The 144,179-nt window shown below is 34.9% G+C and overlaps 5 protein-coding genes and 2 long non-coding RNA genes across 8 annotated transcripts in view; 4 read left to right on the top strand and 3 right to left on the bottom strand.

Moving 5' to 3' along the window:
• The first annotated feature begins 19,379 nt into the window (after nucleotides 1-19,379).
• On the top strand, nucleotides 19,380-23,468 carry LOC137488548 (uncharacterized). Of its 2 annotated transcripts, none has more exons than XR_011007630.2 (5): nucleotides 19,380-19,434; nucleotides 20,697-20,802; nucleotides 20,927-20,997; nucleotides 22,266-22,450; nucleotides 22,621-23,468. It is a non-coding gene; the product is annotated as an uncharacterized lncRNA (long non-coding RNA). The 2 variants fall into 2 exon arrangements; XR_012395245.1 differs by having other exon boundaries at nucleotides 20,927-20,993; nucleotides 22,621-22,753.
• Nucleotides 23,469-38,267: 14,799 nt separating this feature from the next.
• Nucleotides 38,268-44,516, top strand: bet1 (Bet1 golgi vesicular membrane trafficking protein). The gene is given in 4 exon segments (NM_001002046.1): nucleotides 38,268-38,412; nucleotides 41,060-41,169; nucleotides 41,275-41,331; nucleotides 44,066-44,516. Coding segments are annotated over 4 exon segments (342 nt in total). The 5' UTR covers nucleotides 38,268-38,393; the 3' UTR covers nucleotides 44,222-44,516.
• Nucleotides 44,517-45,840: 1,324 nt separating this feature from the next.
• Nucleotides 45,841-82,550, bottom strand: zgc:85777. Its single transcript, NM_212935.1, has 9 exons — nucleotides 82,334-82,550; nucleotides 72,355-72,475; nucleotides 59,207-59,336; nucleotides 56,976-57,082; nucleotides 54,686-54,853; nucleotides 54,437-54,610; nucleotides 52,088-52,249; nucleotides 48,589-48,739; nucleotides 45,841-46,206 (listed from the first exon to the last, which is right to left on the bottom strand). Exons 1-9 carry the CDS (start codon nucleotides 82,526-82,528, stop codon nucleotides 46,116-46,118), a joined length of 1,299 nt encoding a protein of 432 aa, NP_998100.1. The 5' UTR covers nucleotides 82,529-82,550; the 3' UTR covers nucleotides 45,841-46,115.
• Nucleotides 82,551-84,979: 2,429 nt separating this feature from the next.
• gngt1 (guanine nucleotide binding protein (G protein), gamma transducing activity polypeptide 1) lies at nucleotides 84,980-87,712 on the bottom strand. Its single transcript, NM_199967.1, has 3 exons — nucleotides 87,689-87,712; nucleotides 87,497-87,595; nucleotides 84,980-85,536 (listed from the first exon to the last, which is right to left on the bottom strand). Exons 2-3 carry the CDS (start codon nucleotides 87,590-87,592, stop codon nucleotides 85,411-85,413), a joined length of 222 nt encoding a protein of 73 aa, NP_956261.1. The 5' UTR covers nucleotides 87,593-87,595; nucleotides 87,689-87,712; the 3' UTR covers nucleotides 84,980-85,410.
• A 1,705-nt stretch (nucleotides 87,713-89,417) lies between these two features.
• tfpi2 (tissue factor pathway inhibitor 2) lies at nucleotides 89,418-96,398 on the top strand. The gene is made up of 5 exons (NM_001040096.2): nucleotides 89,418-89,557; nucleotides 89,681-89,851; nucleotides 91,162-91,341; nucleotides 94,717-94,884; nucleotides 95,410-96,398. The coding sequence occupies exons 1-5, from the start codon at nucleotides 89,476-89,478 to the stop codon at nucleotides 95,508-95,510; spliced, it is 702 nt and encodes a 233-aa protein (NP_001035185.1). The 5' UTR covers nucleotides 89,418-89,475; the 3' UTR covers nucleotides 95,511-96,398.
• Nucleotides 96,399-109,550: 13,152 nt separating this feature from the next.
• si:ch211-120e1.1 lies at nucleotides 109,551-112,014 on the bottom strand. The gene is made up of 2 exons (NR_186858.1): nucleotides 111,965-112,014; nucleotides 109,551-110,293 (listed from the first exon to the last, which is right to left on the bottom strand). It is a non-coding gene; the product is annotated as a si:ch211-120e1.1 (long non-coding RNA).
• Nucleotides 112,015-118,610: 6,596 nt separating this feature from the next.
• calcr (calcitonin receptor) overlaps nucleotides 118,611-144,179 on the top strand; it is a 119,212-nt gene continuing 93,643 nt past the window's right edge. Inside the window, exon 1 of the mRNA XM_073931903.1 lies at nucleotides 118,611-118,871. The gene's annotated coding sequence lies outside the window, so the exon portion shown is untranslated. The remainder of the gene's footprint in view (nucleotides 118,872-144,179) is intronic.

The following is a 144,179-nucleotide window of genomic DNA, read 5'->3' as shown; positions in this document are numbered from 1 at the left end:
CGGTAATGACACGTGTGGCGAGCCAAAGAGATTTAAGCATCGGCAGCTGAAGTTTGCAGCGCTTTTCTATCTGTTATTGCGGAGGACGGTTAGTATTTTACTGAGCCGTCTGCAGGCTTGAAAAAACATGAGATTAAAGGGACCCGTGTCTGTAGCTCCTTCTGAATGTTTAGACTGTAAGATGCCAGACTGCTTCTTACTGTAATAGAAGGGATCTTCACTCAATTGTAGAGTCTAGATGAGATAAACGATAAAAGTTGGCAGGCTTTTGCTGAATAAGATCTAAAAACGCTTCGAACTAATGATTACAAAGAGCTTTTTCCTCATGAAGATGTTTATGTTATGGGATAAATATAGAAAATATATAATTGTGATTTTTTTTTTTTATCTCATCATTCAGATTTTTTTCTTTCAATTTGAATGGATGAACATTTCTCGCATTTCTGATTTTATAGTGTTTTTCTTGATATTTTGGCTATATCATGCAAGTAGCTTCATTTGAAATATGTGCCCAGGGCTACATTTTTAAGAACAGACAAATATGTACCCTGGATTACATTTTCTTGCAGTTTTTGCTTTTTGCAAATCCACTAGAGGGCGCCGTGTACATTTTCGACAATCTCTAATATGTAAATACACATATTTCTCGATTCTCAAAAATGTACTCCAGGGTACATTTTCCCAATGAGTCTTACTGTAATGAAAGGAAGCCCCAGACAATTATAGCATCTAGATGAGAAAAATATTAAAAGTTGACGAAAGATAAAAGTATGCTGAATAAGATCTATAAATGCTACCGAACTAATGATTACAAAGAGCTTTTTTCTCATTAAGTTGTTTCAATTATGGGAAAAAAGTAATTGTGACTTTTTATCTCATAATTCAGAATTTTTTCTTTCAATTTGAATGGATAAAGATTTCCCGCATTTGCGATTATAAGCTTTTTTGTGGGGGAATTTTGACTATTTCTTGCAAGCAACTTCATTGGAAATATGTGCCCAGTTCTACATTTTTGAGAACTGACAAATATGTACCCTGGACGACTCTTTCTTTATAAGTAAATGCAAATATTTCTCACTTTTATTATTCTAGGTTGTTTATGTTATGGGATAAATAAATAAAAATGTAATCGTGAGTTTTTATCTCATTATTGAGGGTTGTTTTTCATGCAGTTTGAATGGATAAACATTTCCCGCATTTGTGAATTTATAGGCTTTTATTTTGGAATTTTGACCTTTTCTTACAGGCAACTTAATTGGAAATTTGTGCCCAGAGCTACATTTTTGAGAACCGACAAATATGTAACCTGGTCTACGTTTTCTTGTGGTTTTATTGTACATTTCAACATCTGAAATATGTTAATACGTAAATACCAACATAGTCTCATGGCAATTCATAACTTTTGATTTAGAGGCTAAATCATATGAATTCAACTTAGTACCATTTGCTTATAATATGGACTGGGTTGGGTGCCACGACTCCTTTTTTAAATTCGTACATTTTTGTACGACTGAACTCGTACAAATTTGTACAAGTTAGCTACTAAACTGATAAAACATAAAATGGTTTTGTTTCTCGTGAGATTGGGCTGGTAAATACACATATTTCTTGATTCTAAAAATGTGCTCCAGGGTACATGTTCCCAATTAGCCTGAGTTATTATATTTAAATCTCACAATTTAGACTTTTTTCTTATAATTATGATTTATTTTCACTATTGCAACTTTATTGGGTTTCTTTCAACTCCTGCAATATTTCCTGCAACCATTGAAAAGTTTGCATTTGCCACTTTTTTCCTCAGAACTGACTAATTTATTGTATTTGTGGCTGTTAACTTTCTTGGCATTTTGAATGAACCTTTCACAATTCTGAATTGCTTTCTTTAAAATAGCTTTTACAGAACTTCTTACCCAGTACATTATAATTCTTTTTTTTTTCATAGAATTGTGACTTTGTTTTTTGCAATTGTGCAAACATTTTCTGCATCTCACAATTCTGGCATTTTTATTGGAAAATGCTACTTGATTTCTTGCATTTTTGACATTACAGGCCCTCTTTATTTCTTATTTCACACAATTCTATTTTGTTTCTTACTTGCAATTTTGACTTTTTGTTAGAATTACAACAATAGTTTACATTTGCCACTATAGACTTTTTTTACAATGCTTTTTCCTACTATTTTTCAAAACTTTTGTTCTGCTTTTACATCTTGCAGTTCTGTCACTTAAATTTGTGTGTTTATTACATTATAGGCTTTCTTACAATTTAGAATTCAGAATTATGGGATGTTAACTCAGATTTTTGGAAAATAAACTTGTAAAAGGCAGAAATGTAAGATCCGGAAGCCTTATGAGAAAAAAAAAAAAAAAAAAAATATATATATATATATATATATATATATATATTAAAAAAGTATTTTTTTGTTTGGATTTAATGCCAATTACAAGCTGCCACTGTTTTCATTAACCATTTTTCTGGACTAAAGCACATATCTACTTAAAATGGAAAGTTACATTTACGTCTGTGGAAGTTTTCCTTCCTCACTCTCCTTTTTCAGCCAGATGTGTTTCTCGTCTGTCTCTCTCTCTCTCTCTCTCTCTCTCTCTGTGTGATTCATTTTCCACAGACACTGAATGCGTCTTCACTCCTGCAGAGTCTCAGTCTGCCTGTCAGCTCTGGAAAACACAGCAGAAGCAGGAATGCAATCCTGAATCTTGTGGCCTGAAGCGAAACGCATATCGGTGGGACGTCATTCCTCTCAGCCCTCCTTCTACTTCTCCTCCTCCTCTTTCATCACGGGCCTGTGCTCAGTGTATGTCACTCAGGGGCTTTCTTACAGGACCCTCGTTTTAGAGGGGGAGTGGTCCAGATTTAATGAAGGGGGAGGAGTTTATTGGTTAAAGGAAATATAGTTTTGAGAAACCCTGCCTTTGAGTGGCGTCTGCCCTCCGCCCATTTCTGAACTTTCACACTTCATGCTGTTCCACCAGCCAAGCAAAAAAAAAAAAAAAAAAGATTGAAGCCCCTTCATCAATGTGAAAACTTCCTCCTTTGAATCTGTTTGCATGTGTGACTGATTTGTTTAAGATAGCAGTTGCAATGGGAGTTTTTAGACAAAGGGAATTACATTTAAGTAATAAAGTTAAAATTAAAGTAATATTTAATGCAAATCATGAATTTGAACTGACACTGAAATTATAAAAGGTACAACGTATGATTTTTGAAAGATTTAATGTATATAAATAGACTAATGTTTAAAAGTTAGAAATAATTAAGATTTTTTAAAGATGTCATTATTAAAAGTCTGCATTTAATTAAAAATAAAGTAAAAAGAATTAAAGTTACAAAAATAACTAAATTATTAAGTTTATTGTGTTATGGCAATTAAAATGTCGAATTGGGAAATATTTGAAAAGAAAAATTATACACAGTTGAACACATTTCTTAATATAATAGTTTAATAACTCATTTCTAATAACTGATTTATTTTATCTTTGCCATGATGACAGTAAATAATATTTTAATAGATATTTTTCAAGACACTTCTATACAGCTTAAAGTGACATTTAAAGGCTTAACTAGGTTAATTAGGCAGGTTAGGGTAATTAGACAAGTCATTGTATAATGATGGTTTGTTCTGTAGACTATCGAAAAATAAATAGCTTAAAGGGGCTAATAATTTTGACCTTATGATGGTTTTTAAAAAAATTAAAAACTGCTTTTTTATGGCCTAAATAAAACAAATAAGACTTTCTCCAAAGAAATAATATTATCAGACATACTGTGAAAATGTTCTTGCTCTGTTAAACATAATTTGGGTCGGCGCCAGTGGTGTAGTGGTTAGTGCGTCAACACATGCACTCCGGTGCTCACAGCGACCCAAGTTTGAGTCCTGCCTCGCGGTCTTATGCTGGTCCTTTCCCTCTCTCTGCTCCCCATGCTTTCCTGTCAATACTCTCTACTGTCCTATACAATAAAGGTGAGAACCCCTAAAAAATAATCCTTTGTGAAATATTTAAAAAAGAAAAAAAATTCAAAGGAGGGCTAATAATTCTGACTTCAACTGTATCTGTCTCTCTCTCTCTCTCTCTCTCTCTCTCTCTCTTGCTCTCTCTCTCCCTCTCTCTCTCTCTCTCTCTCTCTCTCTCTCTATATATATATATATATATATATATATATACATATATATAAATGTGTGTATATATATATATATATATATATATATATATATATATATATATATATATATATATATATATATATATATATATATATATATATATATATATATATTACTGAAGGTTCATTTGAGATAGCAAAGATGTCCATGCAAAAAGTTAAATAGTGTGCTGAAAAAAACATAAGATGTGCATGAAATGTTGAACGATACAGCTGGGAAAAATTTACTGGACAATTATGTTCTGGAAAATTATATGTAAAAAAGTTATCATCCCAGGCTCATTCTGAAAACATACTACTATATACATTTTTGGAGAGCGCCAAATATGTCCCAGGAGCTACGTTTTTTTTGCAGTCTTTGTTTTCGCGAATATACCAGAGGCTGCAGTGTATGCTTTTTCAGATTTCAAATATCTCTTGAGAGTGCCATTCGCGCCTACTGTTCTCGTTTATATCCACCAGAGGCTGCTGTCAACTGACTCACTGACTGACTGCCCGATCAACTGAACCACCCTCCTCCCCTAAACGCAACTAATAGTGTTTTCAAAAGCACATATTGACCCACTCACCCCCTTCCCTAAACCGACAGTTTTAAAAAGCAATCCAGAAAAAGAAAAGCCCTCGCCTGATTTTTTTTACCACATTTTCAGATTTTACCACATGCTCACCCTGTTATTTACTTGTTTATTGAAATTTTTTAGCTTCTGTTTTTGGCTTACCCGCTTTCTGGAACCATTCTTACATACGTTCTGACATTCGCGGCAAGCCACTGGACAAACTGGTAACAGTGGGAAGGCCATTCATACGAATGTAAGTAGTAAGCTGGTATGCGTGAAAAGGATTGGCATCATACCTCCCCGTGGTGTTCGTTTTAAAGACGAAATGCAGCCATAAAACTTGTGACTACATAATTTCTGATCTCGAGAAATGTATATAGGGCTACATTTCCAGAATGAGCCTATGTTGAATGTCAAAGATGACAAAATTGCAAACATTTACTGAAATAAAAAGAAATAGTAATTGTAAAAAAATAGTTATAGAAAAGCTGTATATGTTGAAATGTATTTACATATGACACCATCTATTTTATGGCTGATCTGTAGGTCAGCCTGTGCTCGGCTCTAAAACGCCCTTTAAATTACACACCTGTGGCCAGACGTACCTTCTCTTTAGAGCAACTGCATGATGAGAAGCTCCATCTTTGGGGTCATAAACTCAGAAACAGAATGCTGTGTACCTGCAGTTTTTCTAGACACACGTACAGCACGAGCTGCTTTTCTAAAGCAAATGTGCTGTCAACTTTAAACTCATTTGATTCACATCACAATGAAGAATTGGGGTTTGAAATGTATTACTTTGTGCAGGGTGTAAAAGTACTCATCATACAGGTAATCAGAAGTTCACAGCATGCTGTTTGGATCATTTTGTTCTTAAGATATAGAGTACAATACAGTACAGTGAAAATGATCATTTTAGGATGTGTTTATGTGACAACAAGATGCAAATAAAAGAGATCAAAATGACAATAGTGTGTAAATGAATGCAGTAAAAAGATTTAAAAGATTTGAGTAAAACCAACTTTTTTTTTATTCTATGAACTTCTGATGACATTTCTTTTAACTTGTCCTTTGTCCTTGTCCTTATTTACCATCACCTCATGATTAATAATGTGACACTGATTTCATATGACAGTTCAACAAATAAGTTAATAATATTAAGCCACTTATATTTTTGATCAAATAATGACTGTTTTGGTTTATTTTAGCAGCAAAAATAGATCAGATGAATCAGAACATTCAGTTTTTTCTCCCATCCTGTAGCCCTCTCGTGTACCATACGCGAACCTCTGATTTGGATTGATTTGGAGCGTTTAAAATTTAAATACATATACATAACCTATTTTTTTAGGGCAGCAATGTGGTGCAGTGTGTAGCACAATAGCCTGACAGCAAGATGGTCACTGGTTCTGTGTGGAGTTTGCATGATCTCCACGTGGGACTAAAAGAAAAGAAAATGAATGAAGTTAGTTTTTCAGACATTAAAATATCTATTTTGGACAACACAATGCTGATTTCACACAAAATCTATATTTGGTGGAACTAATTCTATTCTGACCAATCATCTTTTTCTGAAAATAGTTCTAAATGACAATTTTTCTTTCTTCCATGATAGAATAAAACACATTAAAATTTTACTCAAACCCATCCCAATAAATCCAGTACATACAAAGAATATGTATTATTATTTTTATATCATTTTTTTACTCATTCATTTAGTCCCTTTATTAATCTGGGGTCGCCACTGTGGAATGAACCGCCAACTTATCCAGCATATGTTTTAAATAGTGGATACCCTTCCACCCTTCCCAATTCACCTGTACCGCTTGTCTTTGGACCGTGGGGGAAACCGGAGCACCCGGAGGAAACCCACGCAAACGAAGGGAGAACATGCAAACTCCACACAGAAATGCCAACTGACCCAGCTGAGGCTTGAACCAGCGACCTTCTTGCTGTGAGGCGACAGCACTATCTACTGCGCCACTGCGTTCCCCATTTTTTATATTATATTTATATAATATTTATACTTATTTTATTGGACATAATGGTTCGATAAATATTTCACAGCTGTTCTCTTTTCTGCCGTTTCAAAGGTAATATAATCATGTTAATTTCAACTATTCAACATTTCATGCATATGTTTTTCTGGTCTATATTTTTGCCAGTGCACTATTTGACTTTTTGCATGAACATCTTTGCTACCTTAGATGAACCTTCAGTAATCAGTCTGTCTCCAGAAGCAGCACAGGAATACACACTGCCACGTTGTCTCCTTCATCCTCATTCCCCTCCCTGTGTCTTACGCCTATTTCTCTCTCTCTCTCTTGCTGGCGTATGGACTCATCGCTTTCTCTAACATGCTCTCTGACCTGCTGATGTTCAAATCTGTGCATTTCAGCTTTAAGATGTGGTTGTTTCGGGGCCAGAAGGAGGCAGTGTAATTCAGGGACTTCCTGGGCAAGTACAACCCCAATGCCATCTTCAAACCACCAAGAAGCCTGGTTGTTATACTCGGTTAGACTTCTGAAGTACAGTTGAAGTCAAGACTATCAGCCCTTCTGTGAATGTTTTGTTATTTTTTTTTTATATTTTCCGAATGATGTTTAACAGAGCAAGGAAATTTTCACAGTAATTTCCTATAATATTTTTTTTATTTCTTTTATTTCGGCCAGAATAAAATCAGTTTTTAATTTTCTTAAAATTATTTATTAGTCAATAATATTAGCCCTATTTTACAGTATTTTTTTTCAGTTGTCTACAGAACAATCATTATAAAATGACTTGCCTAATTAACCTAGTTAAGCCTTTAAATGTCACTTTAAGCTGTCATGTGCTGTCATCATAGCAAAGATAAATGAACTCAGTTATTAGAAATGAGTTATTAAAACTATTACGTTTATTTATGTGTTAGAAATTAGGGGGAAAGTATACAGGGGGCTAATAATTCTGACGTCAACTGTAAAGGTAAATGATTTTAAGGATATTTACTATAAGACAAGGTGTGAAAATGATTTTGCGGTGTGTCTAGGGCTGTGGAAAATCCCTCATATTAGATCAGAGGTGGTTGATGATTATAGGGATGGTAAAATACATCCTCTGATCTTTACCTCAGATACACATTGAAAGGCCAACGTGTGTTTTGATGTAGAATTTGTGTTCATTTTGTAATTGTTTTCAGAATGGACCCTTTTTAATAAGCCTGTTATGATGCGTTTAACGGTCATCATCATCTTAAATCCTTTTAAAAAAAGTTTTTAATATTTAGATTAAAAATAAAAAACCTTAAACATTACTACACTGTAAAACCCAAAAATTGAAGGTAACTCAAACCATTTGAGGAAACCGATTGCAACAAACCATTTAAGTTCAAAAACTAATCCTATTGAGTCATGTGAACTTACTCCATTTGAGTAAACAAAGCAATTTGAGCACAGTAAAACTCAGTAAATGAAGAAAACTCAAACCAAATGAGTACTGTAAAACCCAATAAGTTAAGGCAACTCAAACCATTTGATTAAACCGATTGCAACAAACCATTTGAGTTACAAAACTAATCTATATGAGTACTGTGAACTTACTCAATTAAAGTTGACCTAATGAGGTATTTAATTAACTCATTACCTTCAACACTGAGTTCAAAACTCTTTTCAAATGAGTAGAGTTAACTTTAAGTACATTTTGAGTTGAATAAACTAATTTCTTTTGATAAAGTTGACCATTGGGTTTTACAGTGTTTGTATTTATGTATGTATTATTTCATATTTGCTTCAAATTACCAAAAGTAAATTACCGCTTGTGTGAGGCGTTTTTAAAGCAGTGTCTATGGGACAGGACAGTAAATTTGACGTTATTCTCTCCTCTGGCTGCAGTCATCAATATTTTTTTCTTTTTATGAAAGTCTTTATAACATCATCGTGGAGTTTTTCTTTTATTATTTTAACAAATAAGATTGTAAAAAAATGATTTGTTGTACTCTCCCATTCACTGCGCTCTAAGGGTGCTTTCACACCTGTGAATCGATTCAGTTGTTCTGAAACAGAGATTACAATTGTTACATTGTTGCTCTTTGCTCTTGGAGTGGTTTGCTTTCACACTGCAAAGCTTCTAATCGGACCAAAAGAGCTAAAACAAATCGCGTGCAAGTAAAATCTCCTTACATTGGTCAGAGTGTCAGGGTTTATTTTGCAGCGTCCCGCTCAGCTGTCAGGAGAGGTGGTGGTTTGGTGGTGATTGACAGGGTGCACGCGCGACGTGTCTGAGGAGAGACGCGGTGGGGAGGGGTGAGAAGGGTGCGCGACGATGCCTATTTGAGGACCGGGAGGGAGACGCGAGATTACGGGGAGATCATCACTCGTTTGCGGGCATCCGGAGACTCGCGAAACTTCCCGCCCTGCTCATAATTCTCTCTTCATATAGCCGTAATCCTATTACATATCCATAAAACACTGTGATATAACCGCGCTCGGATCGGATCGCTTTCTTACTGCAATCGAACCGATCCAGGGTTCGTTTCAATCGAGCCGAGACCACCTCATTCAAGCGATCTCGGAGCGATTACTTTGGCGCGGAACAGAGCGCGATTGCTCTGTTCACATATGCCAAACGAACCACGCTAACTGGGCAAACGAGATACGTTCCGAAACAAAAGTGTAGGTGTGAAAGCACCCTTAGACTTCCCGGAAAGCCATAAAGCAGAGTTTATTTATTTTTGATTTGCTTACCAACTATGATGACTTCTGCTACTGAAAAACCCGGAAATGTAAAAAAAGTCTTCACTCAAAAAATTACGCTTGCTGTTTGTTCAAACTATTGATTTAAATAGAGCTGGAACAACATTTCTTGAGTTTTTTTGTGTGTGGATAACTTAAATGTTTTATGCTCAATCAACTTAAATTTGTAAAAACTAATAAGCTAACTTAATTCCTTCATGTTGTCCCAACACAAATTGATTGTGTAGAGCCCAGCATTTATACAGTGTTGCATTTCAACATATTTGGCCCTTAGGTGAATTGATAAGCTAAAATTGGCTGTATGTGTGTGTGTGAATGAGATCGTATGGGTATTTCCCAGTGATGGGTTGCAGCTGGAAGGGCATCCACTGCATAAAACATATGATGGATAGGTTGGCGGTACATTCTGCTGTGGCGACCCCAGATTAATAAAAAGACTAAGCTGAAAATAAAATGAATGAAGGAATGAATGAATGAATGAATGAAACTGCTGTCCTTGGTGATTAGCATCATGTAATTCAATAGCTACAAGGGGGAAAAACATAGAGGCAAAAAAACAAAATGAATACCCATGGCTCCTGATGACATTAAGGTCGCAAGAAGTGAAATGTAAAATGTTTTGGAACATTCATGGCTTTTGCAGCAGGTAGTTATAGAGCTACAGTTATAGGAACTAGCCATCAGATTCATTTTGCTGGCTGGTTGTATCCACACTGTAAAAAATGCAGGGTTCCACACAATTCATTCATGTTGTCCCAACACAAATTGATTAAGTTAACTTAACACTTTTTACTTAACACTTAAAAAAAAATCAGGATTAAACATAAAAAATTAAGTTGTCCCAATGAAATCTCAAGAATTGTGTTGTTTCAGCTCATTTTAAATAAGTAGTTTGAACAAGCAAAAAAATATATATTTTTTTATTTTTTATATATTTTTGTATTTTTTGAAATGCATGTGATCAAAACAAGCTAAACTGGCTAAATTGGTTTTTAAAAAATTAGCACTGAGCCAGATTATGTTTTGATTATGTTTAGTGATAATGGAGATGGAACCTAGATGTTATGCAAAAAGAATTAAATCACCTACTGTGTGATATGTAGGACCATATATAGGAAAGAACACAACATTACAGATAAAGGCAACAGGTAAATGCTGCTAACATTCACTTTCTGTGTATGTCTATTAACATTTTAAAATGCTGGTAATGTTTCATGGCATGCTTTCGCCCAATCAACATACACTTACAGTTAGAGTCAGAACTACTAGACCCCTGAATTATTAGCCCCCCTTTTTATTTTTTCCCCTAATTTCTGTGTAACGGAGAGAATACTTTTTTCAACACATTTGTTAACATAATAGTTTTAATAACTCATCTCTAATAACTGATTTATTTTATCTTTGCCATGATGACAGTAAATAATATTTGACTAGATATTTTTCAAGACACTTCTATACAGCTTAAAGTGACATTTAAAAGCTTAACTAGGTTAATTAGGCAGGTTAGGGTAATTAGACTTATCATTTTATAATGATGGTTTGCTCTGTAGACTATTGAGAAAAATATAGCTTAAAGGGGCTAATAATTTTGACCTTAAAATGGTGTTTAAAAAATAATAACTGCTTTTATTGTAGTTGAAATAAAACAAATAAGACTTAAAAAAAAATTATCAAACATACTGTGAAAATTTCCTTGCCCTGTTAAACACCATTTGGGAAATGTTTAAAAAATAAACAAAAAATCAAAGGGGGGCTACTGTTCCTACTGTGCTCGATTAGACCCTGCTCTAAAAGATAATTTAGTTCCCCTTAAAGCAGGGGTGGGCAAACTCAGTCCTGTAGGGCCGGTGTTCTGCATAGATTAGCTCCAACACTAATCAAACACAACTGAACATGCTAATCAGTGTCTTCAAGATCACTAGAAATTTATAAGCAAGTGTGTATGATTAGAGTTGAAGCTAAACTGTGCAGGACACCGGCCCTCCAGGACCGAGTTTGCCCACCTCTGCCTAAAGCTGCGGTCACACTGGGCTTTTCTCCCCATAGACTTCAATTCATAAGCACGCAAATGCGTCAGACCGGAAACGCAAGGTCATGCGCCAAGTTTCGCAGGTTGCTTCGGTGCAAAGTTCAAGCTTAGTGAACTCTGACCAGCGAAATCGCATCACTTGACTGCGTGAGACCAATCAAGGAACGTGACCTATATGGACAGAACTTTAAAACATGGAGCCATCGCTCGCTTTTTTTAATGCCTAATAATCTTGTTTATTCCCGCCCCTTTTCGCAGAGCCGCACGACAGAATTTCACATTATCAAACTCTAGTGTGACCGGAGCTTTAAAGTCATTAAACATGATAATAAGCAGGTACTTACTACAATAGTTTGTAGGAACTGAAAAAGTTCCTCCGGTGCGAAAGCCGCTACTATAAACTTGCAAACAATTCTGAGCACCTTCATTTGGATTGTAAGACTGAATTGCATAATCGTGTGTGCGAAGGCACATAAGATCTGACTGTTTTTATATAATCTGCAACATCTATAAGCACCAGTACAATGTTTATGAACAATACAACACACACGTTCAAAGGAAACCAAGTGGGTAAGTTCAAGTGTGAGTACTGTATGTCCTGCAGTAAGAAGTTTGCACTCTAAATTAATAATGTAAGTCAGGGGTCACCAACCCTGTTCCTGGAGAGCTACCTTCATACAGAATTCAGATCCTACCCTGATCAAACGCACATGAGCCGATTAATTAGGACCTGAAGCAGCACTTGATAATTACAGACAGGTGTGTTTGGTCAGGGTGGCAACTGAAATCTGCAGAAAGGCTCTTCAGGAACAGGGTTGGTGACCTCGGATGTAAGCCATGCAGATTCTTCACTCCATTAGACCTCAGTGTGTCGTCAGGAGTATTCATCTTGTTGTGCTTGTGTTTGTTTTTTGTGACTGTCAAAATGAAGGTAGACACTGACTTGCATTTTAAGAATCACCTAAAAGGGCCACAGTTTCAGCTACAAAAAAGTAACCTACATTAACCTGAGGGTGAGTGAATTAACCTTATGTGTTCATTTTTGTGTGAGCAGCTTTCTGTTGTATGAAGTTTAATAAAGACTAGCCGTAGTTCATCGACTATACTTAAAACAAGCTCATTTCAGTTCTTGTAAAGACACCCGAGTTTAAACCAATTCCATTTAAAAGGTTTGTTTTAGGAGATGTTAAAGGGATAGTTGACCCAAAATGACATTTATTCACTCTCAAGGAGCCATGGGACGATAACCATTTTAGATTAGATAAGATTCAAGGTATACTGCGGTTTGGAAAAGTCAAGGTTTTAAAACCGCCAACAATTTCTGTAAAACCGTTTCTAGGGTATGTGCAAGATTTTTTGTTTACCTTTTTTTTTAGGACAACTGTATCTCCTGCAGAAAAGATATGCCATTTTAAATTGTAAATAAATCTGTGTTTTTGGAACTAAAGAAGAGTGCAGAAGTCAATGATTTATTTTAATTATTTAGTCTGATCTGTTTACTGATTCTACATAAGAGGAAAAAGTTGTTGTTTTTTACCCAGACAATTAAAAAGAATATATTTTTAATTTTGTTATCACAATACCGTAATACTTGATATTTTTATCCAAGGTTATCATACAGTTAGAAAGTTATATGGGCCCATGCCTACTCTCAAATTCCAATCCTTTGAGTTTTTACGATATTATTAATTTATTTATTAAAATAAAAAGTTATGTGAACAAAATTGCCAACCTGTAGCTCTTGACTTACATAGTGGGAAAAATAAATGCTATAGAAGCCAATGGTTACAGGTTTTTAGCATTTTCAACATCTTCTGTGTTTAACAGAAAAGAGAACTCAAACAGATGTGTCTATCCTCTTAAGTATATCACCTGGTTTAGCAGAGAAGGATTAAACCTAGTTAGAGACTAAAATATCTGAGCTGTTTCAACTGAAACAAACTGATTGATCTAAAAATATAAGTGTCTTTGTTTTGTCTCAAGACGGACACCAGGATTGTTTAAAGGCAAATTTCTAAAAATGACTTTAATTACCTATTTGAGATCCGGCTAGCCTAAACCATTTTTGTGAAACCAGGCCTAAAGGTTTATTAAGTCATGATCACCGCCATATTGTTGAACGAACTCAGCCATTAAATGCATGTGGAAGCAAAAGTGTTCATCCAATGGTCCTGGAACAAAACTGAGAAACCTGAGGTATTTCAGCAGCACCTCCCCCTGTTCTCAAGCGATCCCAAACGACTTCACCAGACCAGCTCGAAAACAGAAAAATGAGTCATTCAAGTTAACAGTCTGAACTCTGGAAGAAAAACAGACTAGATGAAAGTGTCTTTTTGTTCAGTAAATATATGTGTGCATTCTTCTCAGTTTTATAGCAGTTGTTCAGACATGGGTTAGGTGAGTTTAGATGACAAAAAGTTAATTAATAAACCGTTTTAATTAGATTCAACCTGTACTTTGTAATTAATTTTAAATCGCAGCATAATAATAAGAGTTTACTAGGCTTCAACGCTGTTTAATTAAGCAGATTTTGTCAGAAAACAACACTTTTGTCTCTGCATCTTTAATCTTGTTGGGTCTCAAATTCAATGAATGAGAGAACAGCGCCCTCTTCCGGTCAACTGAACTCAATTCAAGTATTTTTGAGAATTCTGCACACATTGCTGAAATTCATCGATTCATTTTTCTTCAGCTTTAGTTCCTTTATTCATCAGGGGTCGCCACAGCAAAATGAACCGCCAACCTATCTTATGTTTAACACAGCGGATGCCCTTTCATCTGCAACCCAGTGCTGAAACATTCATACACACTCATACGGCCAATTTAGTTTATTCATTTCACCTAGCGCATGTATTTAGACTGAGGAGTACGCGAACACGGCGAAATCAAGCAAACTCCGCATAGAAACGCCATCTGACCCATCCATGGCTCGAACCAGCGACCTTCTTGCTGTGATGCGACAATAACCACTGAGCTACCATGTCACCTTATTGCTGAAATGAAAGCTTAAATTTTTGTGTGATTTTTGGAGGCAGCTATTGTAATGCTACACTACACTCAGTTTTAAAAGAGGTTGAAATGATATGACTGGGACGGTGTCTTTTAAAAAGGGTATATTTGTGTCCTGCTGAGTTTTGCACTAACTTTCTTCAACGCACCTGCCAGAAAGCTTTTAGTAAATCTAGTAAGTTTAATTGGTTGCTTCAGGTGTGTTTGATTAGGGTTGGAGCTAAACTCTCCTGGACACTGCCCCTCCAGGACCGAGTTTGGACACCCCTGCTTTAAGCGAACTTAGCTGTTTAGGGTCCCGCCGCCACTAGGGGGCCACCACAGCCTTTATTTGCATTTTACAATTGTTTTCATAGATAGTGCTTTAGTATTTAAATGTTTACAACTTTTCATTTTAAAGACAACATGACAGTTTCATTAAAGTTTAAATTGTTTTTGTGTGAAGGTCATGTGGTCAACAGGAAGCTCGCAGCATCTCATGTCTTATATGCGTTTTGTGTTCTCGCAGTTTGAGTTTGCTCTTCCAAGGTAAGCTGCAAGACCGACCGGTCACCACAAAAACGTGACTCCATGAACAGACACAGCCACCATGGCCTTTGCTTCATTGCCTGCCCCATTATATACCTGATTAATTTTGGAAATTGGACCGCTAAAATTAAACCAAACGTTTTTCTTCAGACGTAGAAAAATGGCAAGAGACCAGCACTCAATTATTTTAGCATCGCTTTAAGTGCTAATGAGGATGCCAATCTAACAGCACAGTTATCGAAAATAGGCAATTACAGATCAATAAACGTTGTCTACTTATTGAAATGTTTAATTTTTTCCTGGTTTTACAGACCAATAGTATATTAATAGTATTTTGCACACTGGTAATATTTTTTCCCTGAGATATGTTTATAAAAGTTCTGTCCTAATTGAATTAAGGAACAGGGAAGGAGACTGAAGGGAATGGTAAAGTGTGTGTGTCTAGGTAGTAATATTAACCCAGTATTTGTTGCTTCCCTTTTTCCTATGTTTTTAATATTAATATTTTTCATATTTAATTTATATTATTTGCTTATTGATTTGATTATTTATGGATCAATTTTTTCATTAATGTAATTTTTTTCTAATGAGTTAAGGATGTATATTTTTATTACTAAGTACTGCATTTAATTAATTATTGTTTCGTTTAATTGCAGAGTTTTAGCTTTTGGGATCAAAAAAAAAAAAAAAAAACAATCTACGATCTTATTATAGCATCTTCAATCTGTTTGCTCAATAATAAAATGGGTTTTAAACACTCCAGAAGGACACAAAGTAGGAATCACTGGTTCTTTTATTAAAGATTGTTCAATTCGTCATTTTTACAGCTGCTAGTTGACACAAACAGTGCTGTTTTAAGATGTATTAACCATTCAGACAGTTAAGTAGAATAAATCAGGCTTGACCTTTCTGTTTCATTGATTGTATTTAATAAGCAATAAAGCAAATAAGCTGAATTGCAATGGCAATACTTCACTATTTAGAGCAAGGTAGGGCCCCAAAATTATCCTGCTTACGGTCCCACTACATAGTATTGAATCTGGTAATCTTGGAACATTATTTCTTGCACATGACCACACAGAACAACATTGTTGGCATCCAAAGACTTGTAGGCCTTTAACTTCTCTCTTGTAAAATCACTTGGAGTTTCACTGAGATAGTTGTATATTTTGGATTGGATGCTTGGCCATTTCGTCTTATCCAACAACCATTGGGAGTGTGCTATCGCAAATGTGCCTGTCAGATGAACGCCGCTCACTTTAACGTTAATTTTGTAGAATAACTGCTTATCACTGGGTGACAACCTGTTATAATATGCTGAAAGCATTATGGAAATAATATATATAATATCAATATAACTTATTTTTAAGACAACAACAAACTCTGTACCGCATCAGATGTCATTCCCTTCCTGTAAATGCTAGCACTCCCAGGTTTTTTTCTGCAACCTCGTTACGCGCGAATCCTGAATGTTTACAAACATGGTAATTCGTCTGTAGGATGAACTACACACATAAGAGAGACAAACATAATTCAGCAGCAGTGCAGTATCAGGCTCTCTGACAGATGCTGCTTAAGTTTTTTTAATACAAGAGAAACAATTGTGTTTGAATGCTCTATATCTTTGCTGAAAAGTCATTAATCTTTGTTTTGCTTTGTGAACTATGTTGGTTGGATCAGTGATTGCAACATTTAAACAGCAACACTCAATGAGGATATTCTGAATGAGATGTGTGTGACATTTCTATGGCTAATCTCATTTCAGACAGCACCTCAGAGATTGCCATTTTAGACAATTCCATCACTTTTATGTAATGATTGCGTTAAACGATGACGCACAGCTTTAATATCCTGTAATGGATCGAGTCATTTTGAATTATGAACAACTATGTTCTTATCAAGCTGCTCTGGGCTCATTCATCTGACTCTAACTTGTGAAATAACTCAGATGAATACCTGTTAGAGGCCTGTAGCAGAAGCAAGCTTATGACATTGTGATTTGGTCTATAATTTCTCACATTTTGGCAGATCTGGACCACATTAGGCTACATTTCATTACGCTGAAGGATTTCTGTTTTTTCACAGCTCCTGACAGCAGGGGGAAAACACAAATGCATTGTTTGGTCAAGCTGACCTACAGTCTCAGTTAATTATATTACGTGAACTGTGTCTTTGTTTTTAAAATATTTCTTTTTAAATTGTATTATTTATGAAAGTTAATCAAAAAACAGTGACACTGGGGTGCAGTGGGTAGACAAACTACAGCAAGAAGGTTGCTGTTTCGAGTCCCGGCTGGGTCAGTTGGCATTTCTGTGTGGAGTTTGCTTGTTCTCCCCATGTTGGTGTGGGTTTCCTCCCGGTGCTCCGGTTTCCTTTACAGTCCAAAGATATCTATATCTATATCTTTGAGAGATCTGCAGAGTGGACGGCAACATCAACAGCCTGAGGTATCATTTGTGCTGTTTATTACATTACAGGGCAAATTCTTCAGCAGGATAGCGCTCCTTCTCATACTTCAGCCTCCACATCAAAATTCCTGAAAGCAAAGAAGGTCATGGTGCTCCAGGATTGGCCAGTTCAGTCACCAAACATAAACATTATTGAGCATGTCTGGAGTAAGTTGAGGGGGCCTTAAAGATGAAACCAAATAATCCTGATGAATCTGGGAGTCCTGCAAAACGCTTTCAGAGATTTTTAGATTACTTTATTTATACTTTATATTCTATACTGGACATTATTTCTGTTCAGTGACAAGACTTGTTTAAGCAAAGTCAGACCTTACTGTCTTAAAGAGTTAAAAATCAAGGCATGATCATATTTTATTTCAGTAAAATAAGTGTAATCTAGAGGCCCTTGACTTTCATATGAGCCACTTCTGATACCAAATGATCAACTTGAAGTCATTATTTGTTCTTTGTAAAACTTGGATATGCGACAAGACTTTTGCCAGGTAGTGTAAGGCTGTTTTCCTTATATTTCTATCGGTTTAAAATTATACTTAATGCCGTCTTTTGACATTCAGATTTCGCCCCAGGTTTTCTGTGAGAGGGGTGTAATGAGCGTTTTTTACTGTATAAAATACATCATGCCAATGGAGAGTGCCTGTAAACCACAAAACGTGTGTATGTGTGTGTGTCCTGCGTCACACTAAGACTGAATGCTGAGAGAGTGTTTGATATTTTGAGCTCCGTCGTGTCACGCTTCAGCTGAACGCCACTGGTCAAACAATATAGGCTAGTGTTTTTTTTTCTTTTGTATTATTTGACGGTCAGAGAATGCCATTTCCCCCGAAAACACAGAGATTTCGTGAAACATGAAAGGAGATTAGGCTAGAAAGCTTCTTCCACACATGCTGTGCTTTAATCACCATTTTCATTTTCCCTGACACGGCCTGATATTTGTCTTGAATGACAATGAAAACAGGAGAAATAGTTTGAGTCGTTCCTTCGTAACAGCCTGTACGTGCTACACATAGAAGACATTCAGTATCTATTTTTTTTTATCCAAATGTGTGTCTTTGATTAAATGGAGAATGTGTGTACAATATTAGCGGTTTCAAAAGCATCATGTTGTGTTAGCTTTTATTATTATCTGTGAACCTAGCGCAGAAAAAAAATAGGCTGTAATTTATTTGCAGTAGGTTAGATGGCACTGTTGCTCCTATTTCAAATACAAAATTAAAAATGAAATAAAAACAAATGCAGTAAATAAGAAGTATTTCATCCCGAAAATGATCAAAAAAAAATGGACTGATGGTTGACTTCTATCCCAGATAGCAGGCAGTAATCGGCCCGAGCTCGGCTGCCCCTCGGCGCCTCCGGCTCCGACTCGGCATCGGCGAGTGTTATCCGGGCCGAGTGCGGCCCGCAGCTCGCTCGCGCACATGCGGTTGTGATGCGGCTGTAAAGCACTGGCCCGATTCCGGTCAACCATATCCTGGCCGCTTCTGGCAAGGACTCGGCTGATGGCAACCGATTAAGTTCTTATTTTATCTAGTAATCTGTTAGCTCCACGTTTAATGATAATTTGAGAAAATATTAATGGTACGATAGCAAAAAAAAAAAAAAAAAAAAAAAAAAGAATATTTAGTGTGGATGGTCGCAATGTTTAGACGCAAACAAAACAATATTATTTATAAATAGATTATACATGTCATCTAGAGAAAAACTATGTAAAATTCGCTTATTTTTGAGATAGCACGCTCCTGTGCTGACTGTTTTTTTTTTAAAGCAGAAGTTGGTTTCATAATAAACACATGCGTTACTAAATTCCTGATCCAAACTCCAATCCAGACGGTGGCGGTAATGCTCCAAAAAGCTGGTTGTCAACCACCATGGCACGAAGATCACAAGAAGAAAAGGGTTGGTTTTTCAAACATTTCACGTGGAGTCCGGTCAGAAAGGTAAGCTTTTTACTGCTTGTGTTCTGTATAATTAGCGAATTTAGAGCTTAAAACATTTCCACGGTGTTTGGTTGTAACAGCGTTTAGTAATTTAAAACAGTTTGATACGAAATGTAACTTGCTTTAAGAAACACGTCTGGAGCTAATGTATGCTAACGCTAACAGTTACAAACACGTCTGAAAGTTCCTTTTCCTTTTACACAATGTTAGATTGTAACGTGTGTAGTAACTAAAAACTATTTTAATTATGTTAAAGAAACATGAAACGAATTTGTGTGTATGCTAACTTTGCGTTAAAGAAAGTTTCTGTAGACGAATCCATTAACTAACTTGGCAAAACGTGTTTTTTTCCTGATTTAACATTATAAAGTACCGTGGATGTTGAAAAAAATCATTGTACAGGCGTATACTTCTCCAACAGTATTAATTCTGTGATTATGTGTAAATAAAAACGAATCGTTTTGGATTAATAAAATATTATTGTTTATCTTGTTTATGCAGTTAGTCACGAAAATGATCGAAACTCGACTGTTTACTATTCTCTTAAATTATTAAATTTAAATTATCCGAGAGAAATATATTACTATGGACTTAAATTCATATGTGTTAGCCTATGTGAATCAATTATATCTTTTGTTCAAGCTGTAATGGTCAGTTAATGTAAAACTGAACGTCTTAAAGCAGATTTTGATGTTTTTTTTTTTGTTTTTTATGTTATTGACAGTGATAAATTCTGATTTAAATGAATGGGTAACAATATTTGTTGGTTAAGTCTCATTGTTCTTGTTTAACAAAGGTTAGTGAGATCATTTTGCAGCACATCACGACCAAAGAAGTCAATGGCACACTCTTTTGAACATGAATAGGCATGTTATAGTTGTGTGCTAAAAGTCCATTATAAGCTGTAAACTGCTGATACATTTTCAACATAGATTGAGCTTTTCAGACATTACATTACTAATTGCTTCACAAACAGCTGAAATGGTTTATTGTTATTGGCTATCATCAACAAACATTTTTCACAATGGTAGGTTAATCTTCATGGGTACAGAATAATGCATGTGCTTGACCATCTTACAAATCTATGTCTCAGATTCATAAGGCTGTCACTCTGCATGAATCTCCGAATAAATCTTGTGCAACCTTCAGTGTACTGATTATTTACACTATAGGTATTATATGCATTAATTAACTTTGATAGTATTTCAGGGTTTGAACTTTTCTTTACGGGAGGTTAACAACAATGTGATGTTTTATTATAGATGCATATGAGGAAGCTCGACTCAAACATCCACACGCAACTGTGATTTCTGACTGGTAGACAGATGAGGATGATGATCGCCTGTCATACATCTAAAGACAGAACAGGTTTGTTTGCAATTATTTTAAACACATACTGTCAACATTATGTCATTGATCTATTACAACCTGTGAGTTTTGCCCTGGCACTATACTAAAGTGATGTTTTGTTTTGTAAATGTATCTGATTAAGGGACAGTATAGACACATCTATACCGTGATGAAGAAAAATTACTTGGAACAAAGAGGCTGGATAAAAGGCAGGTATGAAGATTTCAGAAATCAATGCAGCACCACAAGTCACATCGCCATCAATGACTATGGCAGAAATCTTAAGACCACCATCAAGATGCACAGATACTGTACATTCCAGTACACCAGGTGTGTCCAAACTGCGGCCCGCGAGGCTTTTTATAAATATCAATAGAATCTGGCCCGCTATACAAAAATGAACGTAATTCAATAAATAACCACCGGGTGTCGCTATTACATGCATTCAATTAAGCAGCAGTTCTTGTTATGATCTATCTATCTATCTATCTATCTATCTATCTATCTATCTATCTATCTATCTATCTATCTGTCTGTCTGTCTGTCTATCTACACACAGTTGAAGTCTGAATTATTAGCCCCTCATTGATTTATTTCTTCTTTTTTAAATATTTCCCAAATGATGTTTAACAGAGCAAGAACATTTTTACAGTATGTCTGATAATATTTTTTCTTTTGGAGAAAGACTTATGTTTTATTTCGGCTAGAATAAAAAGCGGTTTAATTTTTTTTATGAACCATTTTAAGGTCAAAATTATTAGCCCCTTAAGTCTTCAGAACAAACCATTGTTATAAAATAACTTGCCTAATTACTTTAACTTGACTAGTTAACTTGATTAACCTAGTTAAGCCTTTAAATGTCACCTTTAAGCTGTATAGAAGTGTCTTAAAAATATCTAGTCAAATATTATTTACTGTCATCATGGCAAAGATAAAATAAATCAGTTATTAGAAATGAGTTACTAAAACTAATATGTTTAGAAATGTGTGGAAAAAATGTTTAACTCTCCGTTAAACAGAAATTGGGGAAAAAATAAACGGTGGCTAATAATTTAGGGGGGCTAACAATTCTGACTTCAACTGTATATATATATCATGTCATATATATATATATCATGTATATATATATCATGTCATATCAGACATATATATATGTCTGTGTGATGTATGTAAAATTTGGCCCGCGACAACGTTTGTTTTTGTGCATCTGGCCCTCGGCCCAAAAAGTTTGGACACTCCTGCAGTACACCTATGAACATTTACAGTCTTTGTTCTAGTGCAGTTTGAGATCAAGACAGAACTTATTGCATCTCGTGATGTTTTTGTAAGACATCACTAAATTTGTTAAGGTTTAATGCAGCTAGAAAGTAAAGATCAACTAGAGAATATCAGCAGTGTCTAACCCACTGTTGTATTTACAGAAGTTTTATGAGAATAAGCTACAGGTTGATTTATACTAATCTGTTATTTTTCTTTTTTAGCACGACTGACTGAAGTTTTAAAATCATGCAACGTCATAAAGCAGCAGCTGGGCCTGATTCTCACAAAACCAAAACAGACGTGATGAAATTCCGCATGTAAACAGATTTGACCTTCCTTTGGCCAATTGGATTTGGAAAAGCTTGAAAATCAACTAAAGAAGCAGCCCGAACAAATGAAGAAACTGGTAAGTTCAAGCTCTTGCTAATTTCAAAGTGTTTTAAGTTTATTTGTTTTTTTTTTATTGTTTTTTTTTTTTTGCTTCGTAGGTAGCCTACTTTTTTCCTAATTTTTTCTTTTTTTTTTTTACATTAGTACTTGTTCACTACTAATTATCTGTTTATCTTTTAATCACAGATGGAGTGAGGACAAATGTCCATACCACGCCACTGATAAAGAAGTGGAAAAATACATTACAAGGTAGCTACAACTTGCCCCTGACAGGGATGGAGGAAGAAAGAAGAGAAAGCTAATGTGTCAAATGTCTACATCACTATTTTGTTTTAATTTTTAAACAACATTTTAAGTGTATTAGGATGTTCCCTGATACTTGAACAATTTGTTTCTTTCATTTGCATTTATATATATATATGTATATGTATATATTTATGTGTGTGTGTGTATATATGTATGGAATGTATGTATGTATGTGTGTGCGCCAAATTGTAAAGAAACATCTTGATACATTTTTAATAAACGTAATACAAATAAAATTATAAATATAAAATTGCACAAGACGTGTATATATATGAAATTTATAATCATCTCACTCATGTCTTGTATATATATATATATATATATATTTGTTTGTTTATTATTATTTTAATGTTTTATTAAAAAATGTTTCAAGATGTTTCTTCAGAATTCTGCAGTACTTTTTACAAGTTTGACTTGGATATTTTACGGATTGTCATTGGTATTTTTAAGATGTTTCTTGCTATATCTTAAATTGGTTTCTATATTTAGGTTTATATAAAATTTAGCTGTTTTTTACAAATTTTTAATTCAAGTCTATTGGGAAAACAGGGTTGTTTTAAAAACATCCGTGTTTGTGTGTAATTTTTAGATTTTTTTGTTTAAATCTTTCTGTGTGTCTTTATTGTGTTGTTTTATTGTTTTTATATTGATATTCTTGTGCACTACAAAATTATTTATAAAATTTTAGTACTATTTTTTTCATGCAATCAATAAACGTTTAACATTTATTTATTTTGTCATTTGTCTTGATTATTTTCGTTACAGAATATGTATGCAGTTTGCACTTTATTCAAAGGTTAAACGCAGTGCTTACACTTTGTGTTTACATTATAGCCTGTGTTTGCTGTTATATAAATTCAAATGGTTGTAATACCATATATCAAGTACCAATGTAATACCAAAAGGTTTTATAAGGTGTATAAATACGGAGTCGCGCCAGCTCCGGGCCGCAGCGCACATTACCCTCGCGCCGATTCCGGCGCGGATGCGCAGCGTCGGCTCGCTTACGGCCGCCGCATCTGGCCCGCTTGATTCGGGCCGGAATCGGGCAGTGAGTCCACAGGCATCCGGCCCGAGTCCGGCAGCCGAAGTTGGGCCGAGGGGTTAGTCTCCGGCAGGCGACAATCTAGCCGGAACTGGCCCGAGTATATTTTGCTATCTGGGATGTCATTGATTTAGTTCTCGGATTAATTTTCTTTATTAAAAACACTTTAAAGATGTAACACTGTTTTTGTCCTTGTCCTCAGCCCAATTGAAGCTATACAGCTTTAATAGTTTTGTTATGCTAAAAATGATATTAAGGAAAAAATACTTCAGAAAGTTTAAGTTGTTTTCGTTCACATCAACTGATTGAAAATATTTATTTATTATAAATAAATTCTACAAATAAATACTAAAAATATATTATACAAAAAAATTATAATTGTCCCCATGTTTCTGTCAGTTCTGTTACATTTGTATTAAATTTAACTTAAAATGCATGCATTACACCTTTAATTAAGGCTGTGACTCAGAGGATGTGACATTTGATGGAGGAGAAGCTGACTGATCAAGGATGTGTTCTATCATTAAATTGTATGATTTTATGGATGTTTTAGTCCGATTTTTTTGAGGACGACAAACTTAAAGGTCAGGCCCTGTCACAATTTTCTTTCATTTATTTTTCTTGTCGGCTTAGTCCCTTTATTAATCCAGGGTCGGCACAGCGGAATGAACCACCAATTTATCCAGCAAGTTTTTACGCAGCGGATGCCCTTCCAGCCGCAACCCATCTCTGGGAAACATCCACACACACAATTACACACACTATGGATAATTTAGCCTACCCAATTCACCTGTACCGCATGTCTTTGGACTGTGGGGGAAACCGAAGCACCCGGAGCAAACCCACGCGAACGCAGGGAGAACATGCCAACTCCACACAGAAACGCCAACTGAGCCGAGGCTTGAACCAGTGACCTTCTTGCTGTGAGGTGACAGCACTACATACTGCGCCACTGCTTCACCCGTCACAATTTGTATAAGTGAAAATGTATGTTTCTGGTAGAATGTGTCATATTTAATACGTATTGCCATGTCATTACAAGAAACGGAGATATAAACTGTGACAATAACAAAACAGAAAATAGTATCAAACAAGGTTATAAGAAAATGAATTATGTTATGATGGTGACACGGTGGCTCAGTGTTTAGCACTGTCGCCTCACAGCAAGAAGGTCGATGGTTTGAGTCCCGGCTGGGCCAGTTGGCATTTCTGTGTGGAGTTCGCATGTTCTCTTCATGCTGACGTGGGCTTTCTCCGGGTGCTCCCCCACAGTCCAAAGACATGCGCTATAGGTGAAATGAGTAAACTAAATTGGCTGTACTGTATGAGTGTGTGTGCGTATGAAAGTTTCCCAGCTGGAAGGGCATCCGCTGTGTAAAACATATGCTGGATAAGTTGGTGGTTCATTCCACCATGGTGACCCCTGATGAATAAGTAGTCAAAGGAAAATAAATGAATGTTATTATAAATATTTATATATATTACGTTTGGGTGTTTTGAGCATCTCACAGCAACAAAGCTTTGAATGTTTTATTTAAAATTAATAACTTTCTGTTTTGTACATTACAATGTGTTCTGTTTTATTTTGAGAATATGATTATTATTAATACATTTTAACATGGTCTATAGAAGATGCCCTCTAAAATACTATTCATTTGTGTTAATATATGCCGTGTACATATATTCAGTGCAGCAGTGTAGTTTCATATTGTTTGCAATGAGTTCGTACTGAATAATAACAAGAACATAAAGAAACATCTTGAATCTTAACAAGGTTTTGAGAGCTACAAACAACTTCGAAGGCACTGTGAAAACTCATTAGGAGATTTAATTATCATTTTTGCCCTCTCTCTCTTTCTCCTCCCTCTCCTAATGAGGCGTTTAGCTCTCTCATAACATGAATGATGCACAGGATTCTGGAGGTTACACTCATCCCCTCCCATATATTAAAAAAAAAAAAAACACTCGTTCCAGTTATAAAAAAAAACGAGGGGCATCATTTGTTGCGGTTTCATCATATCAGAAGACTTCTGAAAGCTTCAAGCAGGTTCTGTTGTGCTGAGCAGATGGTTGAATCCCCCGTGGAAGTGTTTTCAGCAAACAGGGACTCTGGGGAAATTCATGTAGTGAACGTGGAGTTTGCCTATCTGTGCTTTTGTGTTAATAAAGCAAGCACTTACAGGCTCACTGTGTTGTCTTTGGAATGATAGAGAGCTTGTTCTTGTGAGAAATGTTTGACCGGACAGGCCACTTCATACAGACGGGATTTGCAAAAGCAATTTTCTTTGTTCGGCAAACAATGATGTGTTAAACGCAGCAAATCTTCTGTTAGTGAGTTGAATGAAATGAAAAAGACCTTTTAGGTTTGAATGAACAAAGTGGAAACACTGAGACTAAATTGAGACATAATTGCATTGATTTTATGAATGTCATGGAAATCACATCCTTTTTTAACATTTGGCCAACCTACATATGAACAGTAGATGATAAAAACACGATGAAAATTGATGCACTTACAGTGATGGTAAGGAATATAATCTGTTAAACTTCTAGGTCTCTAGGATCAACTCTGTAGCGCCATCATTAGTTTAAAATTGTACTTTTCATATGGATTGGATTAGGGCTGCACGGTGGCACAGTGGGTAGCACTTTTGCCTCACAGCAAGGTCGTTGGTTCAAGCCTCAGCTGGGTCAGTTAGCATTTCTGTGTGGAGTTTGCTTGTTCTTCCTGTGTTTGTGTGGGTTTCCTCGGGGTGCTCTGGTTTCCCCCACAAGTCCAAAAACGTACAGGTGAATTGGGTTGGCTAAATGGTCCGTAGTTTATGAGTGTGTATGGATGTTTCCCAGTGATGGGTTGCTGCTGTAACATACGCTGTGTAAAACATATGCTGGATAAGTCGGCGGTTCATTCTGCTGTGGCGACCCCAGATTAATAAAGGGACTAAGCCTGTAATGGTCTAAGGTGTGGTTAGCAGCAGTTCTTATTACACCCACTACATACATTTCTGAAGAGCACCAAATACGCCCCAGGCGCCATGTTTTTTTTTTTGTGTAAGCTTTTTCAGACCTCAAATCTCTCATGAGTGCCATTCGCGCCTGCTGTTCTTGCGTAAATCCACCAGTGGCCGCTGTCGACTGACTGACCTGATGACTGACCCACCCTCCTCCTTCCGTAAACCCAACCAATAGTGTTTTCAAATGCGTCAATTGACCAGAAACCCTCCACTTCCCTAAACCCAACCAACAGTTTTAAAAAATAATCCAGAAAAGCCCTCGTCTGATTTTTACCACGTTTTTAAATTTTACCACATTCTAACCCTGTTATTTAAATGTTTATTTTATTTTTTGGCTTCTGTTTTAGTCTTACCTGCTTTCTGGAACCGTTCTTCGCCGGACTCGAACCCCGTCATTGTCGTCAACTCCTATCTGCGTCTCAAGTCTGCTAATGTACATGGCGAGCCACTGGACAAACTGGTAACAAGCTAACAAACTGGTAGCATTCGATTTAAAGATGAAATGCAGCCATACATACTTTTGGCTACATAATTCACGATCTCCAGAAATGTATATAGGGCTACGTTTTCAAAATGAGTGTATGTTGCAAAAATCTGTCTACATGAAGTCAGGCAGGGTCTTGTTTTCATTACAAGCTTTAGAGTGCAAGTTTTTATTTCATTTGGGGTTCAAGCTATTCTGTCTTTGCCGTGCTGATAAGAGCCCTTTTGGTTGATCATTTCTGATGTCTGCCATTTGACTGGTCTTCTGTTCATCTTCAGGGATGATGTTATTAATGAGTTCACTTGTTACTGATTTCAATTTCGATGAATAATTAGCTTCACCTTATCACTCACACTACGCTGTGCTGGCGTGACATGAAGCAGTTCAGAAGCGTCTTGAAAATCTAATTAGTTCATGTCACGTTTACCTCAATCAGATTAATCACCGCTCATGCCAATTTATCCATTAATTAAAAACTGCTCTTTCATATCTTCACCCATCTTTGCTTATTTTTTGGCAAGGACTTAAGGAGATTGCAGTAATTTACTCTTACGTTTGAAAACACTTTTAATAGTTGCTGTTATTCTGTGCAAGAAAACAATAGCTACGTTTCCATCCATCTATTTTCAACCCAGGCTCATTCTGGAAGCGTTGCCCCGCGGACGTTTCTGGAGACTGCAAAATACGTTCTAGGAGGTACAAATTTGTGCAGTTTTTGTTTTCGCGAATCAGCGAGAGGGCGCTGTGCGAACTTTTTCGTGTCTCGAAACCAAGTGATGCTCACTGCAGAGCCACTTTGGCAGAGCTGAGCTCCGAACGCATCTTGCGAGCGTGCTGTTCTCGTGTAAAAAGCCACCGGAGGCCGCTGTCGACCCGGCCACCCTCTTTCTCCTTCTCCTTCTTTCCTATAAACCCAAGCTACGATTTACGAAAGAAGTGCAGAAAAAGAAAGCCCTTGTCTGATTTTGAGCGCGTTTTCAGATTTCCCCGCATTCTCCCCCCGTTACGAACTCGTTCGCTTTTTTTTTTGGATTCTGTTTTTTGTCTTACCTGATTTCTAGAACCGATTTTCCCCGGACTTGAACCCGGTTGTCGAACACTGCCCGGCTCCTCATCCTCCACTAGGCCTCCACTCCGCCAATGTAACACAACAAGCTAACCAGACAAACTGGTTGTGACGGGAAAGCCCTCCACACGGAGGAGGCGAGCCGTCAGCCTAGCCGGCGAGCAAGAAGAGGAGCGGCGTCACACCCCCCCATAGAGTTTGCTTGAAAGAACCAAATGCGGCCATACGTACCTCAGGCCACGTAAATCACGGTCTCCAATGCCCCCACGGGGCTACGTTTTTTATGCTCATTTTGAAAATGCGCATGAAGAAACATGGCAAAACTGAATAGGATAAACTTTGATAAGAAAAGATGCGCATGAACGATGATGGAGGCACTTTTACAGAACAAATTCCAGTTTGCGCATTTAAAAAACATCATGTGATTTTGTCATAGGAGAACAAGTGATGATGAAAATGTGTGTGAATGGATAAACCAGCAGGCTGATCACATTGTAAAACATCCCAAATGTTGTATGTTGTTTTGGTCATTCTAAAATGCTTAACCACTTCAGCATTAGTGTGATATACATACATATATATATATATATATATATATATATATATATATATATATATATATATATATATATATATATATATATATATATATATATATATATGCTTTTCCTTCTTTCTTAAAAAAGAAAATTGAGTGCATCTGAAAGTTATAATACAACTAAGAATTCTGAATAACCCATGGCCGAGATTCATTTGTCATTAAAATAGCAGCAGATGTGAATATTAGAGCATGAAGTGAAGAGATTTCTTTCCTTATCTGCAGTTGAAAGTGATGTCAGGCTGAAATAACATCCCACAACCCGAAATCTGAGTGACAGAGCACTTTCCTCCTCTGGCGTCCCACTTTCTGAGCTATATACATGAGAGAATTTCTAAGCATTCATAAGAACTATAGTTACACAATCAGTAATGGTGCTGTAATAACTGTTTTACCTAGGCTTTTTCACTGTCTCTAATGACTAGTTCACAATTTTCAAGAGAAGATAAATATAGGCTTTAAAATGTCAACCTTGCTTATCTATATGCAGGAAACCATTAGAGATATCTTTGGTCAGTGTTGATTGTAACACAATATGAGATTAGTTGAAATGAACTGCGAATTGTGCGTTAATGGAAATTTCTGGACATCAGTGAAGCACATAATTAGTTTGCTGTTCCAGGTGACCTTTAAACTATACTTTTTTATTTTACATTAAAAGCTATTTATATAAACACCCTTCTTAATTGGATTTATTTTAATACGTTGTAAATGATCAACTAGCCCTTTTCTATCCTGTTTCAGGTCCCCATCAATACATCCACAAATTAAAAAGCCTACAAATCAGTATTTTTTTTTTTTTGTATTTTCCACACAATGCAGAATATAATTGCTTTTTTAATAATCCTGATTATTCCGAGAAATACTAAATGACCACTTTTTTAATACAAACCTATACTGTCAGTTGTTTTTGTATTATTGTTATTTTACATTTACATTTTGGGAGCCACTTACTATCCGTGAGGACAATAGAAGTAATCAAAGCAAGAAAATAATTGCTAATAATATGTAAATACTACTAAAACAAGTGCTAGCTAGTCTAATCCAGAGCAAAAAGTCTTGTAGTTAACAATTTTGGTAATTTTTTTTAATATGTCTATATACAGTAGTTTTAAGTAAGTTTTATTTTTAGTTTATTTAGCTTAACTTATTTGATTTACTAAAATCAATATGTAAAATGGCAGCTTGCTAAGATAAAATACATTTTATGTTTCAATTAATATTAATTTCGAGACCTTTATTTTTAGAATTCTCTTTTAACAAGCCGTTTACTATTTATTTGCTATTTATTACTATTTATTTTATATCGATGAACTCCTAATTTGCTGCTTATTAAAAGAAATGACAATGTGATTGGTGGATTTTATGCACAGCATCATGGGTAATGTAGTTTTCCTGTTAAAACTTGACTATTAAACAATTTAAAGTCTACATGAACCGAAAGCTGTGGCTGTTTTTTTTTTGTGTTGTGACTTTAGAGAGACTAAATGAGAAAACAATGGGCGTGGCTTGTTTTTTTCTACTGTGAGCTGATTGGATGTCATAAAGTAGGCATTTAATTCAGAAAGATTGGGAAAAGGGGAGAGTTATTACAACCTAACAGACACCTCCTCACCATTTCTGTTTGTTGTCATAACACTGACAGTTGAAGGGGCGTGGTTAAGTATGTTAGCCATGCCCAATAACTCAGACAGACGTAATCTGAGAATTTAACTGAAAACAAACAGGAAGTGCATTTACAGATTTTAATTAAAGATTACAAGGACAAACTTTTTTTTCTTAATGACATGCACAGATGAATTCATTCATTCATTTCTTTACCTTCAGCTTAGTCCCTTTATTCATCAGGGGTCGCCACAGCGGAATGAACCATCGACTTATCTAGCATTTTACATAACGGATGCCATTCCAGATGCAACCCAGTACTGGGAAACATCCATACACACTCATTCACACTTACACACAACAGCCAATTTAGTTTATTTAATTTACCTAGCGCATGTCTGTGGACTGTGGAGGAAACCCATGCGTACATGGGCAAACTCCACACAGAAATGCCAAATGGCCCATCCGGGACTCGAACCAGCCACCTTCTTGCTGTGAGGCAACTGTGCCAACCACTGAGTCACTGTGTCGCCCGCACAGATGAATTGTTCACCACAAATCTAGCAATGTGCTAACAAAATCAATATGGTTTTGATTTTATGTGTAGTTTAATCATTGTTTAAATTTCGGTATAAACCATATATATATCCACCGGTATAAACTCAACACGTATGTTTAACAGCCTATACATTCTTTATAATGGGCATTGCTATGATAGGTTAAAAACAAGTAAATACTGGCGGTTCACTCCACTGTGGCGACCCCAGAAGAATAAAGGGACTAAGCCGAAGGAAAATGAATGAATAAATAATACATAAACACTCAAATTATGAAGCAAAATGGTCTGTGCAGGGATAAAACGAAGGCTATTTTCTCTCACAAACACGACTATTTAATTGTATTTTTGCAGTCTGCTATGGTCACTCATAATACATGCGGCACAAAATAGTTTACAGTTCCACAACTGACACTTTTTGTGTCAGTATAAGGCAAGCAATATGTCCTGTGGATAAAAGGATAATCCTCACATAATAGTGTTTTAGCTGTGCGACATGAATGGCTCAAGTAGAGACGTGCATTGTTCTGTGAGTGTTTACCTGACTTAAGCATTGTGAAATAATGGATTAGAGATTGTGATGGGGAATGCTAATAAGACAGTGTGTGTAGTGGTGGCTCACAGATACATCTGGAAACATGTCAGGATGATTGTCAGGACTTAAGCAGATCCCTGGCTCAGTGCATGTGTTCGGCTTCACTTCTGTCTGTCACACTTTTCCACAGAGACACATCAGAATTATGAGCTTTTCAAAGTGTCATGTATTACTGTTTTTTTTATTCTGGATGACCAGGATGGCTGTAAAAAGAAAATAAAAGGAAATGAAATGGATTTTGGGGGAATTTCCAGTCATCATATTTTGATGCGTGCTTTAATGTATGTTCAACAAAGGATTGTATATGCATAGAAAGCGTGTGAAATAATAGGAAAATGGTGCATTAATGTTTATATGAACATATAACTTTTGTGAAAATAAAGAGTCAGTTGTGTACAATCAGTGTTGGGGAGGTGACTTTGGAAATGTTAGATTATAGATTACAAACTAGATATTAAAGTTTGAGAACAAACTTTATGGTGGCTTGAAAAGCAGAGTCTGAAAGTTTGAACACTTTTTAAAGTGTAAGTAGCATGTTAGTATGATTCTAGCTTGAATTAACATGTTGTTAGCATGATTCTAGCATGAATTAGCATGTTATCAGCACGATTCTAGCATAAATTAGCATATTACTAGCATGATTCTAGCATGAATTAGCATGTTAGTAGCATGATTCTAGCATGAATTGGCATGATTCTAGCATGAATTAGCATGTTACTAGCATGATTCTAGTATGACTTAGCATGTTACTAGCATGATTCTAGCATGAATTAGCATGTTAGTAGCATGATTCTAGCATGAATTGGCATGATTCTAGCATGAATTAGCATGTTACTAGCATGATTCTAGTATGACTTAGCATGTTACTAGCATGATTCTAGCATGAATTAGCATGCCACTATCATGATTCTAGCATGAATTAGCATGTTGTTAGCATGATTCTAGTACGAATTAGCATGTTGTTAGCATGATTCTAGCATGAATTAGCATGTTGTTAGCATGATTCTAGCATGAATTAGCATGTTTCTAGCATGAATTAGCATGTTACTAGCATGAATTAGCTTGTTAGTAACATGATTCTAGCATGAATCAGCATGTTACTAGCATGATTCTAGCATGGATTAGCATGTTACTAACATGATTCTAGCATGAATTAGCATGTTGTTAGCATGATTCTAGCATGAATTAGCATGATTCTAGCATGAATTAGCATGTTACTAGCATGAATTAGCATGTTAGCATGATTCTAGCATGAATTAGTATGTTACTAACATGAATCTAGCATGAATTAGCATGTTGTTAGCATGATTCTAGCATGAATTAGCATGTTACTAGCATGAATTAGCATGTTTTTAGCATGATTCTAGCATGAATTAGTATGTTGTTAGCATGATTCTATCATGAATTAGCATGATTATAGCATGAATTAGCATGATTATGGCATGAATTAGCATGTGCTAACATGACTAGCATGTCATTAGCATGTTCCTCCTAGCAAGATTAGCATGTCAGTAGCATGTTAAAACTACTAGCATGTGTTAGAACAGCTAGTCATAATTTATAAAACAGTTGCTAGAGAGTGGCTAGTAAGTCTAAAGGTCATCAGTGATTGGCTGCTGGCTAGACTGAGTTGAATGAGGCCTGACTAGTCTGTAGGACAGTCTGATGTAGAGTTATGAGCTCATAAAGGTTGACTCAATGTTAAGTCAATGGCAGTCTTTTACAATGGAAGTCTATGGACAGTTGCTAGGGATTGTATATGCATAGAAAGCATGTGAAATAATAGCAAAATGGTGCATTAATATTTATATGAACATATAACTTTTGTGAAAATAAAGTGTCAGCAGTGTACAATCAGTGTTGGGGAGGTGACTTTGCAAATGTAAGATTACAGATTACAAATTACCCTATTTAAAATGTAATTAGTAGTTTACCTTTTCAATTACTTTATAAAAGTAAAATAAGATTACATCTGATTATTTTTGGTTTCCTTTTAATTTCTTAATGGATATTTTGAACTAAATCATTTTGAAGCATATATACCTGAAGCAGGTGTGACCTTACAGTAGCTCTGTTTACTGTTGGAATTTCGAAATCTTTCATCACTTGAATTGAGATCATTCATTCATTCATTTTTTTGTCGGCTTAGTCCCTTTATTAATCCAGGGTCACCACAGCGGAATGAACCACCAATTTATCCAGCACGTCTTTACGCAGTGGATGCCCTTCCAGCCGCAACCCATCTCTGGAAAACATCCACACACACAGATTCACACAAACACTCATACACTACGGACAATTTAGGCTAGGCCAGCTGCAACCCATCTCTATAGTAAACACAAACACACACACACTATGGACAGTTTAGCCTAGCCTAAATTGTCCGTAGTGTATGAGTGTTTGTGTGAATGTGTGTGTGGATGTTTCCCAGAGATGGGTTGCAGCTGGAAGGGCATCCGCTGCGTAAAAACTTGCTGGATAAGTTGGCGGTTCATTCCGCTGTGGCGACCCCGGATTAATAAAGGGACTAAGCCGACAAGAAAATGAATGAATGAATGAATCAAAATAACGCATTGGGTTAAATTAAATAACCCATAGTTGGGAAGGTGATATATTAACCTATAGTTGGGTTATATGTTGGGGTATTTTTAAGTGTGCTTCTTTGACTTATTTTAGGAAGTCCGTCAGGTTTCAACCTCATTTTTTAAGTTATGCAAAGGTTAACTTTACGTTTCTAGTTAGTTTGATGTAAGTTGAGATGACAAGAAAAATGTAGGGCAGCAAGAAATTTGTAACTTGTGACATTTCTTTTCAAGCAATATGTGTGTTATTTGTGTTATGTGCACAGATGTCAGAATCAGAGGTGTATTTTGCTGGACAATGGACCAGACGAGGAGCTGCGCAACACATGAACTCTGAACTCTGCACTATGGATGTGGATTAGCGGCTGATCATCAGAAAGACGGAGATTGCTCTTTGAGAGGTTTTTGTCTGAAGCTTTTTTTGTTGAGTGCTCTTTGAGATTGCAGGTTCATGCACATGAGAAACATTGGACAGACGCACACTGAAGTGCTGTGAGTTCAGGGCAAGACAGACCCTGTAATGGCGCTTCAGCGGATGGCATGCATTAACCTAAAAAATGTTACGTAACACATAAAATGGGTGACACAGTGGCAACGTCGGCTCACAGCAAGAATGTCGCTGGTTTGAGCCTTGGCTGGATTAGTTGGCATTTCTGTGTGGAGTTTGCATGTTCTCCCCAAGTTGTTGTGTGTTTCTTCCGGGTGCTACGGTTTTCCCCAAAGACCAAAGACATGTGCTGTTGGTGAATTGTATAGAATAAAACACGAAATACAGTTTCACCACAGACACGACAACCTGATTACGATACGAATGAAACAGTTTGATTCATACTCGTAATCAGGTCTTTGCGTCCGTGGTGAAACTGTATTTCGTGTTTGTAAAGTACACCCATCGTACATTTATCAGTCATATACAAACAGACAAAGAAAATGTTGTATCTGTGTCTGTTCTAATCGCAGATTTTGTATTTGTACCCTTGTAAATGTACGAGTACGTTCTGTTTTCCTTTACGCTGTTATAATTACAGATGCGTGAATTTTAATTATGCACGAAATATTTATGACAGCGATTTTATTCTATAAATTGGGTAAGCTAAATTGTACGTAGTGTATGTGTGTATGTCCTGGTCCTCCAGGATGGGGTTGAGCGTTGGGCTAACAACCGCTAACAACACACATCATAAACTAGATGTTAAGAAACCTCAATATGGTGTGGCTAAATATCAGCTTCGATATATATGGGTCTGGGAGAAAGTAAGTAACATAAAATAGTTTACATTAAAAATGTAGACTCATAAATATATATATATATATATATATATATATATATATATATATATATATATATATATATATATATATATATATATATATATGGGCAATTCCACGCAAATGTCAACCTTGCCATAAAAAATTATTTAGTTTTCAGCAAAATAGACAAACCGTTTTTACATTTTTTGTGTTAGCAAGTATTTTACAGTACTGTAAAAATACTCGTGAATGTATCTGTCAGTATTTCAAACTATTATATTTAATTTGCCAAAATCACACAAGTGGCAATTTCACAGCTGTCACATCCATAACGGAAATGTGTCACATCCATAACGACACTTTTTCTTCATAAATGCAAAAATGTCAAATAAAATAAAATCAATCATTTTAATTCTATAGTGAGCCGACTCATACCTGTTTGATGAGCATTGTGTCTTTTGGGTTGTGCAGTTTAACTGTCAGAATTTCTAAATAATCTGTTGTCGACTGTAAATTCGCAAACTTTTTTTGTCACATCCATAACGCATGTTTATTTTCCTAATTTAAAATATAAAACATGTTTACATATTGATATTTTTGTGCTCCCATAACTCTGTGGTGAGCTATTTTGGAAAATATAAACAGAAGTTTCGATATAATGTCAACATATACTTTCTGTGTGAAATTATGTTTTGAGTTTTTACTGCAAATGTCACATCCATAACGCTGGAATTGCTCATATATATATATATATATATATATATATATATATATATATATATATATATATATATATATATATATATATATATATATATATATATATATATATCACAAAATGATTTCTTCATTTGCCAAATTAAATCTGCATTCAGTTGCTTTGACCAATTTTTTTGTGTGTTACTGTCTCTGCAACAGGCCACATTTATTTATTTTTAGCTTATCATATGGCTCCGTAGGCTACAACTTGGCACTACATTTCGTCACCTTAGAGTTATAAGGTTCTATCTGACATTTTTGTCAAAATTGAGTTATTCACATATTCTTATTAAATGGCAACTTATTTACATTATGGGATGTGTTTTATATGTTGTTTACTTTAAGGCTTTTTATTTAAAAAAACAAAAAAGGTGTATCTACAAAGTTGAACTCTAGCTTGGCTCTATAAGGTTCTATCTGTGAGCCAATCAGCATTTTTAATGCATGCACGAGGACCAATTAGGATTAGCTTTCTTTGTCATTTCGCCGAACTTCTCTATTGACAGCAGGAAACACCAGAAAGACAAAATCACACAAAATCAGAGTCGACTAAATAATGCCACACCACACAAAATTGAAATGTGTGTAAATGTAATGATTTAGAAGCATTTCTTGACACTGAGATTCATTCATTAATTTTCTTTTTGACTTAGTGCCTTTATTAATCTTGGGTTGCCACAGCGGAGTGAACTGCCAACTTATCCAGTATATGTTTTACACAGCGAATGCCCTTCCAGCTGCAACCCAACACTGGGAAACACCTATACACACTCAATCACACACATACACTATGGCCAATTTAAGCTTATCCAATTCACCTGTACCGCATGTCTTTGGACTTGTGGGGGAAATCAGAGCACCCAGAGGAAACCCACACAAACACGGGGAGAACATGCAAACTCCACACAAAAATGCCAACAGACCCAGCCAAGACTCGAACCAGCGACCTTCTTGATGTGAGGCAATCGTGCTACCCACTGTGCCAACGCGTCGCAAACATTGAGATGAAATGCTCAATTTTATATTGTTGAAAAAGAAATGAATATTCAAAAATTTGCATATTAAATGTAAAAAAATATTTGTGTATATATAGTCAGTGAAACACTTTTCAGTGTTTATTAAACTCATTTGCTCATAGTCTGTTTCTTTTAAAGTCTGGGTAAGTTTTTTTAAACTGTGAGGAAACCCACACTAACAATGGGGGAACATGCAAACTCATTCATTCCATTCATTTTCTTGTCGGCTTAGTCCCTTTAATAATCCGGAGTCGCCACAGCGGAATGAACCGCCAACTTATCCAGCAAGTTTTTACACAGCGGATGCCCTTCCAGCCGCAACCCATCTCTGGGAAACACCCAAACACACATTCACAAACACTCTCATACACTACGGACAATTTAGCCTACCCAATTCACCTGTACCGCATGTCTTTGGACTGTGGGGGAAACTGGAGCACCCGGAGGAAACCCACACCAACGCAGGGAGAACATGCAAACTCCACACAGAAACGCTAACTGACTCAGCCGGGACTCAAACCAGCGTCCTTCTTGCTGTGAGGCACTGAGCCACCATGTCGCTCCCATATAAGGCTTTGTACTATCAGTTATAAAAAGTAAAACAGTTCTTTGAAAGAACCTCAGAATGAAGATAAATTCAGAATTGAGAGAAAGTCTATACATTTTCTATAAAATAAATAATAGTGTCACAGATTTTTGAAAATCTGACTTGTCTTAGAGTCTGAACTGTGAGAAAGTCTACAGCTGTTTGCAATTTTTCAATTAAATTAACCCTGCAAGTCGTGTCAACTTACTTTTGAGAAATGAAGTCACAGTTTGCTGAAGAAAATGTTAGAATTATGACAAATAAAGACAAGAATTAACCGCAATACTCGCAGTAAAAACTTCAGTACCCAGAAGCCCATGTAACTTAAACGCGTATCGTTTAATCCTCTGCGGCTTCCGTAAGAGGTGTCGTGGCGCTTGTGAAGTTGGAGGGGGAAAGTACAGATTCTCTAAATATCAACATTAGCGAATATTTGTCACATTATTTTACAGACTGCAGTGATCGTATCCACGTCATATAGATTACTGGGTTGACAATGAGGCGCGCTGGTTTGGGTAAGTTTGCGTTTTTATGTGTCGTATTGCTTGAAGCTTATGCTAAGCTAAAATCTCAACTCAATTAGAAAACTTAACGTTATTGGTCACAGTTTATGACAGTAAGCAATCTCTGAATGACCAAATCATCACCCACACATTAACGTTAAATCCAGGTGTGGAGAATTAACGTTAACGTTAAATGGATAAATAACGTTTATTAACGTTCTTGCAGTAACTAGCAACTCCTATTTCTCTATTTCACCATCGTTGTTATTGAGGTGAAGTTGTTTTTATATTCGAACATTTGTTCTGTGACAGCTCCCTGTATTGTTTACCTTTATGCTAGTTTGAATATTCGGACTGAAATCACGTGTAAGTATGACTACAAAACAACACTATATAATTTACTGTGAACAATGTTTTTAATAGTCTGCTAATATAATTTCCCTATTTAGAACTTCCAAATAATACTTTTCTGAAATCATATTATTAAGGAGAAAGTTCGAATGTGTGAATTTAAAACCAGCTTTACGTCAGTGGCGTTATTTATTAATCATGTTTACATATATATTTATATCATACAGAAAAGCAACTTCTGTGTATGAACAACACGAGATACTGTAACAGCATAAATATGACACATCTAAGCTGAAATTAAAAAACCTTCTATTCGAAGTAGGGCTGGGCGATATTAAAAAAGAATTCAAACTCGTTAATTATTTTCCATATGAAGCATAACATCATATATTTCAATACAAGTTGGCAATGCTTCCAGATTTAAAATAGTACTTTAACATTGACTGAAGCCACAAAAATAAGAGTCCATTAGATCAGTAGTTCTCAAATTAGGGGTCGGGACCCCTTGAGGGGTCGCAGGACAATGAAAGGAAGGGTCGCCTGGGGATTTCCAAACATCTATTTATTTTTATTAAACCGGAATTACCATATTGTAACCTACTGAAGAGAAAAAAAGTCATTTAGAGTTACTATAAACTATATAATAACTTATAGTTACTAGTTCTATTGGATTGTGACCCCTGTAGTAATTACATAATATTAAAGACACAGCAATAGCATCGGATGCAGCAGATTGATTTTATACCTGCTTAAACTTTCTGGCCCATTTACAGCACTGAGATACATTTTAAAAAATTACACAAAGAATAAACCTGGGTGTATTGGCGTGTGTGCACCATTGCATGCAAGGTTTCTGTATTTATAACAACCTCAGATGATATTGGGGGTCGCGAGTCACTGGCATTGTCATTTTGGGGGTCGCGGGCTGAAAAGTTTGGGAACCCCTGCAATAGATGGCAGAACATTTTTTTCCAATAAATTTCCGTGGCTGAAAATTCGGTGCATCTCTAATATCAACACCCTTTTGGATTCCCATTGTTGCACATTTCTGCTGTGTGATTTGCTCTTAGATCAATATAGAGTAGAAAAGTCAAGAGATTGTCATTGTTATTGACAAAAATTTTATTGTGATTCGATATAATATTGTTTATCGGCCCAGCACTAATTTGAACAGTAAAGTATGATTGATAAAGCAAATAAAACCCATTTTAAACTTGATAAAATGAGGCACCAAGCAAATAATCTACCTTTTAATTTAAAAAAACATTCATTATTTTGCAAATTTCAACATTTTGTCTCATGTAGACAATCAAGATTTTATCCAGAGTTTTTACTTTTCGATTTTAAATAGTTTCTGATGAACATTTCAATCTTATTTGTTTAGGTTTTTCAAATTCACTTCCAACTTTAGAGAATATTTGATCAATCAAATCAGTGCATACTTGTCAATTACTCTTAAAGGGATAGTCACCCCAAACAATTTTTATATTTCACAAAAGAAGAAATTTTAAACAGAGCTAAAAACCTGTAACCATTGACTTCCATAGTATTTGTTTTTGCTACTATGGAGGTGAATGGTTACAGGTAGCATTGGCACAATACTGGAATTCGATACCAATCGGTACTGAAATTTTACAAACGTCCATTTCCTGCTTACATTTGAGCGCTGTTGAGCCCATTCTTAAACACTGTTGATTTGCTGTTGTGTTCACATGCTCAACAGAAATGACTGTGATTGGCCGTGAAGGTCATTAGTTCACCAAACTCAACACTGTTTACTGAGTGTAAACACAGATACAGGGACACAAGCATTTTAAAGTCACGTCAATCAGCTGGTTTGTCTATAACTTCACATACAAGCGATCTGCTGATGAATTGCGGCTTTTAAATGCTCCAGTGTCTGTATCTGTGTTTACACTCAGTGAACAGCAGTGAGATTGGTGAACTAATGACCTTCACTGCCAATCACAGTCATTTTTGTTGAGCATGTGAACACAATGGCAAATCAGCTGTGTTTAAGAACGTAATCAACAGTGTTTAAATCTTAGCAAGAGATGGATGCTTTTTTAAGCTTCAGTATCGATTGGTATTGAATTCCAGTATCGTGACAACACTAGCTACTAGTTTGAAACATTTAAAGGGCGAGTAAACATTGACAGATTTCATTTTGTCGTGAACCAGTTCTTTAAGGCAACATTTCAGTTTACTGTAATAAGATTTATTATTTTTAGTACTAAATACTTGATTTTAAATGTTTTTTTTTTTAAATTCCGTTGGATTTGACCTGACCTGAATGTTTCTTGTACAGGAGAAGGTGGCCCTCAAGGCAATTACGTTGCGAGCGGATACAGTGTGTATGAGGAGGAGAATGAACATCTACAGGAGGGACTGAGAGATAAAGTACACGCACTTAAACACGTGAGTGGCCTTCATATCTGATGCTCTATTTTGATTAACTACTCTGCATAACTATTCTTATTTTTGGAAAATATGTGTTTAATCTTTTAATTATGCCTTTTGCAGTTGTCTATTGACATTGGAAATGAAGTCAAGATCCACAATAAGATGTTGGGAGAAATGGTATGTGTCAGGAAGTTTTTCAATGTCTAGTAGGGGTTTCATGGTACACTAAAATGACTTTTGTTTTGAAGTTTGGTGTTTTCTGTTTAATGGGTGGAAAAATTCATAACATTGATGTTTTTACTATACAAATTGTGGCTGTGTCTTTAAATAAATTCAGTTAAAAGTACAGTTGATATTAAGGGTAAAGAAACTATAAATGTACAACTGCTATTGAGGGGAACAACTATAAACTATATATGGAGCCTTATTATTTAAGCATTGCTATATTTAAGTGTACAGTTTCCAACAGGGACCTTTATTAAATTCAGTTGCAATTAGTTTTTAGATATTGAAATCCATGCTAAAATAATTCTAAATGCAAACATGAGACTGTTTTTACAATAATTTAAATCTAATTATGAAATTGTTTCTACTCCAATTAGTAATCCAATTCCTTTGTAACGGATTCATTTAAACGTACATTATATATTAAATATGTATTGAAAAGTATAAGAATAAAGCATTTATTGTTTGAATTTTAAAGTAACAAAACAAAGCTTTTATTTGTGCATCTGAAATAGGGCTGCACAATCTTGGGAAAAATTGACAGTATTTAGTTTTTCTGCGATATATTGCGATATTGATATAATTTCACAAGATTTGTACCACAAATGTATGAGATTTTCCCATTGAGTCCTTGGAAGTGTCAGGTGCAAATAGAAAGGTGTTTCTACATGTACAGCACACACAGAAATGCACAGTGTGTTTCAAGAGGGGGACTGTGGCGTCTTAAGCCCCTGATGTATTGTCAAAAGCCCCTGATCTTTTGTTGGAATATGTTGCACTTAAATAAAAATAGGTTGTATAAAATTTATTTTGTTATCAAAGTTTTTAAAATTAGCTCATACATCACTGTGCTCCAGTTAACGCAGCTATTAAGTCATGTAATTAAATTGTCAGCTATTCTGCAGTATCTGTTTCTACCGGCAGGTGGGAGTGGCACAGTTGTCACATGGTTTTAAAAAAATCCCATCATCATCATTCATTATTTTGAGGAGCTGATGAGGTAATAATACAATTCGCAAAACTGAATAGTTGTAACTACTGATTTTTTAAATAGCTTTTTTTAATTTGTTTTCACAGTAAAAAATGTGTGTAGTTTTGGTGAAATACAATAACTAATTGATCAAATGTGCATCATATCAATGTAAATACACGCGAATTAGTCAGAAAAACGTAAATTGTACTAGCTCTCTAGATATGATATAGATATCTAGGCATATTTATCTAGATATGATATAGCCAGGCACATCTGTTTCTGTAATGGTTAAATCACAGTGAGGTAATGCATCTTATTATTTTATAGCTTCTATTTAACATGCTTTATCAGTTAGCACCGAACTTAGTTAGCACTTTACAAATCTTGAATACCAATCAGAGACAAATGGGTGTTCAGCACTGCCTACATGTGCATTATTAATTTTAAAATCATCTATCCATTTTCCTACCCTAAAAAAAAACAACAACAAAAAAAGTTTGTTCTATTGCAAACAAAAGAAAACCGAAAAACGTCAGTTTTCTTAATTTTCCTTTTTTTGCTTGAAAACAAATATGAAATGGACGGAAGATTCCCTGATTGTGCATGAAGATGCTTTGTTGTGTGTTTTAGAATAAGTATTTTAAAATGCAATATTTAATGTGTCAGACACAAAATACAAGTTTTTAAATTAAATAATAATTGAATATTAATATGACCAGTTAATGGTTAATATTCTGTTAACAAGTGGCAGTTGTCAGTTGGCAAAATTAACTGAAATGAGCATCCCTAATTTCAATGTATTATGGCTAAACTTTGCAGATCTCATCTTCTGAGCGGTGGTGTTGGATTTAGTATAATCCCATCTCAACATTGCAGATCCAGGGATGTGACAATTTCACATGCAGACATTGAATGCTGAAATTGTGCAGCTCTAAATTAAAAAGTGTTCTGTTGTAAAAAAAAAAAAAACTAAAAGATTGACATTGGGATTTAAGAATAAATATTCATGCATTCACATTAAGGCATTCTAAAGTTCCAATTGTGCTGTGGTTAAAGCAACGCTGTAATCTTTTGAAACGTAAGCATGCTAAACAAATTTACAGTATATACAGTTGAAGTCTAAACTATTAGCTCTTCTGTGAAGTTTTTTTTTTCTTTTTCAAATATTTCTTAAAAGAGGTTTAACAGCAAGGAGTTTTTCACAGTATTTCCTATAATGTTTTTTCTTCTGTAGAAAGTCTTATTTGTTTTATTTTGGCTTGAATAAAAGCAGTTTTTAATTTTTGTTTTTAAAGTCATTTTAAGGTCAGTGTTATTGGCCCCTTAATCATTATTTTTTTCTCGATTGTCTACAGAACAAACCACTGTTATACAACGACTTGCCTAATTTAACTTGTCTAATTAACCTACTGCCTTTAAATGTCACTTTAAGCTGAATACTCTGGAAAAATATCTAGTAAAATATTATGTACTGTCATCATAGCAAAGATAAAATAAATCAGTTATTAGAGATGAGTTATTAAAACTAATGTGTTTAGAAATGTGCTGGAAAATATTCTCTCTGTTGCACAGAAATTGGGGGGGGGGGTATACAGGGGATAATAATTCTGACTTCATACGTGTACTTGCATGTTAAACCCCTTTAATTAAATTTCTTTTTTAAGATAGTAGTATTGTGAATAGCTTTAATATCTGACTCGTTTTCTCCTTAAGGACTCAGACTTTGACTCGACTGGAGGTCTGCTGGGAGCCACCATGGGCCGATTGAAGCTCCTCTCCAGGGGAAGCCAGACCAAGGTGTACTGCTACATGCTGCTGTTTGCTCTGTTTGTGTTCCTCGTCCTGTATTGGGTCATCAAACTCAGGTGACCACACAACTCCTGAGATCCAGGACTTTATTACATGCCATGCTCATTTGGGGTAGAAGAGCAAAATCCTCACACTTATGATGATGGTAATGATGATAATGAGGAGGAATTAAGGGGAGCAAATGTGCTTTTCTGGCCAGTGAATTAGAAATTGAACCATTGAGTTACAATGTGCAATATGAGAGAAAAAAAAAAAACATCTGTCCCCAAAATTACAGTCTCTTCAATGGAGAAATGCTACTTATACTGGAAAAACATGCATATTTAATTCAGTAATAATTAAACATTTGTTTGTGTTATTCTTTTAAGAGAACTTCATTGCTATGAATGGGTGATGATTTATAAATTCTAATGGATTTATATATATATATATATATATATATATATATATATATATATATATATATATATATATATATATATATATATATATATATATATATACTATTGAAGTCAATGGTTACAGGTTTCCAGTTCAAGGCAGTTTCCAGAAGAAAATCAATCATGTGTGTTTGAATAAAATGTCATTTGTCTTCTATTCTGTAATCTATTAAAGGTCCCACAGAATCAAAACAGTGACAGAATTCAAGTTTAGAAGATATAAAACTGATATGAACATGTCAAGCTTATAGATTGTCACTTCACCCAAACGAATCAACTGTTTTATTCACATGAACCTCATACTGCAGTTTCTCATCAAATCATAACCAATTTACTGCTCTCTAGTATCTGACATGCCCCGGCCCGCCCCTATTTTGTGCTTGAGCTGACAGAGCGGTGATTAAACAAAACGCTATTGGCTGTTTTTAGGGGAGGAGTTACCCTGCCCCACCCTCTATTGGTGTTTCGGTTTAAATTTACGTCAAACATCAGATAAAACATCCACATTATAAAGCACTTCATGGGACCTTTAATGTCATCACTTCTGAATCTGCAAATAAATTAGAGCAATGCAAATTATTCATTAAAGCATCAATGTTTCAGTTTCAGCAGAGTTAACAAAGCAATATTTAGTGGAATAAATAAATTGGGCAAAAATACATATATAAAAATACATATATAATAAAATACATGTATAAAATAAAACAAATATTAAAGTTTTACTCAAATGCATACTTGGTGAATCCAGTTCCTCCAGAGAAACTGAGAATTTTCAAGCGGTTCATGATTCAGGTTATGATAAATGCCCAGAACTGAAACCTTATTCATTTTTATTTTTCCTCTTTACAACATTGTTTGCAAGAGTTGCCACCAAACCTTTTTTATTTATTTATTTTTTTCCTGTGGGGCAACTAGTGTCCGGTAGTGTTATACAGTACAGTACAGTATATTATAGTCTTTAAAGGGCTGATCCTGAAACTGTGAAATAATAATGAGATATGTGAGATCATGTGCAATTCACTTCTGTATATTAACCAACTAAGGATTAATCCCAGAACTCTAAATATTTCTTGCTTATTTCTCCTCCGCTCTGTGGTTAACGTCATGCATGGTTTAATTCAGTTTTTAAGAAAGTGTTTTGTAAATAAATATCATTTTGAGAATTATTACATAAACATTTCCTCTATGTTGTCAAAAGTTTGAGAGTCTTAATTCTTTGTTCTCAAAAAATTCCAACAGTTTTCAAGAATTAGGAAATCTTTATTTTTTTATGCATGTTAGACACTGTGTACAACTATAATCAGAATTTACATATGTTACATGTACCTTAGAAGGTTTTCATCATCCCAGTCTTTATTAAGGCACCAATTTGTTTACTGCAATTCATCTATCTTCATTTTTTTTCAGCTGATATATCTAATTCATACAGTACAGCTAGATATCATTACAATTGGTGTTGGATTCTTCTTTTAAGTGCACTTTGTTTCAGTTGAACTGAATTTATTTCATTGACATCACTTCCTGGGTAGAGTGTCCATGTACTTGCATATGATTGACAGCATCACTTCATCAGCTCCTGCACCAATGGACATTAATCTGGAGTCCCTGTTTAAACAGAAAGAGCAGATGTACTTGTGCCTTGACTATTGAGGATTTGGTTTACCATTCATTTGCTCTTTTAAAGAGGTTGTATGATGCCCAATTAAAAGGTCATTTGATATACTGGAAATATTAAAATAGAAGTTTTCATGTTTAGAAAATGCACCATTTGCACATAATCCACGTTGCTCAGGGTTCCCTCACTTCTTGAAAGTACTTTAATTACAGACACAAGGATTCAATGCCTGGAAAGTACTTAAAAACAAACTTTGGTCCTTAAAGGTGCTTGAATTAAATGAGAAATTAAATTGGTTTATGGCGTTATTTCAACAATTGTGCTGTGCTGCAAAATAAAACAAAATCTAAAACTAATGCAAATGAATGTATTCATTTGATCAATATTTCAGAAACCACATTTGACTATTGCCAGTTTTGAATTCAACATTTTTTTCTGAAAAGAAAATGACTGTTTAAAACGGTCAAAATATGTGAAAATTACTCTGACATTTTTTCATGTAAATATTAAGTGTGAGTGAAATGTTAAGTACAGTAAGGACTTTAATGGTGCTGCGTTAGGAATAACAAAAATGTGCTTGATATAAAAATAAATGGCGCTTTAATTTTGGTGTCCATAAAAGAGTGGAAAGCCTGATTACTGCAGCACCTCCATTTCAGGTTAGTATAACTGAGTTTTGGTTTCCATAAATCTCCTGAAAAGCCCAGAATGCTCTGGTTGACCAGTGAAACCTGTTCATTTTGATTGGCCAACCGCTTCGAGCATGTTTAAATGGAATTCCTATAATAATAGTTGGTTTTAGCTTTCAAGGCAGCTAAAGCAGTTGTAAACACAAATAGCAGATAATGGCATCAGTTTTAGCCAAGTTCTCTATTAGATATAACTTGTGTACTTGCAGAGACTGATTAATTACACACTGAAAGAAATGGGAAACATTACAGAGTTCCCACTCTGTCATAATCAGCAAATTCAAGGAGTTTGAATGATTTTCAATTTTTAATCAGGTACTGTAGTCATTTACACCCCCAGTATGTGTAACACCATGAAAGTCCTTACTGTACTTAACATTTCACTCACACAATTTGCTCACTTTCACACAATATTTACATGTAAATTGTGCGAGTTATGACGATGTTTTGAACGTGTCATCTAAAACAAAAAATTGAAATCGAACTCATTTTTGCTTTTTGAACAGTCATGTTTAAAGAACTAATAACATTTGTTAAATTTAATACTAGTAATAATTTAAATGCACTTTCTGAAATTTTGATCATGTGCATTATTTGTCCATGTTCTTGCAAAGAATTTAAATGAACGAGTTGTAAATGAAGAAATAAACTTTTTTTATTCTGTTTTTGACAGCAGCACAGTACAATTGTTAAAATAACAACAAACTAATTTTATTTCAAATTTAATATGAGCACTTTCAAGGACTTATGTTTGTTTTTTAGTACATTCCAGGCCTTAAATCCAAAAATATGAAATTCAAGTACTTTCAAAAAGTGTTGGAACCCTGTACAAAATATTTTCTTGGACATAACCACATTCATGTTGATCCTGGAACATCAATCCTGTTCAGTATATAATCCAAACCCTAAACCTAATCCTAAATAATTCCCAAAATCAAAGAGCTCTAATAACTGGATACAAAGTTTAATCATATATATTTTTAGTCAGTTTGATTGATGTTCATTGAGATGACTAGAAAAGTTCATTTCATTCAACTAAAAACATATTATTTTTTCCATTGTGATGTAGAAGCACATAACCCTAACCATTAGTGATGCCACGGTTCACAATATAATATTGAACCGTTCTGTACGACCTCCACAGTTCAAACGTATGTTTATTTTCAAAGTGTGGGATTTTATGTGTTCGCCAGTTTGTGCATGGGCTACCAGCAGCTGTGAGATTTCAGTGTTATTTTTTATACAATTCACTAGGAACTAATGTACTTTTCTTGGCTTTTTAGTAAAACAAAATGAGTATTGCAATAAGTCGATTTAATTTTCTCCTTAACCTCTTATTGTTCCTATTGCCTATAGAATAAATAAACACATGTGAGAGCCGAACCGAACCGAAAACCTTGTTAAAAAACTGAGGTATATTTTAAACCTTGAGCTAACTGTATTGTTGCATCCCTACTAACCATAAGCCTAAACTTAACATAAACTGTAACGTCATTCCTTACATTTGATTGGCTGATTGGAATGTTGTTCCAGGATCAACATGGATGTTTATACAGGAACATGTCCAACTTGGTGAATTCCTGCTTTCCACCATATAGTCAAGAGTGAAAACATGCAATCCAAACCTGTTGCTGTGAAATGTCACTAGATGTCAGCGCAGCTCAGTTGAGCTCAGAAACTGACCTGTAGAACCTGCTGACAAGGACGTCACTGGTGTATCCCATGCCACCCCAGTACTGCAGGCAGCTGTCAGCCAGCTCACGTGCCAGTCGCCCTGCCTTCAGCTTGGCCATCGATGCCAACTTCGTCACATCATTTCCCTTAATGTACAGAGCTGGTCAAAGTGCAGAACACACAGCGTTAGTGTTCAGCATCAGGGCTAGCCCAATGTCCTGTGGCTATTATGTTTTCAGTTGGAAAACCAAAAATTAATCCACCTTAATCCACTATTACTTAATCCACTCTTAACAGGAGAAAAAATAGAACCGATTTGAATTGTTTTTGCATTCTCTCACAGGCCAGGTAATTATGTTGTATGCCATTTTCATGGGGAAAGACTATCGATGTGTGTTTTTTGTCTAGCAATGCATGTATTGCTTTTCATTTAGTAAGTGATGTATTTTCTATTCGGGTTGCTTGAATTTATTTCAGTCATCTGATTGGTCAAATTTAGATGACCAATGTGGAATTGAGAGCTCAGAGCGGGTTGGGTGCAGAAGGATTGGTGGGTTACATGTGGGGGCTCGTCTGGGATGGGAGTGAAGATTAGGGGGTTGAGTGTAACGGAGGCCAGCTAGCCAAGTGCTGTGCAGGTAAATTTCACTCCTCTGACCTCTAAAGTTGCTCTAGCGACAGACTCAAGACGCCATGTGCTTTAACCTCCTTGTTAGAGCAACTAACTCCAATGGAAAGAATCGGCGGTTTGATCCCAGCTCAGAGCGGGTTGGGTGCAGTAGGACTGGTGGGTTACAAATGCATGAAATAAATGATTATTATTATTAATAATTTTGTGATGTATATTGTGCAGCCCTAGACGGTACCATTCGAATCTCACAGCAGAAATTGAGACTCATCAGAACAGCTATTTTTAAATCTTAGACCAGTAGTGCTTAAACACGGTCCTGCAGGGCCGGTGTCCTGCATATTTTAGTTCCAACCCCAATTAAACACAATTGAACCAGCTAATCAACCTCTTTCTAGGCTTTTTAGGTGTGTTGAAGAAAGTTGGAGCTAAACTAAGCAGGGCACTGGCCCTCCAGGACTGAGTTTGGACACCCCTGTCTTGTACTGTTCTAAGTCTCTGTTTTGTTGTGCTCTTCTGTTGTACTACGCTTTAAGGTTTGATTTGTGGTGTGTTCAGAGATGCTCTTATGCAGACCTTGGTAGTTACTGGCCTTGAGTTACTACTACCTTACATGAGCTGAATGTGATGTAATGTGTATTTATATAGCACATTTATTGTGTATGGCCATACACCCAAAGCGCTTTACAATCATGAGGGGGGTCTCTCCACCAGTGTGCAGCATCCACTTGGATGATGCGACGGCAGCCATAGGACAACGGCGCCAGTGCGCTCACCACACACCAGCTACTGGTGGAGTAAAGAGACAGTGATAGAGCCAATTCAGTTGGTGGGGATGATTAAAAGGCCATGATCTTAAGGGCCAATTGAGGGACTTTGGCCAGGACACCGGGGTTACACCCCTACTTGTTACGAGATGTGTCATGGGATTCTTAATGGAAACAGAGAGTCAGGACCTCGGTTAACGTCTCATCCGAATAACGGGTGAAGCACTCTATCTAAGGGTGTCACGATCCTCCAAATCCTTGATTCGATTACATTTTCGATTCTAAAGTCACGATTCAATTCGATTTTCGATTATGAATAATTAATTAATAACGAATTAATTATTTGTAGCCTACCGTTTAAACTACCTGACTTGCATGGTCTTTGTTTTACCCATAAACAAATCATACAGTAAATGAATAAAGGTAAGTTACACACATACCACCTGTCAATCACTTTTTCTGTGGGACTGGGGGATAGGCAGTGATCTGTGTCGTTATAATGGCGTCGGTAAAAAAGGTGCACAACCAACAGGAACCAGCCAACAGTACCTGAGGTGTTCGCTAAGTACTTGTGTGAAAGTAAAAGATGGAAGCAGTCTACTGACTCGCTAACTGCCTTGACCCGCTGTCTCAAACGCATGACAATTTGTGTGCGTCTGTATCCTTGTGTGAATGAGTGTGTGTGGTCACATGATGTGTGTTTTCAGCGGTAGTGAGGATGGAGGGCTGCTCAGAAATACTACACACCAGTGTGGATGTGGATCGTTGTCGTTCTAAAATGCCATTTAAAAACAAAGACATATTAGTGTAAACAGGGCCTGAGTGTGTATTTTTCGCGAGCGGATTTGCAACGGGTGCGGGGCGGAGGATCGCGATGCGCCTATCGTCTATCATCCCAACCGTAATACGTACATAGCAGAGCTTGCAAACTGTGTTTGTTTTTTTTTGTCGACAACACGAACGTTGTCAACATAACTTACTGGAAATCCAAATTGCTTCCACACCGGCGACTTCATTGAAAGAGGAGAGGGTTTAAGTTCTGTCGACGGGTCTCCTGCGTCTGCAGTTTAACAAGCACTTCAACAAGCCTGTTTTTTCCTGCTTGGCAAGCCAAGCTAAAGTGACAAGGGGGCGTGACAGCATCGACGATTCTATTTTTTGATTCGATAATCGAAGCTGAGCATAAATTTCGATCGATTTCGACTAAAAATCGAAATCGTGACACCCCTAACTCTATCCATAGCTGAATCAGTCTATCTATTCTCCTTTGATGCCGGACATCAACAAGGCATTTTTGACTGTATATTTTGTCTCTATCAGACTATTTTCTGTAAACATTAAAACTGTTTGTAAAAATTCCTATAAATTAGTAATTTCTGAAATACCTAGATCAGCCCTTCTTGCAAAAACAAACACACCACGTGTAAAGTCACTTAAAGGGATAGTTCAGCCAAAAATGAAAAATCTGTCATCATTTAATCTGTCCAAAACATTTGAAGTTTTATTGTTCTGTTAAACACAAAATAAGATATTTTAGAAACTTTGTACCACTGAATAACAAACTATTGAAGTCAGTCATTACAGGCTTTCAGTTTTCTTCAATATATCTTCTTTTCAGGACAAAAAAACTCAAATAGGTTTGGAACAAGGGAACTGATGGGTGTCCAAATAAATCACCACACTAACGTTCCATTTATTAAAACACAACATAAAGCCTGAGTAAATAATGCAAGAATTTAGGTTTTTGGGTGAACTATCCCTTTAAATCTCCTTTGCGATGCTCGGTTTGAAGTTTGGCAGATCGTCTTGACCACATCGACAAATTGAAATGCACTGAGTATCTGCCGTGTAATTGGCTGCTTGTTAACAAACAGTTGAAGCGGTGCACCTAATAAGGTGGTCAGTGAATGTATGGCTTTTAACTCCAGTTTTTAACATCACAACCTAAGGGATGAAAAAAGGAATTGCAACCCAGCGTTCACACTATTACTTTCCATTATTAATTTGGAAGTCATCTGCCCTGTAGACCCGCCGGACCCAAACCCATGAAATTGCATATTGAAACTCCCCTATGAATCCTTCTGAAATAATTTGGGAAAAGGTGTAAACTAACCCGTGGCGCGATGTAGAAGAGAGCGCAGGAGCTCAATCTCCATCTGCAGCTCAGCCAGCCTAAAGTGAACCACCTGATTGTGTAAAATGGGCTGATTGAAGATCTTCCTCTGTCTGGTGTACTGAATAGTCTCCTGGACAACTTTCTCCATCACCGTCAAAACTTGAGGGAAAACACAAAACAAGAAGCATGACTGTATCAGGGAAAAATTTCGATTGATGTCAGCAAATAAGTTCCAATAACAAATGAAGTAGATGGAGGAGGACAACTGCTAGACGGAAAGTAGCCAGACATGTTTGCTGATGATCTTAAATGTCAGTTCTTTTACTTCCTTGTTGTTTAAAACTAAATAAAACAAGTTCTCCTGTGCACTGACTCATCGGTAAACACTCGTCAGTCTTAAGCGAGAGTGATCTGGATTCATTACACACACACGCAGGCACTACTGACATCATGTTTGTGCCAATCCCAAACGTCATCGGAATGTTTGACGTCATGTTTGATTTGTGGGTAGTTGACAAATAGTGTGAGAAACCATTTTTGTAGAAAGAATTATTTTATTTCTGTAGTTTATAAGGGGTCACTAACTTATTTTTAAGGCTTGGTTGTGTTTATAAGATGCAAAGCAATGTGTGCTCATGTTTCACTTGTAGAAAGTCAGGTTATTTTTTTCATCTATCTCACTTTGATTATATACTGCTAACATAATGAATCATGAATCAGACAAAAAAGCACACTTTCAGTTAATTGACTTAATTTTAAAATAGAAATAGAATTATGTAAAAGTATTGTAACGAGATATGCACAATGTTTGATTAGTTTGACAATACTAAAATGTCTGCGTGGACACTGCATATTTAGGAGCAGCTCACATGTGTAGTGGAAAGCAAACGGCAAAAGATGCGGACATCAATCAAGAAACTGTAATTATCTAAAAATGCTTACCAAATGTTTATTAAAAATGCATTAAATGTTTAGTTTACAAAAGCTATAGTTTTGTTTTACCAGTTGTTTTGTATTATAGAACTTAATAATGAATGTTTATGAGTTTCTTTAAAATTTTTTTAAATAATTGATACATGTTTTAACACTTTGAAATAATGATTCATGTTTGAATATGAAAATCACTTCCAGTCACCTTTCCAGTCATATTTATTTTCAAAGATATTGTAATAAAGAAGGAGCTGTCCAACACTTCTGTACCTATTGTATGAGAACAATTGGTTACCTCCATTTCAATTGCACCATAAAAGGTACAGAACAGTATCATAAGAGGTGTTTTCTGTACCATATAAGGTACAACTTTTACAAAGGTACAAAACTGTTCCTTAAGGAGCATTATTTGTACCACCGTGTACCTTTTTTCTGAGAATGTACTGTGTTTTTAGAAATATATGGATGATTGCCATTTGTAAGATGAGGTATTTATTAATGATAAAAAAAAAATCTTAATAGTTTATAACGGATATAATTTATTGAACTATGCTTGAGACGGTCACACTATAAGACAGCAGATTGAGATTTGCCTAAAAAAATATAATAACAGTCGTTTTATAACAATAGGTCCACGGAAGACAAAGATATGTTTAAAGCTCCCGTGAAGTGCTTTAAAATGTGCAATTTTTTTTAATTTGATGATTGATGTAATCACAACTGAAACATGAAGAGTGGGCAGGACATAATGTAGCCCCTCCCCTTTTTAAATAAACCGTTAATATGTTTGTTTTCTTACAGCTCTGCCACTGACTGTGGTTAAGCTCAAGTGCAAAAAAATGAAAAGCTAACAAGAAGGGGGCGGGGCATGTCAGATACTAGAGAGCATTTGTTTAGTCAGGAAAATTGATGTAAAACTGAAGTATGAGATGATGTGAGAAAAAAAAAACGTTGTCCCATTTAGGAAGCTTTGGAAGTTTATGTCAGCTTTATATCTTCTAAACGCAAAGTTTATACACACTAGCTTATGGATATCCTTAAAACCAACATAGTAATTCTAACATCTAAAAAAATTATTTTAATTTCACAGGACCTTTCACCATTTACTGCAGGGGTGTCCAAACTCGGTCCTGGAGGGCCGGCGTCCTGCAAAGTTTAGTTACAACCCCAGTCAGACACACCTGGGCTTGCTAATCAAGCTCTTACTAGGCTTTCTAGAAACATTCTTGCAGGTGTGTTGATGCAAGTTGGATCAAAAATCTGCAGGACACTGGCCCTCCAGGACCGAGTATGGACACCCCTGATTTACTGCATTTCAAATGGCGACAATATGAATTCTACAAATTTTGTCATGTGTGACAGTGGAAATGCAATGTCACGTCAACAACACATGTAGTAATGGTAATGTTTACTTACTGTTTGCGACCCCCCAGAGTCGCTCTTCCTGAAACTGCAGCATCTGATAGGTGAAGCCCATTCCCTCCTGACCAATCACGTTTGAGCAGGGCACACGAACATCATCGAAAAACACCTCTGCTGTGTCCGATGAGTGCATGCCGATTTTATTGATCTTGCGAGCAATGTGAACACCTGCGGATGTGTTTAGCATTAGCACGTTGTTATTTTTTTTAATAGTTTTTTTTGTAATATTTGTGTGTGTTTTACCGGGCAGTTTCATGGGCAGGCAGATCAGGGATTTGTTCTTGTGTGGAGGGCCGTCGCTGGTGTTGGCCAGCAGGCACATCCAGTCTGCTTGAGTGCCGTTCGTGGTCCACATCTTCCCTCCGTTAATCACATATTCATCTCCTTTGCGGACAGCTTTAGTCTTGATGCCTGGGAGAGATGGAGATTTATTCATAAACTAGTGGTTCTCGGTCTGGGGTGCAGGGCCCAGCAAGAAAAGCACATTTTGAGGAGCAGCACAATATCACTTAAAATTTATTCGTTTGATAATAGAAGCTGTTTTTGCTAAGCGTGACTGCACACACAAGGAATCTGTCTTAGAGAAAGGAGCTTCCAGTGCCTAAATAATAGAGACATAAGAACATAAATAAATAGTGCGTATGTAGTAAATAAATGTGGTTCAGGTGGGAAATACTACTACCAATAATAAAATATGAATTTAAATCAAGTTAATAAATTATCATTAAGATCCACCCTGCCGCTGCTCCACCAAAAAGTTCTGCTTTTATTGAATAGAGTACTGTTTTTATGTTGTGAATGTTGCTTTATTGTTGTTTATACAATAGTTCTGTCTGATCCTACAATCTAATTGGCTGAGATAGTGAGATCTTAAAGTAATATCAGCACTTGTAGAGCCTCTTCACCCTTGTGTATTACTCCGCCCACACAAGTGGGAAGCAGAGGACTACAGTTTGACAGATATTGCAGCTGTTGGACAACATAATTTACTTTTGGGGCTTTTAGGTGAGAATGTAGATGTTTAGATTGCAACTATGCAGTTTATTTAGAAGGACAGTGCTTACTAATTATATTAATAATTTCTGAGATTCAGAATGTTGGCGGTCATCAGCCTGTCATACTCAGCAGAGCAAAAGATGGTTGATGCTGCGCCATAAAATAGCGACAGAGACCGCACAATAAGTCCACTGGGGAGGAAAAAACTGCATTTTTTCAGTGTAGATTTCAAACTACAGCTGATCAAATCATTATAAAACAGGTAAGTGATACTCTAAGTCGATCTCTCTCTTTTGTATGTTATAGTGCTGTATTTATACCATAATAATCTACTAGTGTTTGCATTGTTCTGTCATTTATAGCGTTAATTATTGTGAAATCCTGATTGCAACAGAGAAATACAGGGAAATGTATGTAGACTGAATCTTAAAATGTGAGCAAAATCAGCTGTTTTGTCAACACTAGACATTACGCTTGAGAATTATTCAAACACTAGCTCTAAAGTGATGCTTGTGAAGTAACAACTTACTGTTCCTCTCAGAAAAGGGTTTTTTAAACTTTGTGTTTGATTTTCTTTTTATATACACGACAATGCTGTCGAACTGTTGTATAAATGCAATATCACACTTGTAGTAGTGTGATATGACTGTATATCGTCATGGGTGGGACACGAAGACATCATTGCTACTCATGTGATATTGCTCATTTATATAATAATGGTATTTATAAATATTTTAAATTAATATTTATTTTAATGTTTTCAGGATTTATTCTTGTATTAGTTATGTGTTTGTTACCTAACTTATTTCTATATGATGCTGATTTGTTTTTATTTCACTTCTAGTTCGTAATTTGTAATACTTAAAGAAAAATATTTATTATTATAATTTATTATATATTATGTTTTTTTATTACATTTAATTTAGGTTTTTATTAAAAAAAATTTATTTGCATCATATTTATATATGACTTTACTTCCTTATTGTTTATTTCTACATGATTTGTTTATTTTGTTTCAGTTTTAATACTTAAATCTTAAATATTTATGTTTTAGTTTTAGATTTGTTTTAACAGTTTTTAATTCTATGTAGCTATTCTATATGGTTTAATGTTTTAATTTCAGTTTTAGTACATAAATATAATTTTTTTACTAAAATATATTAGTGTGTATTTATGACTCATTTTAAACCTAAAGTCATTATTTTTACTTTTTTTTTTTCATTGGTTTTAATTTTTTATTGCTTGGTTAATAATTTAGTTCTAGTACATCAACTAAGTTTTATTTCGACCTTATAACAACTTCAGTTTTCTTTAATAACCTCATTAATATTTTCCACCAGCCCCGGTTTTTACTTCACAAACAAAATTGAGATCATGGAAAACAGATCTGCACATAGACCCATCTGGTTTTTCACAGACACATCTTTTAATCCCCCCCCTACCTTTATTTTAAAAGGTCATTTTAGATTTGCGTGTAGTGTTATGTTTAAAATAACCAAACAAGCATGTTATACAAGACCTTCAGTGAAACACTTACTGGCTACATCAGATCCGGCGCCGGTTTCGCTCACCCCGAGGCAGACCACCACGTCTCCCATTATGGTGGGCTGCAGAAACTCTTTCTTGAGCTCTGCAGATCCAAACCTACAACATCACACAAATCACATCCTCAGTCACTGAAAGCTTGTAAGACAGCATGCATTACGGAGATTTACATTTCCTAGCAGCAAATGCAATTTCAGAAAAGCTTCCATAGGGCAGAAACACAAAGCACAGTAATCAAAATCCAAACAGCCCAAAATGAAAATGCGGCGGAGAATGGCTGTATCCAGAGAGTAAGCACAGTAATATATCTGCTGTATTATAATACCTGCTGCTGTCAGATACTAAAAAAGAAAAGGAGTCGTCCTCATAATTACTGTTTTTAGTTGACATGACACATGATTTACATTGTTATGAGTCTATCAGCATATGGTGAGGATAAACGGCTTCAGATGTTATTATGCTTTCTATTAAAGGGGATCTATTATGCAAAAATCACTTTTATAAGGTGTTTAAACAGTTTTGTAGCAAAAGTGTGTGAATATAGCCAGCCTCTAATGGTGAAAATGTATTAATTCTATGTTTTATAATCGCACTTGATTAAAAACAGTCTGCAGAAACACTTTACTTGACATTCTCCCTTTGTACGTGTCATCAGAGGGAGAAAGCCCCGCCCATTAGTGACAATCTCTCCCTCATTAGCATAGAATGTTAGTCTTGTTTTAGAAGCTGCCAGTTTGCGGACACAGGCATTTGTAGCTCCGCCCTCTTTTGAAAAGAGAATCACATCTCATTTGAGTTTAAAGCAACAGTCACCAAAACGGTCAAAAGCCTCAAGTGATCAAAGCCTAAAGTGGGCAGTTTCAAAGAGTTATAAAACATTATTTTTGGGGTATTTTGAGCTGAAAGTTCACATGCACACTCTAGGGACATTAGAGACTTATTTTACATCTTGTATATAGGTCACCTTTAAAACTAGATTTGATCAGTCTGTGATGTGGAGAGCTGCTCTGAGAGTTACTATAGATTTTACTGCATTATTTGATAAAATCTTTACATTTTATTAATTAAAATAAAAACTATTTAAAATAATTTAATTTCATTATTTAATAAAATGGAATTTGAGTGGAAAATGTATTTAAAATAATAGTTTTTGTGAAAAAAAAAGTATTTTAAAATGTTAAATTATATTTACATTATTTTAGTCAAACTAATACAATTATAAAGGAACAAAACTGAACTAAAGTGATTGTTCAGTCCAAAATAAAAAAAAATTCTCATAATTTACTCACACTTAATTGGTTCTGATCTTTTATGAATTTATTTCTTCTGTCGAACACAAAACAATATATTCTGAAAAATGTCGGAAAAAACAAGGTTTCTGCAGGTCTTATGGGGTAAATTTAAGACTTTATAAAGGCTTTTTTTAGGATCAGCTAAAGAAATTCTATGGGTAAATAATACAAAATAATAATAATACAGCCGTATATTTATAACAAAGTCAAAGTAAAAATACAATCAAACTAATCTAAATCACCTTACGTAATGTTAAAGCTAGAGTAGCTCTAATTCAATAGATTTTTACGCACTAAAAAAATACAAACTTTTTTTTTAACTATGTAAAAACTATGGACTTGATATAAACATTTTATACTTAGCCACACAATTAAAATGATTTTGTTTTATCAATTCAAATGTTAAGTAGTTTACTAGTTACCTGAAGAATTTTAAATCAAACAGGTTTATACTTGCTAAACTGCCTCATAGTGATGTTAAATAACTACAATAAAAACCAATTTTATCTGGCTCTGGACCGTTTCAAACAACGCCGCTCAATGATAATGCCATAGCTTGTGCAGTGTGCAGAATTCATTATTAGTATTATTAGCATTATCAGTATATTAGTATTGGTAGTTGCTGCTCCCTGACAAACACATATTATATGACTACACACAATCATTGTTTTTATACACAGTGTATTTTACATACATAAGAGAACAGGGAAATCTGGAATTTACAATCACGTCCCTAAATGACGTCCATTGGAACAAAAAATACTATGGAAGTCAGTGGCTGTTCTTCCCCCCAATATTTGGTATATCTTCCCTTGTGTTCAACAGAAGAAAAAACAAACTCAAATAAGTTTTGAACAAGTGAAGCAAATTTTTGGGTGAAGTGTACATTTAAAGATACAAACAAATAAATTCCTCTAGAAAGTGACATTACCTGGCCAGTGCAGGTGTAGCCATGTCGCTCTGGACGCCGATGGCCATGGGAATCCCTCCACAGTTGATGTTCCCCAGTTCTTCAGCAACAGCCAAACTATAGCTGAAGTCCAGCCCCAGACCTCCATACTCTACAGCCAATCAAAACAATCAAAGCACAATCTCAGACCCAACTTGTCATTTGAATGTTTATATAAGATCTGCTTGTACCCTAGTGAATGTTGGGTCCACTTTACTTTAAGGTACAATTCTCGCTGTTAACAAACCATTAACTATGACGAGGGCCCGACAAAATCCAGATTTGTTTTTCCAGATTTGCCTTTTCTGCACAAAATTATGTTTAAAGAAAAGTACATTTTGTGAGTATAGTAACTAAAACATGAAACAATAACTTGTCAACTTTTATTCTAGGTTTACAATGCAAATCCAATTAGATCCCCTCATTTTTGCTAAACAAAGTCTCTCAAACAATATACCAACTAAAAACTACAAACTTTATTGTAAATAAATCATATAAACATTTGCATATTAGTTAATATTACTGAAATAAATATTAAAATTGAATGAAAAAAATATATATATACATTACACACTTTTACTTAAGTTAAAAAAAAGATTTGATGATATATTTTTTGTGTTATTGTAGTTTCATTTTGTTTAAGGGGGAAGGGTTGAAAATAATAATTTGTTTCTTTTTTTCTGTAAAGCTCTGTTCTGTAAAAGTTTAACAAACAAATAAAAAAAAGATGATTTGCTAAAAAATCTGTGGATTTTTGCATGTGCAGATTCCATGTGAGTCTTACTATGACTTTTATCTCAATGAAATACTAATTAGCTGCTATATATTAATAGTTAAGGCTGATTTATACTTCTGCAACACACGTACAGCCTTTGCGCGGTCGCATAACCCACGCTGTGGCTGACGCAGACCCGGATGCGCACTTCTCAAAAAATGTAACTACATGTCGCAACAACACATATGATAGGTCGGCTAGGTAGTGCTGACAAGCGTCGGCGGTGCTGAGAGCCACGAGCCCGATGGTAAGATAGTTTACAAGTGTCGAGTCCCATAAAGGAGCTCCAGATGGAGACTTTTCTTGTGTTTACCTTATGATTAAAGTTGTTGCACGTCCGCCGGTTCCCGCCTCTGAATGAGTGAGACTGCGTCTAAAACCCCCTACTACTCAATAGGTACTGCATTTGAATTTAAACGTACCACTCGGATGTTAAATAAAGTAGGTTCTATAGAGTATGAATGTGAAAAGTATGAATGGTATTCAGATGTACTACATCCACCATTTTGTCATGGTCACGTGACCTACCTGTGTCAGTTGCGTCGCTTCTCTCCCATTCATGAATTCTCTTGCGAGGCGGCATGGGTTAGCGCAGCGTGCATGGGATGCACACTTCAGAATCTCGCCGGAAGTAGTAAGTCATCTGGGTACTTCTCGCATACTTGTTTTCGAATTAGGACATACCACTCAGCTCACATACTGATTTTAGCGTACTATATAGTATGGAAGTATGCAGTTTCCGATGCAGCCTGAGTTTTAGCTACTTAAAGCATTCAGAAAAAACAAAATACCCATGAAGAAACTCGACACAGAGGAACATAAACACCTACTGCCAGTTAGTGTATCGAAAGTGCAGAGCAACACAAACAGCACACAGAAGAATAAATGCACAACTACGCGCAAGGCAGGTGCCGTGGGTCACGCCAATCACTTAACGCAGAAGTATAAATCAGCCTTTAGTGAGGTAGTAGTTGGGTTTAGATATTGTGTAGGATTAAGGATGTAGAATATGATCATATTTTGACTACTAATAAACAGCCAATATCTTATTAATAGGCAGGTAGTAAGCTAGTAGTAATAGCAGGAATTGGTACTTAAACTAAAACTTTACCAAAAAAAAACGGTTTTCCTTTTGTCTTTGACATGAGCCACCTTAGAAAAAAGGTTGTCAGCCAAACATACAAATTTACATACATAATAAGCCACTGATGCAAAATGCAAAATAGCTGCACTTTTAAGGTCAGATCACCTGATGTTTTGGTCTTACGCCAAAAGTCTTTTGCATGTAAGATGTAAGAACATGTAAGCATGTAAGAACTCGAGTGCTTCAAATAAATTCAGAAGTAATTTCTATCAGCTCTCCTTGTTCTTGGACGACACTAAGCTGAACTTCCTTGCATAACAAGATTTGCCAACATATTTTTGCCATGCAGCAATCTTAAAACTTGCCGTGCCCTTTTCACACCCCTGCGCTTCATTTAGTCATCATCATAGCGTACTACAACGGCTTGCGCAAAGCAAACGGCATATAAGATATTGCATGTGACGCAATGAAATCATAACAGTTTCCCCACGTTACTTTCCTTGTGCTGCATTTATTCATGTCATTTCATGTTCTGTTTCATTTAGCGTTTTCCTTCAGGAAACAAATATTACGACATTAAGGAAATTATTTTATCCTGTGCAAGCAATAAAGGCAACAATAATGTTGAAAAGCAGGTCCATTAATGGCTGTTGTGGGCTCATTTTCCACAGTACTGTACAGGCCGCTGTAGTCTGTCAATGCTTGTGCTCAATATTCGCTGTGGAAATAAAATAAGGGGAAAAGAGAGCCAGAGAGCAGAGGAAACAGATACAGCTGCACAGGAACAAGTGTAGTCCAACAATTCACTATCCAAACAGATGATTTGTTCGCTTTCATCGCATCAGAATGGATGCTTTGTTGATATACTTTGTTATACACAAGCAAGCTTAACGCAGGCTATTGACCTTATTCTTCACCTACGAGCCACTGGAATCTTTTTGGCTCAACTTCCGGTCTCTTTCACGTCTGACTTTAAGATGGTAAAAACAGGTTGTTATGCTGATTGACTGACATTTTCTTCTGAAGTTATTCTACTTTTTATGTATAGTCAGATGTTATTGAACGTATTTCTTTAACTGCTTTTCGATTGGTTAGAATTAACGTGTGGGAAAAGGCCAATGGAACTCTCGCAGGTAAACAAACACAAAATGTCGCCTTTTTACTTTGGAGGAACGACTGCGCTGGCTGATTGTATCCCTGGTTATAGTATACTAAATAGTTTGTGTACATCACTTTAGGCATATATACATTTCGAGAATAAAGCGTGGCTCCGGCTGGAATACAATGCTTTAATGCATTGCAAACAGTGAAGTCGCATTGCAAGTAACTTCAGGAGGAGGCGTGAATAATTTCTGCGACTTGGTCATCTTCCGGAAATATTACCAATGACCCATCAGGTCATGTTTTTCCCTCTCTCTATCTGTTTAAAATTGGTTGGTAAAGCGCTGTCAGTTATTTTTCCTCCACATCCCATAAGATGGGATAGCGCATCGGGCTACTACTTTTTGTGGTTGGGTCTGTTTTAGTTCAGATCATGTTCTCACCACAAACTAACCGCTCCATGGTTTATTTGAAAGCGTACTGAGACCAACTATTCAAGCAGGTCTTGGTCTGCTTTTTTGGTCCGCTTTTGGTGTGCACTCAAGTGCGATTGCTACTGTACTTTCACACTTGCCCAAATGAACCGCACCAAAAAGGAAAATGAACCGAACTAAATAAGACAGGTGTCAACAATCACAAAAAACAATCGCAGAATAAGGTCAATATGATATCAAACCAGTTTTAGCACAAACCATTTGACGTAGATTGTTATGGTAATGAATTAAGGACAATGGTGGTTGGGATGCGAGAATCAATCATTTACGCAATGACAATGCCACAGATCGCAGTTTAGGGTGTTTGTTTCATTTATTATTTTATGTCTGACCGACCATTAACAGTTAAGTAATATGATTAGAATGTAAAATTAATATCAAATGAATATCAGATCACAGAGCTATGTGAATGGAGGGAAAACTACTAGAAAAATATAGCGCTTTATTCGTTTACAATGGCACAGTGTTTTGTTTTTGGTAAAGTTGATTGTACACAAATAAATTAAAATGAATGAATGAATACACAAGCAAGACATCATTCATCATTTTCTTTCGGCTTAGTCCCTTATTTATAAGGGGTCGCCACAGCAGAATGAACCGCCAACAATTCTGGCATATATTTTATGCAGCAGATGACCTTTCAGCTGCAACCTAGTACTGGGAAACACCCATACTTTCTCATTCACACACACACACACACACACACACTTACATTAATCAATTTAGTTGACCCAATTCACCTATACAGAAGTCTGTGTGTGGGGGAAACTGGAGCACCCGAAGGAAACCAATGCCAACATGGGAAGAACATGCAAACCATGCACAGAAATGCCAACTAGCCAAGTCGGGACTCGAACCAGCGACTTTTATGCTGTGAAGCGACAGTGTATCATTTTAACCTATACATGTTGACTCTGCATTGTGATGATGTTTTACTAAAAAAACTATTGAAGTACAAAGCCACCTGTGTCCTACATATGAAATCATTTGTATGCGGAATATATATGTAGCTTACATTTCTGTAAAAAAAATGTATAATAGTTAAATAAAACAAGGTGTATCTGATGCTTTAGTCAATGTAACCTAGTTAATTTGCTTATTGTGCAGGATTTGAAGATCAGATTTATATCTGTTAAGCATATATGTGGACAAATATAATCCGCTTCTTAAGTGTGATGTCACGTGATAATAAACTGGTAATAACAAACGTTTACAAAGCACTGTAACACTTTTGTCACAGTGATCGCAATATATACAGCCATGCCTAATATTCGATGGCCAGAAAGTGATTGTTTTTTTTTTTTTTAGAAATTGTTCAAATATTGGTGTCTGAGATGCAGAGTCCAGAGAGTCATGTGTACATCATGATTTTGCATAGAATTTACTTTAATGTGAAATGACTATAAAGTGGTCCTAAAAGAATAATTTCTCAATTCAAACGTGTAGTGGCTTGGACCCGGGAACAGTATTTGATACGTCACCACATAACAAGCAGATAATAAAACGTTTACACCAAACAGATAGCTATGCATTAAGTGACCATTTGTGAACAGGCCCAATTAGATAGCTCCTTTAAATGTGGCCTTCATATGCATTTGTGGCTCCTCAGTGTTAAAATCATATTACTAGACATGCCCCTTAGTGTTGATTGGCTGTAAGTGACTGTAATGCCTAGTTCAGACTGCGTGATTTTAGCCCCGATTTTGGCTTGCCGACAGGTTTTGAGAAATCGCCGACAAATGCCTGAAATCACAGGTAAATCGCTGCTCGTGCACGTGAGTGATAATCACACAGTATGAACGATCAAAGACGCGATCTGAGAGAATCGCCGATGAGTCGCCGATGCCTGTGAGATATTTGGCGTGCTAAATATCTGGAGCTGTCGGCGATTCAAATTATGCCGTGTGAATTGAGTTTTGACTGAAAATAACATCAGCCATCGCCTACAGCCAATGAGAGAGCAGCTTTCACTTGTGTGTGTGTGCGTGTTTACCTGCTGCAGGCCAGCGGGAGGCTGGGGGAGAAGTTAAAAGCGCTCTTTTTCGGTTTATTTGGACCCACGAAATGGAGGAAAAACTAGTGGAGGTTTGACAGGACTCAGGAGCTACTGTGTCTGTTTGACGTTTCATACAGAAAGAAATTAGTTTATTATCAACTTAAGTTGAGGAGAAATGGCTAATTCCCTTTAAGCCCAGGTGAGCAAACATGTACATGTTCTACCCCATTAAAGGCTTCTTTCTCATTATGTAGTTAATAACAAAAGATATACTACATGTTTTTGGCTGTGAGACGTAGTTTGGACGAAGTTGTCGGCGATTCTCCCTATAGTTAAGTCATGCAATGTGAATGTCCATGTCGCCGAACCATCTTGCAGTGTAAACAAAGCAGCGACGAAACGCAAGCCCAGATAGTCATGCAGTGTGAAAACATCTGTGACACGACTACTTTTAAAATCATGCAGTCTGAACTCGGCATAAGTTTTTGGATATTGGTTAAACCAGGGATGGGCAAACTTGATCCTCGAGGGCCGGTGTCCCTGCAGAGTTTTGTTCCAACACTAGTCAAACACACCTGAACAAGCTAATCAGTGTCTTCAAGATCACTAGAAACCTATAAGCAGGTGTGTTTGATAAGAGATGGAGCTAAACTGTGTAGGACACCGGCCCTCCAGGACCGAGTTTGCCCATCACTGGGTTAAACACTGGGGTCAAAAGCATTTTTTAAGGATTCAGGAGGAGGTCGTTCCAAAACTGTAGAAAATTTGAAATTGATGTAAAACAAACCCTTATGATTGGCTAAGATTGACAATGAAATTTGAAAATGTGGTTCGACTGGTGTTTAAAAAAAAAAAAAAAAAGTTGTTTCATAGTAGACCTTTAAGTCAGTTGCTGGTTCCGCTTTCATAATGACATGATGAATGGCATTAAAGAAGTCAGCCAATGATTGAAAATAATTCAATAATTAAAAATCATATTTAACATTTGCATATTATTTAATAATACTATGGAAATGGAAATAAAAACTGAATGCACATTTATTTACACACATTAATCATAGTAGATAAACAAATTCAATGATTTGCTAAACAAAAATCTGCAGGCTGCTTAACAATTGTGGGTTTAACTATGACTTTCAGCTCAATAAAATACTAATTAGCTGCTTATTAATAGTTAGTTAGGCAGTAGTTGGGTTTGGGTATTGGATTAGGAATGCAGAATAAGATCATACGTTTCAGCGTTTCTTAAAAAATTGCTACGTAGACCTTTAAGTCAGTCACTGGTTCATTTAAAGATGTCAACCATGATTAATCAGGAAGCATTGCATAGTCTGACATCATACTTGCCCACATCAAGAATTTAGGAGTCAAATAATCAGACTGTCACAACAGAGAAAGATATTGTGTCAATTTTTGCTCTTATTGTGCAAGTCTTCAAGAATCAAGTCTACTTACATAAACTCTACATATTTCCACATCGCAAAGCAATCTAATAGGCTTATGTGAGTTTTAATAGCATGAAATACTAGGACATTAAGTTGGAGCAAAAAAGAAAGGGAGTTTAATGTCATATTATAACACAGGATTAAAGCTGAAGACCGTCAGCACTTCTGTTTACTGGGATTCTTCTGTTTAATGTCGTAACCTTGCGCAGTACATTTAATCACAGCATAGATGCGAAATGAGCAGTGTTTCAAAAGACACTAGAGGCCGTGCACCCCCACATATTTTGAGACTAGAGTAAATGTCAGAAGACTGGACGTTTCGGATAAGAATGGCGTGTAAGTGCCTTATCAGAGGTTGCCAGGGTTGGAAAAACAGACGATCTGGATTTACGCCAGTGTTCTGCAAGATGGATTTGTTTCAGCCACGTTGTGAAAGCTGAGATTCGATGAGAGAGACGTTGTTATGGGAACAAGCAAAACTTTCAAGTGAGGACTCAAAATACATTCAATCATGCAAACCTAACATTGTGTGGTGTGTATGCACATATCAGCGTTGAAGGCTTATGATGATATCAGAGAGAGACTGGGGCTAGATTTGATGAAATCTGGGTTCTCAGCAACTATAAGGTTTTGAATGTTCAAAAGCAGAAGGTTTCAGACTCACAATATCAGTCTGATTTTGGTACAATCCATTCAACAGTGTTCTGGTGATTCATAAACAGCAATTGCCTTTGGAAGGAAAACAACAGCAATTCTTAATCTTATTTTGGATGTCAAGTTTAAACTGAAAACTATGTGATCTGATGAAACTTGAAAAATAAGTCATTCAAGGTTGTGGGAAACAACTTTCCAGGCCCTAAAACAGCTTTTTCAGCAAATAATAGAAAGTGATAACTGCTTTAAATCAGGAAAATCATCCCTATTTCTGTTTTTAATATATATTATATGCAGTTTTAATCATGTTTAACAAGTTTAAAGTGAAAACTAAGTGATCTGAAGAAGTTCAAAAAAAATTGTCATTCTGCTTTGCGGGAAACAGCTTTTCAGGCCCTAAAGCAGCTTTTTTTCAGGACAAAAATAGCAAAAAACAAAGTGATAACTGCTTTAAACCATGAAAATAAGCAGTCCTTCTGTTTTAAAAAAAAGATTGTATGCAGTTTTAAACATATTTACGTTTAAAGTGAAAACTAAGTATCTGATGAACTTTGAAAAAGAAGTCATTTTGCGTAGCGGGAAACAACTTTTCAAGCCCTGAAACAGCTTTTTCAGGCCAAAAGTAGCAAAGAACAGAAAGTAAAAACTGCTTTAAACCATGAAATTCATCAATCTTTCTGTTTTAAACAAAGATTATATGCAGTTTTAAACATGTTTAACAAGTTTAAAGTGAAAACCAAGTGAACAGAATTAGTTTGAAAAGGTTGTCATTCTGCATTGGAGGAAACAGCTTTTCAGGCCCTAAAACAGCTTTTTAAACGGGCCAAAAGTAGCAAAGAACAGAAAGTATTTGCTGCTTCGAGCCATGAAAATCATCATTCTTTCTGTTTTAAAAAAGTTAAACACAGTTTTAAAGTTGTGTAAGTTTACAGTGAAAACCAAGTGATCTGAAGAAGTTCAAAAAGTTTTTATTCTGTGGTGCAGGAAACAGCTTTTCAGGCCCTAAAACAGCTTTTTTTTCCAGGCCAAAAATAGCAAAAAACAAAGTGATAACTGCTTTAAACCATGAAAATAAGCAGTCCTTCTGTTTTAAAAAAGATTTTATGCAGTTTTAAACATGTTTACATTTAAAGTAAAAACTAAGTATCTGATGAACTTTGAAAAAGAAGTCATACTGCGTAGCGGGAAACAACTTTTCAAGCCCTAAAACAGCTTTTTCAGGCCAAAAGTATCAAAGAACAGAAAGTAAAAACTGCTTTAAACCATGGAAATCATCACTATGTCTGTTTTAAACAAATATTATATGCCGTTTTAAACATGTTTAACAAGTTTAAAGTGAAAACCAAGTGATCTGAAGAAGTTTGAAAAAGTTTTCATTCTGCATTGCAGTCAGCAAAGAACAGAAAGTGATAAAAAACATATGTGCATGAGGTCACCATTTTTCTCAAAATATATATATTTATTTAATGAGAAAAAAATTGTATCATTGGCAAAAAATAAAAACAATTAAACAAATAAATGAATAAACCTTAAATTCCTTTGCATTGTCACGTTTGAATGAAAATATATCTAAATTTTCTAAGAGCTTTTAATGTGTGGAATAATACAAGTTGGAAAACGAGCCCTACTTGTTTATTAATCTACATCAATATTTTCATGTGCAGTAACCATGGAAAATTCAAAAAACAGAAAAACCTTTTCTGCAGCGAGAATAATAATAGATATGTCTGTACAGAAATCAACTTCCAAAATAAACCTAAGAAATATTCACCCTACATCTTCATATCCTTAAAAAAACTATATACAGTACTACCCTTCACCTTAAAAATGTGCCGCTTTCTCTAAATGTGAAATGGGAAATTTGTAGTCACTAATGATGTCGGATTCTGAATATAAAAATAGCTTTGCAAAAACCTCCCAAATCTCGAGAGCGAGCGAGTGGAGGAGCGATGAAAAATAGAAAAAGCCTTCAGCAGTTGAGTCACAATTCACCTGAACAGATTCAGCGTTATTGTTTAGAGATTTGCTGGTGTATCTGTGCTGCTTATATCAAATGAGGTGAGGCTACGCTCCGAGTACTAATCTTCTCTCTAAGAAGATGCTGTAAATCCTAATGCACAAGTGTCAGCAGTTCTTAATGCAAGTGCTGCTCTCCTCTGACCCACACATTTATAAAGCCCGCTTTAAGATTCCCCCAGAGCCTTCAGCCATCGAGCAATAATACTTTGAAGTTAATTACTAAAACTTTTACTATAATAGATGAATCACAACATGATCAGGGAGTTATCTGCATGTCATTTATACATTAAACAAGCTACTGTTTGGATCTTACATTTGGATTTGGAAGTCTTGATGTTACATAATTGGACCACAAAATCAGTCTTAAGGTTTTTTTTATTTTAATTTTAACTTGTTTTTTATTTAAATTAGGTGGGCTTAACTAATATGTACTTACACTGAAATTAATCATTTGTTACAATGTACTTATTGTGTAAATACCTGCGTTTACATTGTACTTGTGATTAATTAAATTGCTGTATATAATTACATCTGTAATTAATTTCTTTATTTGCACTTGCAATTACACTGTTGACCATCCCTTACACCTTAAGCCACCCTTAAAACTACCCATACCATCCACCATGTCGAAAACCATACACACATCCCACCACAAGTGCACCAATCACAGTAAGTGCTCTTAAGTACATAGTAATTAAGGCCACCTAATATATACAGTTGAAATCAGAATTATTAGCCCCCCTGAATTATTAGACCGCTTGTTTATTTTTTCCCCAATTTCTGTTTAACAGAGAGAAGATTTTTTCAACAGATTTCTAAACATTAAAGTTTTAATAACTTATCTCTAATAATGGATTTATTTTCTCTTTACCATGATAACAGTAAATAATATTTGACTAGATATGTTTCAAGACACTTCTATACATCTTAAAGTGACATTTAAAGGCTTAACTAGGTTAATTAGGTTAACTAGGCAGGTTAGGGTAAATAGGCGAGTTATATAATGATGGTTTGTTCTGTAGACTATCGAGAAAAAATATAGCTTAAAGGGGCTAATAATTTTGTCCCTAAAATGGTGTTTAAAAAATTAAAAACTGCTTTTATTGTAGCTGAAATAAAACAAATAAGACTTTTTCCAGAAGAAAAAAATATTATCAGACATACTGTGAACATTTCCTGAATCTGTTCAACATCATTTGGAAAATATTTTTAAAAAGAAGAAAAAAATGTGAAGGGGGCTAATAATTCTGACTTCAACTGTATATATGTAGTTTAATATTAACACCTTGTTTATATGTTATATTAGATTTAATATATTATATAGATAAAAGATATGAAAGCTGAATAAACAAGCATTCCATTGATGTATGGTTTGTTTAATTTGTCAATATTTGGGTGGCATAAAACTATTTGAACATCTGGAATCGGAAGGTTCAGAAAAATTGAGGAAAGTCCCCGTTAAATTTGTTCAAATGACGTGTTTAGCAATGCACATTACTAATCAAAAGATGAGTTTTGATATATGTACAGTACACAATTTACAGCATGATTAAAAAAATCATATAACTAGATCTTTACTTAATATTCTAGTGATATTTTGGCATAAAAGAAAAACTCATATGACTTCTTCAAAGTATTTTTGGTCATTGCAAGAATATACCAGTGCAACACAGTGCAACAAATGCATACAAGAAAGCTATATGAGTGTCCACAGATTTATTTCCAATGCATGTTTTTTTGCAAACACACTATTTGTTTAGTTCTCCTACTCCACTTTTCATGCAGTGAGAGTCAACAGAAGCCCTTTGAATCATGTTGTGCATTGATATATTAATATTGGTGGAAATCTAGTTCGTGTTACATGGTGTTTTCCACTGTTTTTGTAATTGCTTCTTGCAGCCATGTTGTCTCTTTCTCATGAATCCATCTGCGCTCGCATAACAACTCAACTGAGCTTTTCCTCTGCTTCTCTCAATACTTACAACTGCAATTCTGTCAGTACAGAATTAGTCAAAATGTTGCTGTTTGTGCTTGAACTGCACATTTTCCTCTGAAACAGCACTTTTTCTTTAACAAAAGTCTTATGCAGCTAGTCGTATTCACGGTGGATTCATTATGATGAATCAACTTATTCTTGATCTTGTGATAGATGAAAACATATTTTAAGGTTCATAAACTGCTTGTTCTGGAAAAATATTTAAAATCGGAAAAATATGACAGCTCAAACTGCCTATATAGCACCTGCAGCTCTGCATACAGCAACTTTCAGAAGGATCGCAGTTTTAAGAGAGATGACGTTTTAGAGGGCCCAAATGTAAGAATTTTCATGTACTAAAGGAGTAGTTGGATGGCACAGTTAGCACTGGTTAGCACTGTCACTTAACAGCAAAAAGGTCGCTGGTTTGAGTCCAAGCTGCGCCAGCTGGGATTTCTGTGTGGAGTTTGCATGTTCTCCCCATGTTCGCGTGGGTTTCCTCCGGGTTCTCTGGTTTCCCCAATCACTATAGGGGAATTAGGTGAACAAAATCGGCCATAGTATACAAGTGTGTGTGTATGTGAATGGGTGTGTATGGGTGTTTCCTAGCACTGGGTTGCGGCTGAAAGGGCATCCACTCAGTAAAACATATTTGCCGGACTAGTTGGTGGTTCATTCCGCTGTGTTAACCTTTGATAAATTAAAGACTAAGCCAAAAAAAATTGATTGAATAAATGAATAAAGGATTAGAACACATCATGTTCAACCTGCCCTTGATCTACAACCTGTATGAGTTTTTCTGTTGAACACAAAGACATTTTGAAAAATGTTGATGGGCACCATTGACTTCAATAGAAGGGGAAAATATTCTGGAAGTCAACGGTGACCTCAGTCTGAAATTGAAATACTCCTTTAAAGGACAATTCACCCAATTTCATCATCATTTAAGCACCATTGACTTGTCTCAAACTTTTGATAGTTTCTTTCTTAAGAAGATATACATAAAACATAAAAGAAGATATTTTGAAGAATGTTGGAAACCTCTAACCACTGACTTCCATAGTATTTGTTTTTCCTACTATGGAAGTTTTTATTATCTTCAGGTATCTACTTTTGTGTTTAACATAAGAAAGAAACTCATACAGGTTTGGAACCAAGATTTTTATTTGAAGAATCGGAGACAATTTTGCTGTGAAAATCTAAAGTACGCACACAAACCAAAAACCTCTCTTCCATTTTTTGACATGTAAAACAAATGCTTATAATGCTTTTTACAATGCTTATGAAGCTGTTCTGTTCTATAATGTCATGAAAAGAAATCAAACTTAAGCCTCACGTAGTCGGATCAACAGTATATGGTTTTAAATATACTTCATAATCAAATTAAACTATATTGGTGTCTATTTAATCACTTCATTTGCTGACTTGAATTGATATCAGTGACATGCATCATTTTTGTTGCATTTATTATGTCATTCAGAGGAATTTGCATATTTAAATATGCATTTAAATATTTTACGTTTCTAACATGTAGCCTATTTGAAGTCATTTATTAAGGTAAATCTAAAGTAGCGAACATCCACTTACCCACAGGTTTGTTGACTCCCAGGAATCCTGCACTGCCCAGAATTTTGAAGATCTTATGAGCAGGAAACAGTCCTTCTTCCTCCCATTTGTCTACATGGGGGTTGATCTCTTGATCGATAATCTGTAAAACATTCAAAACGTAGTCAGAACACCCTTACAGCCTCTGTGAAAATAAAATGACAATAAATCTTGGTGGAATATCATTAAATCATTTTTTATTAACTAATTCTAACAAGCACAACTTTGAATTTTAATTACTGTACGCTTTAGTTAATGTTGGACTATGATTATTTAATGCTTTATAAGATTATTCATACTTAATATTGGTAAATACCTTAACCACTATTCTAAAGTGTTACTGCATTTATTTAAAAATAAAACAACATACTTATTCAGGCCTGTGTTTTAAAATGTATTAAAGAATGTGATCACACTAATTTATTTGCATTTTTTAAAATAAATGATATTGATAAATTTATCATTAAATGATAAATAAATACATAAATTAAAAAAATTTTTTTTAAAAGAATAAATTGCAGTACAGGATAAAAAAAAAAAATATATATATATATATATATATATACACACACACACACACACACACACACACACAAACACACACACATACAGTTGAAGTCAGAATTATTAGCCCCCTTGTTTATTTTTTCCCCAATTTCTATTTAACGGAGAGGAAATTCTTTCAACACGTTTCTAAACATTAAAGTTTTAATAACTCATTTCTAATAAATGATTTATTTTATCTTTGCCATGATGACAGTAAACAATATTTTACTAGATATTTATCAAGATACTTCTATACAGCTTAAAGTGACATTTAAAGGCTTAACTAGGTTAATTAGGTTAACTAGGCAGGTTAGGGTAATTAGGCAAGTTGTTGTATAAAGATGGTTTGTTCTATGGACTTTTGAAAAAAAAAATTGCCTAAAGGCGCTAATAATTTTGTCCTTAAAATGGTTTAAAAAAAATTAAAACTGCTTTTATTCTAGCTAAAATAAAACAAATAAGACTTTCTCCAGAAGAAAAAAATATTATCAGACATACTGTGAAGATTTCCTTGTTCTGTTAAACATCATATGGGAAATTTTTTTAAAAGAAAGCAAAATTCATATATATATATTTGACCATGTCTCACAAAGCTAACTGTAGAAGTCAAAGAAATCACATAACATTTCTGAAAGACATGTATCCAAGCAATTAGCTGTGTGATTTGAATGCGGTTTGCATACATGACCCATACTAGACCCTGAAAAAATGGTTCCTTTGATTTAACCGATTTTTAAGGTAAGTGGTTGCAAACAATTTATATGGATTGAATGTAAAGAAACAAATTAAGTTGAACATTACTACATTTTCTTTGTTTAAACTCAGCCTATATAAATTGTATAAAACCACGTACCTTGATTTATTTAGTAAATTCAATGAATCATTTTTTTCAGTAAAGTCATTTACTCATCACTTCCCGCCCTCTATATATATATATATACATAAAAGTGGCAAAAAGCCCAAAATTATTAAAAGACTTTAAGTGCCGTAAAGAGTACAACACCATCATAATAGGATGCTTCCTTGAAAGTGGGACCGAGCCACTAGACTTCCTTCTGAGTCACTTCAAGACGCCTGTATGCTGCAATAACCCATCATTGTGAAATATAATGAGCATCTGCAATCCAGCCGACATCTGAACCCGACAGACACAGCCTGAAATATACTCCTGACTGCATAAACTAAACATCCATTATCATTTTCAAGCTTAGTTGGGAAGACAAAGCTGAGTGAGTCAACGTTTTTAACCAGAAACTGAACAAGCTAATAAGAGAGACGGCATGATAAATCAGATTATGATTTTATTCATTCATTCATTTTCCTCCGGCTTAGTCCCTTATTTATCAGTGGGTCGCAAAAGCAGAATGAACCGCCAACTTATCCAGCATAAGTTTTACGTAGAGGATGCCCTCAGCTGCGACCCAGTACTGGGAAAAAAACACAAACACTCTCACGTTCAAACTCATTCCTTCATTCATTTTCTTTTTGGCTTAGTCCCTTTATTAATCAGGGGTCGCCACAACGGAATGAAACGCCAACTAATCCAGCACGTTTTACGCAGCGGATGGCCTTCCAGGCAGAACCCAACACTGGGAAACACCCATACAATCTTGCATTCACTCATTCACTACAGCCAATTTAGTTCTAATTCACCTATAGCGCATGTCTTTGGACTGTGGGGAAACTGAAGCACCAGGAGGAAACCCAAATAAAAATACAACCTTGGTGTACATGAAACTTTCAAAAACCTTACCAAACCCAAATATTTAAATTGTAGCGTATAATTCATTAATAAGTTAAGTCATAAACAAACAAAAGAAAAATCCTTATCTTTGCTTATCAGCACTGAGTATTGTTGCTGACCATGTCCATCCCTTTATGACCACAGTGTACCCATCTTCTGATGGCTACTTCCAGCAGGATAACGCACCTGTCATAAAGCACAAATACCCCAGACTGGTTTCCTGAACATTTCACTGTACTCAAATGGCCTTCACAGTAACCAGTGCTAAATCCAATAGAGCACCTTTGGGATGAGGTGGAACAGGAGATTCGCATCATGGATGTGCAGCCAACAAATCTGCAGCAACTGATGCTTTCTTGCCAATACGAACCCGAATCTACGAGGAATATTTCCAGTACCTTGTTAAATCTATGCCATGAAGGATTAAGGCAGTTCTGAAAGCAAAACTAATAAGGTGTACCTAATAAAGAGGCCAGAGAGTGTATACAGCAAGATAAATGATGTTCTAAATGTAAATACGGTATTTTTACTGTAATTGATTTACAGTAAGTTACTGGCAAACTGCTGCCAGTAATTTAGTGCAGACTCTACAGAAAATTAACAGTGTGCATTCCTGGTCATCCAGGCTACACACAACATAAAGGTTTATATGTTTGGTTGAACTTTAAAATTAAAAATAGATGTAACAGAAGCCAGCCAATTAAAAGTCATCAGACCTTGTAATACTCATTGCCTGTGCCATTCAGTGTCTGATCACACGAACACTGTGTTGCTTTAACGAGGGAGTCAAAGTAAAGCAAAGCAATTCATTAAAATCTACTTACACAAATGAAGCAGAAACAAAAAGAGCTAAATGCTCATCTCCCCCCAATAATGCATTATGTGGACAATAAAACTAAGTTGATTCAAGCGTGATGAGCCAATCATTTTAATTCAATTAAGGCGATAAAGTTCTCCATCTGTGGAAACGACTGCTCTCTGTCATGCTTGTACGTTTAATGGATTCAGATTGAGCCAAACGGTTTTAGTATGAGCTGTGAAAAGTTAGAAAAATACTGCAGAGGGATGAGCAGCACATTTCCCTTGAAAACACGCAGACGTGCAGCTTCTCTAGCCAAACAAAACGTCCCGACTTAAAATCTGTGCGCAAAACAAACATCGCTTAAAAAAAACGAAAGGAAGCAAGAGGTCAATAGTGTGAGCTATAACAATCTCAGCATGAAGAAAAACCTTAAAAACTGGCAGAGAACATTTACCGGAAGAGTCAGTGTGGATAGCTTTACTCAAAACCCCCAGAAGACTGTGACTGGATAATACGCGCAGAAAGGAAGGGTGCTCCGCCCTATCCGAACCTGCAGTACAAGGTTTTTAATTCTAAATCAAGGCTGGAAACATTCCTCAATTCTCGAAGCTCAGAAATCAGAGCAATAGGGTTTGTCAACACTTCATGCACCCAGAAGACATGACTATTGAATTAATGTGAATAATACGGCAGGGTGATGTTTCCGGGAAGTGCTAACCCCAATTTCATTGTGAACATTTTAGATGTTTTAATCATACTATGGTTAATCCAATCTTATCTGGACATCATGTTAGTGTTACTTAAGAATAATAATGTGAAGAATTTCTTCACCTCGAGTCATGCACTGACCTTCAGGAGGCCTCAACACTGAGTAAATGTTAAATACAAAGGTGCAAACTGAACTCGCGCCTGCGTTTTCCTCTTTTCAGCTCTACCCCACCATAGCTCAAAATTACAATTAAAATAGTGATGTTGTGAAAAGTCATTAGAAAAAGTTAGTTAAATTTATCATGTTAATACATGTAAAAATATTACTTACTCTTAATAATTTAAAGCTGGATTTCAGCATCTTTACTCTATTCTGATGCTCTATTGCAGACTGGGGCCTATAGTAACCTTTGATTTGGTCCACCATCCCATCTGAGAAGAGATGGAGAATGATGACCTGCCGTCTGACAGACACCAGATTTAAACATGACCTATTGTTTGTTTTTTTTATTGCTGAGCCACTAAAAAAAGCTAAATGAAATTAAATGTTTCATAAAATTTTGTTAACTAATCAGATTTAAGGGCGAGACAGTGGCGCAGTAGGTAGTGCTGTCGCCTCACAGCTAGAAGGTCGCTGGTTCGAACCTCGGCTCAGTTGGCGTTTCTGTGTGGAGTTTGCATGTTCTCCCTGCCTTCGCGTGGGTTTCCTCCGGGTGCTCCGGTTTCCCCCACAGTCCTAAGACATGACGTGAATTGGGTAGACTAAATTGTCCGTAGTGTATGAATGTGTGTGGATGTTTCCCAGAGATGGGAAGGGCATCCGCTGCGTAAAAACTTGCTGGATAAGTTGGCAGTTCATTCCGCTGTGGCGACCCCAGATTAATAAAGTGACTAAGCCGACAAAAAAATGAATGAATGAATGATAATCAGATTTAAAATACTGTCACTCGAGCAAATCAAGGCAGGTTCAGTTTGACTAGTGTTATCCACATTAAACTCCCTTGTGTTATAAATGAAAATGTTGATGTTTTTACTGTAAATTCATGATTAAATTAAATTAAACTGCATTAGTCAGTACTGTTTAAAGCAGTGGTCACCAAACTTGTTCCAGGAGGGCCGGTGTCCTGCAGATTTTAGCTCCAACCCTAATCAAACACACCTGAACAAGCTAATCAAGATCTTACTAGGTATACTTGAAACATCCAGGCAGGTGTTTTGAGGTAAGTTGGAGCTAAATCCTGCAGGGACACCGGCCCTCCAGGACCAGGATTGGTGACCCCTGGTTTAAAGTAATGTTCTCTATTTATTTTTAAATATTAGGAAATACATTTGGAGATTACTCAGGGAAACTTTAATGTAAAGCAGTTTGGTATATTTAAAGTTCTTAATCAAGTTTGGATTTGGCCCTTCATCAGAAAAAGTTTGGGCCCCCTTCCTCAATTGTGTTCAATTATTATTGATTCCCATTCATTAATCATGGTTGTTATTACAGTAGCATATCTTTTTGTACAATTTACCTTTCAGGACTGTTAATGAAAACAACAACATTTATTTGAAATAAATGATTTTGTGACATTAAATGGTTTTTAATGTCAGTTTGTGCCTATTTAATTTGTTTAAATAGTAATAATTATATTTAATGTTGTTGATAATACCATTAACATACTGTTGCCACTGGGTTGCTTGGTTTTGGGATTGTGGAGCTGTGCATTGATGGATTTGCTCCTCTGCTCAGTGTTTGGACTTTCAGCAGTGAAAATAAAACCACACTGAACTGAACTAAACTGAACTTTAACTCTGAAAACTGGACTGACACAGTTTCAATTTACTACAACTTCTATGTTAAGCTGCTGTGACGCAATCTACATCGTAAAAGCGCTATCGAAATAAAGATGATTTGATAACTGTTAAGTAATATTTATTTTAAAATGTCACATATATTATTAAGTTTACTATAAACTGTAAATAAATCTGTTAATTAACAGTTTTCTTTTTTTGTGATTTACAAGTTGTGAAAATTCAGCTCTACTCTTTAACAAAGTGACTTTCATTGACATTTTAGTGGTTTCAAACAATGTAATGTAAAAAAAATAATATATAGAGAAATATGTCAGTAAAACAACTGAAAATGTACTGGCAGTTTAATACAAGGTTTTAAAAGCGTCATATACAACACCAAACCAGACAATACATCGCTTTAAACTATTTAAAACATTAATAAAACTTACTTTTACAAACTTTTCAAGGTTAAAAGTTATTGAGAGAAAGATCAAGGTCCCGTTATGCAATTCAAAAGCATAAATAAATGGGGAAATATAAAAACATGAACACGTAAAACTGCTAATTCACAGACATTTGTTTTGTTTTTAAAATATGAAAAAATGTAAAGCAGCACAACTGTTTTATCATTAATAATAATCAGAAATGTGTTTGATCATCAAATCATTAAGCTACAATGATTTCTCAGTGACTGATTACATGAAGATCAGTAATCGGATTATTTGCCTTAATCTAATTAAGACAATAATATGATTAAGATGTTTATATGAGTTGCTTTTTTTTTGTTTCTTTTATGATCCTGTTTTACATGTTATAGCACATAGTTTAGTTGCGTCTCCACGCCATTCACATTTTCTCTATGTTTCTTGTAATTCAGAGTGTTTCATTTTTAGTTTGTCAATTTTTACCTGCAGTTTGGCACTTTCACTTTCATTTAGGAACATTTCATGTGACAAACCAGATATTGGATGGGAGTATGAACTGCTGGATGACTGTTGTTTTAATGGAATATGATACCACATGCCGTATGGAGAAAAAAAACTCCACATTTAGCAATGCAGGTGTCTGTGGTCCTTCACTCACTCAGTAGGTGTAGAGAATAGTGTCAAACAGCTGTGTGTTTATGGAATATCCTGTCACAAAATGCGGCAAAAATTCTACACGATTGACTGTAATAGTTTGATTAAGTTGTTTACGTCTGTGTACTGCACTTCAATAATTCTTCTAAAATCTGCATACTCCACGTGTCTTAATCCGATTCCTGTTTAGTTCGATTATGACCTTTATCAGATTAAATTAATCAAAAATCGCTGTTTACATGGTGAACTCTAAATCAGAGTATTGTTCTAATAGTATTAAAATCAGATTATTGGTGTCCATGTAAACATACTCAGTGACTAAGGAAAGACTGGCGTAAAGAAAAATCATAAAAATAAATTTCAATTTATTTATTGTTTTATTACACTTATTTTATATTAAATACAAATGTATTAATTTATTATGAAAATTATTCCACAATTTTACTGTTTATTATTGCTTTTGTTAATACTGGTCTAATAAACCTCCTTGGTGAACAGAAAATACTTCTTACACTTTTGTATTAATGTTTTTAAACTGACTGTCAGCGTATCAGAAGATTACACACTTCTAAGTCAAGGACTTTTATAAAGTGTTTTCAATGTTTCTCTGTCTCTGGTGAGTTCTTTTAATAAACTCTGTCCCTGAGCTTTACGCTACGGCATTGTTCTCATTATCCGTTGCTTTTTCTGTTTTCCACTTATATCCTTTCTCACACCAGCCTATTCCGATTCTCTTCAAGCCGCCGGGAATTGGAGAAAGAAACTTCCTTCCCAAGCCCTGCAACCCTTCCTAGTCTAGACAGCAGATAGAGAAGTATAATTATGCAGACTTTCACTCAATTCAATCTTATTAAAGCTAATATGATGAAGCGTTCATCACATGCCTTAGAGATGCTAAAGACATTTGACGGAAACAACTTTTGTCAACTTTGTTAAGAAACACCTTGAACTGGCTAACAAAAAAGATTAGCTATTAGTAAATTTGAGGAGGAGACTGGACTGGAAATAACGTCTCATAACAGATCCTAATACGTAATTTATGCTCAATGTATGCTTTTTTATACCAAAAATAGACACATTATTATTAATAACACTTATTAATATAATAATACATGGATTACTTTTTACAATAATACATGTGTTATTAATAATAATGTGTCTATGGTTTTTACAAGCGTTTCATGAGATTTACACCATTTATTTATTTTTACCAAATTTAATTATTATTATTATTTTTACATTTGATCTGTTAGGTATAAATGTGTCAAATACTTTGTGCTGAATTATCTATATAGTAATATTAATGTCAAGAAACTATTTGCACAATATATTTATTCTTTTTCGCATCTTTAACAAATCATTTAATTGACTTTTAAAAATCTGAATGTGAATGTTTACGCAAGTACAATTATTAAAATAAAACTGATTTTCTTGTAATATTGACAATTTTATTTTTTCTTTAATAAATATGTATGTTTCTTTAATTTAGGTTGTTTTTAAGTGTTCATGAGTTGTAAAAGTAAAAACAACAACATTAAATTACGTTGATTAAAATGGGGTTACACTGCTATGGCTCTCATTGAAAATGAATGACTTCTGGCTACTTTGACGCTTTTATGATGCTCTCGCTAACTTCAGTGTGAACGCACAGTTTCAGCCGTCATATGTGGGCGTGGTCAGCTCAGAATACATTTTCAATTTAACATTGGCTTTCATTCGTCGCGATGTATGAACTGAAAATAAATTTATTTTCATTGGTATTCTGCAGCAAAAATGTGCACATATGGTCTTGGAAGATGCTAACTGAAATACACACTGCTATTTAACATATTGCATTATTGTTTTGCATATTACATTTCGATTGAATTTTGCTACAAACATCCCTTGGTGTTATGCTGAAAATGTAATCCTGCGTTTCCTAGACGTGAGTGTAAATGCATGTAGGATAAATAACATTTAAAGGATAATTTTGCCACAATTTCTGCTTCTACATTACACACATCAAATTAATTTTGTGTATTAAATTCTCAGTTTCATTTTACAACTTATAAAGCATTATGATGTGGATACAATTTATATATTAAAACTGTGTTAGGAAATGAGAAATGCAAATGATATTTTTTAATTTTCATTTTGATTTTGCACCAACCATTGCACATATGTCTTAGAAAATGCTAATTGAAATACAGAAAGACGTTGCCATTTAACTTATTGCATTGCCATTTTGCATATTTCGAAATGGCTTTTGCTACTCGTATGCCTCCATACACTGCTAAATCTCAAATTGTAAATTCTGATGATTTTCAGATTGATATATTCATAAGATTTCTCATCAAAATAGAGCAATATATTGTTTTGTATTTTGAATTTTCAATCTTTAACAGGTTTTACTTAATAAAAAATGAATACATGCAGTAATAACATGGTCATAATGCAGTAATAACAGCTCACACTAACAAAAATGTTTACATTTTTACATTCACTACTAGTTAGGGGTGTAACGATACACCAAAGGCACGGTTCGGTTTGGTTCACGGTTTTGGAGCCACGGTTTGGTTCGGTTCGGTTTCTGTTTGCTGTGGGGTTAGGGTTGATGTCATCTTTTCAGCAATGCTAAGGAACAATAGATTCACTTTATAACAAGAACATCTAAACTTTTTCTTTACTAATTTTGCCATCATATTTTTAGTACAGTCAGACTACCTGAGTAAACAACAACAAAAAATACCTCCAATATAGACTAGTCAAAAAAAAAACAATTATCTTTAGTGCAGCCATCTTAACTAAGTAAACTAAAATTAAATAAATAACTGCAGTGTAGACTTAATACGAACTGGCTGATTAGAACCTGGTTTTTGTTAAAAATATTTAGTTATTAACTTTTTTTTAATAAAATAGCAATTATTCAGGTCCAAACAGATTTAAAAAAAAAGTGAAAATAGTATAAAGCTGACAGCAGGCCGGTTTAAGCGTCACGTGACAATCTGAACTTCCTGAAAGCGTCAAAACAAAGCGGTATTTTTACAGTTTGTATGGTTTGAGTCTTCATATCAAACACCTGCATAAAATACTTGAAATATGTCCGACACTGACAATAAAATCGGAAGTAAATCATCCATATAACCCACCTCAGAAGCTAGCAGCTGTGTAGACACAGTAAATGACCTCTTACCCACATTCACTCGCTGAAAGACACGACCTGCGCATTCGTGTAAGTTATATTCACACAGCAAACAAACAACATTCACGTCGACGGATAGTTACACGTTAATTGACTGACATACAGCACGCGGGCATATCTACCTTTCTCAAAGACGCCTTTAATGCAAAATGTTCCTCTGTGTAGAGAATATGGTCGATATTTTCGGCCGAAACTGATGCTTTCGGATTGGAGGAGGCTTTTTCTGACAACTGCCGCTTGTTGCAGACAACACTTGTTTTGAGTAAATTACGATTCGCAGTCAAACTGAGCCTCAAGATCTTTGCGCGAAGAGCCATTCTTGCAAACTGTACACAAAAGTGTTGACTTGCGCATGCGCATTAGACACCCCGCGCTGAACTCAAAGTCAAATGTGCTGTTTACTAGGCTGTTTTCAAGTCCCCTAAAAATGATGACCCCCATTTTAAGACCCCATCCTAAAATGTAAAAAAAACTTTCACGGACAAAGAGTGTGAAATGTATAGTTATTTATAAAATATTTAGCTTCTTTAAGGTTAGATAATTGCACTATTATAATACTGCATTTATACATTATTAGTTACAATTTTGTTTGATTATATCAAAGCTGAATAATTCCGATGAATCCGAAATCATTCAGGGCTGCGTTTCCCGATAACGATTGATCTTAGCACTTAAGAGCGTTTTCTACGAGTCATTTTGCGAACGTTCGTTATTGTTTCACGTGCGTTTCCCAAAAATGCACTTAACACAATTGCACGTAGCCCAGCTTTAAGTGCAACTTAGGAGTCGCTATCCGTTTGTTAAGTGCTGAAATGTCACGCTATAGAATGGCTCGTTATTGTTGCACATGTTATAGCAATCCATATAATTCTTCTTCTACTTGTGTGAATGTATATTCAACTCGAATAACATAAAAAAATATATTTTTGAGCCAGTTTAAAAACATAAATTAACTGGAAATGTCGTACTGTAAAAACACTGTCTTGCTCCAATCTCGCATAAAACTAATTCTAACAGTCCTTGCCGGAAATGACATCAGCATCATTTTCGATATTTATATGAAACCTTAATTAAGTAGAATTATTTATCAATTTCTTTATCAAAAATTGCTTATCTCACATCAAAATAAATAAATAAGTAAATAAATAAATAAATAAATAAGCTCTTACATTTATTTTTGAAAAGTTTAGCCTAATTATTAATTATTATTATTTGTATATTGAATTGTGTAATGTGTAGAAAATATAAATGAATAGAGATATACGTACAAATAAAATGAATAATGACTTTGAAGAGAAGTAAATTGTAGGTGCAATTTGCCGGTTGTCCAGCAGGTGCCCTCATAACTCTGTCTCCTTACGATGCACTTAAGGCTTTACGATTACTCCAGAGCACTCGTAGATCCACGAAGATTTTCAAGTGCTACTTAAGTTACGATGCTTTTGGGAAACAGACCGTAATATTAAGATCAGTCGTACGATCATTTCTACGAACTTCTTAGGCTTACGATGCTTTTGGGAAACGCAGCCCTGTATGATTTTTTAAAAATAATTTTTATCTTTAAATTATTTTTATATCAATATTTTTCAACATTTCCATGGATTCCCTTGTCATTCATTTAATTTCTATTTATTTGTTCATTTTAATACTATATTTTTGTATTAATTAAGTCATAATTATTATAATTACTACATTATTTAAATTTTTTTTTTTTTGAACAATGAGTTTCTTTGTTTAGCTAACAAAAATGTGAATAAAATGTTGGGTAATTTATTTATTTAATTCTTAATTATAACTTTGAATTATTTCATAATTATTGGATAAGTTTATTTCACTTATTTGTTGTTTCCTTTATACTCATTTGTGCATATTTATTTTTTATATTTATTTATGCATTAAAAAGTCTAAATATTGTGAATATTGTCAATATGAAATTGTACATTTATTTTTAGTAATTAATAACTTTAAATGTATTTTATTTATGATATTAACCCTCTACTGCATGGCGTAACCATATGGTAACATGATACTCATGTTCATTTCCCTGCTACTGTTTTTTTAGGACCAACATATTATTATTATTATTTTTTTTTTGTTGGAAAGTGAAGACCTTAGAGTAGCCAATGATGTGCTTTGGTTAAGTCACATAATATGCTGTGTTCTTCGGTAACACAATTTCTGACAGATTGGCGTTTATTGTGAGTAGTTGCTAAATGCAAATGTAAACGTCAATAAAAACAAAGGATCAAATTATGTCAGATCCACAAAAAAATCTGAAACATCACCTCCTGTAAGTTATGAAGACATTCAAAACTCAATTTTTTAAAATAAAATTATTATTTTTTTTATAAATCGATCAAATGTAAGTTACCAAATGGCAACACTGTGCAACAGTGGAACATGCAATATTGCAATGTGTTAGCTAGCTAGCAAGGTCAGCTGTGAACTTAAGTTGTAACAATAACAACATGAATCCTAGTAATATAATGTTGATTAGTCATGTGTTAATGACATTTGCATTATGGATAAAATTAAGTTTTAATGGCAATACTATACTTTTGATTAAATATCAATAAAGGGAACAGTGTATTAGCGAGCACCACCATGTTCTATGGTAATTTAAAGAAGAAAAGGACAGAACTGGCTCTTCCTGCAGATAAAAGTGAGGATGAGATGGGTTTTAGTGACCATAAGAAGGATGCAGACTGGACATTTGATAGAGACAGTGGTAACAAAAACCGAGGTAACAAAAACTCCACACTTTAATGGCCCTTTACCACAAAACTGTGATTTTATTGAACAGCTAAATTACTCCACCATTTAAGCCTTGATTTATCATCTTAATTACTCGAATATTTTATTTTCACTCTGTTTTGTCACACAGATGTCACCTTTTGGCTGGATGCCCATAAAAGAAACCCAAATCAGTCCATCAAGTAAATCTCTGGTAAACAGTGCACAACGGTAGTCTGATTTATTACAACACTTCAAAGGGGAATACACAGCATATGTAGGTCCAAATTCTGAATATTCATTAACAATGAAGGGAAAAAAGCCATTTAGAGTTAACCAACGTCTATCCGTGTTTGAGAATGTCCTTTTTTGGGCAGCGAATTCCAGCAAGTATTACGTTTTTAACAGGTGTCCATGGGCAGCAGTGAACACTAAACTGCGAATGTTGGGGGATTTTCTGTCCACTTTAGCAAATGACACATCCACCTTTCTCCTTGAACGGGTTCTTCTCCTCTGGAATGCCTTTGACCAGAGGATCTTCATCCGCTCCTCCTTGAATGTACTCTGTAATCTCTTCACAGCATTTGGACACCTGATCGAAAGATGTAATGTAAATGTAGATTTATATATACTGCTGGTTAAAGGTTTGGGGTCAGTATGTTTAAAATAAGCTTCTCCTGCTCACCAAGGCTACATTAATTTCATCACAAATACAGTGCAAATTGTAAAATTGTGAAGTGTTATTGCACTATAAAATAACTGTTCAAAAGTAGTTTAGAATTTAATTTAATCCTTTATTCCAGTGATTTAAAGATGAATTTTCATCTTCATTACTCTTGTCTTCAGTCACATGATCCTTCAGAAATCACTCTAATATTAATTATTATTATTCATGGTAATTGTAATAAAATCAACAATGACTGGATTAATAATTAGATTTGAAACTAAGAAATCAGTTATTTTAAAAAATTAACAAATGCCTCCTTGATTAACAGAAAAATTTTATTTAAAAAAAAAATACATAAAATAAAACCTCACCCAAAATTTTGACAGCTAGTGTTTATATCGCATTGAAGTGGCAAAACATAGAGCATTTCCAACAGTACTGTTTGCCATTACTAAAAAAACTTGCTTGCTCAAACTACTTAGTTAAGATGAGTTGAAACAACTTAATTCTTAAGGTTTTTTTCCGAACAACTTAATTGTTTATGTTCATTCCACTTAAATTTGTAAAAAAAACTAAACAAAACAATGAAATTAACTTGTCGATTTGTGTTGGGACAACATGAAGTTATTGTGTGGAACCCAGCATTTTTTTTTTTAATGAATGATCAGTGTTTGTTTGGTGTATATGAAGTATATAAATATATGTTTTGTCTGTTCGATTTATTAACAAAATAACTAGTTACTGTAATTAAATTACTTTCCCACTGAAAAAAAATATTTTAAGTGATTACTTTTTACTTTTAAGGTAATTTAATTACATTTACATATAATATACTTGCCTTAAATTCTACCATTCTCTACCATTCTGTATAAATCTATTCAGAGAAGTAGAGATCAAGACAATTGCATGCACTGTAAAAAGTGAAAACTACTTCAGAAATGACTTCAGTTTGTTAAATCTAGATGAATTAATTAGTTTCCACTTAATTCATTATGTTTTTCAGTAATAAATAAGTTGGAAAAACTTATTCTACATAACTACATTCTTTTAGATGTAAGAAGCTGAAGTCATTTATTTAAGCTGTTCTAATGAGGCTTTTTCAGTGTGTGCTTAAGAAAAAAAAATATTGAGAATTAATTCATGACATCATAAGGTATAAAACCTAAATTAATATTATATTACATAATAATTTATTAAATTATAAAGATATATAATAAAAACATCTAATTTAATTATTCAGATATTATGCATATTAACTCTAATAATTGAAGAGTGCAAAAACCTCTAACTGCGGTCTGAAATGTTCTCCTAATATAAGAATTTATCTCAACCTCCTATGTTTAAGTTCAGTTATTTCACTTGAAAGGCTATGAAAAGTCACTATAAGTGTAAAACTACTGAGCCAACACACAAGAGTCTGAGAAAAATACTAAATTTATAGGAAAACATCAAATGGCTTTTAGAGGTTTTTGCATCTGAAGTCTTCAATTATAAATCTAATATATAGTTTTTTCAATTAAAGAAGGTTAGATTTGTCCAACAGTTGTATATGCTTAAGAAATGTGTCAAATAATGCTATGTATGAAATATGGTGTCTTTAATATAAAATGTTTTTATAGATATGTACATTTTAAGTGTTTTTTTCTCTTTAAATAAAAATAAAAGTTTCTGTTTGACTCAAATTGAACAAATTAAGATATAATTTCTATTGTAAAATTTATGTGAATGTTTTATTAATGCATAAATTCATTGAATTACTTATTGAGTAACTTTTCACACAAAGTTATTAGAAAAGTAATCTAAATACTATTGTAATGATGTAATTAGTATTGGATTGCTTTTTTGAAGTAAGTTATCCAACCCTGCCCATAACACAATTGCTTACCTTCGCCCTTTCTAGCTTCACCTCAGTTTTGAGCTGGGTTACTTCCATCTTCGCCTTATCCAGGTCAGTCATATTTTCTACATCTATGATCGGCATTTTCTGCATGAAATCAAACAATCATATCATTTACATGTTGTGTTGAATGAATGGATTATATTTGATATTCAATATACTGGAAATAAGCAAACTTACTGCTGCTTACGATGAGGTCTCCACTCTGGAAAATGGACAGAGATTCTGCACATCTCTCTCAATCCGGTTTATAAAGTAATCTGCATAAACATTGCAATCTCTTAATCTCATTAAAACAAGTACTCTTATTTTACCTTTCTATAGTCTTCTTTTTTTCTTTGTGGTTAACTATTATTGTGGATTAAAATACATTCGGCAAATGAAATGCATACTTGTACAACTCAATTATATCCTAAAGATAATCAAATTGGCATGAAAGGTTTTCTGCTAATGAGCGATGGATTGCAATGTAGGTCAAGGGGACATAGAAAGTATTACAGGCTACTGTGATGAGCATGCTAATCCATGTTACCCTTAACCTGTCACATTAGATAATACATGATCATACAAGATATGACATGTGTTCTTTCACAAAATGTTATATTATGCGCTACATTAAAACATATATTATATCATATTATATTATATTATAAAAATATTTATTATTTACTCATTTAATTTCTGTATTTTATTTTATTGTTAAATAATGTATATAAAATTAAGTTCATCAACTTGAAAAAGGTTTCTTTTATTTAAAAAAGTTTTAATTTAAATTGTATTCGTTTATTTCTACATAAATAATTTTTAAACCAATTTTAAACTTAAAATGATTTATTTTTAAATTTGTTTTTATTTTATTTTTTTGGCTTTGTTATTAATTTATTTTTAGTACTGGATTGTAATCAGTCTACAATATTATGTATCATCATTTATTTATTTTAATATTATTAATATATTTATCACAAAATAATAATTTTATTATATGCTACTATTATCGTTGTCACATTTATAGAAGATATTTAATTACAATAATAATTATATTTAGTTATATTTATATTTTATTATATTATGTTTAGACATATTATAGTATTTTATGGTATATATTGTTTAATTTGTCGTTATTATTATAAAATAATAATGATTATGATAATTCTACTTTTATTTGGTTGGTTATATATTATGTCTTATATATAGTGTGTATAATAGTTTATGTGTGTGAATAGGAGTCTATGGGTGTTTCCCAGTGATGGATTACAGCTGGAAGGGCATCTGCTACGTAAAACATATGCTGGATAAATTAGTAGTTTATTCTGCTGTGGCAACCCCAGATTAAAAAAGGGACTAAGCCGAAAAGAAAATGAATAAATGATATAATTTTAATTATATAGTATTATTATAGTTACTATTATTATTTTATTATATTGGTACATTTATATATATATATATATATATATATATATATATATATATATATATATATATATATATATATATATATATATATATATATATATATATATATATATATATGAAATGTATCAACATATTAAAAGAATAATAGTAATAATACTATATAATTAAAATTGTAATACTATATTAAAAGAGGTAACTTAAATTGTTGTACTTTTATATATTGTATTGTATACACAAATAGCCTACATAAAAACTATGTATATTTTAATAATAATATGTAAAAGACTAATATGAATCTGCCATTGAAATATCTCTGAAATATGCCGTAATTATTTATTTCCTCCTTTGGGAATGGGAATAGACGTAGTTTGCTGTAGTCCTGGGTGTAATTGTGATGGAAATGACTAAGTTCAGCCCGCCCTTTCAATTCCACCCCTGGCAGAATCTCCTTTTATAAGCCCATGATTGTGTGAGAAGTCAAGTCATATCAGGCGAGCAACATAACATTAACATATCAGACTTACACGCGATCTCACGACCCCAAGTCCATCACAATGGCGTGTGATTTACTCGGAGCTCTGTTGCTTTTCATTTCTGTGCTAGAAAGCGCCGTCGGACTGACGTTACAACCTAAAGGTAAAGATAACATTGAGCAGTTCCAAAGTTGTGAAACTGGGCGAAACGAGCGGTTCTGTTCAATGCTGATACGCAAATTTGGCTTTTAATATTTTTAATGCGATTTTTTTTATTCGCTCACAGAAGTTTGTCTGTTGCAAATTGAAGAAGGGACGTGTAATGACGACATTCAGCGGTTTTACTACAATACAATCAGCCAGCAGTGTGAAGAGTTCAGCTACAGCGGCTGTGGAGGAAACCAAAACAACTTCAGGTCTTTCGTGGAATGTCAGAAAACATGCTTCAGGATACCAAGTACGTTCATTTTCAAGTACAAATGCTGTCAAATCACCAAAAATGCAGTAAACAACCATGTTGACTATATTTGTGGGAATAGTTAAAAATACAGTCAAAATTTTATGACCAAAATCATTAGAATTTTAACTTTCCTACCATATTTTAGATATAAGGCCTATAACAACTTAGTTGTGAGCCAAATTTTCCCTCTATGTTCAATGTTTTGTGTGTTGTATGTTGTTTTTTTATTTCATTAATTACTTTACAATACTGTTGTATTGTGTTATGTAAATAAACAAATATATTAAAAGTTAATTTTTGATTAGTATTAAGAACTTCATTTGGACTTTACTTGATTGCTTGCCTTAAATAAATTAAGCAGTTAAATGTAAATCCAGTTAGAAGTAATCCGTTTAGAGAAGTAGTAATGATTATTTAGCAGATCAATGCTTTAACAAAAGAAAAAGCATTTATTATTTATCAAGACAGTTGTATGTGCTCAAGAAAAACAGATATTGAGAATTACTTCATGACATTATAAGGTACAATACTTTACTTAAAAAGATATAATAAATAACGCTTTATTAAATTCTAAGGTATATAATAAATATATATTTTTAGTTATTTAGAAATTATGCATATTAATTCTAATAATTATAAATTTAGTGTATAACTTTTTTATTAAAGAAGGTTGTGCGCCTGATTTTTCTCTAAATTCAATTCAATTCAATTCAAGGTTTTATGTGTTCTATGTTTTTTATTACATTAATTTTTTTTTACAATACTGTTGTATTGTGCTTTATAAATAAAGTAAGTAAATTAATAAATCCAAAGTATTTTTTTGATTGGTATTATGCATAGCTAAGAACTTATTTGGAGTTTACGTGATTTTTAAAAATGTATATATTAGTTATATTTCTTTTTTCTTAATTTGAACATAATTTGAACTTTTAAGGTGATATTCTCAATATTTATGTATTTTTTTTACTCTGAGATTACAGATTTTTAAATAAATACTGTAAATTAAAATGCACCGTTATGACTGTTTTTTGGTCCATAGTCACATTTGGTTTATCAAAACAAATTGTTGGTTCTCCAAAGAACCTTTTAGTTATCAGTTCCTAAAATAACCTTTTTATTGGCTTGAATTACTTTTAGAAAGATTTATAGGTTTTTAACGAAATAGAAAATAATGTAGATCTCATATCACCATTAAACCTTATTTCTTAAGTTCACGGTAAAAAAAAAATGGTCATAGTCATTCTGTTTACTCTTGAGCTCGTGAGTAATCTTCTGAAATGCTCACTCTGACTTGTGTTTTGTTCCAGAAATCCCCCAGATCTGTCGTTTTCAAAAGAAAGAGGGGCCCTGCCGTGGCCTCTTCAGCCGTTATTTCTTCAATATGACCTCCATGCAGTGTGAACCATTCACTTATGGTGGCTGCCAAGGGAATGAGAACAATTTTCGAAACCCAGAGGAATGCATAGAATATTGCAAACCTCCGAAAAGTAAGTGTGTTTCTCATTTAAAGACATAGTTGACCCATTTAAATTTACTCACTATTTGCTTTTCCTCAAGTGGTTCCAAACCTTTATGAGTTTGAAAACAAAAGAAGATGTTTTGAAGAATGCCACGCTCTAAAAAATGCTGGGTTGTTGTAACCCAATGTTGGGTCAAAAGATGGAAAAATCCAAGCTAACTTTTTAAATTAGATTTAAATGACACTTTTAAACACTTCTTAGATTTAAATGACACTTTTTTTGCACATTTGACCCAACATTCTTTCATTCATTCATTTATTCAGTCTCTTTATTAATCTGGAGTTGCCACAGCGTAATGAACCGCCAACTTATCCAACCACAACCCATTAATGAGAAACACTTATACACTCTTATTCACTTTAGCTTTTTACCCAATTCACCAATAGCACATGTCTTTGGACTGTGGGGGGAAACCGGAGAACCCAGAAGAAACCCACAGGGAGAACATGCAAACTCCGCACAGAAATGCCAACAGATCCAGCCGATGCTTGAACCAGTGACCTTCTTGCTGTGAGGCGACAGCACTACCTACCTACCTAGCATGTTTGCGTGTGTTTCCTCCGGGTGCTCCTGTTTCCCCCACAAGTCCAAAAACATCCAGTATAGGTGAATTGGGTTAGCTAAATTGTCTGTAGTGTTTATGTGTGTGAATGAGAGTGTATGGGTGTTTCCCAGTGATGGGTTGCAGCTGGAAGGGCATCCTCTGTGTAAAAAGGTATGCTGGATAAGTTGGCGGTTCATTTCGCTATGGCGACCCCCAATTAATAAAGGGACTAAGACAAAAAGAAAATAAATGAATTAATAAACATGAATAAATGTTATTTCCTCCAAAAAAAAAAAAACTGTAGAGATGAACATGGGACGTAGAGAAATCATTTTATCCGTTTAATATCCGTTTGTATTATCAATAATTAAGAGTGCTGGAGAAACGGTTTTAAAAATCATGACACAGAGAGGTAATTTGATAAAAAAATAACAACAATATTATTGAATTAGAGCTTAAAAACAAGATTGCTATGCATATTAATACAGCTGTTATGTGTCAGTTAAATCATTTGACCGTTGATATTCAAAATTTGAACCCAACTGGTTGAGTTATTAATAAATAACCTAATGAAGGTTAAAAATAACTCAACAAAGCACCAAATATTTTTTATTAAACCATTGGTTTAAATAAATAACTCTGCAATTTTAGAACTATTGTTAAAATTTGCCAACATTCTTCAAAATATCTACTTTTGTGCTCAACAATAGGGAGGGCAACACTTCATTTTGATGGTGCGTTTGGTGAATTCAAGTTACATTGCATCTACATGCCAACTAATTCTCATTAGATCAAAAGTAGACTGTTGGGGTTAATGTTAGGGTTGGGGTTAGTGTAAGTTGACATGTAGTTGCAAAGTTATAGTCAGTTAAATGTCTGTTGAAGGAGCAGTATCAACAGATATTAAACAGACTGATACTCAAATAGACCATCAAAATACAGTGTTACCAAAGAGAGGAACTCAAAGAAGTTTAAAACAAATGAAGAGCTTAAATGATGACTGACTTTTCAGTTTTAGGTGAACTATCTCTTTAATTTTGGTAAGCTTGTACAGACTGAAGAGGCGATAAAATGTGTTTACTTAAAGTCAAGGTGAAACAGCAGCAATAAAGTTCAGAATGCAGATAATGATTTGGTGAGAAAATGTCAATGGCATTAATAAAATGGATGAGCGGAACATAGAGCAGCACATTACGGCACCTGCGTGCTTGTTGTGACCTTAATGGTCTTCATTTGAATGGTCTTCATATTTTTATTTTCATCTGTTTTTCAATAAGCTTGTTTAATGGCCGTCATGCTGAAATGTTTTCCAGTTTGTTGACTTAAAGGAATAGTTGATTTCCAAAAATGAAATTGCCTCATCATTTATTCTCCTTCACATGGTTTTAAACCTTTTTGGGATTCTTTCTTTAGTTGAACACAAAAGAAGATATTTTGAACAAGGCTGAAGAAAGCATAGTAGGACAAAAATACTATGGAAGTCAATGGGTGCCAGCCATCAGAACTCATTTTTAAAAATGCTGGTAGCTGGCACTTACTGACTTTGATCGTAATTAAAAAATAAAAAATAAAATAAATGTTCATTGTGTTTAACAGAAGCAAGCAACTCAAATACACTCACCGGCCACTTTATTGGGTACATCTTACTAGTAAAGTGGGTCCAACCTGGTTGCCTCATGGTATAGATTGAGTAAGGTACGGGAAATATTCCTCAGAGATTTTGGTCCATATTGACATGATAGCATCACGCAGTTGCTGCAGATTTGACAGCTGCACATCCATGATGCAAATCACCACATCATAAAGGTGCTCTATTGGATTGAGATCTGGTTACTGTGGAGGCCATTTGAGTACAGTGAACTCATTGTCATGTTCATTGTCAAGTAGCCATCAGAAGATGGGTACACTGTGGTCGTAAAGGGATGAACATGGTCAGCAACAATTCTCAGGTAGGCTGTGGTGTTGACACAATGCTCAATTGGTATTAATGGGCCCAAAGTGTGCCAAGAAAATATCCTCCACACCATTACACCACCACCAGCCTGAACCATTGATACAAGCAGGATGGGTCCATGCTTTCATTTTGTTGACGCCAAAATCTGACCCTACCATCTGAATGTCGCAGCAGAAATGGAGACTCATCAGACCAGGCGACGTTTTTCCAATCTTCCATTGTTCAATTTTTGTGAGCCTGTGTGAATTGTCGCCTCAGTTTCCTGTTCTTAGCTGACAGGCGTGGCACCCGGTGTGGTCTTCTGCTGCTGTAGCCCATCTGCCTCAAGGTTGGACGTGTTGTGCGTTTAGAGATGCTCTTCTGCAGACCTTGGTTGTAACGAGTGGTTATTTGAGTTACTGCTACCTTTCTATCAGCTCGAACCAGTAATTCCAGATATTTCTCTGTAAACCCTAGAGATGGTTGTGCGTGAAATCCCAGTAAATCAGCAGATTCTGAAATACTCAGACGAGCCCGTCTGGCATCAACAACCATGCCATGTTCAAAGCCACTTAAATCACCTTTCTTCCTCATTCTGATGCTCGGTTTGAACTACAGCAGATCATCTTCACCATGTCTACATGCCTAAATGCATTGAGTCACTGCCATGTGATTGGCTAATTAGAAGTTTGCGTTAAGGAGCAGTGGGACAAGTGTACCTAATAAAGTGGCCGGTGAGTGTATGTTTTGAACACGTAAATGATAGCTGAATTAAATTTTTGGGTGAACTATTCCTTTAATGGTCCCTTTTTTGCATAGAACATTTCTTTAAGATTAAAAGTGATTTTTTTCTTTTATATTTCAGCGATCCCTGTGATTTGCCTGGATAATTTGGATAAAGGAAGATGCTCAGCATCCATACCAAGGTATTATTACAACTCTGCCACAAAGACATGCGAGGAGTTCATGTACACCGGATGCGGAGGAAGCAACAATAACTTCATCTCCAAGCAAAGCTGCGTCGACGTTTGTGGTAAAAATGCTACTTTTGTTCACTTTGGATTTTTTTAATAGCATGTGAAGTTATCAGCATTATGTTCTGGGTTTAAAAGTCCCAAGAAGTGCTTTTAAATGTGCATTATTTATACAAGGTTTGACATAATCTCAACTGAAACACAAAGAGAGGGTGGGGCATAAAGTGGCTCCTCCTCCTTTTTAAAATACAGCCAATAGCATTTGGTTATTAAGTGAGAGTGGTTGAGATCAAATGAAAAGCAAATGAGAAGCATCTTGAAGGAGGTGTGGCATGTCAGATACTACAGAGCATTTGATTGGTCAAGATTTGATGAGAAACTGATGTGAAAACAAAATAGTTGACCCATTTAGGCCGAACTGACAAACTCCAAGCTTTGGATGTTTATACCTGTTTTATGTCTTCCAAGTGTGAATTTTGTCTGTGTTTTGGAGCAAATTCGCTTATACATATCCTCAATACTAACAATATTCTTACTAACATCTAAAAAAGTTTTATCTTAATTTCACGGTTTGTTCTTCTCAGGGAGCAAACGTTGGAGTCCCACTAAAAAATCGGTGAGAGTTTCTAAGCAGTACCTGAGACGAGTGAAACCTCAGCCATCGAGGGAGAAGACGAACAAATAATCGTTTATGAAGTCATTTTCACTGTTTTAGGGAACATTTACATGACAACAATGTAGTAATGTAGTAGTTTTTGCTTTTGGTATTTTAACAAGTTATGGATACCAATGACAATGTTGGCAAAATGATCCCTTTACACAGATCAGCGAACGCAGCTAAAAAGTTGGCCAGTAGGTGGCGACATAATCGAGTTCACAAAGAACTTTATGGTATCGTTTACAAAAACTTGCACTTTGAAACACATTTGCATGAAAAACGTCAGTGTTCATCAACAGCCAAGATGCATAAAGTGTTTTCCATTTTTAGTTGAAAACAATGTTATGTAAACGCCTCGTTAACAGAAGATTGAACTGATCTTATACTATTAAAGATGGCAGTTCACTGTGTACATTCACTATATATGATTTTATATAAACAGATGAAGTCAGAATAATTTAGCCCCCCTGTTTATTTTTCTCCCCAATTTCTGTTTAACAGAAATAAGATTTTTTCAACACATTTCTAAACATAATAGTTTTAATAACTCATCTCTAATAACCTATTCATTTCATGTTTGCCATGATGACAGTACATAATATTTGACTAGATATTTTTCAAGGCACTTCTATACAGCTTAAAGTGACATTTAAAGGCTTACCTAGGTTAATTAGGCATGTTAGGGTAATTTGGCAAGTTATTGTATAATGATGGTTTGTTCTGTATATAGCTATATATTGCTATATAGAGGCTAATAATTATGACCTTAAAATGTTTTTTAAAAATTAAAAACCGCTTTTATTCTAGCCAAAATAAAACAAATAAGACTTTCTCCAGAAGAAAAAATATTATCAGACATACTGTGAAAAAATTTCCTTGCTCTGTTAAACATTATTTGGGAAATATTTAAAAAAAGGAGAAAAAATTCAAAGGGGGGCTAATAATTCTGACTTTAACTGTATGTATATATATATATATATATATATATATATATATATATATATATATATATATATATATATATATATATATATATATATATATATATATATATAAATATAACAGTTATATATTGTTTTTAATTAAGATTTAATGAAGGATGTTTAATATTAATGTCATATATTTTTCATGCCTTTTTTATTTTAAATAAAATAAGATTTTATTAACTTTATTTTTTAATGCAGTATTTTGTAAAGTGTAAGAACTGTTTAAAAGGCAAAGTATAATGTGTAACTGAAACTCTTAAAGCGTTCTTTATTATTGTGACAATTGTTTGGATTTTTTACATTTGTATTTTTATCATATTAATGTATATATAATATATACATTTATACACATTTTCATTTGCATTTCATTCCTTCATAATGACACAGTATCACAGTTGATATCAGAATAAACACTATGAGCCTTTCATCTGTGTCAGTTGTTTTTTAATGACTTTTGCGTAGTAAATATAAATGGAAATAGAAAAATAAACATAATTAGCTCTTCAAATACATCAGATTAAATTCAACAAAATTATTTTAAGTGCTAGTAATGAGGAGAACGTTTCAATAATATCTCACTGTCATTCAACACAACAGATATATTGATTTTAAATTAAAAACGACAAATTTAATCTGACTTAAATGATATGAATTGACAATGATATGAATTGACAAATAATAAGTGACAATGCTAAAGTTTATTAGATTTTAGTTATACAATTTTGCTGATAATTGGGTAAACCCTGGATAGTGGCAAATATATAATAACATTTATTTGTTTTTTTGTTTTCTTTAAACCAAGTCTTTTCATGTGTAATTAATTTATTGTTCTTTTGAAAATGTATGTCAACAATTTTTTTTCAGCTAAACAAAATTGTGAAGAGTTTCTTTTTTAGTATAGAAAGATGTAGAAATATTATAGCTTTTTTTTCTGAAAGACCCTTTTTTAATTGTCGAGACATTAATTTTTAAAATCCAAAACTAAAATATACTTGAACTGAAGATATAAACTGTATGAAATTTTTGTAATGAAACATTTTTACATGTTATTGCGCTGAAAAGTATACCTTGGAAAGAAACCAAAACGATCTACTCTTCCTTGGTCTATTTAGCGCCCCCTCGTGTATTTATCTATCAAATAAATGACTTGTTTGCCAAATAAATATAGATAGTCTCTAGACAAAATCGACCAAAGGCATCGACCACACAGAAAATTTAGTTTTATGTCAAGATCAATAAAAGCAAAAGTGAGTAGTATCATTGGCAGCAACAAGTGCCACGCTGGATCTCAGTCCAAGACCATGAAGAATGAAATTTCAGACTTGCAGAGCTAAACGCTAAGGATTTTTAATAGCCCAGCAGGAAAAAAAATTGAAAAAAAAAAATCAAATGAGCTATTTCTTATACATATTTTAAATAATGTAACAAGCAGAACTTAGTTGTATACATGTATATTTGTTCAACATAAAAAAAGACTTTAAAAATTAAATGTATGCACTCCAATCCGACCATTTCAATGACTTCATGTCATTGGACCATGGGCGTTTTCTGCTTGTTGTCAAACTATTACACAACTTTAACAAGAAGCAATTCAATCATAACTTTATGTTAAAACAGGTGTATAACATTAGCCTATTAATCAATATGTGGCTCTTTTTGGATTCTCAGAAGTTATAGAAATAAAAAATGTCAAACAGGAAATATGCAGGGACCATTGTTTTTGTTTACACCCCTTAAAATTATCTATAAAATTAGTTATGGATAGTTTTGCTATTTTTTTACTGTGATGTGTTGTTGGTTATTGGATGTTGAATCGATTGTTTCTTAAGTAAAATTAAGACCCGTTTAAAATGATTTAAGTGATTCTCGTGTTGTTAACATTTACTGACACATGATGCTTTAAAACATAAGGTAAGATGTTAGAAAAACAGCAGCGTTAATGAGAAAATGGCATTAATAAAAGGATGTTTAAATGATTTAAGACCCACAGGACTATATTTCGTTGAATTTAAGACTATATGGCCTGAAATTACTTTTGAAATTAAAGACTTTTTAAGACCCCAAGATACTATTGCCGCGGACACCCTGTCAGTCTACGGCCCAAACAGCCACAAGGTGGAGTTGTGTATTCATACAGTATAATGATCTGCCACAGGCGCTGTCCAACACGTTCATGTGCTGTGTGTGACACTTCATAAAAGAGCAATTATTTACATTGCTTATCACACAGATTACATTCCCAGAAAGCAAGGCTCAATGTGACAAAGATGGCATGTTATTATTTTATGAAAGTTCTGTTTTGCTATGGAGTAAAGGGTCCTTTTCAACAAGAATGATAACAAATAAGCCTAGTTACAGATAAAAAAAAATGTTCAAAGTAAAATAATTAGCCGAGTGCCCTCGAGGGTGTCAGTATGAGCACAGAAAGCTATGGTAAAGATCTTTGTTTAAAATTTTGATCTTTTGCTAAATACAAAAAATCCAATCGAGAACAAACAATAGCAAACATATCTGGCATTAAAACTAAGTGATGCTTTGTATTTGTACATTAAACTAGTATCACAATCAGGGCTTTAACGTTTTTGATCACCAGCCACTGTGGCTAGTAGTTTTCCAACGTTTCTTGCCACGCTGCATTTTTACTAGGCAGAATTTTGTTGCTGGGAAAATATATTTTATATGCATAAATATGACTTTGACATGCTAAAATTACTTGATTTAGATTTTGTGTTTTGTCCACATGCCTCCTCATTCATTTCACCTTTTGTGTGTTGTTTATGAGCAAATGAGTCATGGTTTCATAGTGTTATACTGCGATTTATTTTTTATTTCACATGACTTTTCAGAACTCAATTGAAACGCAATTGTTTTTGTTAGCTGTTTTTCGATTCTTAGATCCCATTTGCACGCATATTGGCTCATCCATATAGTCAAACCCTGCTTTTAAGAAAACCACTGTTAAAAATTTAGTGGGTTTAGTGACTTCGTAACTTATAATTTTCTCTCAGTAAGTCATAATTTCAAAATGTAAGTCATAGTTTGTCTTTTTATCTTTGTAAAATTGACTAAGTAAGTCATAATTTTCACTTAGTAATTCATAATTTTAAGTTAAGTCATAATTTAGATTTATTTATCTCATAATTTGGACTTAGAAAGTCATAATTTTGAGCTAATAAGTCATAATATTGACTAAGCACTTCGTATTTTTTACAAACAATAGCAAACACAACTATGTTTTTACATGTAAAAAACAAATACATGAAATTTAAACTATTCCTGCATATTTTTTTACACAGCAGCGGATGCCCTTACAGTCCCAACCAAGTACTGAGAAATACCCATACATTCTCATTCACACACATACACTACGGACAATTTAGTTTATTCAATTCACCTTTGGCATTTGTGTTTGAACTGTTAAGGAAACCGGAGCTCCCGGAGGAAACCCACGCCAACACGGGGAGAACATGTAAACTCCAAACAGAAATCCCAACTGGTCCAGCAGGGACTCGAACCACTGAGCCAATGTGCTGCCTACTTTATTGTTGGTCTTTAAAATTGTGGGTTACATTAAAATTGGTCTCGCATCAAACAAAACAGACAAAACATTAACAGGACACAGACACAATATGCAAAAAATTAGGGTTGTGCATTATGAAACAAAAACACTCATTTATTATTTCTTTTAGCTAATGAAGCATTAAAATATAGACAGCCAGTCTGAATTGTGAACATCTGAAGCAACAGACAACAAGACTAGAGCTTATCTCCTTTCTACCTATAATTAAGATTAAATCATCTTTTGGGCCTCTGGGGAACTTCTGTTCATTCATTCATTCATTTTACTTCAGATTTAAGGTTTTAAGCAGTGGATGCCCTTCCAGCTGCAACCCAGTACTGGAATACACTCTCACAAACCCACACACATACACTATGAACAATTTAGTTTATTCAAGTCAGTTCAGTTCACCAACACTGCATGTCTTTGAATTGTTGGGGGAACCGAAGCACTCGGAGAAAACTCACACGAACACAGGGAGAACATGCAAACTCCACACAGAATTGCCAACTGACCCAGCCGGGGCTTGAACCAGTGACCTTCTTGCTGTAAGGCGACAGTGCTAACCTCTGAGCCACTGTGTCACCCCAACTTCTAATCAAAGAAACTGAAATTTAGTGTTGCGCTACAAATAATACATATCTGGCATTAAAACTAAGTGATGCTTTGTATTTGTACATTAAACTAGTATCACAATCAGGGCTTTAACGTTTTTGATCACCAGCCACTGTGGCTAGTAGTTTTCCAAAGTTTCTTGCCACGCTGCATTTTTACTAGGCAGAATTTTGTTGCTGGGAAAATATATTTTATATGCATAAATATGACTTTGACATGCTAAAACTACTTGATTTAGATTTTGTGTTTTGTCCACATGCCTCCTCATTCATTTCACCTTTTGTGTGTCGTTTATGAGCAAATGAGTCATGGTTTCATAGTGTTATACTGCGATTAGTTTTTATTTCACATGACTTTTCAGAACTCAAAATTAAGGATTTACCAAAGTTATCTCTGACCACTCCAAACCATAATTATTTCTTAGCCACAGATTTTAAATGTGTAAAAACAAGCTAAATATAGATGTATACTATGCTTTTTATTTAACAAAACATTTCTTTAAAAAAAAAACAAAGAAAAAAAATTGACTTTTAAAAAAATATTAGTTTCATGTATCAAACATGCACCATAATCTGTCCTTGCTAAAGGTCTCTCAGATCACCTACACATAAATGGAGAGTTAATCTCATATTAAAGCAATGTTGTTGTAAAAAATTATAAACTATATAACTATTAAACTATATAAACAAAAATAACGACAAGCAAAAGAAAGCAGGTGAAAACATACTGTGTGATAATGAAAGCATGATCACACGGTTAAGGCCAATTAATAATCTGTTTAAAGCGAAAGCAACCGGTGCTGCTTACAAAAAGACGTATTTGGGGCTCTTGAAAGCAGCAAGACTGTTGATGCATTAGCATAACTTTTTATCTGGTCTATATGAAAGAGAACCGGTCACAGTTGCGTTCCAGGCACGGTTGCTTCAAGCGAGGAAACAGGAGCGCGCACGCGCTTTAAACAGTCGCACGCACGCGCTTTAAACAGTCGCGCGCATCACATCAGCTGTTAGATCATCCTCTCATTCAGTATTCATCTGTTTTCTTCAGCTAGCGCAAACGCAATTGTTTTTGTTAGCTGTTTTTCGATTCTTAGATCCCATTTGCACGCATATTGGGTCATCCATATAGTCAAACCCTGCTTTTAAGAAAACCACTGTTAAAAATTTAGTGGGTTTAGTGACTTCGTAACTTATAATTTTCTCAGTAAGTCATAATTTCAAAATGTAAGTCATAGTTTGTCTTTTTATCTTTGTAAAATTGACTAAGTAAGTCATAATTTTCACTTAGTAATTCATAATTTTAAGTTAAGTCATAATTTAGATTTCTTTATCTCATAATTTGGACTTAGAAAGTCATAATTCTGAGCTAATAAGTCATAATATTGACTAAGCACTTCGTATTTTTTACTTAAGTAAGTTATAATTTTGAGCTAATAAGTCATAATATTGACTAAGCACTTCGTATTTTTTACTTAGTAAGTTATGATTTTGAGCTAATAAGTCATAATATTCACTAAGCACTTCGGATTTTTTACTTAGTAAGTTATAATTTCGAGTTATTAAGTTATAATTTCGGCTTTTGTCTCGTAATATTGACTGAGTCTTTTTGTAATGTAATGTGTATTTATATAGTGCATTTATTGTGTATGTCCATACACCCAAAGTGCCTCACAATCATGAGGGGGGTCTCTCCACACCACCACCAGTGTGTAGCATCCACTTGCATGATGTGACGGCAGCCACAGGACAATGGCGCCAGTGCTCTCACCACACACCAGCTATAGGAGGGGAGGAGGGACAATAATTAATATTTGAAGTCGTAATATTGACTAAGTCTTGACTATTTCAACTTTTTAAAGTCATAAATTTGACTTTTAATATAATAATTTTGACTTTTATCTCATAAATTAGACTACGCTAAGTCATACATTTTGTAATGATTTTGATGATATTGTTTCTTACCTGCGGAAACAGGTTTCAATACTTTAAGTCAAAGTTATTACATTTACGATTCATGTACATGTACTTTAAATATCTACCAAATCGTCTCCTTTAAAAGAAACTGCCTATGATAATTAGACTGGGGTCTGTTGTTTTGAAAGCGTGCAGAGATGCTACAGCTTTTCCTCAACAACAGTTTCCAGAAGCGCAGGCACTCACAATTCATATCATTCATGTCGGGAGTTAGATTACAATCTTTCTGAGTCTGCATGTCCGCGCTCAAGTCTGCAAAGGTTAATAGTTTTATACTAAAAAGAGATTTGTTGGCTCTCAGCAGGTTTAGCGAGTTGCACAGCAGCACGACTGAATTTGCAGTTTAATAAAGTCATATTTTATGTAGGATTGCTGAGGGGTGGCAAGAGACTCCCTTCAAATAAATATACAAATCAGTCAATCAGAAAAGGTGTGCGTTATGGAAATCATGAGCCTGGAACCTTCATTTCTTTTCAATGACACGTTTAAATCGAAAGCGTCAGTTTTTGCACAGACGTGTTTATTAATGCAGAACACCACATAAGTTACTGGTTTGTCATTATTTAGATTTCTCTTTAATAAAGGCCCAGAAATACACCATCTATTTCAAGTGTTATTATTTGTCTTAGTACACTGAAAGGTTTGATGTAGGATTTCATTTTCACTTTTTACAAATAGTTTTACTCTGAAATGTACAAAGGAATGGCAAGTAACACTAAGGCCCAATCCCAATTCTACACCTTAGCTCTTCCCCTTTCCAATCCTCTTTAGTTTAAAGTAGAGCTGCACAATTAATCGTAAAAAGATCGCAATCTTGATTTGACCCCCTAGACGCTCTTAATCCAGCATTTCTACGATTCTGTCAATCATATTTTCAAGTTCAGGAGAAAAGCAATGGTGGCCGCACAAGTCTTTTACATACGTTGTTCAGCAACGTGGACACCTCCAAATGGTGTTGAAAGAGGCACATGCTGTATTTATAAGATATAATTCAAAATGTCATTTCTGTCTTCGTGTAATGTATTTGCGACCGCAAAATCACACTTGACGTGAGGGTGAGGGTGTCGCAGATGAAATTCAAGACCAGGGGTTGGGTTGTGGTCGCGGATCTGACTGAGGACGGGGGTGGTGTGGGAGGTGTCGTGGATGCCGCCCTCTCTATTCTCCTGCCAAGGCGCGGGTATAACTGCTGAGGACGCAGGTGGTGAGGGAGGTGTCGCAGACACCACCCTATCTATTCTGCCGCCCTAGGCGGCCGCCTAGGTCGCCTCTATGGACGTGCCGGCCCTGATTGTAATCATATGTCTTAAACACAATAATTCAACATCAGAATTATCATCAGCATCAATGACCAGGACAAATCTCAAGTCTGTTCAAGTCCACCATTCCAACTCTATACAAAATTTTGAATTTTAACCAACAGTACCGCTACACAAAGCCTATTGCTGTTTTACCGCATATTTGAGAATAACAATAATAATAGCCTACTCATATTAACCTTTATTTTACATCAACAGAATCGTGAGAAAGTCGAGATCATTATTTGAGGCAAAAAAATTGCGATTCTCATTTTAGCCAGAATTGTGCAGCTCTAGTTTGAAGGATAAGGGCAAGGGCTAGATAGCCCTCAAAACAAAGATTTTTCAGCACCACACTCGAAACCAAGGGGTACGAAAATTTCCCAGAATACAGCAGCTACAACGGCAGCATAGCTGCACCCGGAAGTCAGTAGATCCACAAATTAGTATTTTTTGTCATAATTATGATTTTTTACAACAAACAAGTATATATTTTAATACATTCATAATGGTTTTTGTTTTCTACCGTCATGCTTTTTAAAAAAAACTCTATAATCCTTAATAATACCTCCTCTATAGTAGTCCCACATCATACTTTCACATCTGTCACTCGATGACACTTGAATCCCCTGTCAGAAAAGTCTGGTGCCCGGGAATGAGCTTTATACAGTGTCTGGCATAACGTTAATGCTGTTTTCCTGTGTTTACATATATAAAAATGGTCATGATGTAAATGCACAGCACAGTTACGATCTGCCTTCAGTGATTTCCTGAAGATAAATATCCAAAAATAACGCAACTGGAATAACCACAGCAGTCGTTATCATCGATCTCATATGAAGCAAGAGCTCACGATGACATTTGATGACGTGTGCAGGTGTTGTAGTGTTGTCCCATTTCTTAGGGGTAAATTTTGTAAAGGGGTACAAAAATAGAATTGGGATTGGGCCTTAATTAAACATGAAGATTTAAAGTAGAAACATTTTTATATTTAGTTGAAGTCAGAATAATTAGCCCCTGTATAGTTTATTTTAAAACATAATATAGTTGTAATAACTCATTTCTAATAACTGAGTTATTATATGACAGTAAATTATATTTGACTAGATATTTTTTCAGGATGCTAGCTTAAAGTGACATTTAAAGGCTTAACTGGGTTAATTACACAAACCAGGGTCATTAGGCAAGTTATTGCCTAACAATGGTTTGTTCTGTAGACAATTGAAAAAACATAATGCTTAAGGGGGCTAATAATATTAACCTTAAAATAGTTTTAAAAGAATTTAAAGCTGCTTTCATTCAAGCCAAAATAAAACAATTAAGACTTTCTCCAGAAGAAAAAATATTATCAGACATACTGTGAAAAAAATCTTTGCTCTGTTAAACATTATTTGGAAAATATTGGAAAAAGAAAAAAAAAATTCACAGGAAGGCTAATAATTTTGACATCAACTGTATATTATTTTAGATTCTTAGATCTAATTTTATGTCATTAAAATGAAGGCTTTCTTATTCTGCTAAAATATAGGTTATAAAGGTGACACTATGTGCGATGTATTTGATGTATTTGATTTATTTTCAATGCCACATAAACCCGTACATTAAAATACTTAGATATTTAGAAAACTTACAGTAAGATATAATGTAAAAATCTTCAACATTAGTACAGTTATTACAGAGAACAGGTGTGTACCTTCATTTCAATTGTATCATAAACAGTACAGAGCAGTATCATAAGAGGTCTTTTCTGTACCATATAAGGTACAACTTTTACAACGATACAAAACTGTTCTTTAAGGAGCATTATTTGTACCATTATTTGGGCAATGCTCATTTGATTGGGTTTTTAGTCAACCGTGAGTTTGCGATGCTGTTTTCACTTTGCACTTCACGTTTCTGTGCGTTTTACTTTGTGGCCTTGATTTGACATTCTTTTGCACTGCTTGATTTTTATTTGCAGTTCTTTTTTATTTGCAAATTTCATTTTTATTTCTCAAAACCTTCCTTTAAATTTCTTAATTTTTGTTTGCAAAATACCCTTTTTTTTCTTAAAATTTTATTTTCGCTTTGCGATTTTTGGAGATTTGCATTTATTTGTTTATTTTTGCTCAATATTTTATTTTTTGTTTGCAAAACTTTTTTTATTTTGCAAGTATATATGGCCCTAGATTGACTCCACATCACTGCTTTCTTGTCAAAGTACTCAATAAACTTCATGTTACATAGAAATTTCTAGTTTTATTTTTAAGGGAAAGTCTTTGATTCTCAAGTTGCAAGACATGACATTTTTATCAATGTGAAGCAACCTGGAGAATCTTTTTCTTTCCAATTCAGTAAAATCAATCCAATGTGCCAAAAGGGTTATAAATCTAATCACTGTACGTAAATTTTTTAGATATCTCTGCATCATCACTGACATCAAATATAGCTAAAATAGGCCCAGGGTGTGTTTGTTTCACCACCACTTCTCATATTAACTAAAAAACCCAATAATTAACAATTTTAGGACAACTCCAAAACATGGGACAGAGTGATGTAGGAGTTTGACTGCATCTATCACAGTGGGTCTACAGAGAGGAGAGCTTCAAGTTAGACAAGTGGAGTTTGTGCAGGACCTTAAACTGTATTAAACAATCCCTGATACACACAGAACTAGAATGAACTTGTTCTTGTGCTTCCTCATTTTACATTTGGCATTTTACAAATTACTTTAAAATCAAAATGTTCTTTTAAATGTAGCAAAATCTAAACAGATCTTTCATTTTAAACACACAGGAGGGCTAAAAAAATAATTAGACAACACCAGTAACGTCACACAATTGATAACAGCAAAAAAGGCAACAACTTCATCTATAATTTCTCCATACATGAAATGCAGTTGATGGAGTGAAGAGGAATAATAACTGGGTTTCTGGGCTTTTTCAAACACAACACAGCCTGTATCTCGTTTGCTCAGTCAATGCCTGCGGGAGTGAAGGTGGCATTGTGACAAACTGCAGCTTTCGTGCCAAGTTTGCCTGAGCGTTGCATGAGACGTGGTGACGAGCACTCGGCCTAATTGTCACAAATGGTTTGTTATGGAGACGACGCTCCGATTTCTCAATTTTAAACCTCCACAAAGGAATGATATCATGGGTGGGGTGAATGACGGCACATCCAAGTGGATTAGAATCAGATGAAATAATAGACATCAACAGTTGTCAAATTATCCACCTCAGAGACGTTCATAGGCGAGCTTTTGAAATATGCTGTCAAATCAGTGTCACGTCTCTAGTCACTATGAGTTTGTAAAATAGATGGTCATATTGCAGTTTAAAGTACACATGAAATCAAAACTAACCACTACTGATTTTACTCGTGTTGATAGTTTTGTGGTGAACAGTTCATCTGTGCATGTCATTAAGAAAAGAATAATTGTTTGCCCTTGTAATCTAAAATTAATATCTGAAAATGCACTTCCTGTTTAATTTCAGTAAAATTTTCAGATTACGTCCGTCTGAAGTATAAGGGCATGGCTAACATATTTAACCATGCGCCTTCAACTGTCAGTTTTGACGACAAACAGAAATGGTCAGTGTAACGGAGGCCAGCTAGTAAGTGCTGTGCAGGTAAACCTCATTCCTCTGACCTCTAAAGGTGCTCTAGCAACAGATGCTAGAGGCAATGGTCTTTAGCCTCTTTGGTAGAGCAACCGACTCCCATGCAGAAGATCGCTGGTTCGATACCAGCTCAGTGCGGGTTGGGTGGCGTAGGACCGGCGGGGTTACATGAGCAGGAGGTGTCTGTTAGGTTGTAATGTCTCTCCTGAAACCCTTATCCCGATATTTCTGAATAAAATGCCTACTTTACTACATCCAGTCAGCTCGCAGTAGAAAAAACAAGCATGTCTATGATGCCTCTAGAGTATACATGTGAAGTTTCAGCTCAAAATGCCTTATAAATAACTCTTTGAAACTGCCCCTTATAGGCTTTAATTCTAACCGTACATTCACACCGAAAGCGGAGAGCGTCAAAGTAGCCAGAAGTCATTCATTTTTAATTAGAGCAGCGGCGATAAGTGACGAGGAGCAGTGTGGCGCATCTGTACTGGTGTGGGCATAAGGGAGTTGAAATCGAATCAACTTTAGGGTAATGAGCTATGACTCGGTTCGGCGGCAAGCAATCAGAATGAAGAAGTCCACCAATTGAGAGGAGTTCAGAGAACACAGACCTGTGAACTTTGGTTCCGACCACAGTTGTTCCTAAGGGTTTGATTATTGCGGTCGCCGGATTTTCAATCATTTACAAAGTTTTCTTGCAGGAACATGCATTAAATAAGTTACTGGCAAGTTACTGATGTGCATTAATGTTATATATTATCTTTAAAAAAAGTGGGACTCTCATGCGACAGTACAAAACAGTATTGCTGCTTTAGGATATTACAGACGTATGGACACATTCAATAAAGTGAAGCAAAGCCACACCACATGCAGCTTGATCTTCCATTGTTAAATGAATTTGATAAGAAGTGTGCCATTTTTTCACGCTAGAAAGCATGGTTTATGCAGGAATATAACTGATATGCTGCACCGGCCCCTGTAAATACGAGATCAATGTAGCGACCTTGAACACTCACCGCTTTCGCTGTGAATGCACAGTAATGGTGCCATATTGATGACTGTCGCTTTAAATTCAAATGAGATTGTGCTCTTTTGGAAAGAGGGTGAAGCTACAAATGTGTGTGCTGGGCTGTGTTCAAAACCGCCTCAGTAGGTACTGAATTTGAATTTAAACATACTATTCGGCCGATAGAAACGTTGTACAGCATTATGCTGCGTCCACACCAGACGCGGAACGCACGTCAAGCACGAGTGATTTACATGTTAGTTAATGCAAACATGCGAATAGACATCTTGCGGTGCGATACACACGAATGGCACAGCGCAAATGACGCGGTGCGAATGGCATGATACGCGTGAATGGTGCGGCGTGAATTGAGCGTTTTGTGCGTTTGGCGCGTTTGACGCGATAAACGCGCGTTTAAACACACGACACGTGCGTTAAGCGCGCCATTTGCGTGTATCGCGCCACTCGCACCGCGCAATTCGCGTCATTCAGCAAGCTTCTGATTGGTTATCGAGAAGCTCATGTTTTCGAACTCGAGCGATTTGCGTCAAATGTGCAAAAAGGTCAATTAGCGCCGCGCCATTCGCACCGCACCATTCAGGCAAATAATACTAGTAACATTTAACTGTTACAGCGTTAATAAAATACAATAAATGGGAAATGTAAATCTCATTAACTTCCCGCGACAACCATACAACCATAGAAGACTTGGAAAAAGGAACTAATATTGTACCTCACCTGCACAAATGTGTGCAAGCGCAAAATGAATGAATAACTGCCTCAAAGGACTCATTCTCAAGTCATTTAAAAAAAGATTTATTTAAAATAAATTAATCGTTCAAGAACGACCCATGTGTCAGCTTAATGGTAGATTTAAAAATCTAACATCCTATGCTAATGAGGGAGAGATCGTCACTAATGCTGATGACATGCACAAATGGAGAATGCTAATCAGTGTTTCTGCAGACAGTTTTTATCAAGTGTGATTATACAAACTAAAATTAATACAAAATTAATAACAGATTTAGGTGTTTTGTTTAAAAAAACAACAACATTTTAATGAAAGCTTCAAGTACAGTTATATTTTTGCCAAGTTTTATGTGGAAGCTAAGATGATGGTGCATCATTTTCTTGCTTAATGTCTTGCCTTTTTCTGCAATCAAACCACAAGTGTTCACCACAAGTGATTGTGTTTCCTGTTGCAAAGTGCAGTGAAAGTCCAACATGACCGTAGTAGTTTAGATGTGCACTGCACTTCGACAAATATAAAAAGTGAAATAGGAAAATTTCACATCTTAAAAGTATAGATCGCCCAAAAATTACCATTCTGTCACAGTTTTCTCACCCAGCTTGAGTTTTTTCTTCTGTTGAACACAAAAGAAGATATTTTGAACGATGTTGAAAACCTGTAGCCATTGATCTACTTTCCATGTCAATGGCTACCGGTTTCCATCATTTGTCAAACTATGTTCCTTTGTGTTCATCGGAAGAAAGAAATTCAAACAGGTTTGAAAAAAAAGTGAATGGTGAAAAGTGAACTATCCCATTGATTTGTGTTTACGAGTACAATTCAAGTGACATCTGAACATATTTTTGTTCAAGTAAATGTATTGACTGATACCGAAGTTGCTTCCTAAACAGGTATGTCTTGGCCTTGAGATAACTGGAGGGACGCTGGCCTGTTTGGTCCTCTGTGAGAGACATGGATGGCCTTTGCAGGTCTTCTGCTTTTTCTTTCAGGCATGAGTGGGCTGGAGTTCTGCTCTGATAGCCGCTGTGAGGGAAAATAAGGATGGCTTGTCTTTAGGTTTCCTGCTGAGTGTGACCTTTAACTGAGGTCGGCCTGTACTTCATTTTTTTTTTTCGCAGTGATGTCCTTCCTGAGTATTTTTATTTCGCTTTCAAACATCTAAACATTCTTAAATAAAGAGACATGTACTTTAGAAGAAAATGACAATGTTAAGTCTTGTTTTCTGAAAAATATATCCAGTGTGTTTCTGTTTAGAACAAGATTAAATATGCCAGAAAAGTTTTCTCTTGCAGTGAACTTTATTTTTCTTACAGAATTAAAAGTTGCAGGTTTCATAAATCTGGATGGCTGGTGAACAACCCTGAGTTATAAATTGAAAAGAATTGCTCGAACCAGCGACCTTCTTGCTGTGAGGCGACAGCACTACCTATTGCACCACTGCGTCGCCACCAAATGAGCTCATGTATGGGACAAATTCTGGACTTTTGTCAATGAGGGGTGGGTTCTTCTTCCGAACCACCTGAACTCCTCCTGGCTACGGGCCTGCATTCAACAGATCATTTGAATTCCTCTATTTGGAAAGAATGAATCAACTGTGATGATCAAGTCTTATTTTTTTTAGTTTCATGCAGTGCATCTCAATAAAATGTAATAAATTACAAACATATAGATACAACGGATTCAAAAATAAAAGTTAAATAAACAGCGCTTTATGATTTTCTGGGGAAAAATTTAACAATCAAACATAAAATAAATTGGTCATCATTTTATATATAATGTCGCCTCACAGCAAGAAGGTCGCTGGTTTGAGTCCCGGCTGGGTCAATTGGCATTTCTGTGTGGAGTTTGCATGTTCTCCCCATGTTTGCATGGTTTTCCTCTGGGTGCTTTGGGTTTCCCACACAGTCCAAAGACATATGCTATAGGTCAGGGGTCACCAAACTTGTTCCTGGAGGGCCGGTGTCCTGCAGATTTTAGCTCCAACCCTAATCAAACACACCTGAACAAGCTAATCAAGGTCTTACTAGGTATATTTGAAACATCCAGGCAGGTGTGTTGAGGCAAGTGGGAGCTAAACCCTGCAGGGACACCGGCCCTCCAGGACCGAGATTGGTGACCCCTGCTATAGGTGAATTGAGTAAGCTAAATTGTCCATAGTGTAGGTGTGTGAATGAGAGTGTATGGATGTTTCCCAGTGATGGGTTGCAGCTGGAAGGGCATGCGCTGTGTAAAACATATGCTGGATAAGTTGGCGGTTCATTCCGCTGTTGCGATCCTAGATTAATAAAGGGCCTAGCCAAAAAGAACTGAATGAATGAATGAATGTATATATAATGTGGATACACACATTGTGATATCGATGCTCAAACAAATATTGTTTACAGCATCATTATCATTCCTGTCAACAAATAACGTATATTTTTAGTTAATGTTAGGCTAACCCAGGGTCAATTTTGTCCATGACTTTCTCACAACCCTTTCTCTACAGTCTCAAAAAACAATATTGTTATCGTTTCTTATTTTCTGCTCTCGACTTGACAGGTTACTAGGCAGCTGTTTTTATGATGGCATGTGATTATTGTTTAATAGGCTTACGTTATAGTGCTGAATGGACTGAAGATTCATTCATTCATATTACAAAAATACTATTTATACATGATAAATGCAATATTTAACGCAATGTTGCATAAATACCTCAACACCACTCATCCTTCCGTGTGCTCTGGCAACCGATATCACGTTAACAACAGGGGGCGTGGCTTTGTCATTGCTCCGCTCACGAGGAGGGGCCAAGTGGGAATATTGCGTCTATTAAACTAAACAAATAAATCTGCATAGTTTACATTTTAAAAAGCCCTGCATTTAAAACAAACCAGCACTAAACATTTGCTAATAATATGATGACGTTTAACCTGAAGACACATTTTCAGAGCTGTTAAAAGTCTGGAGATAATTCCGAATATGTGGATCTTAACAGCTCTCTGTCAGACATACAATCATTTAATCTCACGCTCCCGAAAAGAGCACGTTTAGCCCTCCTCTTGAGCCATAGAGATATCATCCTTTGAAAGTTTTAATATGTCATAAATATGCTGCTTCATGCTTATAAAAATCTTTTCCTGTCTGGGTGCGAGTATGTGTGTGTGTGTGTGTGTGTGAATTTATGCGCTGAGGCACAGATGGATGAGGAGGTGGATCAGAAGGAGAGAGAGAGCGTTTGGTTCATGTAAGAGTCATTGTGTTGCATTGTTTTAGTGATATGAAAAATTGCTGTGCTTTCATGACCGGTCAACATAAGACAAATATGCAGTGTTAAAATCAAAGTAAAAATCATTGAGTTTTAAAATATTGTTGTGAACTCATCATCACTACAGGAATGTAATATTAACCCAACGCTACACTCTCAGAAATAAAAGTACAGGAGTTGTCACTGGGGCAGTACCTTTTTAAAAGTGAAGAAGATTCTATTCTCTCAGTGTGAAGTATTTTCTAAGTGTAAAGCAGTTAATTTTCTCTTCACAAAATGTATGAAGTGTTTGCAGCAAACATGCCAGCCTGTGTTAAAAATACAGTGATATGTCTGTGTAAGATGAGTATGCCTGCACAGGAGCAACACTAGGAGAAGGCTGAGTGACTGATTGTGTAGAATAACTGAATATGTAAAGCACTGATTATTTATGTTAAATACTTGTATGAAGGTATATGTGTCAGAAGTTGGAATGAGTAACATATTATCAAGTTATTATCCTATCATAACAATGTATGTAAACACTTCCTTTGCATAAGTTGCATCTATACTTTGCTGACATAGACCTGTAACATCTCTGTTGACATGAGCTAGTGGGCTGAGAGCCAAGAATAGCAGGACCCCTTAGACTAGAAAACCTATTCAAAAATGGTCAAAAGTTAAAAAGAGACACATAGGGGTGTGTCAAAAACATAAATAAAGGGGAAGGAGCAGGAGAGACTTTAGAAGGTGTCCAGGAGAAACTTCAGAATGCTCTGGGGTCTGCTCTGCTCTTTCTCGGCTTTATTATGGAGAATAAAGTCTATTTTCTGATATTCAAAACCTCCGGTCTGATAATTTGTAATTGATGAGACGTCAAAATTTACGACAAAAGGTACTCATTTGTACCTGAAGAGTCCACATTGGTCCCTCAAAGGTACATTTTAGGTGCATTTGGGTACTGGTATATGTACCTTTGAGGTACTACTAAGGACTCTTTAAGTACAAATATCTACCTTTTGAATAGGTACTGCCCCAGTGACAACTCTCATACCTTTATTTCTGAGAGTGTATAGAGCAAGCATGTCCAAACTCGGTCCTGGAGGGCTGCAAAGTTTAGTTCCAACCCCAATCAGACACACCTGGGCTAGCTAATCAAGCTCTTACTAGGCTTTCATCCTAGTACATCCTTGCAGGTGAAAGGGTTTAAAATAGTTTTTTTTTTGTTTTATTTATTTAATTTTTATTTTATTTTATAGAGAATAAGTAGTAAGCCTTCCACTCATTGAAGTCTCACACTCCAACACAGTAGGTGGCGGTAATGCACCTCAAGCTGGTTTGCCACCCGCCATTAAACGAAAAAGAAGAAGAAGAAGAATCCTTGCAGGTGTGTTAAGGTAAGTTGGAACTAAAACCTGCAGGACACCGGCCCTCTGGGACCAAATTTGAACACCCCTGCAAGAGGGGTAAAAGGTTGTCAAAATCCATCTGTTTGATCATATACAGTTAGGTCCATAAATATTTGGACATTGACACAATTCTAACATTTTTTTGGCTCTATACACCAACACAATGGATTTGAAATGAAATGAGCAAGATGTGCTTTAACTACAGAGTGTCAGCAGTAACAGATTCCAAATGCTAATAGCACACTTTAAATCAGGGGTTCTCAACTGGTTTGGCTACAGGACCCACATTTTTACATGGTCATCAAGGCGCGACCCAAATTTTTAGGAACTATAATATAATTTAAGGAATTATAATTAATTTTTTATTTATTTATTAACATACACAAGTAGTGACAGAAAATCACCAATACTTACAAATAAACAATACTTTATCTCTGTCATTTAACAAAATGCATCAAATTATAGTAATATTAAAATGTCAAATACTGTAAACAGTGGTTAGGGTAAGGAAAAGTTCAGTTACCATTAACTAAACTGAACTGTTAATAAAATGTAAACACTGGTCCTGTTGATCAGAACAAACCAGCAAATTAAAGTAAAATGATTAAAATAATCATAACCATTTTTAAAATAATCACCAGTTATTTGCTCTTCTGCTATTGTGTAGGCTTTCTTAGCCTTTGCTACACGATGAGCACAGTAAGATGCGTGGAGTGCCTGTACTTGAACATGAAGATGTTAGGCACTTTTGTGAGCGATGCCCTCATCTATTGGACTCGTCTTTGAAAATAGTCCACAGGTTTGTCCTTGCAACTGGGATGTCATATGTAGCGAGAGCACCTCACTACATATGACACACGGAGGTTTTAAGCCTCCACACTTTACATTTTCGAGGTCGTACTTGCACTTCGACATATCTGTTGCTATAATTAAATGAAATTTCACATGTCAAACGATACGGCTGTCGTAAGCGCATTTCAAAATAAAAGCCCGATATGTGTAAAATAAGTTTAAAAAATTTGTAACCTTTGTTGTTGTTTTTTTTTTTGACTACACACCGCGACCCACTGAAAATAAAAAAACACCGCATTAAATGACCTCTTGACCTTTTATCTGCTCTATAATTGGGATAATGAGGGAATAACACACACACACCTGACCATGGAACAGGTTAGAAGCCAATTGTCCAATTACTTTGGTTCCTTAACAAGTGGGAGGCACATGTGCAAACTGTTTTAATTCCAACATCATTCACCATTTGGATGTAAATACCCTCAAATTAAAGAGCCAAAAATGTTAAAATTGTGTCTATGTCCAAATATTTATGGACCTAACTGTATGGACATCACTGTCACTTCAGGACTGATATTTCTTGCCTCGAAATTCCTGCTTATTCTTTCCCTTATCATCATTTTGAATCTCACTCCACATTCAAGTTTGACATCAATTTTCCAGCTCCTTGAACTAAGGCAGAACCTTTAAACTTTCTACAGTTCACCCACTGTGAGAGATGCTATCGGAGCTCATGAGCAACATGCTGGCGAGAAATAGATCCCCAAAGGGATTTCCTACCAATTCAATCTTAAGCTTTCGAACTAAACCAAGCATGGAGATGACAAAAACAATTAACAAAACAGTGAAGGACAACTGGCCATTGTTTTATGGTCATAGCATTTTTAATTATGAAACATATTTATGAAAGATGTGTTACATAAAGAGGCAATATTTAGCGCTGTAATAAAGGAAAGTGTTTGAGGACTTAAAATGAAACGTCTTTTAAAAACAGATAAAAAAATAATGTAATCAGCAAAGGCAGTGAAGAGTAAAAGAGGAATCGGTAAGACCTGCACATATTGATAGTGACAGTATCCATGTACAATTTTAATAAGATTTTTAGTTATTTTATTTTGAGGTAATTCTCGCTATTTATAAATCATTATCTATGACTGTTGCCTCAGTAAATTTGCTGCTTATTGATAGTTATTAAAGTGGTAGGGATGTAGAATTAGATCAGAATATGTACTTTATATATTTCTTACTAATAGGCAGGTAATAAGCTACACTTTCTGTTTGTCCAAACTGAAAAAAGTGTTGCATGCAGAACTGTTGCAAACAATTTATTTGTGTTGAATTTAAACAAACAAATTAAGTTGAACAATGTTCAACTTAATTTGTTTGTTTAAATTCAGCCCAAATAAATTGTTTACAACCACTAAACGTAAAAAATTTTGTTAATCCAAGGAATCATCTTTGAATACTTTTTTCAGTGACCTATTTTAGATGAAACAACACAATTCTAGAGTTTTTTTTTTGGGATAACCTAATTGTTTTATGTTCAATTCACTTAAATTTGTAAACACTAATACAGTATGTTAACTTAACTTTTTCTCGTTATCCTAACACAAATTGATCAAGTTAACTCAGTTGTTTTTACAAATTTGAATGAATTGAACATAAAACAATTAAGTTGTCCCAAAAAACCTTAAGAATTGTGTTTTCAACTCATTTTAAATAAGTAGTTTAAACAAGCAGCACACGTAATTATTTGAGTGTAGTTAATAGTCAGAAGTGTCTCTTAAACTAAAGTATTACAAGCATTTTAAAGTAAATACATATTCAGATACCACTTATTTGATAAAATGAAAAGTCTTAACAATTTTAGAAAATCCCAATAATTTTAAATCAGTGTCTGTATTCTGTTTTTAGGAAACAACCTTTGGTAATCAAACTTGAAGCTTGTGTTAGTACAAGTACACTTCACATATTGTAAGGGGGACAGTCAATATGGGACTACTTTATCTGCAAAAAACGCATTCACCCAACTTAAGCAAAACAATTTAATCCAGTACTGACATTTTGTATTTTCCTCATGCTCATGGTTTTGGGAGGACGTTTTGACCACATCCTTTTCAAAGACAGCCTTTGGTTTCAACAGAACGAGATGCTGAAACTATTGGTTTTATCATCTAAAAAATAAACAAGTTTTTGTCTTGGGCAAACTTAATTATTATTACAGTTCACGTGCATATTTAATTTTTTTTTAAATTGGTAATTTAACATCAGTTTCCCAGTACTGGGTTGCGGCTGGAAGGGCATCAGTTGCGTAAAACATATGCTGAACTAGTTGGCAGTTCATTCCGCTGTGGCTGACAAAGCCGAAGGAAAATGAATGAATGAATAATTTTACATCAGCTTCTTCCAAAGTAACCTTTTATTATTGCATGATGATTTGCTGTTGTATAATTTGTTGAAAAATGAGACGATATATTCATATTTGGTAGTGTTTGAAACTTTTAGATGCATTATTTATTATTCCCATTTTCTCCCCATCTTGATGTGGGTTTCCTCTGGGTGCTCTTGTTTCCCCCACAGTTCAAAGAAATGTGCTATAGGTAAATTGGTTGAACTACATTGGCCCTATGTGAATGAGAGTGTATGGGTGATTCCTAGTACTGGGTTGGAAGGGCATCCGCTGCATAAAACATATGCCATAATAGTTGGGGATGGCAACCCCTGATAAATAAGACAAGCTGAAGGAAAATTTATGAATAAAATTAATTATTCCAGAATGTGAATATATATATATTTTGAACACATTTCAAGGTCTTGTAGCCCACACCAATAGTGCATTTTAAAAAAAGGTTGTGCTTTTAAAAACATCTTGTGCCTTTAAATTTTTTCCTCAAATGTTAAACTTCATGTCACAAGCGCTTAAAAAATGTACAATGTTTATTGTATGCTTACAATGTTTTTTTTTTATAAATCTGCAATTACTGCACAACTGTAGGTTACTCTTAATCTATGTTATTTGCGACACAAATGTGTCACAATAGGGTAATTGCAGAAGTATGCGGAAGGACTTTTAATTTTTTAGTAACCTGGGTCATTGTGTGCCATTTCAAAATCAGCATGTTTAAGGTCTGTTTTCTTTAAAAATCAACCACTGCCTGATTAATATATGATATAAAGTGGGTCTCAGAATGTGTACAAGAAGCACTGCATTAAATTCTTTAAAATATAACATTTATTTTATCCCAGTACTTTCAATGGAGTTTCTACGCTAGCCTGCTAATCCTGCTAGTCCTGCTAATCCTGATGGGCGCTTGCATATAAACGGCTTTTCATCTCGTTTAATGTTTGAACAACTAAATAAATGAATTTAACTAATTATATTTAAATTCATTACAGCATCGATGCTGTAAAAGCAACCTTATAAAATTAAAAAAAAGTCACATTAACCTTTCACTGGAAGTTTATCATTTTGGTAAGAAACACTATAGCTGCATATATATTGAATGGACATGGAGTAGCCTATATTTTCTCTCTGACATAACCAACAGTTCCGCGCCGGCTTGTTTTTGGACTTGGTCACTAAACCAAACAAAAGCTAGTCAAAAATTCGCTAAGCTGTCACGATAATGTAGCATCAAAAAAAAAAAAAAAACACACACACAAAATAGACTTTTTGTAGCTACACATCGGACGACGCCTCGCGAAAATTTCTCACAGGAATGTACTATACAATCGACTAATCAAAACAGCCAACTTATCCAGCCTGACGCTCCGAATGCATCTCCGGGGCTCAAAGTGCTGTCTACTAAGGCAGCTCACTAGGATTTAAAACACAGCCCGAATGTGTGCGTTGAGCGCAATGGAGCCGCTGTCAGAGACTCGAGGAGGAGCCCACACACTCCACATGCTCGCCGACAGATGAGCTGAGCGCCAGTTAGATGCACTTGGATTACCGGCTGCTGAACTGAAACAACGTCTCTGCCCATAAAAAAATATGTTAAACAGTGACGTTTCTGATTACACTTCTTTTTAATGACAGGATATATCTCCGACGGAGATAAAACACAAGATGCTGTGAATGCATCACTTGTTTTAGTGCCAGACGATGGAATTCAGTTTGAGGAGCCCAGCGTAAGAAAGTGAAGTACGGATTTACATTCTCATCTGCGTAAAGGTAAGATGCGAATTTAATTACATTTATAAATACTATATTTAGCCTATATATAGCCTTGCATGTTTTAAATTACATTTAATCTCGCTTTTCTTTAAGTCTTGCATGATTTTATTTTTGTTTCTGCGTATGTGTTGTGTTTTAAAAATGTTTATCTTATTTTTAAAATATGATTATTAATAAAATAATGGTTTAAATATAGAGATCGTATTCAAAATGTTAAAATTGCCTTCAGTTTTGCACAATATAAATGTCAAGCGTCGACTTAGCAACATGCAGCCATCTGTTTGTTTTCCAATACAATGAAATTTCCTACTGTCAATACATTTAAAGCACCTTCCAACTGAACTCAAAAGCGTCTGAAAACACGAGTTAAGCTCTTTAATTGGTTTGCCAATTATGTAATATAAAGAGTTCACATAACAGCATCTGTGTTTTATGAGTATACATCAAGTCTGATGGTGACAGATAACACACTGGATGCTTCATAAACTGAGTGTTTTGCAGTTCCATATTGGGTACTGGTTTAGTTAAAGTTCTTTTTATTATGATTATAATAACCACATCGTTTTATCCCTTGTGTTGGCTCATTATATAAACCCTATAAAGAAAGCATGCAGTGGATAGATTTCCTTTATGGCAGGAGGATTATAGTGGAGTCGCCACCGTATTTTCCACTGATAGGATTAAGAGATGCAACTGGGAAATCTGGAAAATGATTAAACAAACCATTGCAGATGTGGTTTTTACAGTGGGGGAAAAAGGAGATGCATATGTTCTTACATTATGCATGTTAAACCGAAATATCAGAAAGCACAAAAGACACAAACCAGGGATGTATCTTAAAACTATTGATTTTTCTTTGCAGAAATAAAGGTCTGATGTAATTGAATAGTACACAATGCATTATTTGAGCTGGACCTCGTATGCCAGTTCGATTTCCCTTTTATTTGAAATCAGTTTTGTCCATGAAACCAAACCCAAAAGTGAATCACCATAGAGAGTGGAAACAACCACGTTAATGTAGGACTAGTTCCAGTTCACAGGGTCGTGGACATTCACTTGTTGAGTTCTGCTCCTAATTCAGATAATGGTCATGCATTATTCATTAGTGAGGTTCAGGCCGTGTCTACATGTTTGCAGCACTTTAAATATTATGTGGAGGTAATCTACCAGAAAACTGATACTCGCCATGGACCTAATGAGCTTTTGTTGTGTAGATGTGTAATGATTTACTTGTATAATTGGATACTGACCATATAAGCATAAGCAGATGTCTGGATTTGTACAAGAGAAACAGCTGAAAATACTTGCAAAGCGTCTTTTATAAGAACACCAGCTCTTAATGAGGGTAAAAACTGAAAATTGGACCCATTAACCGTAATAAAGTTTCTGAAAAACATCCTCTTTTTCTGCATTATTGTTATTTAAACCATGCATTTAAATGTGCTGATTCTCTAGAAAGTAGATTAATAATCTTGCTAGTTAGTCAGTTGGGTGAATATTTCACTTAAAACACTAGATTTCTTTAGGATAATGTCCTTAATGTTATTTTGTAAGGAAGATTTTTCAAAACAGGCAGGATTGTGATTTTCATGCATGCTTTTTTCATGCTACATGAGGTGTGAGCAATCAGTAGGTGGAGCTAAAGTACAATGATGTGCAGGGATCTGGAGAAGTCCACCTCAGACAGGCATTTATAACACGGCATTTACTTTTTAAATACTTTTATTTAGTTTATTAATGTTATTCAGCTGATCAAAAGTGAGAGTATAATGTTGCAAAATTTTTCTATAAATCAATATCCTTATATCAGGGTGTCCGCGGGGTCTTAAAATGTATTACATAAATAAAAAATAAAAAAAACAGAATTTTAGGTTTTAAAAAGTCCTAAATATACTGAATTATGGACTTGTAGGTCAATAATTGGTCATTTTTAACCAGGTCTAACTATGTCCATGTAAAGCTACACTCAAAAAATATATATTTTAATTGTTCGTTCAAACTACTCATTTAAAATGAGTTGAAACAACACAATTCTTGAGATTTCATTGGGACAACTTAATTGTTTTATGTTCAATCCACATAAATCAGTCATCAACAATCCATTTCAATAAAACATAAACCAACCTACATGTAAAACTTATATTATAATAGCTAATTTAATAACTAAGCCAATTTAATAAAAAAATTACTTTGAAAGTTCTACATGTATTTACAGACCAAATTGGTGTAAGAGTCTGACCTGGATAGACTGTTGCATGTGCAGACATTTAGTTTATTAAGAGCTTATAAGTAGTGTTGAAGAAAATGACTATGTATACAACTAGGGGTTGTTTGCTTGTTTGACATATTATGTAAAATATGTGGCTAAGGAATACCTAATTATTACATTTGATGGGGTAAATGGTTTTAAAAGGTCGTACAAAGTCTTAAATATAACTTAGTGAAACCTGTAGGAATCCTGTTATATCTGTATAAATATTAAATAACATTGCAAATTATATTAAATATCTCCTGAGCACCAAAGCAACTGCCCAAAATTCAACTTTGCCACCAAAAAGCACCAATAGTGCAATTTTGAAATATTTCAAAATATAAAAAAGGGTCACTTTATTTTAATGTACTATTTGTGCCAGTATTTTAGCTAAAAAAACAAATACTATTTTTTGATTGGTAATAGTTAGTAACATAGTGGCTAGGTTTAGGTATTGGATTAGGGATTTAGAAGGAGAACATACCTTATCAGTGCTAATAAACAGACAATATCTTATTAATAGGCAGGTAATACGCTGTAAAAAAATGCAGGGTTTCACACAATTCGTTCATGTTGTCCCAACACAAATTAATTGAGTTAACTTAATACGTTTAACAAATTTATGTGGATTAAAAAATAAAAATAAAAATCAAATTGTCCCAATAAAATCTCAAGAATTGTGTTGTTTCAGCTCATTTCAATTAAGTATTTTGAACATGCAAAAAAATATATTGTACATGAGTGTAAGAAGTTATTATTGGGAATTTGTACTAAAACATGATTTATTAATAGTAGTTAACAGGAATTAAAATACTTCTGAAGCATTTAAAAATAGATAACATTAAAACATTAACAAATACCACAACTTTTGATTTTAGCAATATATTCATTCATTCGTTTTCTTTTCGGTTTAGTCCCATTATTAATCCGAGGTCGCCATTTAGCAATATATGAGTAAATATTATTTAACAGAACTGACCTTACATGTTGCTGCAAGTTATTTGATTTTATTTAAATTAAAATGACATTTAAAATGTTATTATTTAAATATATTAGTTAACACCAGCAAATACCAACAAACTCAATTTAAGGTTAGGAGTACACTGTAAAAAGTGAGTAACTCATTGCCATAAAAACAAAGCCTTACTTTAAAATAAAATCATTGTTACTTGGTACTGTAAAGTTGACTTGATTTTAATAACTCTTTTGACTCAGTTTTTAAACTTAAGTCAGCTAATCACTTTTTAGAGGGTAGTAATAAGTAGCTTTTTATTTCAACAATCAGTGAAAGTTACTTTAAAAAGTAATATACAATCTTTCATTTTTAAAAAGTAACTACATTAAATATGTTACTGTACTTGGTTACTTTTTAAGAAATGTAATGTATATCGTTACTTTTGCATTACTTTTTACATCTCAGCTTAATTAGCCTTTTTAGTAATAATGTAAAAAAAAACTATTTTCACAAATGTATTATACCAAACGTGATGTCAAAAAACCAAACCCGGGCACATGGGAAAATGGGAAAACAAAGTACTAATTCTGGTGATACTTTTTAAAAAAAGTAATTTGAAAAAGCAACTAATTAACTAACTAATTACCAGGGCAAGACGGAATCTGCGGACGTTTTTTGCTATTTCTGCGGAGAATTTTGGTAAAAATCTGCAGATTTCTGCGGAATTATTATGGGAGTATCCTACGGAGTATCATAACTAAAACCTTAATATATGAAATAAAAAGTTATAAATTACTAAATAAAAACGGAATAAATTCAGATTTACAAATTTACTCAAGCAAATAAACAGAATTAATGATGGGCTAAAAATCTGCAGAAATCTGCGGAAAATCTGCACGCGCAGATTCCGTGTGGGCCTACTAATTACTTATCTGATTACATAACTTGCATTACTTGTAACACATTACCCCAACACCACTAACAACTAAAATATACCGTGTTTTACAGTAGGACTATTAACTAATGTTAATTAAGATTAATAGGAACTGTAACAAATGTATTGTTAGATTGCTACTTAATGCAATATCTATTGTTACGTAAATTGTTTCCAAAATGGTTAAGAATTATTAATTTAAAGCAAAGCATTGTATTTCTCACAGTACATACCAGCTTTCAAATATTCGTGAGTAATGTCACATCTCATGCCCTATTTGCCATGATTGAGTTTCTTTAATGAAGGCATTTTTCCACTCAGATATTAATTACCATGCTCGTTTAAACTGAACTGATGGTTGTGGTACTTCCTAATGAAGCACATCAGTATAGCAGACTTTTTCATAAACACCTGAGCGTGAATGAGGAATGTCATTTTCTCTTCAACATGAACATTTCTGTATATATCTCAGAAACAGACCCTTAAAGATTCATCACAGGAAGAGAAATCAAAATTGTGCACAATGAATGAAGCAAAAATGACTTCTGAATTATGCCTCGCAATAAGAGTTTTCTGTATGTCTGAAGTATGTCTGCCATTTCCACATGGATTCTGGATTTTCATTTTGCTTTCATTTAAGTGCCTCATTTTCTTCACTCATTTTCACCAATGTTATATACCAAGTCTGTTGTGTTATGTGCCAAGTCTGCTAATGCAATCTTCTTTTACTTCATCTTCTTTCTACTTGATTTTCTTTCTGATGGTCCACATGGCCTGTTCTCGTTTGCAACCTATTTGGTTTTCTCTATTTTTGTGAGTGGATCTGCTCACCGGTGGCCTGACAGACAAGCAGAGGTTGACAGCAGGCAATGCATGGTTGGTTTGTCTCTCTCTCTCTCTTCGCTCGGTGTAATGGGAGTGTTTGGCATTGCATGAGTCTGTCTGCTCATTTCACTGCCTTTGCGTCAATGGTGTTTCGTGATTGCTTTGCCTAATATATTGAATACACAGAACACAGATCTTAATTGCTTTCCCAAGAAGGTGAGCTTGCCTTGTTTGTTACTGAATTGTAAGATTCATTGTCAGAGTGTTTTGCCTCTCCATTGCTGAGGCTTTGGACATGGACAGCATTTGAAATTCTTGTATTAAATTTAATATTCATAGTGAGTTCACATGTGCTATTTTTAATTTTGCAAGTCTATTTGGACCCAAAGAATAACTGATTAATACCACATTTATTCCCTTTATATATATATATATATATATATATATAGCAAAATTATTAGCCCTCATGTTAAATCATTTGAAACATTTCCCAAGTGATGTTTAACAGAGCAAGACAATTTTTTTGTGTTGTTGAAAGTCTTATTTCTTTTAGTCTAAATGAATAAATGCAGTTTTGAATCTTTAAAATAAAAAAGTAAGATCAATATTAATTATTTTTTCGATTGTCTACAGAGCAAACCACCATTTGCTCTGTTTCCAATGACTTAGTTGGCATGCCTGTTTAACATAATGAATTTAGCTAAGCCTTTTAATATCACTTTTAGCTGAATACTAGTATCTTGTAAAATATTATGTACTGTCATCATGGCAAAGACAAAATAATAAAGCTATTATACGTTAGTTTTTAGGATTATTATGTTTAAAAATGTGTTAGAAAAACTCTTTCTAAATTCACACACACACACACACGCACGCACGCACACACACACACACACACACACACACACGATGACAGTAAATAATACTTTACTTGTTTTTCAAGACACTTCTATACAGCTTGAAGTGACATTTAAAGGCTTAACTAGGTTAATTAGGTTAACTAGGTAGGTTAAGGTAAATAGGCAAGTTATTGTATCATGATGGTTTGTTTTGTAGACTATCAAAAATATATAGCTTAAAGGGGCTAATAATATTGACCTTAAAATGATAAAAAAAAACTGCTTTTATTCTAGCCAAAATAATGCAACTAAGACTTTCTCCAGAAGAAAAAATATTACCAAACATACTGTGAAAATTTCCTTGCTCTGTTTTTTTCATTTAAAAAAGAAAAAAAATAATTCAAAGGGGGGCTAATAATTCTGACTTCAACTGTGCGTTTTATATATATATATATATATATATATATATATATATATATATATATATATATATATATATATATATATATATATATATAAAATGTAAAAAATATTTGAAAATAATAAATTTAATTTTTAATAAGTTAAAAAATAGCTATTGCAATATTATCTTTAAGTTAGCAAAATTAAACACATATGCATGAATGGAATTTAAATTAATTCTGTCAAAATTAAAACTCAAACACATTGCATCTAATCTTGAAAATTACATAGTTATTTTTTTTGAATGAACCAAATAACCATAAATGTCGCTCTTAAGATTTTTTAATCAAACAGTGATAAATGCCAGCAAAATCAAACATTCAAAATGATAGTGATAAATCATACGAGGAGAATGCTAAATATATATTTTTCCTTTTTCTTCCACACAAATATAACTTATAAAACATAGCCAAAGTGAGCCAAACAAGAAACATAAAAAATTCGATACAAATGCAAATGTAACCCCGCCGGTCCTACGCCACTCAACCCGCTCCGAGTTGATATCGATCCGGCGACCTTCCGCATGGGAGTTAGTTGCTCTACCAAGGAGGCTAAAGACCATGGCCTCAAGCGTCTAAAGACACCAAGGCTCTAGAGCAACTTTAGAGGTCAGAGGAGTGAGGTTTACCTGCACAGCACTTACTAGCTGGCCTCCTTTACACAAAAAATATTTGAGAAAAACAAAAATGTGCATTTCAAGTGTCTAACAACATTTTCTTAAGCTTTCTTCCTTTACTTAAAGCAACATATGCATTTTTTGTGGACCTTTTCTAGATCAAAACTGACTTTAATGCATTAAAAGGGGTTATAAACATTTATTATACAGACACAATAGCAATTTAGATGCATTTGGATATGGTCCTATCTTCTTAAAGAGATTGTTCATCCAAAAACGATCTTGCATTCAGCCTTATCCAAACATGATTCTGTGGAACAGAAAAGAAGATATTTTCCTTTAAATGGAAATGACGGCTGTGTTTTGAACCCCCTACTGACTGTCATTATATGGGCAGAGATGGTTGTTGTGTGTTCTGCATATCTAAAGCCACACAGCTTTGGAATGGCGTGAGATTAAATTTTCATTTATGTTTTTATACATTTATTATATAGGGCTTTGAGTAATCTTATTCATGTTAAACACTACTGGGAATTTTGGTGAATGACTGAAGTAATTATCTTGCTTTCTCATATGGACATGCTTAGATGGGACAAAATATGGGACAGGCATACTGAACTGGCTGAAGTCTCAGCGGAGACTCTGACAGACTGCCATATGTGTTGTGTAATGGACTCCAACACTTTTTTTAAAGCATTTTTTTGCATTTGCAAGGATTAAAAGTCATGGTAATGCAAAAAAATGAATAAAGCATGAGTGGAAAAATGAACACGTTCATATGAACATCTATAGTTCTCACTGATGGACAGAAATGAAAATGTACACTAATATATTTTGGTGTATAGATAAAAAAGGTGAGCTGGTTGTGCAATATTTACTCATTTGATATTTTTTTCCATCTATGATAATATTGTATTTGTTGTTTTAACAATGTTACTAATCAAAGAAAAAATCCTAAGTGGAATTTTTGTTTGATTATCTTGAGTGTCCAACATTCACATACACAAGCCTATAAGAATGTAGTTAGAATGAATCTACAATTCAAGTTATAAAGCAAAAGACATCTCTGAATGGGTTTTTGTTTTATATACTTTTTAAAACATCAAGTAATAAAAGTATTATTACAGATTGAAGCACATAAGTGTTTGTGTTGAAGCATACAAAGTGGTTGTGCTTTTTATTGTCTACAAAAGTTCAGCAAACCAGAAATTTTATTATTGAGTCAGTTACATTTAAGATATAAAATTGTATATTTCTTTTTGTTTTCAAAAAAAGTTGTAAACAAAAACTTTTATTTACTTTTGTTTTTGTTGACACATTTTTGTTTGATTAGCAACCTCATTGAAACAACAAATGCAAAATTATCGTAAATGAAAAAATGTCAAATTAGTAAATATTGCACAACCAGCTCACTATTTTATGTATAAATCAAAATATATATTTGTACATATTCATGTCTGCCCATTGAGAGTTATATGTTAAAAAAAACCTTTCAAAACAAAAACTTTGATGTTTTTTAAAAAAGCTGTTTTTGAATAAATCATATAAGTCTTTTATTTAATTGAAAATTTCATTGAATCACTCAGTAAAACAGGGACTTTAGTGTAATGAAAAAATCCAAATAGTATCTAATTGTATATATATTATTTGTCAATATCACACAGCTAAATTAGAAGAGTGATTGTGAAGGTGAATCTACTTGGCGGTGTGATGCTGCAAAAACATGAACGTGTTGTAAAACTCTGAACTGTCCAAAGACATATCTCAATTTTACCTCTCACTAACATATTTACTATTTGTTTTAGACTGCAGTTTATGCCTTAAATGTTAGCACCTTCACTGATCTATGGCTTACTTTTTGTTAAATTGTTTTCTCTGGCAATAGACGAGCAGTATTTGGCAGTTCTTATAAGTAGCAATTTTCTTTTTTGATTGTTTAAAGAAATAGCCATGTATTTGTATGGATATAAATGGCTGGATATTGCACTTACGGAAGCAGCGGTTTCACACATTTTCATCCTTACACATATTCAAAAATACACATTGCAAAAGTTATAAACACATTTATAAAATTCCACAATCTGAGCTGTTTTAGTCCCTGATGGTAGATATATTTGTGTCAGCAGTAGGTCTAAATTGACTATAGCTGTGCTTTATACATTGCTACCTCTTTCAGGTGAAAATTTCAGGTAATACTTTATTTTGATGGTCTCCTGTAGGCATTCTGATGATTATAAAAAAACTTTGCAACTGCATGCAGTCATTTGGGATTAGTAGTATGTGGATAGTCTATTCTGTATCCCGGACGAGCCCCCATTTGTCTCTAACAAATTTGAAACTATTAACTCTTGTGGGCTATTAGAGAGATTTTTTCATCCACTCTGGGGTGATTTAGAGTCTTAATATGGCCACAAATGGAAACAAAAATCTTATTTTGACATATTTTGGGAAAATGTGTTGAAAATTTGAAAACTCAACAATGCACTATGGATAAAATGGCTACCCTTTCATTATGTTTGGGGCTATTGCTGTCTCATTGACTTCCTTTATAATTACATATTTTGATTACAAAGCCATAACATCATATAATCATGCACTCTTGATTGTTGGTGGTTTTTCCTGTTAGCAAGAGCTAAAACTTGTCATTTTTACTGTTGATTAACAGTTGCAGTGCAAAAAAAGCTGTTTCTGGCCTTTATATAAAGCATTATGTGTGTGTGTGAGTGTGTGAGAGTGTGAGAGAGACTTTTGCGCACTTACCTTGATATGCCAGAGAAAATCTAAATAAGCACATCATCTCTCAGAACATAGTAAACATAGTATACGCACTAAAATCTGCTATTATACAATATAAAACTCTTTATAAATGCCAGACACTTTTTTGCACAGGACTCACATTTTGACAACGCTGATTTGACAAAGAAACACTCGTGGCTTGTGTCTCCGGACAAACCAGACATGATGCATTGATGCATTGTCTCTCCTCCATGCCCAGATTGGTTCAAATTCGCTCTTTCTCAACCAATGAGCATAGGTTTTGCTTTGTGGATCACCAATCAGCCATTTGAACAACCCGGAATGAGAAATATGCTGTACATTTACGCACGGCTAAATAAAACGCTAAAACAAAGTTTTGCAGGAAACAACTCTCATACTAAGTACTTTTGCATGCACAACAGCACAAAAACATGACAAAACGCAAATGGCGGTGCGGCTGTTTGTCTGCAGCGCAAAAGTTGAGAAGCAGCAGGGTCAACTCCATATCCGTGCTGGCAGACAAAACTTAGGGCTGGTCCATATTGAATCTAGTTTAGTTATTTTACTATTTATACTATAGTAAATATTTATATACATTTTTTTTACTGAGGATTTGCACCATGTTTATTTGGACTTTGACGCATTATAATTTTTTTTCTTACTTTTTATTTGTTCATTGTAAGTGGTGATATAAAATATATTATATAAATTATAAAAATATACAAAATATATTATTTGGAAAAAGTCAAACTTGCTTCAGTGTTCTGTTATTTTGTAACAATCTTTCTATTTAGTTCATTCCCAGAACTTTTGGGCAAATACATTGTCAGAAAATAAATGCACTATAGTTTTTTCCCACTGAAAAATGCCTTAGAATAACATTGAAATAAATTGCTATAACTTGCTCAGGGAATGGTGGATGTTGACAAAATGTATTTTGGAAGTATAAAACTTCATAGCGTGTATTTCTAAAGAAAAAAAACTTCATGAGGTTTTGTTTGTAATAACTAGAAAATGCCACTTTTTTTAAAAACCGTTTTCTTACAATTCTGGAATATTTTCTGTCTGTTCATATGTTTTTGGACCAAAAAATATTTTAGACTGGACCTTTAAATGAAACAGATTGAAGCTTCAGGTTCTCCTGTTTAAAATAATAAATGACACTTGAGGCTGACTGCTTAAATAAAACTAAAACTGCTTTAAAAAAATAATAATATAGAACCATTAGGTGCCCACAAAATACCTCTAGATCTTTAAGGGTTAAGCAACTTTGCAAGTAACCTATTTTGCATACTAACCATAACCCTACATTAACCAATACTCTACTCTCAATACTCTTAAGTTAGTTAGTTTGGTTACATCTAGTCATCTGAAAGACACCGTGTGTAAAATGAAATGAAAAGATCTTCATTGTACAAATAATGACAATTAAATAATGTCATCATAATGGAAGTCAAAGGGGGAAAAACAGCCACTAACATAACGAAAGGGTAGTCAATTTGATCAAAGGGTTAAGTAACTTTAGAAGTAACCTATTTTGCATACTAATCCTAACTCTACTCTAACCAATACTCTACTCTCAATACTCTAAGTTAGTTAGGTTACACAATCATCTGAACGAGATCATGTGTGTAGAATTAAATGTAAAAGATCTTCATTATACAAATATTACTGAATTACTTGTTTTCCCTACAATTCTATTTATATATTACAGTGTTTATTCATTCCAGGATTGTGTTTAGCAGGGCTGACAGCACCAGACGCTGTTCACCTCATGCACAAGTATTTTAAAAAACTGTGAATCAAACATTTCCAAGCGCCATTTTCGATGCCAAGACACAGACCCAAGACAGGGGAAGTCTTTTCATGTGGTGATCAAAACTTTTCCTGGCTTCTCAATCCTCAGTGTGGAAAAACAGAGTAGTGTATATTTATAGCGTCTGAATTGTAGTCTTTACATAATTTGCACAGAACATTATCAGCATTGTAAAATGAACATATGAATGCACAATTAATAAGTTGAAACTATACAGGACAAAAGAGAAATTAGCCTATTCTTTATGTTTTGATTGACAGGGATGAGCTGAAAATTACTTTAGAGCCGGTAGTTAGTGGATTTTCTCCCATTCACGTGTTAATTTCTTAAAAGTGGGGCAATTCATAATTCAGTCTTTTGTTTAACGCTCTTCCTGTGTTGTTCCTGTTGTGTTAAGACTCTCTGGAGAACAAGCAGCACATTTTCTCAGCAGGCAAAGGCAGACACAGCTGTGCGGGCTTTATATTTAACCTCATAGTTGGCTGTTGATAAAACTAAAATAATTCAGATAATTCATGTGGTGAAATTCATCATATTAGCTTGACTGAGCGCAGTAGACATAACAGTTGCATAATATCGGTCTGTTGCATTCAACATGCACTCTGAAGTTGGAGGGAAGTGTTAAAGGGAAAGTTCAGCCACATGTAAAAATGTACTTTAAGTGGTTTACAGATCTTTATTGAAGCTGCACATCGATGGATTTGCTCTTCAGTGTTATATATATATATATATATACAGTATATATAAAGACACAGACAGATGTCAGACTGTTAACTCACTTTTATCATCATGATGGTTCAATATGAATAGAACAGATCCAAGAACTGTCCATCCCAGTCAAAACAGTCGAAGTTTAGCGGGTCTCATGCTGTCATTAGCCAAAATATTTTGACAAACCATACATAAAGGTTGTGGTTCTTCAGCTGGTCCTGTCCACCTAAATCCTAAACTCAAATACTGATCATCATATCGTCGTCTTTTGGGTTTAAGCCCTGAACTTGAAGGATTTTGTGGCAAGGGGGCGTGGCCGAGAGCCGTGGGAACGGAGTGAGGCCACCGCGTAAGTGGATACACCTGCGGTGCGCACCTGCCTCGGATCCCACGGAAGGAGCTCTGGATCATAAAAGGAGGAACGAGGACAGAGGAAGCCGAGAGAGGACCGGGCCGGACATATTTTACTGTTGCTTTCAGTTTGACGGCAGTCTCCGTGAGGAGCTGCCGTCCTTTTGTTCTGGTTTAGACTGTTATTAATCAATCATTTTAAAACTGCGTCGGTTCTCCGCCTCCTTCTTCCCGGCGGCCAAAGGGGGTGGGGGGTAGGGGGGGGGGGGGGGGGGGTGGTATGCATATACCTGTATTGGCGGGCTTGCCAAACAGAAGCGAATTCACAGCTATGGCCTTCTCGGTAAAAAAGTTCTTCTTATATTTGACTTTTTTTTTTTGCTTTGTTTAATTAAAACGTTTAAATATTAAAAAAACATATAAAAATTAAACTTAATAATTATATTTTTATTATATTATATTTTTTCCCGCGCCTCCCCTGACATTCTCTGGTGCCCCCCAGGGGAGGCGCGCCTCACACTTTGAAAACCCCTGTTGTAAGGTGAACAAACTTATTAAGTTTGTAACTTATTAAATTAAGTTAATAATTTAACTGGGGCGAGGCAGTGGCACAGTAGGTAGTGCTGTCGCCTCGCAGCAAGAAGATCGCTGGTTCGAACCTCGGCTCAGTTGGCGTTTCAGTGTGGAGTTTGCATGTTCTCCTTGCCTTTGCATGGGTTTCCTCCGGGTGCTCCGGCTTCCCCCACAGTCCAAAGACATGTGGTACAGGTGAATTGGGTTGGCTAAATTGTCTGTAGTATGAGTATAGCAGGTCGCACACCAGAAGCGCCGCTCGGCGCCGCGACACGGCGCGTACATGACAGATTAAAGTATCGCACACCAGACGCGCACATTCGAATGATATTTAACATGAAACTAATCAGATGGCGCTCTGTGCCGCGGCTGAAAAATGAACTGCGTCCTGAGCCGTCGCCGGGCGCCGCCGACAGCCGCCGACTTGCGGCGCCGGTGTGTGTATCCTGATAGAAACCTATGATTAGAATTCTAAAATACGTGGCGCTGCGCGGCGCGCCGCCGAGCGTCGCTTCTGGTGTGCGACCTGCTTATGAGTGTGTGTGTGTATGTATGTGTGGATGTTTCCCAGAGATGGTTGCGGCTGGAAGGGCATCCGCTGTGTAAAAAACTTGCTGGATAAGTTGGCGGTTCATTCCGTCGGGGCGACCCCTGATTAATAAAGGGACTAAGCCGACAAGAAAATGAATGAATAATTTAACTGCACTTAATTTTATTAGTGAGAACAGCTATTATTTTTACAGTGCACATACTAAGAACATTTTTCAGGTATCTGTGCTTTATATTTTGGGGAAACTTTTACTTTTATTCCTCGACATTACATAAAAAATGCTATTGACGTTTTTCAAATGACAGGCAATATCTGTGTGTCTTGATTTTGCCACTTTATTTTTATTTGCACTCCCGCAGTTTCTTTGCTCATCATCCTTTCCCACTACACACACTATTCGCCACTTCTGAGATACAGTTTCAGTTGGTTGAGCATTTTTTGAACACAATCATCATCATAGTCGTTTTATGATGTGTTTGGGCTCGTTTTGAAGCGAGAGCAGCTGCTCTAAGTCAGTGTTATCTACTGTGGTTTACTAATGTCTGCTGAAGCTGTAAACCAAAAGGCGGCCCAAAAGCTTCACTGTTTACATGCGCTTGGTATTGCAGACAATCTGTTGTACATGATGCTCAACAAAACACATTTTAATTGCTCATGTTGTTACATTTTTTTAATGTAGAATGTGTAGAAATGTAAAATGATGGACTTTAGTTTAATATAGGCACAGAGGTGTACCATGGTTTCACTCTGTTTAGAATTTGTGACTATTCCACCGCTTGGAAAATAACATAACTTGTTTATAATGTTTATGCATTGTGAGTTCATCCCTGTGCCGTGCTTTTATCTGTCTGTTAGATGTTTTATTTGTTGAGAAGTGGATGGGTTGAGAGTAAGGTGCTCTAAAATAGTTGTGGACATATGCATTCTTGTACTGTAACTGCATGCAATTAATTAAATCTGTCTGGACCTGGCTCACTTTTTTATAGCTCTGATTTTTTTATTTAGTTTAATATACAATTTTAACAACACAGACAAAAAGAAAAAAATAATAAGAACAAAACAATATTGCACAAAGGCATGTCCAACGTGATCTCATGAGGAAACGTTAAGTATTTTACGTTTTGGCAGTTTAGTGGCTAATTTAGTCGTACGAAAATGTACGATTTTAAAAAGGAGACGTGGCACCCAACCCCACCCCCAACTCCAACCGTCATTGCGTGATGAGAAAATTGTAATAAATTGTACGAAATAGATTGTAGGAATTCATACGAATTATCCACTAAATCAAAAAGTTACGAATTGCTGTGAGATTGCGTTGGCATGTCACATTATTCTGTGTTAGGGCTGCACGATATTGGAAAAATCTGACTTTGCAATATTTTGTATTTCTGTGATATATATTTCAATATAAATACAATTTCACCAGATGAATTGAATAGCTCTATTTGGAAACAATTGATTAATCTTCCATTGATTGGCAGGATTTTGTAGGGGAACCAATCACGTATGAAATTTAATAAACAAATTACAAGCACAGCTAAATGCGATAGAGCAAATATAAAAGTGAAATAAACAGTGCTTTATGGTTTTCAGGTTATAGTCAAATCTTATTCAGATGCAGAATTTGAAAAAAAATCAAACAGATTGAAACGACTTTACCTTTAAATAGTTTAATAAAATCATTTTCTATTAAAGCTCCAAATGGTAAAATTGTTTGTGTGTGAATGATTAAAACTCTGATAACACTTAAAAACTTGTGCAAATGATAAACTTTTACTCCATCAAGGTGAAACTCTGCAGAAACTGCACAAATGTTGTATATTTTGAACTGTGGCTATATAATTCTTATATACAGTTGAAGTCAGAATTATTAGCGCCCCATTTATTTTTTTCCCCCTCAATTTCTGTTTAACGGAGAGAAGATATTTTTCAACACATTTCTAAACACAATAGTTTTAATAACTTATCTCTAATAACTGATTTATTTTATCTTTGCCAAAATGACAGTAATTAATATTTCTCTAGATACTTTTCAAGACACTTCTATACAGCTTAAAGTGACTTTTAACGGCTGTTTATTAGGTTAACTAGGCAGGGGTGCGTTTCCCAAATTACGACGTAACTCACGGGTGAACTATCATAGTACGATGCATTGTTTGGGAAAAGAACGATGTAGTGACGAGTGTTTCCCAAAACCGGTGGTTTCTCTGCCGCAGATCCATTGTTTGAACCACGTTAGTTATAACGTAAAACGCCCATAATGACGGTCTAAATAGGGTGGAGTAACAACTTTTTTAGAGAAGAACCACATCATTTCTTTGTGCAAATTATATTGTTTTACACGCTCACGCATTTAAATAAAATCCAATATTAGTTTTGGTAAAAACATGCACTCGCTTTACATATTAACGAAATATATGTAAATGGCACTATAGGGCCTGTGCTTCCTTTACAAATGTTATTGAGAACATGACATATTATATTCTCAAACATAAAATCAAAAGCTAACACGTATTCTAATCTCATATGTCAGTCATATAAATAAATACATAATGAGGCCATTTATTAAGAAATGAAATTTAATATTTGTTATTTATTAGGAGGCGAGGCAGTAGCGCAGTAGGTAGTGCTGTCGCCTCACAGCAAGAAGGTCGCTGGTTCGAACCTCGGCTCATTTAGCGTTTCTGTGTAGAGTTTGCATGTTCTCCCTGCCTTCATGTGGGTTTCCTCCGGGTGCTCCGGTTTCCCCCACAGTCCAAAGACATGCGGTACAGGTGAAATGGGTAGGCTAAATTGTCCGTAGTGTATGAGTGTGTGTGTGTGTGGATGTTTCCCAGAGATGGGTTGCAGCTGGAAGGGCATCCGCTGCATAAAAACTTGCTGGATAAGTTGGCGGGTCATTCCGCTGTGGCGACCCCAGATTAATAAAGGGACTAAGCTGACAAGAAAATGAATGAAAGAATATTTGATAGGAAGTGAAAAAAATCCTACTTTAATAATAATATTAATAATATTAATTATGATTATTATTATTATTAAGTAGGATATTGTTTATTCATTTTTTTTTTAAAGTCTACTTTTACAATTTGACACATGCACACCACAGCAGGCTCTAAATGTTCTAACCAGCAGGCCTATGCCATATACAGTAATAAATAACCTAATATAAATTAAAAGCATTAATGTATGCTGTTTTTTGGTTTTCACAAGCTTTGGAGACATAACATAAATTCTGCTTTTAAATAATAGGTCATCTATAGCTTTCGAAAAGATATCAAAAAGATATGTGTATGTGCGATCTCTATCTGGCATACTTTTAAAAGTAATAAAGTAAAACAGCACTCAATCATTAAAATGTGATGGATTATCTTTGATTCCCTAATATTCACTAAAGTATTGGTCACTACAGTGATGATTTTGCTAATATTTTATGTTGAACTCTCTTTTTTGGCCCATATGGTAACCCATTTTTAGTTGCTCCCTCCATCTGGCTCTTCCATGTGGCAGGAGTAAAGTTCATGTATGTGGCTGAATGGCAAAATGCATTAGCATTATGTGAAAACAGAGCGACTACATGAATACCCTCATGACGGACAAATCCCAATTTGCATGGGCTCCTCTGATTGAATGCATGGTGAAAATAAAAGCTTTGTTTCTGAACTGATTTACACGAGCCAGAGGAGCGAATAATGGACATTCAATTCCTATAGATTCCTGCCAACAGCCCCCTCTTTCCCCCTATCACCATTCATATCAGCTAGACAGACCCCCCGAAAAAGAATGAACATATGAAATGGCATTTTGTATCTACAATAAGTACACTTTTCCTCAATGATATTTAATGAGAAGCCACAAATAAGGATGCAACGATTAGAATTTGGTTGTGCGATTATAGTTTGAGGAATAATCAAGGTTTCACGATTATAATGCATTCATTAATTTCAAAACACTGCTAGTATAGAAAAATCGCATAAAAACTTGTTATATTTTAAAGTGTTGGTTATTGCTGCTCAGTAACCAAATAATATGACACAAAATAATAATAAAAAAAAACAATAATCTGTTTCTCTTTGGACTTAAAAATAAATTAAAAAACGTTTTTAGCATTTAAACATAAGTAATAAGTTTACACTGAAAATAAATGTCAATAAATAAAATTTAAACAAATTAATTTAAAATAAATAAAAATTAATTGATTTTAAATAAATAAAATAAAAATAATTATAATAAATAAATGAATAAAATTTTAATAAATTAATATAAATCTTAATAAATTAAAATAAATAAATTAAATGTAAATAAAAAATAAATAAATGAAAATATATAAATAAAAATTGTAAATAAATGAATTTAAAATAAATGAATAAATACATTTAAAATATTTTTTAATAAATTAAAATAAATAAATAAAATAAATAAATAAATAAAATTATAAATAAACAAATTAGTAGTATTTGTTTAATGTAAATCCAAGTTACATAATAGCTAAGTATTTCCCTTTTACAGTGAATTATTCAAAGGCTGCTGAAACTTTTGATCAACTATATAACAAAATTGTTTGGAATTTTTGCATTTTTTTCTCAGTGTAGGGTGCTCGCGGCATTCTTCTTTTTAAGCTTGCATGTGCAAAAGACGCGATATGTCACAGGCCCTTATTTAATAGCCTCAGTTAATAGTGAAATTGGTTAATCGTTGCATCCATAATCACAAACAAGATTAGAGCTGCTTGGTTTGTATGGTGATTCTAGTGCATAGATTTAAACCCACAGGAGGTGCAGTATGATTTCTAGATGCAAGCTATTATCGTTCATGTAATGATTTTCCATGCTTGCAAAATAAGTAGAAAAACAGAGCAAATTTGGAGTCATTAAGCATTACTTTGTGTTTGATTTATCTCTGCCCGGAGCTTCCATTGACTGCCTGCGATGTGCCTTGTCTGTCTGCTCCCAGAAAGCCTTTCTGCTGTTTGTGCCCTATTATCTGATTTATTGAGTTAATGTTTGTTCCATTAACCAAACCGTATCCATTGCCAATTGAACTTTTTGAACGCCTCTGTACTGATTTAGAGTCGGGATTACGTTGGCTTTTTTTTTGTACCTGCATGCACAATGATCATCTTTATTCATCCTTTGCTTTCGCAACCGTGTTAGTAAAGCTCCACCATGTCTAAGCAATTTACATCGCCATTACTGGTCAGCGCACGCATCCGTATTACTCATATTCCATATTTCTATATATCTTGCAGTCAGTTTAATCACTTGGAGCAAGATGGAGTCCCTGCTGTTTCCAAAGCTGTTAAAGAAAACAAGTTTGACCTTCTCTGTAATAAAGTTAGCTCGCCTTTCTTCTCTCCAAATGTGTTTTTGTTGTAATTGTGCAGTAAAATCAGGAAAAAGTGTTAAGAAATACTCAACGCGCCACTCAAAATTAAGCTATTCGGCAGTCGACGTCTGGAAAACAAAAAGACTGATCATTTTTCTTGACAGCTGAAATGTACAATTCTTGGAAGCTGAATGAAAAGGACTGAATGATTACTCAGGGATAGAAAAAGATGACGTGCCAGATTAAGCGGCGTCAGTAGTAGCTCCTGCTGTTTGAAAGGTAAGAAATAGAAGTCATTGTATCAGATGTAAACCCTGTTAAGGTCAGTAAAAATGTCAAAACTTTCAGAAATGTGAGATTGCATGGCTTGGATAATCAGTTTAAATCTCCTGTGTTTGCACTGAAGGTAACCCAGATTGAAAAATGTTTTTATTAATAATTGACAGTCTTGAGATGAGGCTACATGGGGCATAGAAACACAAATGGGTCAACCTCACTTACAGAGAGAATCGGATATTCTTGATCACAATTATCACATGTGAACTCAAGTCAGAGATATAAATGAGTCCTGATTCAGACATCGTTTAGAATTTTTTTTCCCAGTCTCAGCCTAATGTTTATTAACAATAATGGTCTGATTGTAGACTGCTGCTTATCCAGCAAGCAAAACTTGCTGGATAAGTTGGTGGTTCATCCCGCTGTGGGACCCCGGATTAATAAAGGGACTAAGCTGACAAGAAAATGAATGAATGAATGAATGAATGAATGTACCTGTATTGTATCAATTCAATCTATGGGACCATTAGGAAAATTCTCCATTTAGTTTACTAGTAGGATTGATTTGATTTTCCTGAATTTACAGGAATACTTTACATGAAGCAATTTTCCATAAAGATTAATTGAGTAATACCCAGCCGGCACACACCATCATAAGACGTTGATATTAGGTTAGATTTAGGTCGTGATATCAAGCGACCAAAATTCAATGTCTAGCCAGTGTCTAAGGACAATGTTATTTTGATATCCAATAATGACGTCAAATGACGTTGATATTTGGTTGATTTTAGGTTGTGTTGTAGAGTGACCAAAATTCAACATTGAGCCAACATCTTGTACCAATGTCTTATTGACGTCAAATACTGACATTTATACGTCAAGTATGGCAACCAAAACCCAGCGTTTGATAGACATCATAGCGGTAACATCCACATAACGTCAAGCTCTAACATCATAAGACATTGATATTTGGTTGATTTTAGTCTGTTCAACGTTGAACACTGATGTCAGTCTGATGCTGGCTTTTGACGTCAACCGGATTTTCACTTTCACCCAAAATGCAATGTCCCACGACATTGGGGTACAACATTGATCTGACGTCATGTTGATGTCCTGTGCCTGCTGGGGCAATAAGTTGAATTATTGTGAACAAATGGGTTCAACAAAAGCAATCGATTAACAATCTTTGAGCTCACAAAAGACGGGACGTCTTTAAAATAAGCTTTTCTATAGTATTTAATAATAATAATAATAATAATAATAATAATAATTATAATATGTCACATTAATGAGTAGTTTAATAATGAAGTGAATAAAGGGTTTCACCTTCTCAGTGTTTCTATTCGAAAAAAGTTTTATGCAACCTCTATGGTGTTTTCCACTTACAGTGAAATTTAGTAGAGCCGCATTATAGCGAAACTGCGTCAAAACGAGCCCTGTGGGGATGATGTGAAATTATCACATTGAAAATCACACTGCGAACGCAAGTATGACTAACAGCCCTTGTTTAAACTGTGACTGCTTCTCGCTTTGCTTCTTTTTTAAGCTGGAAATGTTCATCTGAGAATGTCTGCCTCTGCAGGAAACAGTGCCCTAAGAAACTTAAGTTCTACTTTATGTTCTTCCAGAGTTTAAGGCACTTTAAGGTACCACAGGCAAGCCTACTTCTATGTTTTCTAATGGAGAGGAAAATGCATGAGCACACAGTATGCCATCTTGGATAAAAACGCCTCGAAATTTAGCCTGCCTCTGCAAAAAGTGCTCAACGCCCGCTCTTATTTTCTCCCCCTGACAGCCTGGCATTTGGGCGGCCTAGTAACGGCTCTATAACTGTATCTGTTCTCACTGCCGCTGCTTTCTGCTGATGGGAACAGAGAGGTCAGAGTGACTGAGATAGAAATCAAGAGCACTCAGAATGAGGTCATAAGGCATGAATTGAAGAGAAGGATGCACCACCTTTCCATTCTGCTGGAGATAAAGTGTGCTGGTGGATCACTGGTTCTCACATTCTCAAACCAAACTCAAGAGCTGCACTTCAAGGTTATCACTCCATTCGGTCAAGCCAATTGACTTTACCTTGATATCAGAGCATCGAGGAGGTCGAGATTATCTGTTATTACCTGAGGCATATTGTGTTTCAGTTAAACGAGGCCCGATTTCTGTTCTGTATTACTGAAATAGAATAGTTAGTAATGAATTAATCCTTGTGTTTGCAATAACTCACTTGTTTTCATTTATTATTTCTGGCACAGTGTAATTGTTTTCCTTTTTTAATTCGATTAGGTCACAAATCATTTTATTCAATTCAATTCAGCTTTATTTGTATAGCGCTTTTACAATGTAGATTGTGTCAAAGCAGCTTCACATAAATGGTCATAGTAACTGGAACAGTGTGGTTCAGTAACTGGAACAGTGTGGTTCAGGTTTTAGTGTTTAAGTTCAGTTCAGTTCAGTTTAGCTCAGTTCAGTGTGATTTAATCATTACTGAGAGTTCAAACACTGAAGAGCCAATTCATCGATGCGTAGCTCTACCAATCCTGAACCATGCGAGGCAGTGGCGACAGCGGAGAGGGAAAAAAAACTTCACCTGATGGGAGTGAAGAAAAAATAAATAAAAAATAGTTTGCGATTGTTCATATACTTCAACTACCATAATTATCTTCATGTTTAGCTATTTTCAAAATCTCAGAAGATGTTTTATAGTATAATATACATAATTGTTTTGAAGAAGTCGCATATGTTCACCAAGGCTGCATTTACCTAACCAAAAATGCAGTAAAAGTAACATGAAATAATATTTTAATATTTCATATTTTAATTACAAATAAATGTAACTGTTGGCCAAATGACATGTGATGCACTATGCATTAATAACATGTAGCCTATTATCTGGTGTCATTTTTTTTTTGTTTTGTTATTTTGTCATCTTTGAACTCCGTTCAATTCAATTCAATTCAATTCAGCTTTATTTGTATAGCGCTTTTACAATGTAGATTGTGTCAAAGCAGCTTCACATAAATGGTCATAGTAACTGGAACAGTGTGGTTCAGGTTTTAGTGTTTAAGTTCAGTTCAGTTCAGTTTAGCTCAGTTCAGTGTGATTTAATCATTACTGAGAGTTCAAACACTGAAGAGCCAATTCATCGATGCGTAGCTCTACCAATCCTGAACCATGCGAGGCAGTGGCGACAGCGGAGAGGGAAAAAAAACTTTGGTGTTTATGGAATTTTTAATATAAGTATAGTAGGTGTACTCATAGTTTTTGTACTATAATATGGTACTTTCTATAAGAAGGCAAACTGTAAAGCACCCAAACCCTGACATCTCTGCTGAATTTCAATGTAAATGTGGTCAAGACGATGTGGTGACCTTTAAATCGAGCATCAGAATGTGATGGAAGAGTGAATTTTAATGTGACATGGTTGCTGGTGACAGACAGACAGTCTTGTCTGAGTATTTCAGAGGCTGATCTGCAGGGATTTTCACACACAACCTTCTCTGGGGTTTAAAGAGAATAGGCCAAAAAAAGAATAAATAACCAGAGAGTGGCAGTTTTGTGGGTGAAAATGCCTTGTTGATGCTAGAGGTCAGATGAGAATTGGCAGACTGCTTTGAGGTGATAGAAAGGAAACTCAAACAGCCATTTAATACGGCCGAGGTCTGCAGAAAAGCGTCTCTACATGGCTACAACAGCAGAACAGAAGAAAAGCACACTGGTTATAGTCATGTCAGATAAAAACAGCAAACTAGAGCTACAATTCACACTTGGTTACAAAAATAAGAGAATACAAGATTGGATAAAGGTTCACGTCATGTCCTAGTAACACAACATGAGACACAACATGATTCCAGAGACAAGCAATTTGTCTGTCTGCACCAAATTTGACGCGACATGACAGAAACATTTAAATACCAGCCACTGCACACCCAATTAAATAGTAAGGGTTTTTAATCTAATTAACATTTATTAACTATTAACATTAATTAGCTCTTAAACACTATTAATAGACCACTGAGTGACGGATGTTGTTGGTTTGCACCAGGGGCATCGCTAGACCTTTACTGGGGTACGTGTGCTAGTCCAAAGACATTCGCTGTAGGTGAATTAAGTAGGCTAAATTGTCCGTTGTGTATGTGTGTGAATGAGTTTGTATGGATGTTTCCCAGTGAAAAACTCGCTGAGTAAAACGTATGCTGGATAAGTTGGCGGTTCATTCCGCTGTGGCGACCCCAGAATTATAAAGGGACTAAGCCGAAAATAAAATAAATGAATGAATGTTTTTCTTTTCTGCTTTTCCAATGGTCCCAGGGTCATTTTTTACAGGATTGTTAAAGAATTTACATGATAAATCACCCAAAATTGATAATCCCACTATCATTCTCTACTTGTTTGACCTGTTTGAGTTTCTTTCTTCTGTTGAACACAGAGGAAGATATACTGAAGAATGTTGCGCTAAAAACAGCCATTGATTTCCAGAGTATTTTTTGTTTATATGGATATTGATGTCTGCTTTTCCAGCATTCTTCAGAATATCTTGTTTATAATAGAATATCTTCCAAAGAAATTCATAAGATTACAGCCACTTGAGTGTGAGCAAAGTCTCTTTAAGGCAAGCCATTTCACTCTGCGGCAATCTTTGCTTCTCAGGCAGTATGCTTGGACGTTCTGTTTGAATGGGGAAACATCAAATTTTCCAAAACTACGATTACATTACATATTTGGAGTCACCAATAAAATTAAACTACAACTGTCTCATAACTTTCATTTCTAAATGTTCAAATCAAACAATCGCTCGAATCTGCATTTCTTCTAGATGCCCAAGCTAATGCAATTGCGCAAAGAACAAGATCACAACACCAACCTCATTTATGGCCATTCTACACATTATCATCCTCTGGATAATGATTGTCTGATTGTGCTGCTTTTCTGAAGTACTTCACAAATTGGTCTTGAAGATGAATCTCCTCCAGAAATGACAGTGACTCTTTGTTTACAAGTTTGTGGGTGTTTTTAGTAGTTGCTGCTGTCATGTGATGTGCATTTGACTGTCACGTTAGCGAGATCAAAACAGGAACAAAAACGGGAGTAAAATCCAAGTGCAGCTTAATATAGTATTGTGCAGAGAAAGTGACAAAAATACAAAAATACAAAGTGCAAAGTAACAAACAAAACAAACAAACCAACCAGGAACTCAAACAGATAAATCTCGAACTAGACTTTAACAAGAATAACAAGATGCAGACTGGAATCAGGAACAAACATACCAAAAAAAGACGAACGACGAACTAACAAACATAGGTGGAATGGTTGAATATATAGTCCAGGTAATCAACGGGGAAACAGAGACAGCTGTGATTGCAATCAGTGTACATGAAAGACTGGGTGTATGCACGAAGGAATGTGTGGATATGTAGTTATTTCGCCACTGTAGTTCGCAGGGAGTTGCAGGCGAACTACAGTGGCATCTGGTGTTTATACATTTGACATGATGGACTGTAAACGCGTTCATTTCATACACATTACAAAACCAAAAAACGTTTGTTTTTAAGTGTAGTGGGTTAATTTAAAGTAGAGATTTCAAGCTTTATGTGTATATTTTTCTTTTGTCTGTGAAGCAAGTATGTGCTGAGATTCCAGTGTGTTTGTTGACCACAAAAACTGTCGTGAAAGCACAGGTCTAGTCAAAGCTTTTATCTCGGAGAAACTCCATTCTGTAGCGATCGATGATTGGCCCCTGTATCAGCAGGCAATGTTTCATTCGTCATATTGACCATTACAGATTTCCCCATTCAAAACTACACAAGTGACATGTCTTGTGTATTTTACAGTCTTTGGTGAGAGTAAATGGTGAGTAAATGTTCATTTCTTGAGTGAACTATTCCTTTAAGGCAGTTTTGAAGGCAAACAGTTGTGCAATGCAATACTAGCAAGCTGTACCTAAAATGTGTAAATGTAAATGTTTATTTATACCAGTAGATTCATTGTTTGCAAGTCATTTATAGATTTAAATGAGCACGTTTCTCATTTTTCTTGATCCTACAACCCGTTCGATTCTCACAGGCAGACA

The sequence above is a fragment of the Danio rerio genome, chromosome 19 (assembly GCF_049306965.1).
Source record: "Danio rerio strain Tuebingen ecotype United States chromosome 19, GRCz12tu, whole genome shotgun sequence".
NCBI classification, from domain to species: Eukaryota; Metazoa; Chordata; class Actinopteri; order Cypriniformes; family Danionidae; genus Danio; species Danio rerio.
This window is presented reverse-complemented; position numbering and strand designations above follow the sequence as displayed.

Excerpts from the sequence above, each read along its gene's own strand:
- gngt1 (NM_199967.1), bottom strand. The coding sequence starts at position 87,592 with ATGCCGATCATAGATGTAGAAAATATGACTGACCTGGATAAGGCGAAG. Across the intron at positions 85,537-87,496 it reads TGAAGCTAGAAAGGGCGAAG|GTGTCCAAATGCTGTGAAGA; the intron begins GTAAGCAATTGT and ends TCTTTCGATCAG.
- tfpi2 (NM_001040096.2), top strand. The coding sequence starts at position 89,476 with ATGGCGTGTGATTTACTCGGAGCTCTGTTGCTTTTCATTTCTGTGCTA. Across the intron at positions 91,342-94,716 it reads ATATTGCAAACCTCCGAAAA|CGATCCCTGTGATTTGCCTG; the intron begins GTAAGTGTGTTT and ends TTTATATTTCAG. Across the intron at positions 94,885-95,409 it reads AAGCTGCGTCGACGTTTGTG|GGAGCAAACGTTGGAGTCCC; the intron begins GTAAAAATGCTA and ends TGTTCTTCTCAG.
- zgc:85777 (NM_212935.1), bottom strand. The coding sequence starts at position 82,528 with ATGGCTCTTCGCGCAAAGATCTTGAGGCTCAGTTTGACTGCGAATCGT. Across the intron at positions 72,476-82,333 it reads TAAAGGCGTCTTTGAGAAAG|ATTATCGATCAAGAGATCAA; the intron begins GTAGATATGCCC and ends AATGTTTTACAG. Across the intron at positions 46,207-48,588 it reads CTTGTCAGCAGGTTCTACAG|GGACTCCAGATTAATGTCCA; the intron begins GTCAGTTTCTGA and ends CTGTTTAAACAG.